The following is a 144,179-nucleotide window of genomic DNA, read 5'->3' as shown; positions in this document are numbered from 1 at the left end:
AAATAATAAGGAAATGAGTTGATGTTGTCAGGATGTCCCAACCTCAGTTTTGCCTCCACACACTGCTTTCTGGGCGTGGAGGCTCCGTGTGCCCAGCTCCTCTTCCACTGCAGGTCTTGGCTTAGATGGAGTTTCTCACAGAGGCCTGCTTGGCCTGATCAGCACAAGAGAGGTCCCTGTTATGCTTTCTTAGCTCCTGCTTCATTTTCTTCATATATTTATTATAGGTTGAAATCATATGTGTATTGATAGGATCAATTTCTACCTTTCATACCAGACTTAGTGCTCCAGAGAGTCAGTCTGCTTGGTTCATAGTAGCTTCCCTGGAGCCCAGGACAGAGTTGAGCATCCAGGTCCTGCTCAGATTCACTAGGAGACCCTCAGTGCTTCCTGGTGTGGACATGGCTCTGCCACTCACTGGCTGCATGCTCTTGGGAAAGTTCCTCAGCTATAGAGTTGGGACAACAACAGTACTAACTATTAGGTGATATTTGTGTATTTACAGTGTTTAGAAAAGGGACTGGCAGGTACCTTAAAAAGATTTGCCCTGATTATTAACTACATAAAGGTGATGCATTATCTAAGTGATACATTCACTGTTTTTAGGAAATATTCAGTTAAGGAAGGGGAGGGCCGAGAGGAGCTACCCCATGTCTGAGGTCAGGGGCGGCAGCCATGAGGACATACCCGTTGTCCAAGGTAAGGAGCAGTGGCTGTGCTTTGCTGGAGCAGCCGTGAAGAGATACCCCACGCCCAAGGTAAGTGAAACCCAAGTAAGATGATAGGTGTTGCAAGAGGGCATCAGAGGGCAGACACACTGAAACCATAATCACAGAAAACTAGCCAACTGATCACACAGACCACAGCCTTGTCTAACTCAGTGAAACTAAGCCATGCCATGTGGGGCCACCCAAGACAGACGGGTCATGGTGGAGAGGTCTGACAGAATGTGGTCCACTGGAGAAGGGAATGGCAAACCACTTCAGTATTCTTGCCTTGAGAACCCCACGAACAGTATGCAAAGGCAAAATGACAGGATACTGAAAGAGGAACTCCCCAGGTTGATAAGTGCCCAATATGCTACTGGAGATCAGTGGAGAAAGCACTCCAGAAAGAATGAAGGGATGGAGCCAAAGCCAAAACAATGCCCAGTTGTGGATGTGACTGGTGATAGAAGCAAAGTCCAATGCTGTAAAGAGCAATATTGCACAGGAACCTGGAATGTCAGGTACATGAATCAAGGCAAGCGAAGTGGTCAAACAGGAAATGGCAAGAGTGAACGTTGACATTCTAGGAATCAGTGAACTAAAATGGACTGGAATGGGTGAATTTAACTCAGATGACCATTATATCTACTACTGCGGGCAGGAATCCCTTAGAAGAAATGGAGTAGCCATCATGGTCAACAAAAGAGTCTGAAATGCAGTACTTGGATGCAATCTCAAAAATGACAGAATGATCTCTGTTTGTTTTCAAGGCAAACCATTCAATATCACAGTGATCCAAGCCTATGCCCCAATCAGTAATGCTGAAGAAGCTGAAGTTGAACAGTTCTATGAAGACCTACAAGGCCTTTTAGAACTAACACCCAAAAAAGATGTCCTTTTCATTATAGGGGACTGGAATGCAAAAGTAGGAAGTCAAGAAACACCTGGAGTAACAGGCAAATTTGGCCTTGGAGTACAGAATGAAGCAGGGCAAAGGCTAATAGACTTGCCAAAAGAATGCACTGGTCATTGCAAACACCCTCTTCCAACAACCCAAGCGAAGACTCTACAAATGGACATCACCAAATGGTCAACACCGAAATCAGATTGATTATATTCTTTGCAGCCAAAGATGGAGAAGCTGTATACAGTCAGCACAAACAACACCGGGAGCTGACTGTGGCTCAGATCATGAACTCTTTATTGCCAAATTCAAACTTAAATTGAAGAAAGTGGAGAAAACCACTCGGAAATTCAGGTATGACCTAAATCAAATCCCTTATGACTATACAGTGGAAGTGAGAAATAGATTTAAGGGACTAGATCTGATAGACAGAGTGCCTGATGAACTATGGACAGAGGTTCATGACATTGTACAGGAGACAGGAATCAAGACAATCCCCAAGAAAAAGAAATGCAAAAAAGCAAAATGGCCGTCTGAGGAGGCCTAACAAATAGCTGTTGAAAAGAAGGGAAGCGAAAAGCAAAGGCGAAAAGGAAAGATATACTCATCTGAATGCAAAGTTCCAAAAAATAGCAAGGAGAGATAAGAAAGCCTTCCTCAGTGATCAATACAAAGAAATAGAGGAAAACAATAGAATGGGAAAGACTAAAAGATGATGCTGTGAAAGTGCTGCACTCAATACGCCAGCAAATTTGGAAAACTCAGCAGTGGCCACAGGACTGGAAAAGGTCCGTTTTCATTCCAATCCCAAAGAAAGGCAATGCCAAAGAATGCTCACACTACTGCATAATTGCACTCATCTCACACGCTAGTAAAGTGATGCTTAAAATTCTCCAAGCCAGGTTTCAGCAATATGTGAACCGTGAACTTCCAGATGTTCAAGCTGGTTTTAGAAAAGGCAGAGGAACCAGAGATCAAATTGCCAACATCCACTGGATCATTGAACAAGCAAGAGAGTTCCAGAAAAACATCTATTTCTGCTTTATTGACTATGCCAAAGCCTTTGACTGTGTGGATCACAATAAACTGTGGAAAATTCTGAAAGAGATGGGCATACCAGACCACGTGACCTGCCTCCTGAGAAACCTATATGCAGGTCAGGAAGCATCAGTTAGAACTGGACATGGGACAACAGATTGGTTCCAAACAGGAAAAGGAGTATGTCAAGGCTGTATATTGTCACCCTGCTTATTTAGCTTATATGCAGTGTCCATCATGAGAAACGGTGGGCTGGAGGAAGCACAGGCTGGAATCAAGATTGCTGGGAGAAATATCAATAACCTCAGATATGCCGATGACACGACCCTTATGGCAGAAAGTGAAGAAGAACTAAAGAGCCTCTTGATGAAAGTGAGAGAGTGAAAAAGTTGGCTTAAAGCTCAACATTCAGAAAAGGAAGATCATGGCATCCGGTCCCATCACTTCATGGGAAATAGATGGGGAAACAGTGTCAGACTTTATTTTTCTGGGCTCCAAAATCACTGCAGATGGTGGTTGCAGCCATGAAATTAAAAGACACTTACTCCTTGGAAGGAAAGTTATGACCAACCTAGACAGCATATTAAAAAGCAGAGACATTACTTTGTCAACAAAGGTCCATCTAGGTAAGGCTATGGTTTTTCCAGTGGTCATGTATAGATGTGAGAGTTGGACTATAAAGAAAGCTGAACACAGAAGAATTGATGCTTTTGAACTGTGGTGTTGGAGAAGACTCTTCAGAGTACTTTGGACTGCAAGGATATCCAACCAGTCCTTGCTAAAGATCAGTTCTGAATATTCACTGCAAGGACTGATGCTGAAGCTGAAACTCCAATACTTTGGCCACCTGATGCAGAGAGCTCACTCATTGGAAAAGACCTTGATGCTGGGAAAGACTGAGGGCAGGAGAAGGGGACGACAGAGGATGAGATGGTTGGATGCATCACCGACTCAATGGACAGGGGTTGGGTGGACTCTGGGAGATGGTGATGGAAAGGAAGGCCTGGCGTGTTGCGGTCCATGGGGTCGCAGAGTCAGACACAACTGAGCAACTGGAGTGAACTGAACTGAACTGAATCCCATTATGAGGAAATAAATACATTCTATCCCCAGCAAATCTCAATCTTAAATTAATAAAAAATATTTCCGCTCCTTGCTTATTTCAAGCAACACTCACTGGAAGTAGTTTCTAGCGGATAACATAAATCAGACTACAACCGTGAGGAGTGGTTTGAATCTCAGTAATCTCTGGATTTACTGGTACGTGAAGCACCTCCCTGTGAAAGCACTTTGAACTCTTATTACTGACAGCACCATCTAAATCAATGGTGCTGGTGTTATTTCAACCAAATTCAACTTCTGGAATAATCTCTCCTCACACACATAAATCTCTTAGTTTTAAATCTGCAAAACATTAATATAAGATTCTCAGTGTTTGGCTTACTGGAAATGATATTTGCATTACACTAGAAATGCAGATTTCTTGCTAGTTCTATGATAACTGGATGAAAAAAGCTAGATTTTGATTTAGAATTTTTTCCATTGATATTTCTTTGTTTAAGTTGTGTACCCATCCATTTTAGCAGGGGGCAAGTGAAGCTGAATAAAGACATTCCACCTACAAGGTTAAGTCCCTATTCAGAATCCCTTGGGAACTGTGCTGCAGGGATAGTAGCACTCAGCGACTCCTTGTTATAATCATTCTTCATGATTAAACATTTTGAGGACACTCTCTAGGTCTGTTTTTCAAAGACAGTTATTCTCTTCGACTCTGTATACTTGATGTGATGTCATTTTATTGTTTTCTCAAGGAAGCTAGATAATTAAGCTAGAGTTTAGACATTTTGGTTAGTGCTTATGGAAATTGAGGGCCATAATATATTTAGCAGGACTCCAAATCTTCGGTCACTACAATCACATGTTTCTGCTGCTTACTAGAAGCCTGGGGTTTTTGTACTTTCTTTGATCTCCCCAGGCTGTACTTCTGAACTGTGGGCTGAAGAGTGCCAGAGAAACTGTTCCAACCGTCAGGGAGTCCCGTGGCTTCAGGCAGGGCAAGCCCTTGCATTGCTTCTTCATCCTGGGTCCATTTCCTTAAGTGACCCTTTCTCTCTCTCTGCACCTGGTCACTGGGAGTCCTACTCTAGATTCAGAGAGCTGGAACTCGGGAGATGGAGGAATGTGGATGAGAAAAATGGCCTGTCTTTTCATATCTCAGTACAGCGAAATGTGTGGTCAGGGTATCTGAGAAGAAAGCTCAGATGCTCAGTTACTCTCCTCTCCTGATGAGCCTTTCCTCTTGTTTTTCCTAGTAAACCTTCCTCCCTTCGCCCAAAAGCTTTTTTTCCGTTGCAGAGCCATGGGCGGTAGCACCTGGGTGTTGTAAACTGGCAGAGAGCCAGTGGACAAAAGGGTGGCGAGGCTGAATGAAAAGTGCTGCAACTGAGGCTGTGCAGGCTGCAGTTCACTTTCACGGTGCTGTCTGCAGTTGCGCCTACCTGCACCGCTGCACGGGGCAACCTCAGCCAGGTGCAACGCGGTTTAACTGAAGACCTACTAGTTTACTTTTTGTGTCAGTGACTAACTTCCTAACTCTGTGTTTAGGTTTTGTTTGTGAAAATGCTTGTGGAAAAGTAAGGTGATTTTTTAAAATTAGCAATTCTCTTTGAGAATTTACAAAATCCATCATAGTTGCCAACAGCACAGTTCATGGTATGTGAGAGAGAATACAGATGGGCCAATGTCATCCCGTCTCTTAAGAGAATGCAGATAAGCTGTGTGGTGTAAAAACAGCATACGTGCATACAGGATTTTATCAAGAGACCTGTGGTTTGATCCAGAAGAAGGAATGCCATGACTTGTTGAATTTTAAAACATCAAAATGGAGAAAAGTTCCAAATTTTAAAAATAAAACTATCAAAGCATTAGATGCAACAGGGCACTTGTGCAATCGTGAGCAGAGCAGACACTTTCCAAGCAGACAACACCAGAATTATAAAGGAAAAGCTGGCAGAATTGCCTCTAATAGTAATTTCTCATTGATTTTTTCCTTTTAATTAATGATTTCATGTTGAGATAACTGCAGATTCACTTGCAGTTGTAATAAACAGTACAGAGAGCTCTGATGCACTTTTTGCTCCAATACCCCCAATGGTAGCATCTTACAATCGTATACTGCAATGTCACAACCAGAATATGGACATTGATGCAGTCAGGATACGTGATATTTCCATCCCCATAAGGAGTCATCACATTACTTTTTATAACCTCAGCCACATTCCTTCCACCCCCATTCCCTCCCTAACCCTGGCCAACCAGTAATCTGTTCTTCATTTCTGTAATTTTTTTCATTTCAAGGATATTAGAGACATGGACTCACATAGCATATAATCTTTGGGGATTAAAAAAAAACACTCAGCATAATTCTCTAGAGATACGTCTAGTTTGGTGTGTATGTATGTTAATAGTTTCTTCCTTTCTTTTAAAAAAATTATTTATTTGGCTGAGTCAGCTCTTAGTTGCGGCAGGTGGGATCTTTGTTGCCACACGTGGGATATTTTCGTTTAGGGTAGGCGGGCTTCTCGCTAGTTGTGGTGCGGACTCCAGAGTGTTGTGGCACACTGGCTTGGTTGCCCGGCAGCATGTGGGATCTCAGTTCCCTGACCAGGGACTGAACCCATGTACCCTGCAGTGGAAGGCAAATGCTTAACCACTGGACCACCAGGGAAGTCCCCAGTAGTTTATTTCTTTTTATTGCTGAGTAATAAAAAGGTATGGTATGGCTATGCCACAATTTATTGAACCACTCCCTGAAAGGACATCTGGGTTATTTCTAGGTTCTGGCTATTATGAATAAAATTATAATAAGCATTAGTGTACAAGTTTTTGTGTTACCATAAAATTTTACTTCTCTTGAATAAATGCCCAGGAATGCAATTGCTGAGTCATATAGTAGCTTAATGTTTAATTTATTAAAGAAATTGCTGCACTGATTTCCAGAGAAGGTGTAATATTTTACATTCCCGTCAGCAATGGATGAATGATCCAGTTTCTTTGCATTCTTGTCAACATTTGGTGCTGGCACTACTTTTTATTTTAGCCATTCTGATAGGTGTGCAGTGATATCTCCTTGTAGCTTTAATTTGCATTTTCCTAGGGGCTAATGCTGTTGAGCATCTTATGTATTTATCTGCCATCTGTATATCTTCTTTGGTAAAGTGTCACTTCATATCTTTTGTCCCTGCTGAGCTTCCAGAGTCCCTTTATATATTCTAGAGGACGGTCCTGTGATAGATAGGTAGTTTGTAAATATGTTTTTCCCCTCTGTTGCTTGTCTTTTAACTTTCTTAACTGAGTCTTTCACAGAGAACTGGTTTTAAGTTTGACGAAGACCAATTTATCAAACGTTTTCTTTCCTGCTTTCCCTGCTAAGTCTAGGAACTCGATGCTTAGCCCTAGACTAAGATTTTTCTATGATATTTTGTTAAAATGTTATTATAGTTTTATCTTCTATGTTTAAATCTACGATCAATTTTGAGTGACTATTTGTGTAAGGTGGGAAACCTAAATTGAAAATCTTTCTCTTTTTTTTTTTCTCTAGCACTATTTATTGAAAAGGCTATCTTTTCTCTGCTGAACTGATTTTTCACTTTTGTCAAAAATAAGTTGGGCATATTTATGTTGGTCTACTTTTGGGTTTTCTGTTCTATTGATCTATGTATTTATCCTTCTCCCAATAATTCACAGTCTTGAATAGTGTAGGTATATAAGTCGTCTTGAAATCAAGTAGACTGATTGCATCTACATTATTTTTATGAAACTATTTTAGCTAATATAGTTCCTTTGCCTTTCCATGTAAATTTTATTTTAATTGAAAATATAGTTAATTTACAATGTTTCAGGTATTCAGCAAACTGATTCAGTTATATATATATATGTGTGTGTGTGTATGTGTGTGTATTATATATATATATATATATATATATTCTTTTTGAGATTCTTTTTCATTATAGGCTATTATAAGATACCGTGCATAGTTCTCTGTGCTATACAGTAGGTCCTTGTTTATCAGTTTTATATACAGTAATGTGTATCTATTAATCTGTGCTATACTGTAGGACCTTGTTTATTCGACTGAACTTTTAAATTTTGATTATTTGCATTTTTCAGATCTGAAATTTCCACATTGTTCTTTATATTGTTTTTATATTTCATTAATGAGACTTTCTACTTAATCACTGAGTTTGTTTTTTTTTTTTTCATTTGTTTCAAACATGTTCATAATTGCTCGTTGTTAGCATCTTTATCATGGCTGTTTGAGAATTTTTGTCAAGATACTTTTAGCATCCCTGTCATCTTGGTGATGACATCTGTTGATTTTCTTTTTCTTATTTAGTTTGAGGTAATTCCTCATTCATTGTATGGCAAATGATTTTCAATAGAAACTTAGACATTTCTGTATTACATTATGAGACTCTGGACATTATGAGAGAGGTGCCCCCTCATTACCATTGGATGAGGATGAAAGTTTCTCCTCTCCACATGGTCTCCACTGACACCATGGCATGGTGGCCATATTAACACTGGGTGATGGTGAATGTCCTGAGTCCCTACTAGAGTTCCTTTGATGCCATGCCAGTGGAGAAGTGTTTGGGTGCCTTGTTATAGCCTTGCTAAGGCTGAATTCTGAGCTCCCCATTTGCCCTTTTCTGGCATGGGTAGGGGCTTCTCAGGTGGCACTAGTGGTAAAGAACCTGCCTGCCAATGCCGGAGACAAAGAGATGCGGGTTCAGTCCCCAGGTTGCGAAGATACTTTGGAGGAGGGCATGGCAACCCACTTCCATTTTCTTGCTTGGAGAATCCCATGGACAGAGGAGCCTGGCAGGCTGCAGTCCATAGAGGTGCAAACAGTAGAATATGACTGCAGCAACTTAGCATGCACGTATTGTTTTCAGAATAGAGTGGTTATTGTCCAAAATGTTTCTCTATTGCTAGGTTTTCTCCTCTCCAGATTTTTCTTTATACACTTGGCTGTCCCGGGTCTTACTTGTGGCATGGAGGATCCTTGTTGCCATGTGCAGGATCTTCACTGTGGCATGCACGATCCAGTTCCCTGATGAGGGATCAAACCCAGGCTCTCTGCCCTGGACCACCAGGGAAGTCCCTCTCCTGATTCTTTGACTAGAAGGTGTGGCATTTGGATCACATGACACGGAAAACAAAAATGTCAACTCTTTGGTATCACAGGGGAGCAAGTTTTAAAATGTTGAACTTTACTTCTAAGCCACATATCAAACCTTCATCTCCACCCTACCCTCACCAGCACCTCTGTGCAGATTGTGTTCAGAAGTGTGAGAGTCTGGATCAGTCCAAAGGAAGAAGAACCAGTCATTCATAGCATGATAGGGATCTACAAATGGTGCTCAAACAGCATGAAAAAATAACATGGAAAACACAGAAAAGTAATCCTGGAGGAGATACCGAACTACAATAAAAGGAGCAGTGAACTGCCTTATGACCCAGCAATCCCACTGCTGGGCATACACACCAAGGAAACCAGAATCGAAACAGACACGTGTACCACAATGTTCATCGCAGCACTGTTCATAATAGCCAGGACATGGAAGCAACCTAGATGTCCATCAGCAGACAAATGGATAAGAAAGCTGTGGTACATATACACAATGGAGTATTACTCAGCCATTAAAAAGAATACATTGAATCAGTTCTAATGAAGTGGATGAAACTGGAGCCTATTATACAGAGTGACGTAAGCCAGAAAGAAAAACACCAATACCATATACTAACGCATATATATGGAATTTAGAAAGATGGTAATGATAACCCTGTGTGCGAGACAGCAAAAGAGACACAGATGTATAGGACAGACTTTTGGATTCTGTGGGGAGAGGGCGAGGGTGGGATGATTTGGGAGAATGGCATTGAAACATGTATAATGTCATAGATGAAACAAATCGCCAGTCCAGGTTTGATGCATGATACTGAATGCTTGGGGCTGGTGCACTGGGATGACCCAGAGGGATGGTACAGGGAGGGAGGAAGGAGGGGGGTTTAGGATGGGGAACACATGTATACTGGTGGCAGATTCATGTTGATGTATGGCAAAACCAATACAATATTATAAAGTAATTAACCTCCAATTAAAATAAATAAATTAAAAAATAAAAAATCAAAGGAGCAGTGTATTCTATCTGTTCCTATCCTGGCGTATGACTGGTTATATTTATTTGGTAATTTAATAATTCCCAGAAGTCTCCATTTTTTTTAACTTGTAGATTTGTGCGCTGCATTTGCTGTATCATTTGAGAACTGGTTTGGATTTATGAACTAACATGGAGCAGTGAGGAGCCAACCACAGTTCTCTATCTGAAATTGTAGCAGGGTTTCTAGAATTAGCTGTTCTAGTTGCTGGCACAAGTAGCCCATGTAAGTTTAAAAAAATTATACAACTTTCTGGATCTAAATTTCTGCTAGTTGTTTTCTTGCTAAATATGATGTCTTTGGTGTATTATTAAGAAGAAGTACATCACATAATACAAAATGCTACTGAATACAGAGCATTAAATCACTAAATCACTGTGGACAGTGACTGCAGTCATAAAATTAAAAGATGCTTGCCCTTGGAAGAAAAGCTATGACAAACCTAGACAGCAATTAAAAACCAGGACATCACTTTGCTGACAAAGATCTATAAAGTCAAAGCTAAGATTTTTCCAGTAGTCATGTACAGACGTGAGAGATGGACCATAAAGAAGCCTGAGCACCAACGAACTGACACTTTTGAACCGTGGTACTGGAGAAGACTCTTGAGAGTCCCTTGGAGAGCAAGGAGATCAAACCAATTGTTCCTAAAGGAAATCAACCTGAATATTCATTGGAAGGACTGATGCTGAAGCTCCAATACTTTAGCCACCTGATGTGAAGAGCTGACTCACTGGAAAAGACTCTGATGCTGGAAAAGACTGAGGGCAAAAGGAGAATGGGGCAGAAGAGGATGAGATCATTAGATGGCATCATTGACTCAATGACATCAATCTGAGCAAACTGCAGGAGCCAGTGAAGAACAGGGAAGCCTGGCATGTGGCAGTCCATGGGGCTGCAAAGAGTCAGACACAATGCAGTGACCAAACAATGGAGCACTGACTATGCACAGTAGGGAAATAAAAGGAAATGCAGCACAGAGCACAGTCATTTGTTTCTTTTATTGTGTGTGCTTAACTCTCTCTTTTATATCAGGGAATGCATGAAACCTAGATAGAATGAACCTGGATAGACTTCTGGAGTTATTTTCAAAGAGTCTCCCTTGTTCACTAGGGAACATACATGGACAGCAACTACTGCTCATGGTAAACATACAAATTTAACATACAGTTATAAATCTCAAAGAAATGTGTCACAATGTCCTCTAGAAAGAGGATTAAGTTTGTACTTTTGGCTGAGTCTGAGTGACTGTAAAGTAATGCCAGGAGCTAACGTTTAAGAACTGGACATGGAACAACAGACTGGTTCCAAATAGGAAAAGGAGTGCGTCAAGGCTGTATATTGTCATCCTGCTTATTTAACTGCTATGCAGAGTACATCATGAGAAACGCTGGACTGGAAGAAATGCAAGCTCGAATCAAGATAGCTGGGAGAAATATCAATAACCTCAGATATGCAGATGACACCACCCTTATGGCAGAAAGTGAAGAGGAGCTAAAAAGCCTCTTGATGAAAGTGAAAGAGGAGAGTGAAAATGTTGGCTTAAAGCTCAACATTCAGAAAACAAAGATCATGGCATCCGGTCCCATCACTTCATGGGAAATAGATGGGGAAACAGTGGAAACAGTGTCAGACTTTATTTTTGGGGGCTCCAAAATCCCTGCAGATGGTGACTGCAGCCATGAAATTAAAAGACACTTACTCCTTGGAAGAAAAGTTATGACCAACCTAGATAGTATATTCAAAAGCAGAGACATTACTTTGCCGACTAAGGTCCACCTAGTCAAGGCTATGGTTTTTTCCAGTGGTCATGTATGGATGTGAGTGTTGGACTGAGCGCTGAAGAATTGATGCTTTTGAACTGTGATGTTGGAGAAGACTCTTGAGGGTCCCTTGGACTGCAAGGAGATCCAACCAGTCCATTCTGAAGGAGATCAGCCCTGGGATTTCTTTGGAAGGAATGATGCTAAAGCTGAAGCTCCAGTACTTTGGCCACCCCATGCGAAGAGTTGACTCATTGGAAGAGACTCTGATGCTGGGAAAGATTGGGGGCAGGAGGAGAAGGGGACGACCCAGGATGAGATGGCTGGATGGCATCACGGACTCGATGGACGTGAGTCTGAGTGAATTCTGGGAGATGGTGATGGACAGGGAGGCCTGGCGTGCTGTGATTCATGGGGTCACAAAGAGTCGGACACGACTGAGCAACTGAACTGAACTGAACGTTTGAGAGAACACCCAGAGAGCAACAATCAGTTGAAAATCAACACTCATAGGGATGAGAAGCTATTACAAAGGAAAACAATTCTGAAATGAGTCTTAGGAGAGGGTAAGCATGGATCATTACAGGTACTCATTTCTTTCTACAAAGTCGCTTTTTGTCAAAAAGATTAACTGAAAGATTTCAACTTCTTTTTCCGTAAGAGAATATTCACTGCCTACCCTATGTCATTCAAATTAAAATTTAAACAACCACTGGAAACATCAATTCTATACTAATTGAGACCTCATGAAGAATCTGAGATTATTTTTTGCATTTAACACACTATCAAAGTATGTTGATTGTGATTCCATTTTCATACGCTGCACATACTTCACTCCCACATACCTATCATGTAAAATAATGCAAAACCAAACATCAGGATGCTGACATTTTCTATGTGTAGAACGATAGTATTAGAAAAAAAAGTTATGGCAAATTTTCAAAAACCTGATTCTACCACAATTTGAGTAACTTTAAAACAACACCACATTCACTTCAGAAAGTCCTCTGCTACTGATTTGGCTAATAGAAAATGGTTAAATGCACATGAACATTTTTAGGAAGTCTTGAGGAAGCTGTCACTACTAAGATTCAAATACATTATTATAATTATTTTAGATAAAATCAAATTGGCTTCAAACACATTTCCTTGAGGGCAGATTTCGGGTTTATTTCTTAAGGGTCTCATCCACGTGGTCAAAATAAGTGCAAATGTTCATCAACCTACTGAACGTATTTTACTAATCATTTCTCTCCCTAGGCAGCACAAACAGTAAAACAAAGCAAAACAGTTTCTCCCCCCACTGCCTGACAAGGGCATCCAACCCTACTGGCCAGATAGCAGGTAGGCAAATTGTAGTACATATACTGCAGACTGAATGAATGAAGTGGTTGTTTGCAAAATCAGCTTTGGAATCTGCAGGGTTGGTTACTAACCATAGGGTGAGATTTCAGGCTCTCAATATTTTTCTAGATACAATATTCATTTTCAAATATCAAGACAGGGATGATGAAATATTTATAGTAGACAGCAAAATTTCAGAAAAGACTTTCTGCTTTTTTAATGTTTTTAACTCATCTCTGTCCATCTCTTTCTTGACAATAACCTCGGCTTCAATTTTATAGATAAGATTGAGTTCTGGATCACTTTGCATGTCTTAGCTTTCCCACTTCTTTTCTAGGTAAGAATTGTCCCTTGTCCTTGCTAAGTTCACAACTGGTATCTGAGCTCATGATTCCATTTTGTGTGTCCTTCTTGGTTACACTATGTCCGAGGAGGCTCAGTGGTAAATGAATTCTCCTGCCAATGCAGGAGATTCAGGGGACATGACTTTGATCCTTGGGTTAGGAAGATCCCTTGCAGGAGAAAATGGCAACCCACTCCAATATTCATGACTGAAAAATCCCATGGACAGAGGAACCTGGTGGGCAATAGATCAGGGGGTCACAGAGAGTCAGATACGGCCTATGGACTGAACACACACACAAAGTCCCAGTCTCTGGTAGGGCTTCACTTTTGCTTTTTCTGCTTGCTCCATCTCTGCCTCTAAACATGTCATTTCCTGTTACAACGTATTTCCCCTTGGTCCTGCAACTATTTCAAGTTTTAAGTACAGTATCACATGATATTGAGCATTTTTTCATGTACCTGCTGACCACCTGTATGTCTTTGGAAAAATATTTACTCAAGTCTTCTTCCCCTTTTTAAATTGGGTTGTTTGTTTTTCTGATTTTGAGTTGTAACCCCTTTTGATGTTGTTCAGTTGCTCAGTTGTATCCACCTCTTTGCAAACCCATGGACTGTAGCATGCCAGGCTTCCCTGTCCTTCACCATCTCCTGGAGTTTGCTCAGACTCAAGTCCATTGAGTTGGTGATGCCATCCAACCATCTCATCCTCTGTCAGCCCCTTCTCCTTCCACCTTCAATCTTTCCCAGCTTCAAGGTCTTTTCCAATGAGTCAGCTGTTCATATCAGGTGGCTAAAGTATTGGAGTTTCAGCTTCAGTCCTTCCAATGAATATTCAGGACTGATTTCCTTTAGAATTGACTGGTTTGATCTTCTGCAGTTCAAGGGACTCTTAAGAGTCTTCTTCAGTACCACAATTCAAAAGCATCAATTCTTTGTCGCTCAGCCTTCTTTATGGTCCAATTCTCACATACAAACATGACTACTGGAAAAATCATAGCTTTCACTATATGGATCTTTGTTGGCAAAGTGATGTTTCTGCTTTTTAATACAGTATCTAGGTTTGTCATAGCTTTTCTTCCAAAGAGCAAGCATCTTTGAATTTCATGCTGCAGTTACCATCCACAGTGATTTTGGAGCCCAAGAAAATAAAATCTGTCACTGTTTCTGCTTTTCCCCCATCTATTTGCCAGGAAGTGATGAGACTGGATGCCATAATCTTCATTTTTTGAATGTTGAGTTTTAAAGCCACCTTTTTCACTCTCTTCTTTCACCCTCATCAAGAAGTTCTTTAGTTCATCTTCACTTTCTGCCATTAGGGTGGTATCTGCATATCTGAGGTTGTTGATATTTCTTCTGGCAATCTTGATTCCAGCTTTCCAGAAAAAATATCACTATCTAGCCTGGAGAATTCCATGGAAGAGGAGCCTAGCAGGCTACAGTCTGTGGGGTCACAAAGAGTTGCACACGACTGAGTGACTAACACACACACTCTGCATATAAGTTAAATAAGTAGAGTTACTGAGCATGGTCCTGCCCATGAAAGCAAGACCCAGTTTTCCCTACCAACAGTCCCTCTCATCAGGAAGCAAGAACTAGAATGTCACAGCCTCCAGGATGACAACCAAAATCACAGAAATCTAACCAAAAGGATCACATGGATCACAGGCTTGTGTAACTCAAGGAAGCTATGAGCCATGCCGTGCAGGGCCACCCAAGACAGGCAGGTCATGGTGGAAGAGTGCTGACATAATGTGGTCCACTGGAGAAGGGACTGGCACACCTATGATTAGACTGCTATAAGTGACTTTATTTTTTTTCCTCGTACATGTAGCTGAACAAAAGCTAACTGATATGTAGCTTATTATCCATTGTATTTCCTAATTTGATATCGCTGGCATAGGAGAACACAACTTATGTAGATTGATATCATAGAAATTTGCATTAGTTCTAGACTCTTGCTCCTTTGGGAGAAATGCATGATAAACCTAGACAGCATATTAAAAAGCAGAGACATTACTTTGCCAACAAAGGTCCGTAAAGTCAAAGCTGTGGTGTTTCCAGAAGTCATGCATGGATGTGAGAGTTGGACCATAAAAAAGGCCGAGTGCCAAAGGATTGATGTTTTTGAACTGTGATGTTGGAGAAGACTCTTGGCGGTCCCCTGGACTGCAAGGAGATCAAACTAGTCAATCCTAAAAGAAATCAATCCTGAATATTCATTGGAAGGACTGATGCTGCTGCTGAAGCTCCAGCTCCAATACTTTGGCAACCTGATGTGAAGACAGGACTCATCAGAAAAGACCCTGATGCTGGGAAAGACTAAAGGCAAGAGGGGAAGGGGACGACAGAGGATAAGATGGTTGGACGGCATCACGGACTCAATGGACATGAGTTTGAGCAAGCTCCAGGAGATGGTGAAGGACAGGGAAGCCTGGCGTGCTGCAGTCCATGGGGTTGCAAACAGTTGCAAATGTCTGAGCAACTGAACAACAATTAAACAATTAGTTTGTGCATTATATTGATTCACTTGAGGTTTCTCTGTAAAAGAGGAAATCATATGCATATGAGGCTAAACTGTATTATTTCCCCAATACTTACAAGAACTCTTTTTTTTTTTTCTTTTCTTAGGTGCTGGTGAAGACTTTGGAGTACCAATGATCATACATTCTAAAAATATTTACTGAGCATGTATTTTATACCAAATGCTATACTAACCACTGTGGAAACAAAACTTCTCTAGTATACTAAGGACATTCTTTTTTCTTATCTTAAATAAGTCATTCACATATCTTATCTCTTTTATCATTGATTTTAATTTTCTTACTTATAGCTATATTTGTTGTGAAAGCGAGTCTGGTGCTCAGTTGCTCAGTCGTGTCCTACTCTTTGTGACCCCATGGATTGTAACCTGCTAGGCTCCTCCGTCCATGGAATTCTCCAAGAATACTGGAGTGGGTTGCAATTTCCTCCTCCAGCAAGTCTAGTACAGCTTCTCTAGCATGCCTAGGAGTTGTACCCAAAGAATCAACTAACACACATCAATATAAAGTTTCTGTTTACCCATGATATTTGCAGAGGTTTTTGGTAAATAGTTTTTATAAGGTCAAGGGAATTCTTTCCTGTTACTAATTTCTAATAATTAGAAATTAATTTGTTAAGTTGTATCAAAAAGTTTTCTGGGTTTATTGTGTGGTTTTTCTTCCATAATTAATGTGGTGAATCACATTGATTTTTCTGAGATTTATTTCTGTTCTTGTACTGAATTCTATTTTATTATTATGTAGTACTATATTTTAAAATAAACTGTTCTATTCAGTTAATATTTTATTTAGGATGCTTTTGCATCTACATTTTTAAGTGAAATAGTCCTATACTCTTCATTTCTTCTTGCTTTTATATTTCAATTTTGGAATCAAGACTACTTTGACCTCATAAGATAAAGAGGACTACTTTACTTACTTTTTTCGAACAGTTTTTTTTCCCCCTGTAGTAGGTCATTTGTTACGTTAATGTTGGGTGGAATTCACTTGTACAATTTTCTGGATCTGTTCAAGCTTTCTATTTCTTCCAATTTGGGCATCTTTTATTTTTTAAAACTTATGCCCATTTCTTCTAGATTACCAGTGTATGCTTTTTCATGTTATCTTTTTATTCTAAAGTTTCATTCTATCTTTTTATTCTTTTACATTTTGATATATTATTTCTCCCTTTTATTATATATTTTAACTTTTTCCCCTTCTTATTAAACTTGTCAAAGAATCTAATTTTTGTGTAATTTATTATGTTTTGATTCTTTTGTTTTCTAATTCATTGAACCCTTAATGAGCTGTCAATTAGTTCTTTTTCTTTTGGGCTTTTTCATTGCTTTTTATCTCTTCTCAATTTGGACATGTAGATCCCTTATTTAAAATTTTTATTTAAACTATAACATTTCTTTTTAAAATTAATCTTTATTGGAATATAGTTGATTTGCAATGTTGTGTTAGTTTCTGCTGTACAGAAAAGTGAATCAGTTACACATATACATACCTACTCTATTCTTGTTTATATCCTTTTCCATATAGGTCATTACAGAATATTGAGTAGAGTTACCTATGCTATACAGTGAAGTCGTTCAGTCGTGTCCGACTCTTTGCGACCCCATGAACTGTAGCCTATCAGGCTCCTTCGTCCATGGGATTTTCCAGGCAAGAGTGCTGGAGTGGATTGCCATTTCCATCTCCAGGGGATTTTCCGTACCCAGAAATTGAACCTGGGTCTCCCACATTGCAGGCAGACGCTTTACCGTCTGAGCCACCAGGGAATACAGTAGCACATATAAAATTTCTTTGAGTACTGCTTTAGTGATATCCCACAGATATTGGCATGCAGTGTCTTCGGTATTACTCAGTGCTCAGCATTTAATAATTTTCCTTAAAATTTCCTCTTTAATGAAGGCGTTATTTCTTAGATTATCTTTCAGTTTCCATGAATGCCAGCTGTCATACTTTTGTATTACCACTTCTGGACAAGTTTGTAAACTCCTTGGAGATTCTGTGCTTTCCTTATTGTCTTCCCTTACAATATCCAGTGGAGATATTTTCTACTTCTGTAAGTGCTTAAAGGATTTCTATGACAAAACTGGTAATCTATAGGAGAAAATTACTAAATTGATGTTTACATAGAATTGTTGTCATTGCTGGTTCTAATATTGCTTTTCTTTGTGCCTGAATGTAAAGAATTGTCCTCTCAGGAAAGGCATACCCTATAAATAACCCAGCTGAAGAGGTCTACCGAATAAGACAAAAAGCTTAAGAACTGCAAATAGGTGATTATGTTCTTACTTTTGACAGAGCTTATAAATTGATTTAAGTCACTAACTCCTCTCCCTCTTTTGCTATGGTAGATGGCTGCCACAAAGCTGTGAAGGGTGGAAAACTTAATGATACCACTCTGATTCCAGTTCTATATTTATTTGATCACTTACCCCCATGAAGCTAAATGACATAGAAGGACCTATTGATGCTATCACTTTTTTTTTTTTTTTACATCCCTTGGCTTTATACATATGGCTACTTCACCATCAGCTGAAGATATTTGAAACTCCTCTCTCTCCACCTCAAATAGATTGTGGGATTTATTACTTTACTAGAAATGAGAAACTAAGAGTCATTATTTTTTGGTGCCTAAAAGGCATAAATATGTATAATTTTCCATTTAAAACATTTTAGTCAATTAAATAAACAAGAGACTAGGAAATGAACAAATATGCACATCTTAAGTCACTTACTGGCATAGGACATTCATAAATAGTTTGACCTAAGAGTCCCTCCACTTCAGCTTTTATGCTATTTATAATACTGATCCTAACTCGTATTTATGGATGACAGTCTAAAGAATGTGACGCAGAATGAATGACTGTTCCACTAAATACATCTACTGGGCACAGTAAAGAAGTCACTATGGAAACTGCCATCTCTTCCCTCCTCCACTCTCTCATTCTCTTACCATTTACTTTTCAAAAACTTTTGAACACATTTATGAACATTGCATGGGCAATGATAACTGTAGAAAAGATGGAATGCAGATCAAAGTTCCTTGGAGGAAAAGAATGTCTTTGTCTGATGTAGGGAAGACTGATCAGGAAAGAGACATATTCTTGGACATATACCTGAGAAAGCCTCACCTCGTTCAGATCAGTTAGAGAACCTTCCCCCGCCAAGCCCTGCAATAGTCATTGTTGCTGTTGGTCAGTGTCTCAGTCATGTCCAATTCTTTGCAGCTCCATGGACTGCAGCATGCCAGGCTTTCCTGTCCTTCACCATCTCCCGGAGCTTGCTCAAAACTCATGTCCACTGAGTCGGTGATGCCATCCAATTATCTTATCCTCTGTCATCCCCTTTTCCTCCTGCCTTCAATCTTTCCCAGCATCAGGGTCTTTTCTAATGAGTCGCCTCTTCTCATCAGGTGGCCAAAGTATTGGAGCTTCAGCTTCATCATCTATCCTTCCAATGAATGTTCAGGATTGATTTCCTTTAGGATTTAGCAATATTTATACTTAGCTTTATATTCAGTTATTTGTAAAAACATGTTTGTGGTTTATATTCATTTCTTTAGATATAAACTGTTTCCAGACATGAAAATTCAGTTTATAATATTGTATGTATATAGGATACCAGCCCAGTGTACACTATTTTGATTGTACAAATAGTGTACACTGAGGCGGAGAGAGGTCCTTTGTTGTACAAGGGACCAATAAGATTGTAGGTCAGGTATCATTTGCATCAAGAATATCTGTGTTTATTTCTCTTTGTACAGGGGCATCCCTTATCACAATTTGCCTTTTGTCTCATGAACATTTTCATTTCATCCATTCATTCAACAGAGGATGCTCATGTTCTCCCTGGTATTTCTACCAGGGACGAGTGCTACTCCTTTGCCAGTGAACGCGGGACTAGCGCAGTGAACACTTCAGTTTCTTCCTCTTTTCACCTAATTAGATGGACTAACAATTTTATTGGTTGGGGCTGTTACCTGACAGTGGGAAATCTCCCTCTTGGGAAGTGCCTGTACTCTGGCTCATGCAGGATGGTCCTGCACGACTATTTTCCACACCACAGCACCCTTGTGAGGGGCTTTTTAAGAGACCAAGGACAGAGGAGGGAAAGTCTGACATTTTCCATTTTCTCTAGCTGCAAATACTTTGAAGACTCAACTGTTTTCAAGAGCTCCCAGTGTGGCCTCAGGTTTCAGTTACATTCTCCAACCTAGCTTTATCAGTTTTTTTAAGTTATTAGATCATCACTAATAAAACTGGATTTTATATCTCTATACATCTTCCAGGATCCTTTCTTTACTGGGAAGGACTTGGATAGGAGGAAACGGGAGTGTCTGACACTCCAGATATGAGATATAAACATGTAAGTCTGTAGCCCTCAAGTAGCTTATAATGTAGTTGAGGAGGCCAGGAATGAGCATATAAGTTCAATTAAAAATTTAAATGATCAGCTCACTGATGCACACAAGGATTCATAAAAGACAGCAATCTTTTATGAGTGTTAGGGTACTCAGAGTAAGATTTATAAAGGAGAAGGTAGAAATCTAGAAGCAAGGTTGTTTCAAATAAGTAGGGAAGCATACCAAAACACGGAACTTGAGCAACAGAGAAACTGCAAAGGGCAGATTCTGGACTAATATGTGGAAGCTCTTTCCAACACATATTAATTTAAGATTATTGGTTCTAGAAAAGGACCAATCAAAATTTACCATTTTGAACAAAACAACAAACAGAAAAAAGTTTGACACTTAAAGTTAAAATTATGGAAATAAATTGATTTTATCTTAAAGTTAACAATATTCTGCCTTTAAATGCACATATGTATTTATTCTTAGAGTAAAAATAACTCAAATGATTTCTTAATATTTCTGATTATATATTATTTGATAATTTTCACAAGAAATTTGAATTTTGCAACCTTATCAAAAAATTTAACCCTTTTTCTATTATTTTCTTTTCTAAATTAGCATGGTCAGTGTACAGCCCTGATATTAGTGATCATCCTTGTTTATTACACAGTTTAATCATTGGCCTTTGGATTCATTTATTTAATAATATAATTGGTACCCTCCTATCCAGGATTCAATTCAAGGGTTAGGTTACAACTTTCATCATTATGCTTCTCTTTATTTCCTCCATTTGTTTCTTCCCATCCTGTTGAAACTATTTTGAACTTCTGTGCTTATCATTCCTTGCCTTACTTCTCAGTTTTAATACTTACAAATACTTCAACATTTTAAGTTTAATTTGCTTTCAAACTTTAATTAAAACAAAGTAGTAGCAGTCCTTATGGGTTTGCTTATATCTCTAAATCTAATATTATAAAGATTTAGCCAAAATACGTAGATTTTATTCATTAATTGCCATTGCTGTAAATTATTCCATTTATATAATTATACTACAATTTATCTATCTGCTCTTCAGTCAAGGTATGGTTTAGTTGTTTTCAGTTTGGCTATTATTATTTTATGCTGCTACAGAAATTCCTTTTGTTCACATGTGCAAGACTATCTATAGTTAAAAGTATATGTCTAAGAATGACTCTCCCAAAGCCTCTGACTGTATGGATCACAATAAACTGTGGAAAATTCTGAAAGAGATGGGAATACCAGACCACCTGACCTGCCTCTTGAGAAATCTGTATGTGGTCAGGAAGCAACAGTTGGAACTGGACATGGAACAATAGACTGGTTCCAAATAGGAAAAGGAGTATGTCAAGGCTGTATATTGTCACCCTGCTTATTTAACTGCTATGCAAAGTACATCATGAGAAACACTGGGCTGGAAGAAACTCAAGCTGGAATCAGGATTGCCGGGAGAAATATGAATAACCTCAGATATGCAGATGACACCACCCTTATGGCAGAAAGTGAAGAGGAGCTAAAAAGCCTCTTGATGAAAGTGAAAGAGGAGAGTGAAAAAGTTGGCTTAAAGCTCAACATTCAGAAAACGAAGATCATGGCATCCGGTCCCATCACTTCATGGGAAATAGATGGGGAAACAGTGGAAACAGTGTCAGACTTTATTTTTGGGGGCTCCAAAATCACTGTAGATGGTGACTGCAGCCATGAAATTAAAAGATGCTTACTCCTTGGAAGAAAAGTTATGACCAACCTAGATAGCATATCAAAAGCAGAGACATTACTTTGCTGACTAAGGTCCGTCTAGTCAAGGCTATGGTTTTTCCCAGTGGTCATGTATGGATGTGAGAGTTGGGCTGTGAAGAAGGCTGAGCGCTGAAGAATTGATGCTTTTGAAGTGTGGTGTTGGAGAAGACTCTTGAGAGTCCCTTGGACTGCAAGGAGATCCAACCAGTCCATTCTGAAGGAGATCAGCCCTGGGATTTCTTTGGAAGGAATGATGCTAAAGCTGAAACTCCCATACTTTGGCCACCTCATGTGAAGAGTTGACTCATTGGAAAAGACTTTGATGCTGGGAGGAATTGGGGGCAGGAGAAGGGGACGACAGAGGATGAGATGGCTGGATGGCATCACTGACTCGATGGAAATGAGTCTGGATGAACTCCGGGAGTTGGTGATGGACAGGGAGGCCTGGTGTGCTGCGATTCATGGGGTTGCAAAGAATTGGACACGACTGAGCAACTGAACTGAATTGAACTGAAGAATGGAACTGCTAGTTTGAAGGGTATCAAAGTGAAAGTGCTAGTCACATGAAATGTGTATTATTATTATCTGAATTTGCAGATGAAAGGAAAAACAATTCTGAGGCTCTGTATCCTCTCTGGTTCACTCATGATGCATTCATTTATTTAGTAAACGTTTTTTGAGTACCTACAATGTGGCTGGCATTAATCTAGTGAAATATATACATCAATGAATAAAACAGAAAACACCTTATCTTTAAGGAAGTGCCTTAGTTTAAGTGAAACTTCTGAAGAAAATAAAATGACAGGTATCTTTTATACTACATCTTTTTGTGTTCCTTATTTTATAAAGTAACTCTTTAAACTTTTTACATGACAAAGAGAAATGGCACTATTCTTTATTACCCTTGACTCCAAGTTGTGGTCTCTATTTAATACTATTTTAAATTTTATTAGATTAAAAAATACTCAAACTGTTTACAATATTGTTTTATTTAGAATGAAAAAAAATTTTTTAAATTTATTAGTAGAATAAGCCTTGAGGAAAAAGTAGGCTAAAACTTATGCAAAATAAACATGAATTTTTTTTTTTTTTGGTTAAAGAAAAAAATTTATTTCTACCTCTCTTCAGGTTTACTTTCAGGCTGGTTTTCCCTCATTTATTATTTTGTTTTTATTTTTCTCTACAGGAAGTAATTCTCAATAAACCTTAAAATTCAGGATATCTTGGTGTTCATTTCTTTCTATAACACACTTCCAGGCAAAGCTTTTGAAGTAAAGTAAACTTCAAAGCTGGACCCTAAGCTTTTGAAGTGGATCTACTCTCGGATCGATTTCAAAACAAAAGTTATATGTTCATTCTCTCTTGTGCTTCACACATGACAGAGAAGAAATTTGTAGAGACAAACAGCACCTCTATCAAGACCTAAAGTATTTAAACCAGTAAGCACAGTGTCCAAATGGTTTAAGATTTTGGAGGCAGAAGTTACCAAAAAAAATTAAAACATAAAAGAAAAGGAAGCTTGGAAGTTCTTTCTACTATCTGGGAACACAGTGGATTAAAACAACTTTAGTTTTCAACCTTGATTTGAAAGATGTTAAGAAAGACTGTGAGGTGACTACAAAAATGCAAACTTAATATACTTAGATTAACCTATCTCAGCAAGCCCAGGCTTATCTATTCTCTTTTTTTTTTCCTCCAAAGTTCAAACTCATAGGGCAGCTTTGGTACCTAAGTATTCAGGTTTTTAAAATTGAAACAGTATTGATATATTGTAAATCAACTATATATATAATATATATGAATCCCAAAGAATATATATATAAAGCTGAATAACTATATATAACTGAATTCATATATATGTAAAATATATAGTTAATTTACAATATAAATCAACTATATTTCAATATTATTTTAATTAAAAAAAATAAAATCTGAATCCTTAGGTGCCAAAGCTGCCTTAACATTCTCTTCCATTACAGGTTATTACAAGACACTGAGCATAGTTCCTTGTGCTACACAGTAGGTTCTACTGATTATCTATTTTATATATGTGTGTGCTAAGTCGCTTCAGTCATGTCCAACTCTTTGTGACCCTGTGGACTGTAGCCCACCAGGTTCCTCTGTCCCTGGGATTCTCCAGGCAAGAGTACTGGGGTGGGTTGCTATGCACTTCTCCAGATATTCCCAACCAACGAGTCAAACCCGCATCTCTTATGTCTCCATTGGCAGTTGAGTTCTTTACCACTAGCACAGTGTGTATTTTTTAATTCCAAACTACTAATTTATCCCCCCTTTACCCCTTTGGTAACCATAAACTTGTTTTCTGTCTGTGAGTCTAGTGCTCTTTTGTTAAATAAGCTCACTTGTATCATTTTTTTTTTTAAAGATTCCACATAAAAAACATTTATCATATGATATTTGTCTTTCTCTCTCTGGTTTACTTCACTTAGTATGATAATCTCAAGGTCCATCCATATTGCTGCAAATGAAATTATTTCATTCTTTTTAATGGCCGAGTAATATTCCATTGTGTGTATATATGTCACATCTTTTTTATCCATTCATCTGTCAGTAAACTCTTTGGTTGCTTCCATGTCTTCGCCATTGTAGATAGCGCTGCAATGGACATTTGAGTGCATTTATCTTTTTGAACTAGAGTTTTCTCCAAATGTATGTCCAAGAGTGGGACTGTAGGATCACTTTGTTGTTCTATTTTCAGTGTTTTAAATGACCTCCATACTGTTCCTTATAATGGCTATGCCAATTTACATTCCCAAGGATAGTGTAGGAGGGTTTCTTTTCTTCCATATCCTCTTCAGCATTTATTATTTGCAGACATTTTGATGATGACCATTCTGACCTCTGTGAGGTGATACCTCACTGCAGATTTGATTTGTATGGATGTGAGAGTTGGACTGCGAAGAAAGCTGAGTGCCGAAGAATTGATGCTTTTGAAGTGTGGTGTTGGAGAAGACTCTTGAGAGTCCCTTGGACTGCGAGGAGATCCAACCAGTCCATTCTAAAGGAGGTCAGAGATCCAATCAGTCTATTCTAAAGGAGATCAGTCCTGGGTGTTCTTTGGAAGGAATGATGCTAAAGCTGAAACTCCAGTACTTCGGCCACCTCATGCGAAGAGTTGACTCATTGGAAAAGACTCTGATGCTGGGAGGGATTGGGGGCAGGAGGAGAAGGGGATGACAGAGGATGAGATGGCTGGATGGCATTACCGACTTGATGGACACGAGTTTGAGTGAACTCCGGGAGTTGATGATGGACAGGGAGGCCTGGCATGCAGCAATTCATGGTGTCGCAAAAAGTCGGACACGACTGAGCGACTGAACTGAACTGAACTGAATAATTAGTGATGTTGAGCATCTTTTCATGTGCCTGTTGGCCATCTGAATGTCTTCTTTGGAGATATATCTACTTAGATCTTCTGTCATTTTTGATTGGTTTATTAGGTGGTGTTAAGACTGAGTCACGAGCTGTTTATATATTTTGCAGATTAATCCCTTGTCAGGTGCATCATTTGCAAATATTTCTTCCCCTTCTGTAAGTTATTTTTTGTTTTATGATTTCCTTTCCTGTGCAAAGCTTTTCAGTTTAATTTGGTCCTGTTTGTTTATTTTTGTTTTTATTTCCTTTACTACAGGAAGTGGACCCAAGTAATACTACTGCAATTTCTGTCAAAGAATGTTCTGCCTATGTTTTTCTCTAGGAGTTTCATAATATCTGGTTTTACATTTCGGTCTTTAATAAATCTTGTGTTTCTCTTTGTATATGGTGTTAGAGAATATTCTAATTTTATTCTTTTTTTTTTAAAAAGGTATTTATTTTTTATGGCTTCTCTGGGTCTTCCTTGTTGCATATGGGCTTTTTCTAGTTGCGGCAAGCAGAGGCTACTCTTCCTTGTGGTCCATGGGCTTCTCATTGCACTGGCTTCTCTTGTGGAGCATGGGATGCATGTGCTCAGGATTTAGTAGTTGTATGATGTGCTGGCTCAGCAATTGTGGCTTATAGGCTCTAGAGCCCTGGTTCAGTAGTTGTTATGTACAGGCTTAATTGCTCCTTGGTATGTGGTATTTTCCCAGACCAGAGACAGAACCTGTGTCCCCTGCACTGACAGGCAAACTCTCAACTACTGGACCACCAAGGAAGTCCTAATTTCATACTTTCACATGTAGCTGGCCAGTTTTCCCAGCACCATTTATTGAAAGGCTTTCTATCCTGTTCCATTGATCTGTATTTCTATTTTTGTTTCAGTACCATGCTGTACTTTTGATGACTGTAGCTTTGGCACATAGTTTGATGTCAGGGAGCTTGATGCTTCTAACTCCATTTTTCTTTCTCAAGACTGCTTTGGCGACTTGGGTCTTTCTTGTGTGTTTTCACACAAAGTTAAACATTTTCCAGTTCTGTGAAAAATGCTATTGGTAATTTGACAGGGTTTGCACTGAATCCTTAGATTGCCTTAGGTAGTACAGTCATTTTGACAATATTGATTCCGCCAATCCAAGAACATGGTGTATCTTTCCTTCTGTTTGCATCATCTTCGATTTCTTTTATCGGTGTCTCACAGTTTTGGAGTTTATGTCTTTTGTCTCCTAAGGTAGGATTATTCCTAGGTATTGTGTTCTTTTTGATGTGATGGTAAATGGGATCATTTCCTTAATTTCTCTTTTTGAGCTTTCATTGTTAGTGTCTAGAAATGCAACAAATTTCTATGTATTAATCTTATATCTTGCAACTTTACCAAATTCATTGATGAGCTCTAGTAGCTTTCTGATAGCATATTTAGGCTTTACTAGGTATAGAATCATGTCATCCAGAAACATGGCAGTTTTACTTCTTCTTTTCCAGTTTGGATTCCTTTTATTCCTTTTTCTTCTTGGATTGCTGTGACTATGACTACCAAAACTATGTTGAATAAAGCATAGTTTCATTGGTTTTAGTGGTGACAGTGGACATCCTTTTTTTTGATTCTGACTTTAGAGAAAAATGCTTTCAGGTTTTCAGCAGCGAGTATGATGTTAGCTGTGGGTTTGTCTTATATGGCCTTTATTATGTCAAGGTATGTTTCCTCTATGCATACTTTCTGGAGAGTATTTTTTTTTAAATTATAAAAAGATGTTGAATTTTAGGAGGCTTTTTTTTCATCTATTGTGACAATCATCTCTGTTTTTTATTCTCAATTTATTAATGTGGTGTATCACATTGATTGATTTGTGTATATTGAAAAATCCTTGCATCCCTAGGATAAATCCCACTTGATCATGGTGTATTATATGTTTCATGTACTGTTGGATTCAGTTTGCTAGTATTTTGTTGAGTTCTTCGTGTCTATGTTCATCAGTGATATTAGCTGGTAATTTTCTTTTTTTGGTGATATATTTATCTGGTTTCAGTATCAGTCTTATAGAATGAATGTGGAAGTGTTCCTTCCTCTTCAGTTGTTTATAATAGTTGATAAGGATAGGTGTTACCTCTTTTCTAAATGTTTGATGGAATTCTCCTGTGAAGCCACTTAGTCCTAGACTTTTATTTATTGGGAGTTTTAAAATCAAATATTCAATTTCAGTACTTGTAACTTGCTTGTTGATATTTTCTATATCTTTCTGGTTCATCTTTGAAGACTGTACCTTTCTAATTATGTTTCTTCCAGGTTGTTCTTTTTATTGACATATAGTTGTTTATACTAGTTTCTTATGCTACTTTGTATTTCTGTGATATCAGTTGTAATTACTCCTTTTCTCATTTCTAATTTTGTTGATTTGGGCCCCCACTTTGTTTTTTAATAAGTCTGGCTAAATTTTTATCAATTTTGTTTATCTTTTCAAAGAACCAGCTTTTAGGTCTGCTGATTTTTTCTATTTTTTTTCTTTAGTGTCTACTCCATTTATTTTTGCTCTGATTTTTATGAATTTTTTTCTTTCTACTAACTTTGGGTTTTGTTTGTTCTCATTTCTTTAGTTGCTTTAGGTGTAAGGCTAGGTTGTCTATTTGATATTTTTCTTGTTTTCTGAGGTAAGACTGTACCGCTATACAGTTTCCTCTTAGAATTGCTCTTGTTGTGTCCCATAGTTGTGTTCATAGCAAACACCCTCTTCCAACAACACAAAAGATGACTCTACACATGGACATCACCAGATGGTCAATACCGAAGTCAGACTGATTATATTCTTTGCAAGCAAATATGGAGAAGCTCTATACAATCAGCAAAAACAAGACTGGGAGTTGACTGTGGCTCAGATCATGAACTCCTTATTACAAAATTTGGACTTAAATTGAAGAAAGTAGGGAAAACCACTAGACCATTTATGTAATAGCTAAATCAAATCCCTTACGATTATACAATAGAAGAGACAAATAGACTCAAGGGATTAGAGCTGATAGAGTACCTGAAAAACTATGGACAGAGGTTCATGACATTGTACAGGAGGCAGTGATCAAGACCATCCCCAAGAAAAAGAAATGCCAAAAGGCAAAATGGTTGCCTGAGGAGGCCTTACAAATAGCTGTGAAAAGAAAAGAAGTGAAAAGCAAAGGAGAAAAGGAAAGATACACCCATCTGAATGCAGAGTTCCAAAGAATAGCAAGGAGAGACAAGAAAGCCTTCCTCAGTGATCAGTGCAAAGAAATAGAGAAAAACAACAGAATGAGAAAGACTAGAGATCTCGTCAAGAAAATCAGAGATACCAAGGGAACATTTCATGCAAAGATGAGCACAATAAAGGACAGAAATTGTATGGACCTAACAGCAGCAGAAGATATTAAGAAAAGGTGGCAAGAATACACAGAAGAACTATACAAAAAAAAATCTTCATGACCCAGATAACCACGATGGTGTGTTCACTCCCCTAGAGCCAGATATCCTGGAATGCAAAGTCAAGTGGGCCTTAGGAAGTATCATTATGAACAGAGATAGTGGTGGTGATGGAATTCCCGTTGAGCTATTTCAAATCCTAAAAGATGATGCTGTGAAAGTGCTGCACTCAATACTCCAGCAAACTTGGAAAACTCAGCAGGACTGGAAAAGGTCAGTTTTCATTCCAATCCCAAAGAAAGCCAATGCCAAAGAATGCTCAAACTACTGCACAACTGCACTCATCTCACATGCTAGCAAAGTAATCTTCAAAATTCTCCAAGCCAGGCTTCAACAGTATGTGAACCATGAAATTCCAGAGGTTCAAGCTGGATTTAGAAAAGGCCAAGGATCCAGAGATCAAATGGCCAGCATCCATTGGATCACAGCAAAAGCAAGACAGTTTCAGAAAAACATCTACTTCTGCTTTACTGACCACGCCAAAACCTTTAACTTGTGGATTGCAACAAACTATGAAAAATTCTTCAAGAGATGGAAATACCAGACCACCTGACCTGCCTCCTGAGAAATCTGTGTGCAGATCAAGAAGAAACAGTTAGAACCAGACCTGGAACAATAGACTGGTTCCAAATTGGGAAAGGAGTATATTGAGGCTGTATATTGTCATGCTGTTTATTTAACTTATATGCAGAGTACATCATGTGAAATGCCAGGCTGGATGAAGCAAAAGCTGGAATCAAGATTGCCGGGGGAAATATCAATAACCTCAGATAAGCAGATGACACCACCCTTATGGCAGAAAGTGAAGAGGAACTAAAGAGCTTCTTGATGACGATGAAAGGAGAGTGAAAAAACCGCCTTAAAACTCAACATTCAAAAAACTAAGGTCATGGCATCCAGTCCTATCACTTCATGGCAAATAGATGGGAAACAATGGAAACAGGGACCAACTTTATTTTCTTGGGCTCCAAAATCTCTGCAGATGGTCACTATAGCCATGAAATTAAAAGACACTTAGGCCTTGGAAGAAAAGCTATGACAAACCTAGATAGCATATTAAAAAGCAGAGACATTACTTTGTCAACAAAGGCTTGTCTAGTCAAAGCCATGGTTTTTCCAGTAAAGCAGAGTAAAGTTAAGTGAAGTCACAGTCATGTCTGGATGTGAGAGTTGGACCATGAAGAAAGCTGAGCACCTAAGAATTAATGCTTTTGAACTGACTTGTTGGAGAAGATTCTTGAGAGTCCTTGGACTGCAAGGAGATCAAACTAGTCAATCATAAAGGAAATCAGTCCTGAATATTCATTGAAAGGACGTATTCTGAAGCTGAAACTCCAATACTTTGGCCATCTGATGCAAAGAACTGACTCTTTGGAAAAGACCCTGATGCTGGGAAAGACTGAAGGCAGGAGGAAAAGGGGATGATAGAGGATGAGATGTTTGGATGGCATCACTGACTTGATGGACATGAGTTCGCACTAGCTCCAGTGCTGGTGATGGACAGGGAAGCCTGATGTGCTACAGTCCATGGGGTTGCAAAGAGTTGGATATGACTGAGCTACTGAACTAAACTGATAGGTTTTAGATTGTGGTACTGTTTTCATTTATCTTTAGATATTTTTTGATTTCCTCTTTGATTTCCTCTGTGATCCATTGGTTATTTTGTAGCATGTTGTTTAGCATCTGTGTTTGTGTTTCTTTGAAATTTTTCTTGTAGTTGATTTCTAATCTCGTATCATTGTGGTCAGAATTTATGCATGATATGATCTTCATTTTCCTAAATTTACCTAGGATTGCTTTTTGGCCTAGCATGCGATCTGTCCTGGAGAATGTTCTATGATCTCTTGAGAACAATGGGTATTCTGCTGCCTTTGAATGGAATATTCAATTCAGTAGAGTTTGTCTATTGCGTCATTTAAGGCCTGTGTTTCCTTATTCTGTCTGAATGATTTGTCCATTGATGAAAATGAGATGTTAAAATCCCACACATTAATTGTGTTACTGCCAACTTCTCCTTTTATGACTGTGTTGTTTAGTTGCTCTGTAGTGTCTGACTTTTTGCAGCCCCATAAACTGCAGCACGCCAAGCTTCCCTGTCCTTCACTATCTCCTGGAGTTTGCTCAAATTCATGTCCATTGAGTTGGTGATGCCATTCAACCACCTCATTCTCTGTCACCCTCATTTTCACCTGCCCTCAATCTTTCCCACCCCCAGGGTTGTTTCCAATGAGTTGGCTCTTTGCATCAGATGGCCAAAGTATTGATGCTCAGCTTCAGCATCAGTCCTTCCAATGAATATTCAGGGTTGATTTCCTTTAGGATTGACTGCTTTGATCTCCTTGCAGTCCAAGGGACTCTCTAGAGTCTTCTTCAGCAGTACAGTTCAAAAGTATCAATTCTTCAGTGCTCAGCCTTCTTTATGGTCCAGCTCTCACATCCATACATGACTACTGGAAAAACCACAGCTTTGACTAGATGGACCTTTGTTGACAGAGTGATGTCTCTGGTGTTTAAAATGCTGTTTAGGTGTGTCATAGCTTTTCTTTCAAGCTATGATTCAAGCCCCTTTGCCCTTCAAAGTCAAGTGCTCTGGGGGCTTCTCTAGTTTGTGGGTTGCCCACCTGGGAGGTATGGGATTTGATAATATTATGAGTATGCCCTTCTTACCCTCTTGTTGTGGTTTCTTCTTCATCTTCTTCATCTTTAGATATAGAATATCTTTTTACTCTTTTTTTTTTTTTTGCAGTTACTTGTGATTTTGGTGTTTATATGGGAAGAGGTGAATTCAAGCTCTTGTCCCCAAACCTCAGGCTTATTTGAGAACTTATCTATTCTTAGTGTGTGTCTGAAAATGAAGTCAAATGCCCTTTGAAGTAGAACAATAAAATGAGATTATCAGAAAATAAAAACACAATATCTGGTTCCCTTAAAAAGAAAAAATACTGACAGGATAATTGATTGCAATTACATTAGTTAGACACCAATTGTAACTATGCAGTAGTTTACCTTGCTTTCTAGATAAAGTTGTCATTTTTTTAGTGCTTTCTAAACTCTAAATATTTACATTAATCAATGACATGTCAGGCTGAAAAACGTCTAAAGATTTTAGACTTAATTTCTAATTCACTGTCACCAACTAAGGCTAAAAAGTTCAATACAAAAAGATACAAATGTATAAATATTTAACAATGATAAAAAATACATTTATGAGACATGACAACATACGTTACCTTCACTTGAGCATTACCTCAGAACACACTTTTTTATTTGAGTTCAAAATGGGTCATAAAGCAACAGAGACAACTCCAAACATCAACAATGCATTTTGCCCAGGAACGGTTAATGAACTTGAATAAAAAAGTCGCTCTAATTTGCTCACATCATTTCTATAGTCTCAAGGCTTCCCTCATAGCTCAGCTGGTAAAGAATCTGACTGGTTTAAGTGAGTGAAAGTCGCTCAGTCGTGTCCAACTCTTTGCGACCCCATGGACTATATATACAGTCCATGGAACTGTCCAGGCCAGAATACTGGAGTGGGTATCCATTCCCTTCTCTAGGGGATCTTCCCAACCCAGGGACTGAAACCAGGTCTCCTGCATTGCAGGTGGATTCTTTACCAGCTGAGCCACCAGGGAAGTCCTCTACAGTCTAAAGTAAATCTAAAATAAACAGCAAGTAATAAGTCATTAGCAAAACACAGAAGGCTAGAAACATGCATTAAAATGATGTATAACATAACCACACTTATTTAAGAATACATTTCAATATCAAATGGCAAAATTCCAACAATGCAAAACTGCAATTACCTTTGTACTGACTTAAAAATTAGAAGCCTTACAGCTTGGTATGTTTTTGCTTTCTCTTAAAATGCTCTAGGGGAAACCAGCTACCACATGAGAAGTTTGATTCCTTTGGCACAAATGTACAGTGCAATTTTGGTTCAAGAAGTTTTATAAAGGAGACAAGAGTCTTGAAGATGAGGAATGGAGTGGCTGGCCATCAGAAGTCGACAATGACCAATTGAGAGTAATCATTGAAGCTGATCCTCTTCCAACTACATGACAAGTTGCTGAAGAACTCAGTGTTGACCGTTCTATGGTTATTCGGTATTTGAAGCAAATTGGAAAGGTGAAAAAGCTCGATAACTGAGTGCCTCATGAGCTGACTGCAAAAAAAAAAAAAAATCGTTTTGAAGTGCTCTCTTTTATTCTACACAACAACTATCAACCATTTCTTGATCAGACTGTGATGTGTGACAAAAAGTGGATTTCATATGTCAACCGGTGATGACCAGCTCAGTGGCTGGACCGAGAAGAAGCTCCAAAGCACTTCCCAAAGCAAATTTGCACCAAGAAAAGGTCATGGTCACTGGTAGTCTGCTGCCAGTCTGATCCACTACAGCTTTCTGAATCCTGGTGAAACCATTACCTCTGAGAAGTATGCTCAGCAAATTGACGAGATGCACCAAAAACTGTAATGCCTGCAGCCTGCATTGGTCAACAGAAAGGGCCCGATTCTTCTCCATGACAATGTCCAATGGCATGTCACACAACCAATGCTTCAAAAGTTGAATGAACTGGGCTATGAAGTTTTGCCTCTTCCGCTATTTTCACCTGACCTCTTGCCAACCAACTACCACTTCTTCAAGCATCTTGAGAGCTTTTGGCAGGGAAAACATTTCTACAACCAGCAGGAGGCAGAAAATGCTTTCCAAGAGTTTGTTGAATTCCAAAGCATGAGTTTTTATGCTACAGGAATAAACAAACATTTCTTGTTGGCAAAATGTGATAATCAAAACATAATCAAATATATTTTGATTAATAAAGATGTATTTGAGCCTAGTTATAATGATTTAAAATTCATGGTCCGGAACCACAATTACTTTTGTACCAACCTACTACTTAGCTTCAAAAGTCCCAGAGCTTCATTCCTCTGTGTTCTATTGGTCAATCCAGTCTCTCAACCCAGCCCAGTTTCAAGGGAAGGAAGGGAAAATTCCACTTTTCCATGGGGCAATGACATAAAAAATCAATTCCACTGTATGATGGGGGAATGATATCAGGAGGAAAAAATAAAGGCAACTATCTGGGAAAAAAACTATCACAAAGACTATTCTTTGTACGGTACATGAATTAACTGTTTCAAGACTTTGGGGGATAGTTTCTTACTATATATTAGATGATTTCCTGCAGGAGTTTACATGCCTTCAAGATGGGTGAGGTCCTTGGGAAGGGTGTGTCTAGGTGCTTATTTCCACTTTATTTTGGAAAAATACAAAAATTCACTTTGTAAGGGTGTAAACGGAAGCAAAATTATTTTGAATAAACTTATATCACCTTATCAATTTCAGCATTACAATTGGTTTTTGTTCATTATACTTTTATTAATAAAATATGTTTCTGAAATTATTTGGTGGTAATCATTTCATTAAGGAAGCATAACTCTGAAGTTGACTCCTTACTTATGAAAACTATTAATGTTTGAACACAAAATTTCATCAATACCTGCCAAATGTCCTTGATGTTAAATACTAGTAGTCTCCTAATTATTATTCTGCCTTATATCTATGTCACGAATAGTGAAAGTTGTTCTGTTTTTAAGAAACCAGCAAAGGGGAAAAAAGGGAAAAAAATTAAAGACAAACAAGTATGCTACTTGATGCTACTTTTTAAACTGTAGCATCAAGAGTTCCTGAAACATAATTACAACTTAATCTACACCTAAAAGTTCTTGACAAATTTAAACAATTTTAATTCCTGAGGAAAAGAGTATTTAATCTGCAACATGTATTACACATATTACCACATTTTAAAACTTGCAGTTTCCTAAATTCATATTACCCCAGTTTTACTGGTAAGAAACCAGGTTTACTGAATTTGAGTCATTTGCCCAAGTTGGCATGGCTAAAAAATTGTGGTCTGAGGTCTATGGCTCTCCATTTACTCTGCTGTTTACAACATACATGGACATTCATGATTATCTCAACTTAACACTCCTGTCACTGGGGTTCACAAGAACTGACTCCTATTCCCTGGTTTCCAAACTCTACATTATTTAAGGCTAAAATTTATTCATTTATTCACTCATTTATCAACAAATATTTAGTGCATAGTATTTATGAGATTAAAATAGTTAAGGGAGTTGAAATATTTAAGATGCCTCTCCCTATTTCCTGTCTCCAGAGAATTAAGAAGATGTGCATTCCACAGTTTCTTTTCTGAAATAAACAAAACCCCAAAAGCTCAAGATAGCACCTGAACTTGTTTTCATTTTAATTTTTATGTCAGGTCTGGGCTAAGTTGGACCAAATTTGAGGGAAAACTATTGACTTGCAGTCAGCTGACACATGACTTAGTTAACTTCATTGGCAAATTGCCTCCCTGACTAAGGAAAAGTCAAGGCCTAAAGCAAGGAACAAATTTAAGTCAAAAAAGAACTTGAGGGGAAGAGTTTTCCTTATGCTTCAATGGAAGTTGATGTTGAAATGACAGGTGTAATAAACTAAGAAGAGTAAAATAATAGTTGGGAAGAAGGCTGTATTATTTCTCAATCTTTTCCAACTTTTTAGATTTTTCAGATATACTGTTAGTCTTTACTTGTAAAATTAAGACACATATAACAATACCCAACTCTTAAAGCCCATATTACCTTTCTTTTACAGCTCTGTCAGGATTCTGAGGGGATGCATCTGGGGTTGGGGTATGAGTTGGGGTAGAAGGTGATATTAACGTTTTATTAATGTTAAATGGAACTAAGATATATCTACACAATAAAAATGGCATTTTTGGAAAAAATGACATGGAAAATGCTCATGACATAATGCAAACTAAAACATCAGAAGACAGTATTACATTACAGACTGAGACCAAAGACTAGGGGAAAAAAGACTGGAAAAAAAAATTACCTGTGTTATATCAGGGTGGGCATATTTACTGTGATTTTAACTTTTTCCTAGTACTTTCCTGTGTTTTTAAACTTTCTGTGGGGTCATGTATTAATAGTGACTTTAACAGTCAGAAAAAAAGTTGTAAAGCCAAGTCTTTGGGCTTGAACAACTACATTTCCATTATGTTATGATCTAGTTATATTTTCCTCACTGGCTTGTTGCTCCTTTATCCCACTAATGAATTCTGTGTATTCATAAAATATTACCCAAGAGGAGATGGAAAATGATGAGATATTTTATGTAACATCCCCAGAGAGGAAAGCAAGGAAAAGGAAGAACAAACAGTAAAATCAGAGGAATAACCCAGGCAAAGATTCAGGATTCTTGCATAAATTACCAATTAGCTTCTCTTGAAATTCTAATTTATTCTTTCCTCATTTTCCCTTTCATTTTCCTATATTTTTTCTTTCTCCTTCCTTTCTCAAATATTTCCTTTCTTTTCTCCTTCAAACGTCTGCTTTTTTGGGTAATGGTAATAGTTATAGCTATCTATTATGTGCACTGCAATGTAAGTTTTTAAGGGGCAGGACCAAGGTTCAAATACAGGTCCTCTTGACTCCCAAACTCCACATCATGTTGCCTCCTTATTGTAATCCAAAGGAAGAAATTAATGTTTGATTTATCTTGTTAAAAATAAAGGAAAGTACAGATTGCAGAAAGGCTTGTAATGTTTCCATGTCATTTTGATTTGCATTCAAACAAAAGAAAACCAAACCCAAAGGAATCATAAGTGAAAGTCGCTCAGTCGTGTCCTGTGCTTTGTGACCCAATGGACTATACAATCTATGAAATTCTCCAGGCCAGAATACTGGAGTGGGTAGCCTTTCCCTTCTCCAGGGGATCTTCCCAACCCAGGGATCAAACCCAGGTCTCCTACATTGCAGGTGGATTCTTTACCAGCTGAGTCACAATCATATCGTCCAGCTTTTCAAATGTTAAATGACATGGCAATATACGAAATAAAGATTCAGAAATAATCTTCACAATCAGAATACAAATACAAGCTAGAGAAGCCAAACGCATAAGTTGTTGAAAACAAAGGACTGACCATAAGCCACGGAACATTTACATTTATGTTTCTAAATAGCTCTCCTTCATTATACACTAAGATACAATTCTCATCTTCAGCTGAATTTAAAGTAGGAGAAATTTCTCATTTGTTAGGGTAACAGTGTTGAATCAAAAAGCAAATTTACATTTTGTTAAAAGATAAAGGTGCTTTAAGGCTTCCCTGTACAAATGTGGCAGAGATTCAGCGTCAACAAATCCTCCCCACTCTCTTGTCAATGTTTGTTTCTTCATTAAATTGCAAACAAATTAGCAGCTTTTCTTGTGTTAATATTCTGGCAATGACGACTGGCACTCACTGTGGATTTACTCTTTTGAAAGTCCTCCCATCAAGATTTCTGGAGAAAATAAATTGTGTTGGTTATTACGAAGCTTAATTAGAGCTCAACTGAGTGGCAATTCATATCTAAAGCTTGATTACACATAGCATCTATTGCTTTTGTCTAATAAGTGCTTTTAAAAATAACTTATGAACGTGAAATTCACATAACATAAAAAGAACCATTTTGGAGTGAACAATTCAGTGGCATTTAGCGCAATAACAATGTTGTAAAACCACCACCTCTGTCTAGTTTCAAAACATTTCCATCACTCCAAAGTAAAATCCCTATCCATTAAGCAGTTCCTCCCAATTCCTTCCCCTTCCAAGCCCCTGTCAAGCACCATTCTGTGTTTGATCTCTGGATTTAACAATATGTAATCCTTTGTGTCTGGTTTCTTTCACTCAGTATAATGACTCTGAGGTTCATCCACTTTGCAGCATATATCAATATTTCATTCCTTTTCTTTCTCAGCTTTCAGTTCAGTTCAGTTGCTCAGCTGTGTCTGACTCTTTGTGACCCCATGAATCACAGCATGCCAGGCCTCCCTGTCTATCACCAACTTCCGGAGCTTACTCAAACTCATGTCGATTGAGTTGGTGATGCCATCCAGCCATCTCATCCTCTGTCATCCCCTTCTCCTCCTGCCCCCAATCCCTCCCAGCATCAGTCTTTTCCAATGAGTCAACTCTTCGCATGAGGTGGCCAGAGTACTGGAATTTCGGCTTCAGCATCAGTCCTTCCAATGAACACCCAGGACTGATCTCCTTTAGAATGGACTGGTTGGATCTCCTTGGAGTCCAAGAGACTCTCAAGAGTCTTCTCCAACACCGCAGTTCAAAAGCATCAATTCTTTGGTGCTCAGCGTTTTTCACAGTCCAACTCTCACATCCATACATGACCACTGGAAAAAGCATAGCCCTGACTAGACAGACCTTTGTTGGCAAAGTAATGTCTCTGCTTTTGAATATGCTATCTAGGTTGGTCATAACTTTCCTTCCAAGGAGTAAGTGTCTTTTAATTTCATGGCTGCAATCACCATCTGCAGTGGTTTTGGAGCCCAAAAAGATAAAGTCTGACACTGTTTCCACTGTTTCCCCATCTATTTGCCATGAAGTGATGGCACAAGGTGCCATGATCTTAGTTCTCAGCTTTACTGAGGTATAATTGACAAAACTGAAATATATTTAAAGGGTACAGCATGATGATTTAATATCCATATACATCATAAAAGGATTCCCATAATCAAGGTAATATATCCATCACTCTCATCACATTATATATTTATTTTTTGTCTGTGTGCATGTGAGAACACTTAAGATCTATTATCTTAGCAAATTTAAAATACACAGTACAGTCTAATCAACTATAATCACCATGCTCTATGTTAGACCCACAGAACTTACTCACTTTACAACAAAGTTTGTACTCTTCACCAATCTGTTTTCATTGAAATAATGAAAATACCTGGCATCCACCATTCTATTCTGTTTCTGTGAGTCTGATTTTTTTCTTTGTAATAAAAATGCTCCCTGCTCCCCCCACCCCTCCTAACCTCCCAGTGCAGCTGGGAGCTGGCCAGCTACCCTGGCATGGAACATGCCCAGACACAGAATCCACAACACCACACAAGGGCCAACCTGGAAGAGGTGCCTACCAGGGGACACGCGGGGGCTCAGGATTGCCAGCACCATTAGGTCGGTTCCAAAGAGCACGTCGAGTATAGAGAGACCTGACTAGAACACTGGTGGTCAGGAAGCAGGCAAGGAAGTTGGTGGCACAGACCAGCACTACCAAGTCCTAGGCCAGGCACCCACAGAGCAAGCAGAACTAGCTCTGCACAACAGCAACACGTCCTTGATCAAAGCGTTGGGGGTGGCCAGGAGGCGGGTAGGACTGGTAGAGAACTGCTGAAGACCCTGATGCTGGGAAAGATTGAAGGTGGGAGGGGAAGGGGATGACAGAGGATGAGATGGTTGGATGGCATCACCGACTCAATGGACATGAGTTTGAGCAAGCTCCGGGAGTTGGTGATGGATAGCAAGGCCTGGCATGCTGCAGTCCCTGCGGTTGCAGAGTTGGACACGACTGAGAGACTGAGCTGAACTGAACCAAAGGTCCACAAGGTCTGGGCTGGGGGTGATGCCTGCTGCTTGGCTGGATGGCTCCCGCAGAGGTAGGCCTCCACCTTCAACTCCGGGGGCTCCCACCCGCAGCTCAGGCCCTGGGCCCCTGGATACAGCTGATAGTCACCACAACAGCAGCAGGAGACCACGGAAGGGGGCCCGCTTAGGCCTTTGCCCTGGCCAGCTGCCTCCACAGGGTCACCACCAGCAGGCCCAGCGCCGCAGACACAGAGAGGTAGGAGCTGAGACTCCAAATCACGGGAAGGTCTTTTACCACCAAAGGCGACTCCACCGAAACCCCGTTGACGGCAGCCCATGCTGCTGCTGCTGCTAAGTCACATCAGTCGTGTCCGACTCTGTGCGACCCCAAAGAGGGAAGCCCACCAGATTCCCCCGTCCCTGGGATTCTCCAGGCAAGAACACTGGAGTGGGTTGCCATCTCCTTCTCCAATGCATGAAAGTGAAAAGTGAAAGTGAAGTCGCTCAGTCGTGTCCGACTCTTCACGACCGCATGGACTGCAGCCTACCAGGCTCCTCCGTCCATGGAATTTTCCAGGCAAGAGTACCGGAGTGGGGGTGCCATTGCCTTCTCCGTGAACAGGTGCCAAAGAGGTAGGTCGGTACTAGACGGCCCAGCGGGGGTGCTGCTATTCAGTCTAAGGCTTGAGGCCTTCGGGACGGGCAAAAGTCACTGCCATCTCTTCATTCCCCACTTACGGCCAAATAAGATGCTTTGGCTCTTCTGGGAACCTAAGACCAGTACAAGAAGCACCGACAGCCTGTGCTAGGGTCACCCCACTGCAAGGCTGGCAGGCAGGGGGCGCAGGAAGGCGCCACAGCTCCATGGGAAGATGACGAAAGAGGAAGGTAGTTTCTGGGTCTGAGCTGCCAAGACTGCCACCACCACACTCACCACCACGTCCCGGGGCGAAGACTCCAGTACAGAGCCGCACCTCAGAACCCACACAGACGTCTCTGGCTTCCGACTTCCGGGATATCCGAGAAAGCCAGGCCAAGTCGGGCCTGGGGGCGTGGCCGCTACTGGCACCGCCCCTCGACGTGTCAGGGGGCGGTGCAGAGCCTTCTCTGCTCCCATCAGGCACCGCGTGTTTCCAGACCCGCGGCTTAAGGAGGCACCAGCCACTTCAGAACCCGTGTGGCCAGAAAACGCAGCCAAGCCTGTGCAAGGACCCCAACTCACCGTCCTGAACTCAGGGAAGCCACTGGGTCAGCGCTCCCGGGCATCGTCCAGCGCCCTTGTGAGTTTGAGTTTTGTTTTTTTTTTTTTTTAAGATTCACATATAAGTAATATCATGCCTTGTCAAAAATTAATTGCCCATGTATCTGTGGGTTTATTTCTGGGCTCTCTATTATGTTTCACTAATCTATGCTAATAGTACTATTTGGGTTACTGGAACTTTGTAACGGCTTTTGAAATCAGGCCCTGTCATGCCTCTAGCATTGTTCTTCTTTTTCAAGATCGTTTTATCCATTTGGGGTAATTTGTGGTTCCATGCTAGTAGTAGGATTGTTTGCTCTGTTTCTGTGAAAAATTCTACTGGAATTTTGCTAAGGATTGAATTAAATCTGTAGATCATTTTCAATAGTAAGAATTTTAGCAGCATTAATTTTCCCCATCCATGAGCACTAAGTGTCTTTTCTTTTATTTGTGTCTTTTTCAATTTCTTTTGTCAGTGCTTTAGAGTTTTCAGTGTATAGATCTTTCACTTCCTTAGTTGAATTTATTCCCAAGTATTTTATTTTTGATGCTGTTTGTAAATGAGATTGTTTTTCGAATTTCTTTCCCATAGTTTGTTGTTAATGTTTAAAAAATGTGACTGATTTTTATATATTGACTTTCTATCCTACAACTTCACTGAATTTATTAGTTTCAAACAGATTTTTTTTGAGGGGGGAATAGAGACTTTACATTTTTTCCATGTCTGCTAGTAACATATGCACTCAAATTCCTTCTAGAAAAAATCTGGGAGATGGAGGTTTTTTTCTGCTTCCCCTGGGCTGAGCCTGGGGGATAGCTTTGAGAAATACTTGCACACCCATTTAAAAACTGCTCTATGTTTACTATAGTCCTGTGGGACTGGTGCAAACTCCATTGGCTCTCAGAGGTATATGATTTGGGAACCTTTGGGTGGCAACCTTAAAAGTTGAAGTGATACATTTGTAGTCCAAGCCCTTCACTCCTTAGGGAGAAGCTGGACTTTGGAGCTTCACTCCTGATTGCAGAGGTGGGGCTGGAGGTGGGGTTTATGGTGAGATTGTTTTTAGCCTTTTTCACCTGCTTCAATGTGGATAATTTTTTTTGTCATCTGAAATGGAAGGGTCACTCAACTAGTTTCTGGATTTCTCTCAGAGAGAGCTGCTCTGTGCATAGCTGTAAATTTATCTGTGGAAGGAGGGAAATTCAGGATCAGGCTATGTCTCCACCTTGGTGATGTGACACCACAATTATCCCTTCATTCCTTTTTATGGCTTAATAATATTTCATTGTGTGCTTCTACCAAGGTTTGTTTATTTACTCATTTGTTGGTGAACATTTGGGCTGATTCCACTTTTTGGCTATTGTGAATAGTGAAGCTCTAATAAGTGTTTTTAAGCATTTTTTTAAAAAAATCAAAACTGTATAAACACATAGTTTGAAAGTCAGATAGTGGCACGAGGCCTCTTATGAAAAGTAGCAGTTCCCTGAAGAGTCCTCCCACCACTTTGGTGCTGAGTTTCTTTGCTCCCTAAAAGTTGGCAGGAATAGGAACTACTCACCACTTTGTGTGATCTTTGGAAATTGTTCTGCTCCTTTCTGTTAGTTCTTTCCTTGGCCTTAGACACATGTGCCAGCCAGTGCTCAGCCTGCAGGGTCTCCAGGGTTCAGGTGCCCTCTCTCCATATAGTGCCTCCTCTCCTGGTCTTGACCCTGCAAATTCTAACCATCTAGGCCTCCCCCAACTCAGTCTCTTCTCCTCAACTTTGGGCTCTGTTTAGCATACCTCCCCTTTCCTTGCAGCCTGAAAAGTGCCTGAGTCTGGTCCATCTGTATGGCTCATAGATACCATGGGAGGTGGTGAGGTAAATGCTTTTATATAGCAGAACCTTCCTGTATCTCCTGACATGTCAAATTATAATCTGAGAATAAAATGTAGAATTTATGTCCTCTTGTGAAAGTGGCTCAGTTGTGTCTGACTCTTTGAGACCCCACGGACTACACAGTCTATGAAATTCTCCATGCCAGAATACTGGAGTGGGTAGCCTTTTCTTTCTCCAGGGGATCTTCCCAACCCAGGAATCAAACCCAGGTCTCCCTCATTGCAGGCGAATTCTTTACCAATTGAGGTATCAGGGAAGCCCCTGATATGTCCTCTTAGGAGTATGTTAACTGTCAATCTTAAGTGGAGGAGTTAAGGAAGCACCTGTTAGCATTGTAAAACCTTCTTTCAAATTGTCTTACCCCATTCTTGTGTATGTCCAAGAATTTTTACAAGGTAAAGTAGAAAGGTACTTCACCAATCATTTTGCAAGAATAGCAATAGTTATCACTTTCAGTTCAGTCACTCAGTCGTGTCCGACTCTCTGTGACGCCATGAATTGCAGCACGCCAGACCTCCTTGTCCATCACAAACTCCCAGAGTTCGCTCAAACTCATGTCCTAGTCAGTGATGCCATCCAGCCATCTCATCCTCTTTCGTCCCCTTCTCCTCCTGCTTCCAATCCCTCCCAGCATCAGAGTTTTCCAGTGAGTCAACTCTTTGCATGAGGTGGCCAAAGTACTGGAGTTTCAGCTTTAGCATCATTCCTTCCAAAGAACAGCCAGGACTGATCTCTTTTAGAATGGACTGGTTGGATCTCCTTGCAGTCCAGGGGACTCTCAAGAGTCTTCTCCAACACCACAGTTCAAAAGCATCAATTCTTTGCCTCTCAGCTTGCTTCACAGTCCAACTCTCACATCCATACATGACCACTGGAAAAAACGTAGCCTTTACTAGATGGACCTTTGTTGGCAAAGTATTGTCTCTGCTTTTCAATATGCTATCTAGGTTGGTCATAACTTTTCTTCCAAGGAGTAAGCATATTTTAATTTCATGGCTGCAATCACAATCTGCAGTGATTTTGGAGCCCAAAAAAATAAAGTCTGACACTGTTTCCCCGTCTATTTCCCATGAAGTGATGGGACCAGATGCCATGATCTTTGTTTTCTGAATGTTGAGCTTTAAGCCAACTTTTTCACTCTCCTCTTTCACTCTTATCAAGAGGCTTTTTAGTTCCTCTTCACTTTCTGCCATAAGGATGGTATCATCTGCATATCTGAGGTTATTGATATTTCTCCTGGCAATTTGATTCCAGCTTGTGCTTCTTTCTGTCCAGCATTTCTCATCAGGTACTCTGCATATAAGCTAAATAAGCAGGATGACAATATGTAGCCTTGACATACTCCTTTTCCTATTTGGAACCAGTCTGTTGTTCCATGTCCAGTTCTAACTGTTGCTTCCTGACCTGCATATAGGTTTCTCAAGAGGCAGGTCAGGTGGTCTGGTATTCCCATCTCTTTCAGAATTTTCCATAGTTTATTGTGATCCACACAGTCAAAAGCTTTGGCATAGTCAATAAAGCAGAAATAGATGTTTTTCTGGAAATTTCTTGCTTTTTCCATGATCCGGTGGATGTTGGTAGTTTGATCTTATCACTTTATCCAATGCTTTTCCTAATGAAATTTCTTATATTCTAACACTTCAAATATCAGATTGAAGTGAAAGTGAAAGTTTCTCAGTCGTGTCTGAGTCTTTGCAACCCCATGGACTGTCCATGGAGTTCTCTAGGCCAGAATACTGGAAAGCCTCTCCCTTCTCCAGTGGATCTTCCCAACCAGGGATCAAACCCAGGTCTCCTGCATTGCAGGTGGTTTCTTAACCAGCTCAGCCACAAGGGAAGCCCCCAAATACTAGAGTGGGTAGCCCATCCCTTCTCCAGCAGATTAAGCCATTGCTAATTGAGTAACCCTGAGACTCTTTTGCCTGAAGGAGTGTTATGAACTGCCAGGGAGATGCAGTTTTGCATATCAGTTTGTAGCAGCTCAACTCTTATTGACCTTTGACTCTTTCTGGTCCTTGAATTAAACATAAAGATAAAACTTATGACTCATCTTGATTTTAAATTTTGGATCCTACTAGGAGCAAATTTTAAGATAAACATTGCATTTTAATTTGCTTATTTTTCTGAAGTGGCTGAATTGAACATTTCAGATTTTAGAACCCATAATTCATTTCTCTGTGTTTCAAACAGAAAAATGAGCGGGGGGGGGGGTGGGGGGAAAGTCTTTGTTATTTTAGCTCTCTGTATTATCTAACATGTCCAGTGAGATCATTTTGAAAAGGTTAACTGACTTGGAAATTTACAAGATGTTCTTAGTTTCATGTCCTATTCAGTTCTCCCAGGAGAGGATCTGGGAGCCACTGCCCCTGTTAGCCATCAATATATCTGACCTGTGGAACCATTCAAGTAAAACAGTACTGAAGGAAAGGGGAAAGAGTAATAAAGGTAAATAATACCTATCTAGAGTTATGGCAAACACAGGAAAAAAAAAATAATGTGATTCCTATATATATGATGTTTTTAGTAAGAAACTATAAATCAGAGAGATGTAAACATTAGAGAACAATATAAAATAATATATAATTAAGAGCTCAGTCATGTGGTGTAAGTTGTAAACACTAGAAAGATTCAGAGAAAGCCGACATTGGGGTGGATTTAGAGGAAGTGAGACAGGCAACAGAACATTCTGAGAGTTTATCGTTGAAGGGAAGTTAGAATTCATTCAGAAACCAAGAAGAGGGAGGGCATGCTGTCTAGATGGAGCAGCACCCAGCAAAGATGAGGAGGTGACAAAGGATTTCCTGCCCAGTAGGAATTGGCTGGATGAAAGTGTGATAGAGAAGATCCATCATATATGGGCAGGGAGTTGAAGAAAAGGCTTTCATGGTGATGGAACCATTAACCCCCCAAAATAGTTGTTTGTGTTGGAAACAATTTTTTCGTAACTGCAAATTTTGTAAAATGTATCTGAGGCTGGAGCGGGTAAGAACAAGTAATGCAGCAGTCCTGGTGGGCTGTGTCCTGGCTTAGGCCCTCACTGGCTCTGTGATCTTGGGAAGATTCCTTGATTTGTTGAGCTTCGAAATCCGTGTAGCCTGCCGTCTGTCTGCTTATCTTACTGTGCTTCCTATTTTCCAACATACACATTGGAAAAGTTGATTTCTGCCTTGGCCCATAAACTTTTGGGGCCAAAAAACTCCATTCTTTATGTCTTTTATCTAGGTTAAACTTTTTAATTAAAAAAAGAATCCTCCCTATTTATCACATGTTGGTGAATCCTAGAGGCCTTTGCAGGTTATATGAGCTCCCTCTTTGCTGGACTCTTGTTTTGAGTCTATAGCATACCCCATTCAATCCCTACTCATAAAGTCTCTCATATTATATATGTACTTCCCTAGTGGCTCAGTGGATAAAAGAATCTGCCTGCAATGCAGGAGACCTGGGTTCGATCCCTGGGTTGGGAAGTACCCTGGAGAAGGAAATGGCAACCCACCCCAGTACTCTTGCCTGGAGAATTCCATGGACAGAGGAGCTTAGTGGGCTACAGTCATGGGATCACAAAGAGTTGGACACGGTTGTGCGACTAACTTTCTTCCTTCTTTTTTTCTATTATGTGATACAGGTGTGTGTGTGTTTGTGTGTCTCAAACGGGGTTACATGGTTTTTATAGCTATGACTTTGACATAATACTGGACTCATAAGAGATGCTCATTCTGCATGTGTCAGTTAATAGGTTAATATTCTGAATTCTTGGTTACTTACTTTGACATTCTTAAGGATTGTTTGGGAAATAGTCACACAGCTGTTTTCCTTCCTAAAACTTTATTAGTAGAACCCTTGAACACTATCTTAACATTTTAATTATATATTAATGTTGACTCTTTATAGAGTGAACTTTAAGAATTGTCACATATTAAAGTAATTGCTATCACATTTCCTAAAATTGTATTATCTCTATAAATGGCTATTCTTAGGCATTTATCACTATATTAAAAAAAAGCTTTTGCTACTAAAACTATCATTATGTAGATGATTATGATCATCTTAGAACTGAGATATAAGACATCTTTATGGAAGTTGAGTGGAACAATACATATTCCTCTTTTAATGTATATTTTTTAAAGATCTACAATATTTTTTGGTTAGTCAGTTCAGTTGCTCAGTTGTGTTGGACACTTTACAACTCCATGGACTGCAGCACCCCAGACTTCCCTGTCCATCACCAACTCCCGGAGCTTGCTCAAAGTCATGTCAATCGAATCGGTGATGCCATCCAACCATCTCATCCTCTGTCATCCCCTTCTTCTCTTGCCTTCAATCTTTCCCACCATCAGAGTCTTTTCCAAAGAGTCAGCTCTTCACATCAGGTGGCCAAAATATTGGAGCTTCAGCTTCAGCATCAGTCATTCCAATGAATATTCAGGACGGATTTCCTTTAGGATTGACTGGTTGGATCTCCTTGCAGTCCAAGAGACTCTCAAGAGTCTTCTCCAACACTATAGTTCAAAAGCATCAATTCTTCGGCGCTCAGCTTTCTTTATGGTCCAACTCTCACATCCATACATGACTCCTGGAAAAACCATAGCTTTGACTAGATGAACCTTTGTCCACAAAGTACTGTCTCTGCTTTTTAATATGCTGTCTAGGTTGGTCATAAATTTTCTTCCAAGGAGCAAGCGTCTTTTAATTTCATGGCAGCACTTACCATCTGCAGTGATTTTGGAGCCAAGAAAATAAAGTCTGTCACTGTTTCCATTGTTTCCCCATATGTTTGCCATGAGGTGATGGGACCAGATGCCATGGTCTTAGTTTTAACCAATTGTTTGACTCTTCTCTTTCACTTTCATCAAGAGGCTGTTTAGTTCTTCTTCACTTTCTGCCATAAGGGTGGTGTCATCTGCGTATCTGAGGTTATTGATATTTCTCCCGGCAATTTGATTCCAGCTTGTGCTTCATCCAGTCTGGCATTTCTCATGATGTACTCTGCATGTAAGTTAAATAAACAGGGTGACAATATGTAGCCTTTACGTACTCCTTTTCCTATTTGGAACCAGTCTATTGTTCCATATCCAGTTCTAACTGTTGCTTCTTGACCTGCATACAGATTTCTCAGGAGACAAGTAAGATGGTCTCATATTTCCATTTCGTGAGGAATTTTCCACAGTTGGTTGTGATCCACACAGTCAAAGGCTTTGGCGTAGTCAATAAAGCAGAAGTAGATGTTTTTCTGCAATTCTCTTGTTTTTTCTGTGATCCAGTGGATGTTGGCAATTTGATCTCTGGTTCCTCTGTCTTTTTTAAATCCAACTTGAGCATCTGGATGTTCTTGGCTCACGTACTGTTGAAGCCTGCCTTGGAGAATTTTGAGCATTACTTTTCAAGCATGTGAGATGAATGCAATTGTGCAGTAGTTTAAACATTCTTTGGCATTGCCTGTCTTTGGGATTGGAATGAAAACTGATCTTTTCCAGCCCTGTGGCCACTGCTGAGTTTTCCAGATTTGCTGGCATATTGAGTGCAGCACTTTCACAGCATCATCTTTTAGGACTTGAATAGCTCAACTGGAATTCCATCACCTCCACTAGCTTTGTTCATAATGATGCTTCCTAAAGCCCACTTGACTTTGGACTACAGGATGTCTGACTTTAGGTGAGTGATCACACCATCATGGTTATCTGGATCATTAAGATCTTTTTTGTATAGTTCTTCTGCCACCTCTTCTCAATATCTTCTGCTTCTGTTAGGTCCATACCATTTCTGTCCTTTATTTTGCCCATCTTTGCATGAACTGTTTCTTTGGTATCTCTAATTTTCTTGAAGAGATCTCTAGTCTTTCTCATTCTGTTGTTTTCCTCTATTTATTTGCATTGATCACTGAGGAAGGTTTTCTTGTCTCTCCTTGCTATTCTTTGGAACTCTGCATTCAGATGGGTATATCTTTCCTTTTCTCCTTTGCCTTTCGCTTCACTTCTTTTCACAGCTATTTGTAAGGCCTCCTCAGACAACCACTACTTTTATTTTTGTAAAAGCAGCTAAATTAAAATAATTTGCTAAATAATGATTTGCTAAACTCTTAAGAAACTTATTAGAATAAATATTGAAAATTATACCCAAATTATTAATGTAGTTTTAATGACAAAGCAAATGGATGCATTTTTTTCATGTAGCATTTTTCTCTTCAAATTTTGTCTATATTGGTGTACGCCAGCATGCTGGTTGCTGCTGCTGCTAAGTTGCTTTAGTCGTGTCCGACTCTGTGCAACCCCATAGACGGCAGCCCACCAGCTTCCCCCATCCTTGGGATTTTCCAGGCAAGAACACTGGAGTGGGTTGCATTTCCTTCTCCAATGTATGAAAGTGAAAAGTGAAAGTGAAGTCACTCAGTCGTCTCCAACTCTTAGCGACCCCATGGACTGCAGCCCTGGACCAGGCTCCTCTGTCTATGGGATTTTCCAGGCAAGAGTACTGGAGTGGGGTGCCATTGCCTCACCTTAGTTAACTCTTTGTGACCCCATGGACTGTAGCCCACCAGGCTCCTCTATCCGTGGGATTCTCTAGGCAACAGTACTGGAATGGGTTGCCCTGCCCTCCTCCCTGGGCCCTTCCAGACCCAGGGTTCAAACCTGTGTCTCTTATGTCTTTAGCATTGACAGGCAGGTTCTTTACCACTAGACTGACCTGGGAAGCCCGTATATATTAGTATGTTTTTATAAATGACTCCAGCAAAAATAAACCTCTTCTGTTCAAAAAGATTGTACTGCTTGTATTTTCTTGGGGGAAAAAACCCAACCCTTTCACATGCTTCTTCAAACTGTACAAGTTATCCGGCTGAGATAACACAGTAAACCAACCAAAAAAATATTTAGTTATTTTTTTGAGAAAGTGATCCATGTATATTACTTAGAAAAGTTAATTAAATTATGAATAATTAATGCATGGGCGTGGTTCATAAGTTAAATGGTTCAAAGAGAGATACAATATAAAACAAATTTTGTACTTATTCTTCTTTACCAGTAATCCAATTTTCTGAGTCATCTGAAATCAATTTTATTATATTCCTTCTAGAAAGAAAATCTATATTTACAGATATATAATTATATACATATTCTTGTTTTCATAGTATACAATACAGTTTTTCTTTTTTTAAACAAAGAATTTATGTTGGAGATTGTACAGTTTCAGAACCTAGTTGTGGTGGCTATTTTTTATGCGTTTTATATATATACGTCTTGAGCTTGGTGGACATATATATATATGTCTTGAGCTTGGTGGACTATAGTCCATGGTGTCACAAATAAGTTGGACACGGCTGAGCATGCACACACATACACACACTTAAACACACATATGTACCAAGGTGTATTTACCCAATCTGCATCAATGGGTTGTCTGCAGCCTTAAACAGTCTTTTGTTCTTGCTCAGCTAAAGCTTTGCACTTACAATGCTGAGTACATGTTGGAGCATTTCTGTAGGACTCATTTGTAGATGTCGAGTTGTTACGACAAAGGAACCATGCTTTTTAAAATTTAGTAGACGCTGACATACTAACAACATAGTTCAGTTCAGTTGCTCAGTCGTGTCCAACTCTTTGCGACCCCATGAATTGCAGCACGCCAGGCCTCCCTGTCCATCAACAACTCCCGGAGTTCACTCAGACTCATGTCCATCGAGTTGGTGATGCCATCCAGCCATCTCATCCTCTGTCGTCCCCTTCTCCTCCTGCCCCCAATCCCTCCCAGCATCAAAGTCTTTTCCAATGAGTCAACTCTTCACATGAGGTGGCCAGAGTACTGGAGTTTCAACCTTAGCATCATTCCTTCCAAAGAAATCCCAGGGCTGATCTCCTTCAGAATGGACTGGTTGGATATCCTTGCAGTCCATGGGACTCTCAAGAGTCTTCTCCAACACCGCAGTTCAAAAGCATCAATTCTTCGGCGCTCAGCGTTCTTCACAGTCCAACTCTCACATCCATACATGACTACTGGAAAAACCATAGCCTTGACTAGACGGACCTTAGTCGGCAAAGTAGTGTCTCTGCTTTTGAATATGCAGTCTAGGTTGATCATAGCTTTCCTTCCAAGGAGTAAGCGTCTTTTAATTTCATGGGTGCAGTCACCATCTGCAGTGATTTTGGAGCCCCCAAAATAAAGTCTTACACTGTTTCCAGTGTTTCCCCATCTATTTCCCATGAAGTGATGGGACCGGATGCCATGATCTTCGTTTTCTGAATGTTGAGCTTTAAGCCAGATTTTTCACTCTCCTCTTTCACTTTCATCAAGAGGCTCCTTAGTTCCTCTTCACTTTCTGCCATAAGGGTGGTGTCATCTGCATATCTGAGGTTATTGATATATCTCCCGGCAATCTTGATTCCAGCTTGTGCTTCTTCCAGTCCAGCGTTTCTCATGACGTACTCTGCATATAAGTTAAATAAGCAGGGTGACAATATACAGCCTTGACGCACTCCTTTTCCTATTTGGAACCAGTCTGTTGTTCCATGTCCAGTTCTAACTGTTGCTTCCTGACCTGCATACAGATTTCTCAAGAGGCAGGTCAGGTGGTCTGGTATTCCCATCTCTCTCAGAATTTTCCACAGTTTATTGTGATCCACACAGTCAAAGGCTTTGGCATAGCCAGTAAAGCAGAAATATATGTTTTTCTGGAACTCTCTTGCTTTTTCTATGATCCAGTGGATGTTGGCAATTTGATCTCTGGTTCCTCTTCCTTTTCTAAAACCAGCTTGAACATCAGGAATTTCACGGTTCACGTATTGTTGAAGCCTGCCTTGGAGAATTTTGAACATTACTTTATTAGTGTGTGAGATGAATACAATTGTGTGGTAGTTTGAGCATTCTTTGGCGTTGCCTTTCTTTGGGATTGGAATGAAAACTGACCTTTTCCAGTCCTGTGGCCACTGCTGAGTTTTCCAAACTTGCTGGCATATTGAGTGCAGCACTTTCACAGCATCATCTTTCAGGATTTGAAATAGCTCCACTGGAATTCCATCACCTCCAGTAGCTTAGTTTGTATTGATGCTTTCTAAGGCCCACTTGACTTCACATTCCAGGATGTCTGGCTCTAGATGAGTGATCACACCATCGTGATTATCTGGGTCGTGAAGATCTTTTTGTACAGTTCTTCTGTGTATTCTTGCCACCTCTTCTTAATATCTTCTGCTTCTGTTAGGTCCAGACCATTTCTGTCCCTTATCGAGCCCATCTTTGCATGAAATGTTCCCTTGGTATCTCTAATTTTCTTGAAGAGATCTCTAGTCTTTCCCATTCTGTTGTTTTCCTCACTTCTTTGCATTGATTGCTGAAGAAGGCTTTCTTATCTCTTCTTGCTATTTTTTGGAACTCTGCATTCAGATGCTTATATCTTTCCTTTTCTCCTTTGCTTCTCACTTCTCTTCTTTCCACAGCTATTTGTAAGGCCTCCCCAGACAGCCATTTTTCTTTTTTGCATTTCTTTTCCATGGGGATGGTCTTGATCCCTGTCTCCTGTACAATGTCACGAACCTCATTCCATAGTTCATCAGGCACTCTATCAGATCCAGGCCCTTAAATCTATTTCTCACTTCCACTGTATAATCATAAGGGATTTGATTTTGGTCATACCTGAATGGTCTAGCGGTTTTCCCTTCTTTCTTCAGTCTAAGTCTGAATTTGGCAATAAGGAGTTCATGATCTGAGCCACTGTCAGCTCCTGGTCTTGTTTTTGCTGACTGTATAGAGCTTCTCCATCTTTGGCTGCAGAGAATATAATCCATCTGATTTTGGTGTTGACCATCTGGTGATGTCCATGTGTAGAGTCTTCTCTTGTGTTGTTGGAAGAGGGTGTTTGCTATGACCAGTGCATTTTCTTGGCAAAACTCTATTAGCCTTTGCCCTGCTTCATTCTGTATTCCAAGGCCAAATTTGCCTGTTACTCCAGGTGTTTCTTGACTTCCTACTTTTGCATTCCAGTCCCCTATAATGAAAAGGACATCTTTTTTGGGTGTTAGTTCTACAAGGTCTTGTAGGTCTTCATAGAACCGTTCAACTTCAGCTTCTTCAGTGTTACTGGTTGGGGCATAGACTTGGATTACGGTGATATTGAATGGTTTGCTTTGAAAACGAACAAGGATCATTCTGTCGTTTTTGAGATTGTATCCAAGTACTGCATTTTGGACTCTTTTGTTGACCATGATGGCTACTCCATGTCTTCTGAGGGATTCCTGCCCACAGTAGTAGATATAATGGTCATCTGAGTTAAATTCACCCATTCCAGTCCATTTTAGTTTGCTGATTTCTAGAATATCAACGTTCACTCTTGCCATCTCTTGTTTGACCACTTCCAATTTGCCTTGATTCAGGGACCTGACATTCACTAACAACATAAAGTAGCACTAATTTCACACCAGTTAAGAGATTAGGGACTGTTTATCCCTACCCTTACCAAAAAGTATGAGACTTTTTGATTTTTGGAATTTTGTTTAATAAGGTGATACATAAGAAAATACCAGGTATCTTATCATTTTATTTAGAATTTCTTTTTTTATGCATGAAGTTCAGTATCTTTTAAAATGTTGACAGCCATTTCTGTTATACTGTGAATCATCTGTTTATATCTTCTGATCATTTTTTTCTGTTAATCTGTTGGTCTTAATAGGAATTCATTATATATTAATGGTTAATGACATATTGCTGTAAATATTTGTTTCTGTTTTTTGCACTGAAGAAATTTATTTTCTCTATGTGTTTGAAATATTTAGTCTTTTCTCTTTGTCTTTTGGATTTTGTGTCATACTTCAGTTCAGTTCAGTGGCTCAGTTGTGTCCGACTGTTTGCCACTTCATGGACTGCAGCACGCCAGTCCTCCCTGTCCATCACCAATTCCCGGAGGTTGCCCAAACTCATGTCCATTTAGTTGGTGATGCCATCCAACCATCTCATCCTCTATCATCCCCTTCTCCTCCTGCCTTCAGTCTTTCCCAGCTTCAGGGTCTTTTCCAATGAATTAGTTCTTCACATCTGTTGGCCAAACTTAGAAAGGCCTTTTATACCTTAAGATGAAAGATAAAATATTTTTTTTTCCCTTGGTATTTGCTAATGGTTTATGGTTTTATTTTCTTTTCTACTTATATATATATATATATATGTAAAGAATAAAATGGCTTTGCAGTTGGCTCAGTGGTCAAGAATCTGCCTGCTGATTTAGGAGCTGTAAGAGAAGTGGGTTCCATTCCTGGGTCAGGAATATTCCCTGGAGAAGGAAATGGCAAACCACTCCAGTATTCATGTCTGAAAAATCCTCTGGACAGAGGAGCCTGGCAGGCTACAGTCCATGGGGCCACAGAATCAGACATGATTGAGCATGAGTAAAGAATGGAAGAGGAATGAAGTAGTTTTTCCTATAAGGCTACCCTGTTGATACAGCACTATTTATTGAATAATAAATTTATCCAGTAATCAGTCATTATTTTTGGGAATAGAAAGACACAAAGACTGCAATGTATTTGCCCCTATTTCTGGATCCTTTGTTCTGATCCATTGATTATTGTACCTTTAAAATAGACTTCAATATCTGGTGGGTCTACCGTGTCTAGTCATCATTTCTCTTTAAATTTTTTCAGAATATTTTTTGTTCCCCCCCTCCATGGGAATTTTGGAATCAGCTTGCTTATATAAAAAGTAACTCCCATTTTGTTTTATAAATAGTTGCAATGGTAATAAACATTTATTTAGGGAAAACTGGCATCTTGGTAACAATGAATTTTCCTATCTGATAATAGCATAGTATGTTTTCCCACTTTCCAAGGTCTAATGTATCTCTCAGTCACATTTAAAACATTTCTGCATAGAAAGTTTTCATACTTAGACTAAGTTTATTTTTAGATATTTGATATTTTTGATACTGTTTTGAGTGTCTTCTCCTCTAGTGTGTGCCTAGTGGTTTTGCCTGTCATTTGAATTAATTTTGAACTCGATCCTCTTTTGAATTCTCATATTTTTGCAGTATAATAGTTTTCTAGTGAATTCTCTTGGATTTTCCAGGTTTATGATGATCTCATCTTGAAAAAAATGTACATGTTACTGATCTCTGGTGACTTTGGTCTGAATCGGCTTGAAGCAAGGTTCTTGGCCAGAGGTCAAGGTCGGGCAGAGGTAGGGAGAGCAGTGAGCCACTAGACCACTAGGGACCGTGGTCAGTGGCGAGACCCTGGCCTGTCAGCTGTATAGAAATGGATTTCCACAGAGAGATGGAAAGTAGTGAAACAAGAAAGTGTTTATTAGGAGGAAAAGAGTATGTATGCACAGACACATGGGTAGGCTCAGAGAGTCATGCCCTTATGACAGTTTGAATCACATTTATGGGGCATTTCTTCTGGGTTTCCTTTGGCCAGTCATCTTGCTTTGCCTGATTCTGAGTCCGTATTTGGTGTATCTCAGGGTCCTCCCATGTGTGCACATGTATCTCTTAGCCAAGATGGATTCTAGTGATGAGGCCTATGGGTAGTCCACCTCACTTACTATGAGGTGACGCCCCCTTCCTTTTGACCTCCAAGGAGCCCTTCTGTGCATGTGTAGTCAGAGAGCCTGACTTATTTCTTTCTGTTCATTATTTGCCTTGGTTAGTAGGTTGAGAACTCTGCTAGTCAGTTGTGGCAATAGTTAACAAGCTAAGACTTATCCTTGATCTAATGAAAATTGTTGTTGTTGTTCAGTAGCTAAGTCATGTGTGACTCTGTGACCCCGTGGACTACAACTCACCAGGCTTCCCAGTCGTTCACCATCTCCTGGAGTTTGTTCAAACTCATGTCCATTGTTTTGATGATGCCATTCAACCATCTCATCCTCTGTCACCCCTTTCTCCTGCCCTTAGTCTTTCCCAGCATCAGGGTCTTTTCCAAATGAGTTGACTGTTTGTATCAGAGAATAAAAATTATCGTACTGCTTTTGACTCTTCTAGAAAGCAATTCATTTCATCTATGTTTTCTTATTTGTTTGCACATAACTGAGAAGTCTGCTTTGATTTGTGTTGCTATTTTTGTGATTTCTTTCTCTTATCTTTATTAATTTGCTATTTATATGCAAAGAGCCACCTACTAAAACTGAAAGTTCAGGTTTACTGGAAATAGGCATCTGCTGGGCTGGCTTTTATAGTCATGACTTTATTTATGGCACCTGGAGATTTGTTACTTTCTTACAAGCTCAGCAATGCATTTAAAAGTGTTTAAACTCTCTTATCTAGCATTTCCAGATGTTTTATGGCCCATGGCTTTCAATCTGCTGTTAATGGAAATCCTATGTGTTTTTAAAAGTTACCAATATTTGTTTTTAGGAAGTGCTTTTCTTCAGCTACTCTTATCCCTTTGTCTCTTACTATATTTCTTTCATTCTTTTTCATTTTTGTTATTATTTCCATTTCATAAATGGTGGATTTTGTTTTGCAAATACAATTTGTTTGCTGAATATACTGGAATTGAAACATAATTAGAGAACCACAGAAAGTACAATGCTTCATTTGCTACCTATTGTTAATGAATTGAAGTTGTCTTTTGAAAGAATTCAGAAGAAATTGGCGATGAGAACACCAGGTTCTAAGACGCCCTCAGCCAACGCATGTGGGTGCAGAATTTCAAATCATTTAAGTGAAACTCTTAACAACCAGTACTTTCACAAACCCTAAAATATCTGTGGTCTCCCTCATGGCATTTTTCAGGTAGATCGTTGCATCCTTGAACATGTTGGGTCAACGGCCCACAGAACAGTGGGTGAGGAATTCTAATGGATGATCTTTCCAGTCCCTCCTAGTTCTGACACAAATGCTCCCACACACTACCTCTTGGCCTGGCTGTCACCCTAAATATCCCTTTGATGGCATTATTGGTCTGCCTGCCTTGCATTGGGTCTGAATATAATCAGGACTCATTATTCATAAAACCGCCTGAACACTCTTGCTCATTTTGTGGGGCTCCTGGGAAACATTTCTGGAGTTAAGCAGGGATGAAGAGAAACGCTAAAGCATTTCTTTTGTAGGATTTTAAATGCTGAGTTCAGTTTTCAATTTCTTTGCTGTCTAATTTGTTAAATAGAAAATACACAGAAAGGCTCGTACGTAATAGTGCCTATATGACTTTTAAAGTGATGCTTTTCATTTTTTCATAGGTCACTGTTGAATCTTGAATCATTTTGAACCAAGCAGTGGGCTGGGGCCATGCTATTGGAGGGGCAGGACATGCTGCGAAATCACCATGTTCAAATATGTAACAACTTGACAGTCAATGAAAATGTCCTTGACCAATAAGCATTCAGGATTGTCTGAGGTTCAGTACTGTCCTATCCATTCTCCCCTGATACATTTCTCACCTGTAGTTCTGAAGATCATGACGCCTGCCCCCACTCTCTTTTCATCCCATACCCAGCCTGCCTTTCTGTCTGGTATGGTAGAGCACATGGCTTCATCCTTCCCTACTGCAACCAATTTTAACCTCACTGCCAATTAATCTTCTCCAGTCATTCATTGGTCGCGTCCTGTCTATCCTCAGAAAACTCCCAAGACTCTTCACTACTGTTGACTACTGATCACTGGTATTTATTGAGCTCGCACTATACTCCAGTCACTCTGGAAAGCTGTTCCCATACACTTTCTGGTTTAAATATCACAAAAGCGCCAATGAAGTCTATTTTCCTGCCACATCTATTCCATAGATGATGAAAATGAAATTTACAGTGTCCTTTGTTCACCCTCATGCAACTTCTGTATAGTGGAGCCAGGAATGAGAATTTGCTTGGCTGGCTAAACATTTTGTCTTGGTTTAAAAAAGCCCTTTACAATCTGCTCCAAATGCAACATAGTGCCTGACACATAATTGTAACTCAGTAATTATTTGTTGATGAATAAATAAGTGTCTTTATATCTTTACCTCTATACTGTAGCAACAAAGGTTGGTTCATTGTTCTGCCTACCTGTTGTGTCCTCTCAGCTGAGTAACCTTTAAGGCTTAGGTAAGTATGTCACACCTCCCCATCTCATGTCCTTTGGAAAGTCCAATGTTCTCCCCAGAGCTATTATAAATATCTGGAGGTTCTTATTCACATAGTCAGTTTTGATTCTGGGAGTCATGTATTCCCCTCTTAAGAAAAAGAGCCTCTTGAAAGAGGAGGCTTAAAACTGGCTTAAAAGCTGGCTTAAAACTCAACATTCAAAAAACTAAGATCATGGCCTCTGGTCCCATCACTCCATGGCAAATAGATGGAGAAACAATGGAAACTGAGAGACTTTATTTTCTTGGACTCCAAAATCACTGCAGATGGTGACTGCAGCCATGAAATTAAAAGACGCTTGCTCCTTGAAAGAAAAGCTATGACCAACCTAGAGAGCGTATTAAAAGACAGACATTACTTTGCCGACAAAGGTCTGTATAGTTAATGCTATGGTTTTTTCTAGTAGTCATGTATGGATGTGAGAGTTGAACCATGAGGAAAGCTGAGTGCCGAAGAATTGATGCTTTTGAAGTATGGTGTTGGAGAAGACTCTTGAGAGTCCCCTGGACTGCAAGGAGATCAAACCAGTCATCCCTAAAGGAAATCAGTCCGGAATATTAATTGGCCACCTGATATGAAGAGCTGACTCTTTGGAAAAGGGAAAGATTGAAGGCAGGAGGAGAAGAGGATGACAGAGGATGAGATGGTTGGATGGCATCACTGACTCGATGGACATGAGTTTGAGTAAGCTCTGGGAGTTGGTGATGGACAGGAAGGCCTGGCGTGCATGGGGTTGCAAAGAGTTGGACACGACAGAGCGACTGAACTGAACTGAAGATTAGTTGTATTTTAAGTTTATATTGTTATTTACTACTATTGTTAGTTTCTCATTTTATAAAGCACTCGATTAGTTGGTAACATCTTCAATGAAATGTATAATCTATATTTCCCTGAATCACTATCATAGTGCCTTGGACATATTCATGATTACTTGACTAGTGCTGGTTTTACCCTCTGGCATCTGGCTCCATGATGGCAAGAGTCTTGTCTATTTTTGCTAAATATTGAATCCTTAGGGCTGAATGCAGGAAGACTCTATAACAAGTGCTCAAAAAAGTTAATATTCATATTCATTTTGCATTCTAAGGTACTAGAAAAATGTACTGACTTTTGAAACAGACTTTGCTTTTGCCCCTTAATAACAATGTGATCTTACACAAATTAATTAACCTTTCTGAACTCAGCTTCCTCATTTGTAAAATGAAATAATAATTGCTACCCACACAGGGTTGTTGTGAACGCTTTGCTCTTAGGGTGAGCATAATAAATGGCTTGGTTGAAATGAAAGTGGAATACAAATGAACTGTTACTGAGATTTATGTCGTGATTCAGAAAGTTCATTACAGAATAACATAAAAGTGCATTCCTTCTTGAAAAGTCCTAGAACACCATAAATCAAAGAATCATGGGACACATCCTAGGACTCTAAAATATCATCCATACAGCTTTTTGCCTTACTGCTGTCTAATCCAGCATTTCCCAATGGGCTGGCCAAATATGATCGATGTTTAGGATGTTTATAGATGTTCTGTGCAAAAAAAGTTTTGTAGCAAAAACAAAATTTACAAGCACTAGATGAAAAATACTCAAGTGTTCTCTACTGCAGGTCTTCTCATACCTTTTGATATGCCTTGAATATGGTGTAACTTGTAGCATTTTCTTCTCTTACGGTTATTATTTGCTTACATCCTGTAGGATTGATTACTAAGTGTGTTTCTAAGACTATCCTTGAGAAAAATTTAGGTTGATTAGGTTCTAGTCTTGTGTCAAAGTGCTGTAACCTATTCCAATGAACAGAATGTTCTTTAAAACAGGGATTAGAATACATTTATGAATAAGTGAGATAGGTATTACTAGAAATCAGTGCTTTGTGATAATGACAGTTACTGAAATAATAATTGACTAACCAGTGTGATGCGTGGATAATGAAGCAAATAAAGTCAGATTTAAAAATTTTCCTATTTCCCCTGCAACCTCAAGCCTCAAACCACCGTTTATCCCACCAAGTGTGGAAGTTTTAATTGGTATGCTGGAGAGAAACTGACAACTTGTTTTCATTCTAAATGCATGCCTCTTGGGAGAAAAATTTAAGCATAACAGGATCCTTTAGGTGGAACTAGATATAAATAAATCAGACTATATCATCCTTCATTGCATAGCTGAGAGATTTTATTTTTTACTCTTTACAGAGGTCAGAAAATGACAAAACTCCTATTCATTAGAGATCATATGTTGCAAGTTGAGGTCTGGTTGCCATTTTTAAAGTTTTGAGATTCATTTTTGAATCTGAGAAATTGCTTCTATTTTTACATTGTGTTATGGCTGTGATTATCTTCTATTGGAAGCATTTTTAAGGTTTTTTCTTTTGGGGGTAGATACTGTCCTAAATAAACATCCTTTTTTATTGAAGTTTACTTTTTAATGACCTCCAAGAGCTGATGTTGAAAAGTTGAGCTGTCCCCAAAATGGCTTGCTTGGGTTCTTCATGTGATAAGTCTGAGATAGTGGGAACAGTGTTCTGCTAATAATATCCTTTTTTTCCCCTTATATTTTTTCTTTCACTTTCTTTTTAAGCAAAAATATCTCAACTTTGCAATGGACTTTTCTCTCCTTAGGCAGAAACCAGCCATTAAGTTTTCTCTTTTATGAACTAGGCCTTTGGAGAGCAAGAACTGAGGATTTTCTGACACTGTTCACAGTTTTCAATTATGTATGTACTTTAGAAAGGCAATATTCTATATCATAGGAAGATCTACAAGATATTTTTTCAATTTTCACATTAACTTACCAAGTCGGCAATTCAAAGGAAAAATTTTGTTCTCAAGACCTAATTTTTCTATCCAGAGGGCTTACTATTTATCAGACTATAAAATAATGATCTAATCATCACGGCAATTTTATAGATGGAAAAGCAGAAGAGCCAGGATGTCACCCAGGCCACAGCTCTTGCAGCCTGGCTCCTCTTCACCTCCTTCTAATTGACCAAGCCAAGTGTTCCAGCAGAGTCCAGGAGGATTATTGGGGAATAGAAGCTATACCTCACAGTCCATCCGCCACCAACCTACTCTCTCCTTACCCTTTTCTTGACCCTCAACTCTTGCTTCTAAAGTGGGAGTATACCTCTATTGCTGTGCTTGGTTGCTCAGTTGTGTCCGACTCTCTGTAACCTTATGGTCTGCAGCCCACCAGGCCCCTCTGGGGATTCTCCAGGCAAGAATACTGGAGTGGGTTGCCATACCCTCCTCCAGGGGATCTTCCCAACAGGGATCAAACCCAGGTCTCCTGTGTTGCAGGCGGATTCTTTACCATCTGAGCCACCAGGGAAGCCCATACCTCTGTTAGTATAGCAAATAAATACCTGAGTAGTGAGTAGAGGTAAAATACGGAATTGAGGATGGGGCAGAAAAGTGATGCCTGACTGTATTCCTTACCAGCTCAGCCAGCCGTAAATACCTGGTTAATGGTGTAAACCCAGAGTAGCAAATGGCTCTGCCTCCCAGGGGAGCTATGCCAGTGACCTAGGAGGAGGGGCTGAATAAGAAGTAAAAACTAAATAAAAAAAGTAAAGTAAAATTTGCACCATTAAGCATTTCTTTAAGAAATTGAGTGAATATCCAGAGTTGGTGATAGGTTGCAGTGCAAGTGAATTTTCTCTATGTGACCCCAGTCATAATGAGCAGTGGGAGGATTATGGCTGGGGCCGTTATTTTCGCACCCTGGGAACCTTTTGAGAATAGGAGTAGTGAGGGAAGGGTGGTGGCATTCATGCCATTTGTATGCCTGTCAGAGAGGCCCCAGGTGGCCTTTGACCTGGACCTGATACTAGGTGAGTGAGAGAAGTCATTCAGTCATGTTGAACCCTTTCCGACGCCATGGACTGTAGCCTACCAGGCTCCTCTGTCCGTGGAATTTTCCAGGCAATAGTCCTGGAGTGGATTGCCATTTCCTTCTCCAGGGGATCTTCCCAACCCAAGGATCAAACCCGGATCTCCTGCATTGTAGACAGATGCTTTACCGTCTGAGCCACATTCTCCTAATGTGAAGTCAAGTGGGTCTTAGAAAGCATCACTACGAACAAAGCTAGTGGAGGTGATGGAATTCCAGTGGAGCTATTTCAAATCCTGAAAGATGATGCTGTGAAAGTGCTGCACTCAATATGCCAGGACTGGAAAAGATCAGTTTTCATTCCAATCACAAAGAAAGGCAATGCCAAAAAATGCTCAAACTACCGCATAATTGCACTCATCTCACACACTAGTAAAGTAATGCTCAAAATTCTCCAAGCCAGGCTTCAGCAATATGTGAACCGTGAACTTCCAGATGTTCAAGCTGGTTTTAGAAAAGGCAGAGGAACCAGAGATCAAATTGCCAACATCTGCTGGATCATGGAAAAAGCAAGAGAGTTCCAGAAAAACATCTATTTCTGCTTTATTGACTATGCCAAAGCCTTTGTGTGGATCACAATCAACTGTGGAAAATTCTGAAAGAGATGGGAATACCAGACCACCTGACCTGCCTCTTGAGAAACCTATATCAGGTCAGGAAGCAAAGTTAGAACTGGACATGGGATAACAGACTGGTTCCAAGTAGGAAAAGGAGTGGGTCAAGGCTGTATATTGTCACCCTGCTTATTTAACTTCTGTGCAGAGTACATCATGAGAAACGCTGGGCTGGAAGAAGCACAAGCTGGAATAAGATTGCCGGGAGCAATATCAATAACCTCAGATATGAGATGACACCACCCTTATGGCAGAAAGTGGAGAGGAACTCAAAAGCCTCTTGATGAAAGTGAAGGAGGAGAGTGAAAAAGTTGGCTTAAAGCTCAACATTCAGAAAACAAAGATCATGGCATCTGGTCCCATCACTTCATGGGAAATAAATGGGGAAACAGTGGAAACAGTGTCAGACTTTATTTTTTTGGGCTCCAGAATCACTGCAGATTGTGATTGCAGCTATGAAATGAAAAGACGCTTACTCCTTGGAAGAAAAGTTATGACCAACCTAGATAGCATATTCAAAAGCAGAGACATTACTTTGCCAGCAAAGGTCCGTCTAGTCAAGGCTATGGTTTTTCCATTAATAATATATGGATGAGAGAGTTGGACTGTGAAGAAAGCTGAGTGCTGAAGAATTGATACTTTTGAACTGTGGTGTTGGCAAAGACATGAGAGTCCCTTGGACTGCAAGGAGATCCAACCAGTCCATTCTGGAGGAGATCAGCCCTGGGTGTTCTTTGGAAGGAATGATGCTAAAGCTGAAACTCCAGTACTTTGGCCACCTCACCCAAAGAGTTGACTCATTGGAAAAGACCCTGATGCTGGGAGGGATTGGGGGCAGGGGGAGAAGGGGATGACAGAGGATGAGATGGCTGGATGGCATCACTGACTCGATAGATGTGAGTCTGAGTGAAGTCCGGGAGTTGGTGATGGACAGGGAGGCCTGGCGTGCTGCAATTCATGGGGTCGCAAAGAGTCGGACACGACTGAGTGACTGAACTGAACTGAACTGAACTGACACTAGGTATCAGTGAACTTAGAAGTGGCTCTTGTTAACTCTAATGTTGATCTTTTTGTACCCTCTGATCATTTTATTTTGGGGAAATATGGGTCACAAAGACTGATGTTCATGAATCTGAGAGAAATTTAGGATAGTTAAAAATTCATACTCTCAGTATGCCTGTGTTGTACTTATGGGCTCTTTGATCTAATAAGTCTTCTTTTATTTAGGAATGAAAGAACAATAGTCTGTTTATTTTCATATTCTTATTTCTGTTTTCAACATATGTCATATTTTCATTTTCTTATGTTTTATACTCTACTTTGACAGTTTTAAACTTTCCTATGAAAGATCCATAATATTTGATTTGAACATATAGTTAAGTGGCTCAAAATCTGCATCATTTCTGAACCAGAAATTTCTTTTTTTTAATTTTTTTGGCTGAAATTCTTTAGTATACCATATTATCTCCTGAAACCCTAAACTAGAGGAGAAAATGTTCTCTCTCTACCAGGAAATGAATTAACCATCATATTTTTAAAAAGATTTAATAGAGTACCTGGTGGACATGTGAAAAATAATTCCCTTTCACTACTGAGAATTATGCCTGGCCAGAGTACACCAAGTTACCATGAAATGGATTCTTATAAACTTGATTTCTTAATCTATCCATATCTATATAAAACATGCAAATTATTCTGGTTCAGTTATTGACATTTGCTAATAAATAAAAGATATATGTGTATATTTTAACATATGTCCATATTTTCAGGTTTCAACAGGAGAGAGTTAGTTATGCAAATAAATCTAGGTTAACAAAACTGGACTTGGATGAATAATTACAATAATTTGCATTTTTGTTTTTCTAATCAAGAGCATTTCCTCAGTTAAAACTTATTTAGGTCACTGATTTCTTAGTTTATATTTCACAGCAGAGATGAATTTTTTCAAATGTCACTCTCTAGTCATCTTTTAAAAAGTCCATATGAATCTTTCAGTTCAGTTCAATTAAGTCACTCAGTCCGACTCTTCGCGACCCCATGAATCGCAGCACGCCAGGCCTCCCTATCTATCACCAACTCCCGGAGTTCACCCAAACTCATGTGCATCGAATCGGTGATGCCATCCAGCCATCTCATCCTCTGTCATCCCTTTCTCCTCCTGCCTCCAATCCCTCCCAGCATCAGAATCTTTTCCAATGAGTCAACTCTTCGCATGAGGTGGCCAAAGTATTGGAGTTTCAGCCTCAGCATCAGTCAATGAACACCAGGACTGATTTCCTTTAAGATGGACTGGTTGGATCTCTTTGCAGTCCAAGGGACTCTCAAGAGTCTTCTCCAACAGCACAGTTCAAAAGCATCAATTCTTCAGCCCTCAGCTTTCTTCACAGTCCAACTCTCCTCTACAAATACGATTTGCTTCCTTCATTTTGGTCTCCCTCCTGTTTCTTAGCCCTGCTATGCTCACATTTACCCTGAGTTTTAAAGAAATACATTTATATAATCTGGAAGGCCTTTTCCAGTCCTGTCTTACCATATTCTGTAAGACCTCATTCAGGATATCTACACACATTGATTTATTTCCTTCTCTAAATCCTTCCAAATTTGTGCTACCTAATCAGAATCTTAATATATATATATACTGCCTTGTTCTTCAGATGTTTCTGCCGTGTACTTTTACACAAGTGGTAATGGATGTTAGTTTTGTTCATGAATTATTTCATTGTACATCCTTATTCAATTATAAACCTCCACCGAGAAACTCTCTCAGTGTAATTATTTTGTGTTCCTTCATACCTAAAGAAGGGCTCGTATCTGTGAGAGGTGTTTAATAATTTCTTGGGTTGGTTGCAATTTTATGTTTTCCCGGAATAGCTTTTAATTAATCTATGGGCAGGTCAATTCATAGGCTAATTTAGGTAATTTAATAAGCTTCCAATATTAAAAATGTAATTAGCAAGATATTTCTCTCAATTAAATATAAAGACTATATTTTTAAAGAGTTTTTTCCCCAATGTTTTGTACTCAGTCACTGAGTGCTAACTGAACGTAAGGCATCTTTCTTATGTGCCCAAGTGGATAGAGTGTGTGTAGTGCTTATTTTTTTAATCATATTTTAAATTCATCCTAAGGGGTTAGTTATGATATAGGATATAGTGTTTATTTTTTAAATCATATTTTAAATTCAGCGTAGGGGGTTAGTTAAGATATAGGATGTATGATAGGATACAAAAAATACTGCAATTCTCTAAACATTTCCTATTGTATGTTTTTTAAAAAAGTATAATTACATAGTGTAGGAAACATGGAAAACAGAGCAAGATAAGAATCCCCCGTAACATGATTGGTTTCTTCATTGTTAATGCCACGTATATTTTGGTCTTTTCAGTACTTTTTCTAGATCAGGAATGAATCTAGAACTTTTATGAGATCCAAACTTTTACATTTTGGAGGACTTTTAAAAGAACACACAAGCATAGATACAAATTTGAGTTCAAAAATGAATATTTATATAGAAAGGTAAAGGAAATCACAGAAATCATGAATTTTACAAACTTGAAAATGACCACAAATGTCACACAATCCAGAAAAATAACAAATTACTGTTTAATATTTTGTTTGATTATCCTCCCCCCTGCCACATTTTGGGTTGAGCAATCATTTATTGCTTCTTCATAAGACAACAATTTTGAAATAACATATTCTATAGAAATGGGCTTCCCAGATGGCTCAGTGGTAAAGAATCCTCCTGCCAAGCAGTAGATGAGGGTTTGATCCCTGGGTCAGAAAGATCCCCTGGGGAAGGAAATGGTAACCTACTCTGTTATTCTTGCCTAGAGAATCGTGTGGAGAGAGGAGCCTGGCGGGCTGCAGTCCATGAGTTTGCACAGAATCAGACATGACTTAGTGATTAAACAACAAGAACAACATTCTATATCAAATCTAGAAAGGTGTTTCCGTCTAGGCAGTGACTAGGCAGTGACTAGGCAGTGACTCATTCAGATCCTTCTTTTAGGGGACAAAAATAGGATCTGAATGCTGTAGAAGATTCTCTGAGGTGTGTGTTTGCAGACCTGGCAGATATGGAGGTAGGTCTGCTAGTCTGCAGGCTCATGAATTCCCAGATGATCCCTGGGATATAGACGGTGACCTCCAATCTAGGGCAGTGACTGAAGCTGTTCCTTTCCTCTTGAGCAAAGATATGCCTGACTTTAGAAGGGCGGGTGCAAAGTGGGGGTTGGAACTGAAGTGTACTGGCTTTGTAAGCAGTCCACTCCTTTTCTTGATACATATTTGAACAAAATAGTATTTGAGTGATGTGATTTTTTTTTCATTTAACAATCTATTGTGACTTTTTTGCATGCTAATAAATATTTTTCTAGAACATATTTAATATATGCTTGGTAGCCACCATGTAAGAAAACGTACTGTCATTTTCTTAGCCAGTCTTTTATTGCTAGATATTTAGGTTTTTCCTAATTTTTAATATGATTAACAATGTTGCATCTAACATTATTATGCACATATATGATGCCATCTTTCAGAGTAATTGTTTTCTTAGGATAAATTTCTAGAAGTTGCAGGTTTTGGACAAAAGTATACAGTTTTTTTTTTTTTTTAAGGCTTTCAAATGTATATTAAGGCTTAATACATTGTCAAGATATTCTGTGGAAATACTGTAACAGTATATCCTATTAGTAAGTTTATGAGTGGAGAAGACTTTATAATTCTTGAATGGAGAGCACTATAAATTAAGACTAATAATTAACTCAGCACCCCAGAGAGAGCCATTAAGGAACTGCTTTTAGAGAGAAATATACCAGGCATGTGTGCCTGACACAGCAGTCTGCATGAACAACTTTGCAAAAGCTTTTTACTGACATAAAAGCCTGTGTTCTATCATTGAGTTTTATTACTTAGTAGTATGATGTATGATCTGATACTGAAAAAAATTGAAGATGGAATCTTGAAGGTTTGGCTATCTTTGGGAAGCTGAGAGAATTTGGTGCAGCAGGAATTTAAGACCCGTTCATATTGAGTGTTTGCAGTGCAGTATTAATGTCTTTTGATTTTGAAGGATGGTAACAATCAGTGTTTCCTAGTCAGGCATGAAAGCATTACTATGGTTTTCTGTCAGTAGATTTGATGGTGTGATTATTTTCTACCTATTGTATTTAATATAAAATGAGGGGAAGTGGGGGCATATAGCATAATAAAAATGATAGAATACTCTATTGTTGTTCCACTGTTATTAGTGAAAGCCAGGAACAACAAAGAACAAAAGCTGTGTAACATAGTGCTAAACAAATAAAACAATTATTTTCAAATAATGGTTAGAACCTTGACACATTACACAGGAAGGATTTAATTTATAAAGAATTTAATTGCTTTGGATATTTAAAATCTCTTATGAAGCCTAGAATTTAAAATTCATTAAAGCCTTACTGTCTGGGGAAAATACTTCAGTGTGACATGTTATAAATAAGTCAAAGAAATTTAATCAAAAAATCCGTTTCAGATTCCATGAAAACAAGTAATGATTCCTTCTAACAACTGGCTGATGTGTCTTTTCTAGGAAATGCACAGTGAAAAACTACAGACATAATATCCCAGCCAAATGTAGTTATAAAATTGAACTAGAAGAAAGAGAAATGCCATCTGAGTAAATGGCACGTGACACTTGCTGCCTTTGGGCCTGCACAGGACATTGCTGTAAGCAGGCAAATGAGTCTCTGGCCAGTTTCCTTTAGTGAGTCACTGTCTCCATCACTCATACCCACTTCCAACTATAATGTGATTGTGTTTGCTTTCTTGGTGTCCAAGTCCTGTGAGGAGCCCAAGTCATTATATATATATGTATATATATAATCAAATTTCTGGAAAGTACAAAAACTCTGGCTGATATGTGTCCCCAGGTCCCAGTTTTCCAGCCTCTCTAGTACAAGAAGTCATGTTAGAAGGCTAGTTGCTTTCCAGTAAGCACCTTTGTCATATTGGACATAGGTGATTTAACTTTTCTTCGCACAGAACGTGTGTCATTTCATGTGTTAGCAGTTGATGCATAATGTGCCGAATTCATCCAATAATCTTATTCGGTCATATTTTGCGAGGGGATACCTACCAGGTGCTTTAGGATCCACAAAGAAAAATATTTAAATTATTTCCATTCTAAAATGAGAAGAGAAGTCCACGAATAATTATAATATGGAATACTATGACTGATGTAAGAGAAGAAATGCGAAATACTCTGAAAAATCCAAAAGAAGAAGAGATTATATGTTTTGGGCAGTAGATTTGCAAGGTATTATGTAGGAGGTGCCGTTGGAGATGCGCCGTAACTGATGGATGGAATTTTAATGGGTAGAGATGTAACAGTATAGATGGAGAGCACAGGGTAAGCAAAGGTACAGTATCGTAAAAACATGGTGTGTGCTTTGGAGAACAGAAAGTCATAGCATTCTGTAGAGACAGAGAGGTAGCGGGCATAATGCCAGAAAGCTCATCCATGGTGAGAGGGTATCACGTAATTCAGTAGGTGGCAGAGGTGAGATATGTTGGTAGATGGCTACTAAGATTTTGAAGAGTGAAATGATCAGAGTCCAGACTTAGGATATTCTGGTTTAAATATCTTGGATTGCTTAGAACAGAGGGATGCTGATGCTATGCTTCTGCATAACTCTTTAGATAATCCCTTGCCTCTCTCTTTTTTGGGGTCGGTTTCGGTTCAGTCACTCAGTCGTGTCCAACTCTTTGTGACCCCATGAATCGCAGCACGCCAGGCCTCCCTGTCCATCACCAACTCCCGGAGTTCACTCAGACTCACGTCCATCAAGTCAGGGATGCCATCCAGCCATCTCATCCTCTGTCGTCCCCTTCTCCTCCTGCCCCCGATCCCTCCCAGCATCAGGGTCTTTTCCAATGAGTCAACTCTTCACATGATTTTTGGGGTCAGGATGATTCTAGTCTTGCCCATATTTTCACTTCAGTATTCCAAATGCCTATTCCAGTGCCTGGCACAGAGTAGGTTAATTAATTAACTCTTCCCCTAGACTTGACTATACCAGGGGGATTTTACAAAAGATAATCTGGCCTCTGGCCATACTCTTTTTCTTGTCCTCCAGGCAGTAGCTGCCAGTTTATTCTTTTGGCTCATCAGAAATAATCACCAGTGCCATACCATAATTTCCCTCACTTTTACCCATTATTAGAAGATGTCTGAAACTGTCAGCTTCCAACTAATGAAACCATTGTTAGGTTCCATAGATTTGCTTCTATTTCAGAGCATTTACTGTATCTTGCATGGTACCACTCCAACTTTTCAACTTTTGGATCCTTTTGGACACTGTGAACAAGTCTCTAATGACTGATTGTCTAATATCTGTGCATGTAAATGATGATGAATATGATCATACCAGTGAATCCCATGGCCCCTAGCTTTTTCCTTCACTATGAAGTGATTTGACTGTTCTGAAGGAATGTTGTTTGGTATACTCTTACCATGAGACTTGAAAAGAGCTGGCACAGCAGCAGGGCTAGGCCAACTGGGGTAAGAGGTATATGCAACATGCTTGGGCAACCTGTGTCTTTAGGACTTGCTGGAGCCCAACTATACAAAATACACAGGGACCTGTGTATTTTTTTTTTTTTCTTGAAGGTGGATATGCCAGAATTTATGCCATCCAGATCACATACAGCTCAGATGCCATGGTCATTCATATCTTGCTATAAATTATACACTCTGAAACTAATTGTAGTTTTGGACAGTGAATTTTAAATCATTATAACTAGACTCAAATACAACTTTATTAATTAAAATAGGAACCATTACAATCAGCATATTTTTACCAACAAGAAATAAGTTTGTTTATTCTTGCAGCATAAAAATCTGTGCTTCAGCATTCAGTGAACTCTTGGAAAGCATTTTCTGCCTCCTTCTGGTTGTGGAAGCATTTTCTCAGCAAAAAGGTGTTGAGATGCTTGAAGAAGTTGTAGTTGCTTGGCAAGAGGTCAGGTGAACATGGTGGAAGAGGCAAAACTTCGTAGCCCAAATGGTTCAGCTTTTGAAGTGTGATTATGCGAAGTGTGGTCAAGCATTGTCGTGGAGAAAAATTGGCCTCTTTCTGTTGACCAGTGTCAACTATAAGTGTCACAGTTTTCAGTGCATCTCATTGATTTGCTGAGCACACTTCTTAGATGTCATGATTTCACTGGGATTCAGAAAGATGTAGCGGATCATACGGGCAGCAGACTGCCAGACAGTGACTGTGACCCTTTTTTGGTGCAAGTTTGACTTTGGGAGGTGCTTTGGAGCTTCTTGGTCCAGCCAATTAGCTGATTGTCTCTGGTTGTCATATAAAATTTACTTTTCATTGCACGACACAATCCAGTCAAGAAATGGTTCATTGTTGCTGCACAGAATAAGAGAAGATGACACTTCAAAATGATAATTTTGATTTGGGGTCAAATCACAAGGCACCCACTTACTAAGGTTTTTCACCTTTGCAATTTGCTTCAAATGCTGAATGACCATAGAATGGTCAATGCTGAGTTCTTCGACAGCTTTTCATGTAGTTGTAAGAGGATCAGCTTCTTGATGATTGCTCTCAGTTGGTTGTTGTCAACTTCCAGAGGCTGGCCGCTACATTCCTCATCTTCAAGGCTCTCATTTCCTTTGCAAAAATTCTTGAACCACCACTGCCCTGTATGTTTGTTAGCAGTTCCTGGGCCAAATATGTTGTTGATGTTGCAAGTGGTCTCCACTGCTTTATGACCCATTTTGAACTCAAATAAGAAAATCGCAGATAAGGAATGCAGATGACAACACTCTTATGGCAAAAAGTGAAGAGGAACTAAAGAGCCTCTTGATGAAGATGAAAGAGGAGAGTGAAAAAGCTGGCTTAAAACTCAACATTCAAAAATGAAGATCATGGCATCCAGTCTCCCATCACTTCATGGCAAATAGATGGGGCAACAATGGAAACAGCGACAGACTTTATTTTCTTGGGCTCTAAAATCACTGCAGATGGTGACTGCAGCCATGAAAATTAAAAAAAAAAATGCTTGCTCCTTCGAAGAAAAGCTATGACAAACCTAGACAGCATATTAAAAAACAGAGACATCTCTTTGCCAACAAAGGTCCATCTAGTCAAAGCTATGGTTTTTCCGGTAGTAATATATGGATGAGAGAGTTGGACCATCAAGAAGGCTGAGTGCCAAAGAATTGATGCTTTTGAACTGTGGTGTTGGAGAAGACTCTTGAGAGTCCCTTAGACTGCAAGGAGATCCAACTAGTCCATCCTAAAGGAGATCAGTCCTGGGTGTTCATTGGAAGGACTGATGTTGAAGCTGAAGCTCCAATACTTTGGCCACCTGTTGCGAAGAGCTGACTCATTGGAAAAGACCCTGATGCTGGGAAAGATTGAGGGCAGGAGAAGAAGGGGATGACAGAGGATGAGATGGCTGGATGGCATCACCAACTTAATGGACATGGATTTGAGCAAACTCCAGGAGATGGTGATGGACAGGGAGGCCTGGCATGCTTCAGTCCGTGGGGTCGCAGAGAGTCAGACACGACTAAACGACTGAACAACAAGAACAAATTAATTTGCTCATTTGCTTTTTGTCTAATGTCATTTCCGTAGCCTAAAATTATAAAATACACAACAAGTAATGTCATTCACAAAGAAATATAAAGCAAGAAATGCACATTAAAATGATGTATAACTTAACCACTTTTATTTAAGAGTGTATTTAATATCAAAGGGCAAAGTTCAACGATATGAAACCGCCATTATTTTTACGCCAACCTAATAGCAAGGCAGTAGCTTCTGAAAGGGGCCTTCTATCAGTGGGTCAAGGAAACTTTTTTTGTTTGTTTATTTAATATTGGACTTACAAGGACATATTTGTATGTTGAAAAGGAAAATCCACTTGCCTTGCTTTGTGAGTGTAGCTGGATTCAAGTGCAGCCTGCCCATTATTGGCTTCCCTTTTCCTACTCCACATGTCCCCAAAGAGGGGAAGAGGATAGATTTCACTGTTATTAGTACCGATAAAGATTGAATATTATGTAGTTATCATTGAAAACAAAATCCCATTGTCATCTGATTAATAGGCACCTTGTGATCACTGATTTTAACTATTCTACATTTAACATTCTGTGTAAAATATAGTTGAAAATCCCTGTATAATAAGAGAACTTTTTTCTAGGTAATATGGTCAATCAGTCGTTTCAGTGATGAGTTGTATGGGCCTTTCTATAGTCCCAAGAGGAGCAGTATGATTCAGTAATGAGAATACAGACTTTGGTAGCAGTCAGACCTAATTTCAAGTTCTGGTTCTGCCTCTTCCTAATTTTGTATCTATTTTGAAAATAATAAATATGGATCTTAGCCAAATTAAAAAAAAGATAAAGAGGACTTTCCTTTGGAACCCAAGGGGACTCCTCTCTGATTGTCCTAGAGGAGTTTGTTACAGTCTCCATACAACAACTTGATCTGCCTAAGAACCTTTGAGTTTCCTGGCATCTTTGGGTCATAGCATTGATGGCAAAAGTTCTGACGACTGGCTGATTCTACCGTCTAACCAGCCAGAAAACATTATCTTGTTATTGACCTCACTCAAGGCCAGTGGTTGATAGGTCATTTAGTAAATGTATCAGAACATCTTCTCCAAGTGTGACTTATTTTGCCTTTCACATGGAAAGAGGCATACGGTATATTGTGCCTCTCCTTCTTATTGGTGGGGTGAAGAATTTTTTTCTTTAGAGGAGATATTCAGTCACTTGAAATGACTGTGTGCTGACTTGTCTTCATTACTGAGTTGTCAAGCCTCTTTATTTCTGTAGGATCTAGCCCCTGCTCTCTAGTACATGCATCTGTTTCTGAGGTATCAAGAGTATACGCCTTAGGCTAGTGAGCCAGTCTAGAGAACTTTCCAGTTCCTGAAAAGATCTATTTCAGCTATTGGGTTAGAAACTGGGGAAATAACTTCAAAATATGTGGGGTGATTTACTGAGATTGCCTTGTCTGAACTCCATTTATTATTCTCACACCAAACTTCTGTTTATTAGGTTTGGAACATTTTTCATTAAAAAAAAAAAATCAAATAGGATCTTAGCTGCCCATATATTTTCCTCTTATGGGCCCCTGGTCGTTGCCAAAGAATTGGACCATTTTTATTGCTTGGTTTGCTACAGTGGCACTTGAACAGAGTGACAATCTATGGGTTCACCGCCTGCAGAGCAAAACTGGTGGTCTCACCTGGCTGGGGAATTCAGTGCCTCCTATGGACTGATTTGGTTCCCAAATGTTCAGCTGCACAGGCCCCGGGTCCAGTGCAGCACAGTTAATTGATAGCCCCATCTACTACCGAATGGGGATTCCCAGGTGTCACAATGGTAAAGAATATGCCTGCTAGTTAAGGAGACTCGAGAGACACAGGTTGGATCCCTGAATTGGAAAGATCCCCTGGAGGAGGAAATGGTAACCCACTCCAGTATTCTTGCCTGGAGAATCCCATGGACAGAGGAGCCTCATGGGCTATAGTCCATGGGATTGCAAAGAGCTGGACATGACTGAGCACAAATGTGTGCACACACTACTGCTGAATGTGGTATCCAATCCTAACCAGCTAGTCGGCCTGACCAGAGTCCAGACAACCACAGAGCTCATCCTGCAGCCTTACTTGGATAGGGACCAAGCCAGCAGTCTTTTCCAACTATCCTCAGCCTCAGCACAACACCCATTCCTGTCCTCAGAATCTGAATAGCAGACTTGCCCTCAAGTAAACCATAGTAGCAAGCAGACCCTACTAGTCTAAGGACATTATCAAAAGACACGTCTCGTAATGCAAACGAAACTTACTGGTAAAAAAGTCTCTGCTAAAGCAATGTGTGAATTCTGGAGGAGGGACTTAATTATGCAAATGTGCAGTAAGGAATCAAGGGTCAGAAAAATAAAGTAAAAATGACATCAGCAAAGAAAAGCAAAATAAAGCTCTATTAACTAACCCTAAAGAAATGGAAATCTATGAATTGTCAAAAAAATAATTTAGAATAATTCTCGTAAGTTTAGTGAACTACAAGAAAACACAAATAAGCTAAATAAAATTAGTAAACAATGAATAAACAAAAACGAGAAATTTGACAAGGAAATAGCAAACATAAAAAAGCTCAGAAATTCTAGAGTTGAAAGATACCATAACTGAACTGAAGAATTCAATAGAGAGTTTCAGAGGTAGACTCGACCATGAAGAGTCAGTAACCTGGAGGATAAGACATTGGAAATACCCAGTCAAAAGGGCAAAAGAAAAGAGAATGAAAAAGAGTGAAGAAAACCTATGGGAATAATGGGACACAATGAAAATAAACATGGAAACAATCAAAATGTGAAAGTTCCAGAAGAAAAAAAAGAGAAGGGACAGAAAGAATATTTAAAGCAATAATGACTAAAGGCTTCTGAATCTGAGGCCAGAAAGGAACATCCCAGATGGATGAGGCCAAATAGGTTGAACCTAAATAAGGCTACAAAGGTCAACAAAAATCTGTCTAGTCAAGGCTGTGGTTTTTCCAGTAGTCATGTATGAATGTGAGAGTTGGACTTAAAAGAAAGCTGAGCACCGAAGAACTGATGCTTTTGAGGAGTGGTGTTGGAGAAGACTCTTGAGAGTCCCTTGGACTGCAAGGAGATCCAACCAGTCCATCCTAAAGGAAATCAGTCCTGAATATTCATTGGAAGGACTGATGTTGAAGCTGAAATGCCAATACTTTGGCCACCTGATGTGAAGAACTGACTCACTGGAAAAGCCCCTGATGCTGGGAAAGATTGAAGGCAGGAGGAGAAGGGGACGACAGAGGATGAGATGGTTGGATGGTATCACCAACTCAGTGGACATGAGTTTGAGTAAACTCCGAGAGTTGGTGATGGATAGGGAGGCCTGGCATGCTGTGGTTGATGGGGTTGCAAAGAGCCAGATATGACTGAGCGACTGAACTGAACTCGACTGAAACAGGGCTACATTGAAACATGTTATAATTAAACTGTCAAAGGTCAAAGACAAAGAATTTTAAGAGCAGCAGTAGAAAAGAGAGAAGTTTTATACAAGGGAACCACCATTAGATTGTTGGCAGATTTTCAACAGAAACTTCTCAGGCCAGGATGCAACAGGATGACATACTCAAAATATTGAAAGAAAATAGCTGTCAGCCAAGAATTATATACTGGCAAAGCTCTCCTTCAGAACTGACCTTTAGAATGTCTTCTTGAGAAGACTTTCCTAGACAAAAGCTGAAAGCATTCACTGTCACCAGACCTGCCGTACAAGAAATACTAAAGTGAATTCATTGAGTGGAAGTAAAAGAACACTAATTAACATCATGAAAACATAGAAAGGTAGTGTAAATCTCGCTGATAATGGTAGTCATAGTTAATTCTTCAATATGGTACTAGTGATGCGTAATTCACAAAAAACTCTAAAAGTTAAAAAAAGACATAATAAAATAGTAAAAATAACCATAATTACAATAATGTCATGTTACATAATACAAAAAAAAATGTAAATTGTAACATCGGTAACCTAGCATATGAGGAGAAAAAGAAAGAGAAATAAAAATGTTAAATTTACAAATGCTGTTCAGGTTAAATTGTTATCAGTTTAAAATATGGTATTATAAATTTAAGATATTTATGTAAACCTCATGGTAATCACAAGAGAAAATATTGTAGTAATCATTCAAAAGAACACAATTAAGAAGTTAAAGCATACTGATACCAGAAGACATCAAAATAAAAATATACTCATCCCTAAATGTAATATTGTCAGATTTTTAATATGTTTGCAAATAAATTGCTGTTGGGTTAGAAGAATGAAAGAAGTAGTTAAAGAAAGGGAACAATAGATCTGTAAACAACCAAAGAACATTTAACAAAATGGCAATAGTAAGTCTTTTAATTTAACTATAAACATGAACAAATTAAATTCTTCAATTAAAAGACATGGAATGACTAAATGGATAAAAGAACAAGACCCAACAATATGCTGCCTATGAAAGATTCACTTTAGCCTTAAAGATAAAGGAAGACAGAGCATGAAAGGATGGAAAAAGACATTTCAAGCAGATATTCAGTTCAGTTCCCCACTCAGTTGTGTCTGACTCTTTGCAACCTCATGGACTGCAGCTTGCTGGGCTTCCCTGTCCATCACCAACTCCTGGAGCTTGCTCAAATTCATGTCCATCGAGTCAGTGATTCCATCCAACCATCTCATCCTCTGTCGTCCCCTTCTCCTCATGCCTTCAGTCTTTCCCAGCATCAGGGGCTTTTCCAGCAAGTCAGTTCTTCACATCAGGTGGCCAAAGTATTGGATTTTTCAGCTTCAGCATCAATCCTTCCAATGAATATTCAGGACTGATTTCCTTTAGGATGGACTGGTTGGATCTCCTTGCAGTCCAAGGGACTCTTAACAAGCAAGTGTTAACAACAACCAAAAAGCAAGGGTATATATCCTTATCAGACACAATAGACTTTAAAATTGGTAAAGAGACAAAAAGGCCATTATATGATGATAAGTGAAGTCATAACATTAAGGCAAATAGAAGGGGAAATGGTAGAAGTGACAGATTGTATTTTGTTGGGCACCAAAGTCACCGTGGACAGTGATTTCAGTCACAAAATTAAGAGATGCTTGCTCCTTGGAAGGAAAGCAGTGACAAACCTACATAACATGTTAAGAAGCAGAGACATCACTTTGCTGACAAAGGTCTGTATAATCAAAGAAGGCTGAGTACTGAAAAATGGATGCTTTTGAATTGTGGTGCTGGAGAAGACTCTTGAGAGTCCCTTGGACTGCAAGGAGATCAAAAGAGTAGATCCTAGAAGAAATCAGCCTTGAGTATTCATTGGAAGGATTATTGCTGAAGCTGAAGCTCCAATATTTTGGCCACCTAGTGCAAAGAACTGACTCATTGAAAAAGACCCTCCTGATGCTTGGAAAGATTGAAGGCTTAAGGCGAAAGGAATGGCAGAGGATGAGATGCTTAGACAGCATCACCGAATCAATGGACATGAATATGAACAAACTGCAGGAGGTAGTGGAGGATAGACTGATTAGACCAATACTAGAAAAGGGATTGAGTCAGTAATCAAACGTCACCCAATAAAGAAAAGCCCAGGACTATATGGCTTCACTGTTGATTTTTTACCAAACATTTAATAAAGATATAAAACCAATTCTTTTCAAACTCTTCTAAAAAATCAAAGAGAACAGAACACTTCTACACTCCTTTTACAAGGTCAGCATTATTCTGACACCAAAACCAGAAAAGGAACTTTCTAGGAAAGGGAAGTACAAACCAATATTCCCAAGAAATATAGATGCAAAAATTCTCAATAAAATACTAGCAAATCAATAAATGGTGCTGAGATAATTGAATTTCACATGTTAAAAGAAACTGGACCCATATATTTCACCACTCACAACATTGACTAAAAATGGATTAAATACTTAAGTATAAGATCTATAACCATGAAACTCCTAGAAGAAAACAGGAGGAAAGCTCCCTCAAGCTTCCCAGGTGGCACCAGTGGTAAAGAATCTGTCTGCCAATGCAGAAGACCTAGGAGATGCGGGTTCGATCCCTGGTTCAGAAAGATCCCCTGGAGGAGGAAAATGGCAGCCCATTCCAATATTCTTGCCTGGAGAATCCCATGGATAGAGGGGCCTGATAGGCTACAGTCCATAGGGTTGCAAAGAGTCAGACATGACTGAAGCGACTTAGCACACATGAACACAAAGCTCTTTGACATAAGGTCTTGGTAATAATTTTTGGAAATGATACCTAAAGCATAAGCCAAAATAAAAGTAAAGAAGTGGGGCTACCTCCAATTAAAAAATTTCTGCAGAGAAAAACAAGTCATCAGCAAAGTGAAAAGAGAGCCTATGGAATAAGAAAAAATATTTGCAGACTATACATATGATGAGGGTTTCATGTGCACAATATATAAAGAACTTGTACAATTCAGTAAAAAAAAAAAAAGCCCAAATAACCCAATTTAAAAAATGTACAAAGAACCTGGATGAACATTTCTACAAAGAAGATACACAGAAAGTCAACGTGTACATGAAAAGATGCTCAACATCGCTAGTTTTTCAGTTCAGTTCAGTTCGGTCGCTCAGTCGTGTCTGACTCTGCGACCCCGTGAATTGCGGCACACCAGGCCTCCCTGTCCATCACCAACTCCCGGAGATCACTCAGACTCATGTCCATCGAGTCGGTGATGCCATCCAGCCATCTCATCTTCTGTCGTCCCCTCTCCTCCTGCCCCCAATCCCTCCCAGCATCAAAGTCGTTTCCAATGAGTCAACTCTTCTCATGAGGTGGCCAAAGTACTGGAGTTTCAGCTTTAGCATCATTCCTTCCAAAGAAATCCCAGGGTTGATCTCCTTCAGAATGGACTGGTTGGATCTCCTTGCAGTCCAAGAGACTCTCAAGAGTCTTCTCCAACACCACAGTTCAAAAGCATCAATTCTTTGGCATTCAGCTTTCTTCACAGTTCATACATGACCACTGGAAAAACCAAAGCCTTGACTAGACGGACCTTTGTTGGCAAAGTAATGTCTCTGCTTTTCAATACGCTATCTAGGTCGGTTATAACTTTTCCTCCAAGGATTAAGCGCCTCTTAATTTCATGGCTGCAATCACCATCTGCAGAGATTTTGGAGCCCAGAAAAATAAAGTCTGACACTGTTTCCACTGTTTCCCCATCTATTTCCCATGAAGTGATGGGACCAAATGCCATGATCTTTGTTTTCTGAATGTTGAGCTTTAAGCCAGCTTTTTCACTCTCCTCTTTCACTTTCATCAAGAGGCTCTTTAGTTCCTCTTCACTTTCTGCCATAAGGGTGGTGTCATCTGCATATCTGAGGTTATTGATATTTCTCCTGGCAGTCTTGATTCCAGCTTGTGCTTTATACAGTCAAGCGTTTCTCATGATGCACTCTCACATAAGTTAAATAAGCAGGGTGACAATATGCAGCCTTGACGTACTCCTTTTCCTATTTGGTACCAGTCTGTTGTTCCATGTCCAGTTCTAACTGTTGCTTTCTGACCTGCGTACAGGTTTCTCAAGAGGCAGTTCAGGTGGCCTGGTATTCCCATCTCTTTCAGAATTTTCCACAGTTTATTGTGATCCACACAGTCAAAGGCTTTGGCATAGTCAATAAAGCAGAAATAGATGTTTTTTTTTTTTTCTTTCTGGAACTCTCTTGCTTTTTCCATGATCCAGTGGATGTTGGCAATTTGATCTCTGGTTCGTCTGCCTTTTCTAAACCAGCTTGAACATCTAGAAGTTCACAGTTCATGTATTACTGAAGCCTGGCTTGGAGAATTTTGAGCATTACTTTACTAGCGTGTGAGATGAGTGCAATTGTGTGGTAGTCTGAGCATTCTTTGGCATTGCCTTTCTTTGGGATTGGAATGCAAACTGACCTTTTGCAGTCCTGTGGCCACTGCTGAGTTTTCCAAATTTGCTGGCATATTGAGTGTAACACTTTCACAGCATCATCTTTTAGGATTTGAAATAGATCAACTGGAATTCCATCACCTCCACTAGCTTTTTATGTAGTGATGCTTCTTAAGGCCCACTTGACTTCACATTCCAGGATGTCTGGCTCTAGATGAGTGGTCACACCACTGTGATTATCTTGGTCATGAAGGTCTTTTTCATACAGTTCTTCTGTGTATTCTTGCCACCTATTCTTAATATCTTCTGCTTCTGTTAGGTCCAGACCATTTCTGTCCTTTATCAAGCCCATCTTTGCATGAAATGTTCCTTTGGTATCTCTAATTCTCTTGAAGTGATCTCTAGTCTTTCCCATTCTGTTGTTTTCCTCTATTTCTTTGCACTGATCGCTGAGGAAGGCTTTCTTATCTCTCCTTGCTATTCTTTGGAACTCTGCATTCACATGCTTATATCTTTCCTTTTCTCCTTTGCTTCTCACTTCTCTTCTTTTCATAGCTATTTGTAAGGCCTCCTCAGACCGCCATTTTGCTTTTTTGTATTTCTTTTCCATGGGGATGGTCTTGATTCCTGTCTCTGTACAATGTTACGAACCTCTGTCCATAGTTCATCAGGCAGTCTCTCTATCAGATCTAATCCCTTAAATCTATTCCTCACTTCCACTGTATAATCATAAGGGATTTGATGTAGGACATACCTGAATGGTCTAGTGGTTTTCCCTATTTTCTTCAATTTAAGATTGAATTTGGTGATAAGGAGCTCATGATTTGAGCCACAGTCAGCTCCCGGTCTTGTTTTTGCTGACTATAGAGCTTCTCCATTTTTAGCTGCAAAGAATATAATCAATCTGATTTCGGTATTGACCATCTGGTGATGTCCATGTGTAGAGTCTTCTCTCGTGTTGTTGGAAGGTGTTTGCTACAACCAGTGCATTCTCTTGGCAAAACTCTATTAGCCTTTACCCTGCTTCATTCCATATTACAAGCCCAAATTTGCCTGTTACTCCAGGTGTTTCTTGACTTCCTACTTTTGCATTCCAGTCCCCTATAATGAAAAGGACATCTTTTTTGGGTGTTAGTTCTAAAAGGTCTTATAGGTCTTCATAGAACCGTTCAACTTCAGCTTCTTCAGCGTTACTGATTGGGCCGTAGGCTTGGGTTACTGTGATATTGAATGGTTTGCCTTGAAAATGAGCAGAGATCATTCTGTCGTTTTTGAGATTGCATCCAAGTACTGCATTTCAGACTCTTTTGTTGACCATGATGGCTACTCTATTTCTTCTAAGGGGTTCTTGCACACAGTAGTAGATATAATGTTCATCTGAGTTAAATTCACCCATTCCAGTCCATTTTAGTTTGCGGATTCCTAGAATGTTGACGTTCACTCTTGCCATTTCCTATTTGACCACTTTCATTTTGTCTTGATTCATGGACCTAACATTCCAGGTTCCTATGCAATATTGCTCTTTACAGCATCAGACCTTACTTCTGTCACCAGTCACATCCACAACTGGGTATTGTTTTTGCTTTGGCTCCATCCCTTCATTCTTTCTGGAGTGCTTTCTCCACTGATCTCCAGTAGCATATTGGGCACCTACTGACCTGGGGAGTTCCTCTTTCAGTGTCCTATCATTTTGCCTTTTCATACTGTTCATGGGGTTCTCAAGGCAAGAATACTGAAGTGGTTTGCCATTCCCTTCTCCAGTGGACCACATTCTGTCAGACCTCTCCACTATGACCTGCCAGTCTTGGCTGGCCCCAGATGGTATGGCTTAGTTTCATTGAGTTAGACAATTCTGTTGTCCGTGTGATCAGATTGACTAGTTTTCTGTGATTATGGTTTCAGTGTGTCTGCCCTCTTATTCCCTCTCGCAATACCTATCGTCTTACTTGGGTTTCTCTTACCTTGGGCATGGGGTATCTCTTCATGGCTGCTCCAGTAAAGCACAGCCACTGCTCCTTACCTTGGATGAGGGGTGTCTCCTCATAGCCGACCCACCTACCTTGATTGTGGAGTAGCTCCTCTCGGCCCTCCTGCGCCCACGCAACCACCGCTCCTTGGACGTGGGGAATAAACCATTAAATAAACCATTAAACCAAAGACATCGTACCACTTTCAATAACATTTACTTCAATGAATACCTTGCAGACATTTTGCTACGTGAAGTAAGTCAGACAGAAAAAGGCATCTGAAACAAAACTAAACTAAACTCATGGAAAAGTAGATCAGGCTCATATTTGCCAGAGGGAAAGTGGAGAGGGCATTAGAGGAAGGTGGTAAAAAGATACAGATTTTCAGTAAAAGATAAATAGGTATTATGAATGTAGTGTACAACATGAAGAAGAGTGAATCCTGAGTTCTCATCACAAGGAGCCTTTTTTTCCCTTTTTTTTCCCTTTGTTGCATCTATATGAGATGTATGTTAGATTAACCTATTGTGGTAATCATTGACAATATATATAAATCAAACTATCATGCTGTATTCCTTAAAGTTACTACAGTGATGTGTATCAGTTATTTCTCAATAAAACCAGAAAAAAAATCTGTGAACCAGCCAAGCACACTTTTAGGACTACTGCCAGCTATTGAGTAAGGACATCAAATCCAGAATTTCTGTTAAGTGTGCTTATATTGATAAATTTAGCCCCAATATGAAACTACTTTCTTTTTTTCCTTGATGAAATACTTCATAATACATTCTTGTACATATTCCCTAAGATTTTGCCAAAATCAACAAGCCACGTTCTGAAGAGTTTTTGGTGTGTAATTCTTTATTCTTGAATTTGATTTTTTATTGGTCCTTTGGGATCTATTTGGATCTGGCTGTAGTAAGACTGGTGACAATAAGGGGTGTTTTGTGTGTGAGTGCCTGCCTGTTCCCACATATATATTGGGGGTGGAGCATGATAAGAATTAACTTCATCTTTATAGATAAGTCTCTCAGGTAAGGAAGATATTCTATAAATGTATTCTACATATGAGTATCCAGTTTGAGTTTGCAGATTGATATGTAAACTGCAGCGACATAGAATAATGACTGTTCAGAAAATGTTGCCAAATTGTTGAAGTCTGATTTCCCCAGGGATTCATTATCATAAAATCTCTTTTCCAGACCAAGGAAGATTTCACTGGATCAAAGGGGTTAGATTTGGCTGGTTAGAATTGGTCTCTTTTACTTTCTAAATCAAAATCAAGACCAAATAATTCCACTGAGACCTTGCCTTGAATCTGATAGTCCTTGTGATCAAAGATTTCTTTCTGCTGTCTATAACCTCGCTTTTTCTTTCTTTTTTTCTTGCATCGAATCATCTGATCTCAAGGATTTGATAAACAATCATCTGTTGTTTGTCATAGATAATAACATAATAGACGTAAACAAGCACTCAATTTGTCATACTCTTTTGGGCTTACAAGCACGTAATTTTGCAAGTTTGAATCAAAGATGGATTTTAGGAAACTGTTTAAAAGTAGAAACAGAAGCCCTGATCCGTCATTTATTATAGTGCTTAATTTTGCACAAAACAATCACGTGAACTCTGAAAGAGTATAATAAATGACATATTCCTCCAGTAACAAATATTAGCACACAAAACATGCAGACGTGAATCTACTCTATCCAAAATTTTACCCAGTAGAGTTTCTTTTGCCTGAGTATAATTTGTACTCACTTGCCTGGGGATCTGTGGAAATTTGCAGCAGAGCCAAGTTCTTTTGATTCCTGCTGAGATTCTTATGATGCCAAGTCACTTCTCACACCCCTGACCTTGGGTTGATACTGCTTGGGAGAATATTGTTTACTTAAGAAAGAACAAAGTTGCCCCCAGAGTTTAAGTTTTTATATATTATTTCTTAGTTTTTATAAAGACATTGTTAAAACAATTATAAAACATTATGAAAGGAAATAAAACTCTAGTTTCACTTGTAACTCAACTCCCTACCACAGCAGCTATTTTCATTCCCTCTTGTGTTCCTTTCATTTCTGAATGCGGACAAATTTAGGGGGCTTCTTGGGCAGCTTAGCTTTCTCAGGCACTTAGTAAGATGCCAATCGATTTCATGTATCAGTAAGTGTATCACAGGTCGTTTCTAGACTTCTGTACTTTTATGCTTCTCTCTCTGTATATTTGGCTTTCTGCTTCCCTTTTCTCTCGACTAAATTATTAATTGGAAAATCTTTATTTATTTTCGCGCATCATGTCCAAAGAGGGTCAGCAGTGGGCTCTGCCTAATCTTTCATTTCTCTCTTTTTAAAAAAGCTGTCTGCTCCTATTGAAAGTCTTTTCTAAATATCATGCTCTTAGCTGACTCTTGCTCTCGGGGATGCTAATCCATTCAGAGATTTTAGCAATGAGTATGATTCTTTTGACTTGTTAGCTAGGATTGATCAAGGCTGAGTTTTAATCAACTTTGTGAGTTAAAGCATTTCTAAATTTTTCATTGTAGTGTTTGGGTCTGAGAAGCAGTTGCATCTTTTCACTCTCTAACTCTCTGAATTCATGGACTCTATTACCTCTCTCTCTTGTCTTCAAACTGGGCCAATTAGTTTCTGTGGCCAGTTCGTCCCCTCCCTCTTGCAAACCTCGCCAAAGGCAATGACAGCACCAGTTCCCAGTATCAGCAGTTTGCTCCCGCATGGCTTCCTCTGCACCTCTAAGTTTAGCACGTGTGTGTTCTGCTTCCCAAGTTTTCCCAACACAGATTGCCGCCTTACCAGCCTCCATTAGCAGTTTTCCTGCTGTCTGCCAGTTGACCATGAGGCCAATATCACATAGTTCAGGTTTTCATTAGAGCTACTACAGTACATTCTACTTTTAGGTTCCAATTTTTATATCTGTCCATACAGGTTCAGTTATGGTGTAGTGACAGACAGCTCTGACATCCCAGTGACTTGACATGGGGGAAATTGATTTCTTGTTCATAGCAGCCAACGGGGTTGGAGCCTTATAATGTCTTAGGGCATCAGGCTAATGGGGAATTCATCTGAGCACATCCTTGGATGGCTGCTGAGGCAAGAAAGGGGTGGATAGGATCGTGTGCTGGAATGACACCCTGACATTGGATTGGTCATTATAAGTCATGTAATCAGGCCTAACTTCAGAGTGGGTGGGGAGATGCTGTCCTGTTGTGGGTTGAATACCACTCATCAGAAGATGTTGAGGCCCTAACCGCCAGAACCTGTGAATGTGACCTTACTTGGAAATGGGGTTTTTACCCAGATAATCAAATTACAATGAAGTCATTAGAGTGGGCTGTAATCTAATATGACTGATGTCCTTTTAAAACAGAGAAATTTGGGCAGAGATAAGTATGTGTAGAGGAAGGATTATGTGAAAACACAAGGAGAACATTAACTACAAGCCAAGATGTGCCTGAGGTTACCAGAAGCCAGGAGAGAGTCTCCCGCACAGCTCTCAAAAAGAACCAACCTGATTGACACCTGAATTTCAGACTTCCAGCCTCCAGAGCTATGACGTGATAGATTTCTATTGTTCAAAACTTCTCAGTTTGTAATGCTTTATTACTGCAGTTCTAATACACTTCCTGTATATCTAGGAGGAGAAGATTGGAATATTTATAAACAGCATTAATGACCATCACAGTCTCTTTATTGACATACATCACTTTACTAGTTTTAATCCCAGTTTATAGAAAAATTTGCATCCCATTTTCTTCACTTAGCATTAATTAATATCTTTATCCTTTTATACCGACATATTTTCATTGCTAAATTGCTGTGTTATATATAACTATTTATATTTTATTTTTAATTGTAGGATAATTACTTTATAATATTGTGATGGTTTTTGCCATACATTAACGTGAATCAGCCATAGGTATAGATATGGCCCCTCCTTCTTGTGCCTCCCTCCCGCCTCCCTCCTCCTTGCATCCCTCTAAGCTGTCACAGAGGACCAGCTTTGGGTTCCTGTGTCATAGAGTAAATTGCTACATTATATCTTATCATATAGTCTTAAATGTTTAACTTATAATTTTCATGCTGTTAACAAGTACTATGAATTGCAAAATCAAAACTAGAAAAAAAATATAAAATTCTCAGATAATATCAATTTCCAATAAAACAGTGAATATGAGGCACTAGGAGTGTAAATATATTGTCCAGTATTGCAACAAATGTACTTAATGCAGACTCTTACAAAGTCCAAGATTATTGCCAAAATTTGTTTATTATTACATAGATAACATGTATCAATTTGTTCTGTTACTAGACTTTATTGGAGCTGAAAAATATATGTGCAATATAAAAACTTCTCTCTGTAAATATTCCAAGGAAAATTTCAGTGTTATCCCTTAATTCAGTGGTAAAGTAAGTCCTGATTTTCTGGGGAATAGTCAATGGAAAAAATCCAAATTAAATTTATTCTTATTCTCAATATCTGGTGTTGCTCAAGAAGAAAATTCTTTGATCTTCAACTCCTACTCAGATATATATCCTTGTAAGGGATGTTGTACTACATGCTGGAACACTTTCTTTCTTCTTTCCTGCTCCAGCATTAAATTATGTATGACTCCCTGGTGTATATAAATATTTCCTTCTAGTTGGAATCTCACTTGCAGATGGTAGAATGTCATAAATATAACTTAAACCCCCCCCCCCAGTAACAGACTCAGGATACTCAAGGTATATTAATGTCACACATCTATGAAAAATGCATGAGATTCTTTCATAGAGTGATGATGCCATTTTTATTTCTCATCTATATTTAACCCTGAGAAAAGTGAGCAGAATGACAGAGTAAAATGAAATATGTTCTTTAAGCTACATTTCATGGTTTCATGGTTGAATTAAAGATATCCTTATTTAGTGTCCTGAAATGTCTGCAAGTTTGCTGAGACCATTTCAGTACCAAGCCCAGTTTAATACATTGAAGAGAACATTCAGCACAGTATGTGGGGAATAAAGTTCTCAAGTTGTGTTCTTGTCGTCTGTGTGTGGCTTTTTTTTTTTTTTTAACTGTGTTTCATAAAGTTCCAGATAGAGGAGAAACAGAGTTTTGGTTATCTGAGGATGTCTAAGGAACTAACATATAAAATCAGTTTTATAATTCGAGGCTTTTCATCAGAATCAACCAATAACTTCCTTACCACTCTCATGGAGATACAGCTGTTATTTATTACAATTACAGTGCAAAGCTCAGCTGGTAACGAATCCACCTGCAATGCAGGAGACCCTGGTTCGATTCCTAGGTTGGGAAGATCCACTGGAGAAGGGATAGGCTACCCACTCCAGTATTCTTGGGCTTCCCTTGTGGCTCAGCTGGTAAAGAATCCACATACAATGTGGGAGACCTGGGTTTGATCCCTGGGTTGAGAAGATCCCCTGGAGAAGGGAAAGGTTCCCCACTCCAGTACTCTGGCCTGGAGAATGCCATGGACTGTATAGTCCATGGGGTTGTAGTCACAGCAATTACTACGTACTGGGCACTGTGCCAAGTGATTTACATACATCACTCATGTAGTTCTCTCAAGAAACGGATAGAGTAGATATTGTTATCCTCATTTTTATAGATAAGGAAGCTACAGTTTAGAAAGGATTCGTCCAAGTTAATGGATACTGAAATGTGAATCTAACCAGCTTGCTGTCTCAGTCTCTTCTAACCATTACTCCAGAACTTTCCAATACCGTTTCATGTAGTAGCATGCATAGAAATTGGCAACACTTGCATACACACTTGAGAAAACTGAAGGGGATTTGGGAATATATATAATGGGGCTTGGTGGAAAACAAGTTATTAAATTTTCCCTGTGTTATGTAACTATTAGAAGAAAAATAAAAACAAAAGAACAAGGACTTTTTAAACAAAAATAATAAATCTTGTCCCATTTTATTTTTTCAATTTTAGAGAAGTATGGTTGATTTGCAATATTATGTTAATTTTTGCTGTACAGAAAAGTGATTCTGTTATACATATGTATATTCTTTTTCATGTTCTTTTCTATTATGGTTTATCTCAGGATATTGAATGTAGTTCCCTTTGCTATACGATAGGACCTTGTTGTCTGTCCATCCTACATATATTAGCTTGGTACAAATGTAATTGTGGTTTCAGACTATGAATTTTAAATAATTATAACTAGGCTTTAAAAGCAGAGACATTACTCTGCCAACAAAGGTCCGTATAGTCAAAGCTGTGGTTTTTCTAGTAGTCATGTATGGATGTGAGAGTTGGACCATAAAGAAAGCTGAGCACTGAAGAATTGATGCTTTTGAACTGTGGTGTTGGAGAAGACTCTTGAGAGTCCCTTGGACAGCAAGGAGGTCAAACCAGTCAATCCTAAAGAAAATCAACCCTGAATATTCATTGGAGGGACTGATGCTGAAGCTTTAATACTTTGGCCATCTGAGGCAAAGAGCTGAAAAGACCCTGATACTGGGAAAGTTTGAAGGCAGGAGGAGAAGGGGATGGTAGAGGATGAGATGGTCAGATGGTATCATCAACAAAGTAGACATGAGTCTGAGCAAGCTCTGGGAGATGGTGAAGGACAGGGAAGCCTGGTGTGCTGCAGTCCATGGGGTTGCAAAGAGTCGGACATGACTGAGCAACTGAACAACAATAACAAAAAAAACCCAGCAAGGCTCAAACACATCTTTATTAATCAAAATAGGAACCATTACAGTTATTTTTGGCAATGAGAAATAAGTTGGTTTATTCCTGTAGCATAAAAATCCATGCTTTGGAATTTGGTGAACTCTTGGAAAGCATGTCTGCCTCCTGCTAATTGTGGAAGCATTTTCCCTGGAAAAATATGTCAAGAAGCCTAAAAAAGTGGTAGTCAGTTGGCAAGAGGTCAGATGAATATGATAAATGAGGCAAAACTTTGTAGCCCAATTTGTTCAACTTTTGTAGAACTGATTGTGCAACATGCAGTCAGGTGTTGTTGTGGAGAAGAATTGGGCCATTTCTGTTGACCAGTATTGGCTTCAGGCATTGCAGTTTTGGTGCATCTCATCAATTTGCTGAGTTTTGCAGGGATTCAGAAAGCTGTGGTGGATCAGATGGGCAGCAGACCATCAAACAGTGACCGTGACCTTTTTTTGCTGCAAGTTTGGCTTGGGAAAGTGCTTTGGAGCTTCTTCTCAGTCCAACCACTGAGCTGGTTGTCAGTGGTTGTCACTTATTGTTGTACATCACAGTCTGATTTAGAAATGGTTCTTTGTTGCGTACGATAAGAGAAGACACTTCAAAATGACGATTTTTTTTGATTTTCGGTCTGCTAATGAAGCACCCAGTTTTTCAACTTCCAGTTTGCTTCACATGCTGAATGACCATAAAATGGTCAACATTGAATTCTTTGGCAACTTCTCATGTTGCAAGAGGATCAGCTTTGATAATTGCTCTCAATTGGTTCTTGTCAACTTCTGATGGCCAGCCGCTATGCTACTTACCTTCAAGGCTCTCGTCTTCTTTGCAGAACTTCTTAAACCACCACTGCACTGTAAGTTCATTTACAGTTCCTGGGCCAGATGCGTTGTTGATGTTGTGAGTTGTGTTCACGGCTTTATGACCCATTTTGAACTCGGATAAGAAATTTGCTCAAATTTGCTCATCATTTAACATCATTTCCACAGTCATATAAATGGAAATACACATACATATAAAATAATCAAATAATAAGTCATTAGCAAAAAAGCATTAAGTGAGAAATGCACATTAAAATGACATATAAAACATAACCACATTTATTTAAGAATGTATTCAAGAATCAAATGGCAAATTTCAGCAATGCAAAAACCGCAATTGCTTTTGCACCAGCCTAGTATAATAGTTTGCATCTGCTCTTGGCATATTTTAAATAAGGGACATGAGCTCACTTCTATGACCATATAATTTTGGCATCAGATTTTAGGCTTGAAACATAATTTCTGACCAGATTTTTTTTAAGGACAGTTTCTTCAAATTCTTGACAGTGATCATCAACTAGAAACTTCTACAAACAAACAGGCAAAAAAATTTGAATTCATTTTAATAACCAGTTCTATTCGAAGGGGATGACAGAGGATGAGATGGTTGGATGGCATCACCGACTTGATGTACATGAGTTTGAGTAAACTCCGGGGGTTGGTGATGGACAGGGAAGCCTGGCGTGCTGCAGTCTGTGGGGTTACAAAGAGTTGGACACGGCTGAGCGACTGAACTGAACTGAATTATATTTAGTAACTCTAAGGATTCCTTTTATCATGCTGAAATAGTCAGTGGTAGAATTTCATGTGAAAATGGATAAGCTTCGAATACCGACTTTTTTACATCAGGGATTTCAGAGTCATGATAAAGCTCTGCTTCTGCCTGGAACTGTCTGGACAGTTCTGGTCCCTAGCCCCCACCCCCAAGAGTGCAACTGGGGGCTTTGCACAGAATGTCTTACATGTTAAAGGGATCGCTAGGCTTTTTGTTAAGAATATGCTTATAAGGTAAAAGGGGTGAGCCTGGATATGGTTTGCTAATAAGATTTTAAAAAAGGAAGACCAAAGGTAATAGATTTTGGCCTAGAGAATTGAAGTCACATATGTAAGCTCATAGAAAATACATTAGGATTTGAACTCCAAACTCCAGAGCCTGAACCCCCTACTCCCACATTTGTCTACTAGATAACATTTATGGCCTGATTCTATTAGAGTCCTTCACTGTTGACTGATATTTAACATTCTAAAAATGGGCAATTTCTAAGTGCCACTCAGAGTCTTGGTTAATCTTTTAAATCATGATATTTATTTTTCTGTCACTTTCTTTTTTTTTTTTTAATACTTCCCTAGATATAACTAGGTAAAAAAGAACATCATGCCTTATATCAACAGTGAGTTCCCAGAAGGCAGCTCTGCCCAGAACAGCATTGAATAAGTATGCATTCATAATTATTGGTCATCTAATATGTGCCAAACATTGTGTTAAATTCCAGGATAGCATACAAACAATTTAAGTGGTGGGGGGAGGCGAGGGAAGAAAGCCCTGTAAATAGAAAGTGGGTTGCTTTTTCTCATAGGATTACAGAGAATGATGCCATGACCTCTACTTGAGGGCATCGTGAAAGGCTTTTCAAAAAGTGACATTGAGGTGGGTTTTGAAGTGTGAATAGGAGTTTGACAAACTCTCTCTCTATATATAATATGTATGTATATATACATATGCATCATGATTACCTGAGTTCTCTCCATGTGGTGAGGTGATGTGATATAGTGAAAGAATATTGGGTGGAAAATCAAGAAAAACATGTTCCCGTCCTGATTTGTACATTATAATTTAGGGGTAAGTCATTTAGCATCTCTGTCCTGTGGACTGTTTCATGAAAGAATTTTGAAAAAAAAATCTTGACAATTCTCAGGGGATTAATGGCACCCAGCAATCAACATTTCTACCCTCTGTTCTTTTACACAAGATTTTGTGCCTGTGCCTATTTAAAATCCACTTTTCCTCCTTTGCCTCTCTCAGTATTACCTTTAATTAAGTCATCTCTTTTCTTTTAATGAAGCATTTCACAGATGATTCTCATTCAATGCCACATGATTATTGAGGAAAAAACAAATTTTAAATTTAAATACATATGTGAACTCCTGCGACATTGGGCTATGTACCATGAGTATATAAAGATTTATGTGGACTGCCCAATCCTTGGGAATTTATAATCCAGGAGAAGAGACTGTCACATTTAGAGATTACTCCGGCACAGGCAGACAGGAATAAAATCAGGGAACCTGTGGTCCAGTGATGGAGGGACAGACCCACTGCACATGAGGAACTCCCAACTAAGTCAAACTCTAAGTGAGAAATAGTGTAGGTCCCAATAAAGTGTGGCGATGACCTAAGGCCTATTGAATGTTATTCTGTTTACACCACACTTTATTTTACATTATCTCATTTGATCCTCACAATAGCCTTGAAATGTAGGAAGGTATCATTTCATTTTATGAGTGAGAAATTCAAACTCAAGGAAATTAACTCACCTCCTCAGGGTTCTTAGTAGTGAGTGGGAGAACAGGGACTGATTTCTAAACTCAGTAATTTTTGTGTAGCACCAGCTGGTTGGATACAGACTCTGGAGGCTGGAGGTGGAAAAGAATGGGACTGAGAGTCAACTTCTTCATATGGCTCCTGTTTTTAAAGAACTCTTACGTGGGTGGGGGGGCCGTGTGGGGTGAAACTATTGAATACCTGCGTCACCAGTTTCGTGGATTAACCGACAGGTGGCACCACGTCCCAGTACAAGCCTTTTCTCCTGGAAGCTATAGCACAGACCACTGACCTTCAGTTAAACTTGGCGGACTAAAGTGAGGCTCATAACCCTGCTCCCCCCCTTCCTAAGATAATCAGGATCTGTTTACTTACGTACTTAAAGTCAGTAAAGGAGTGGGAAGCATGAGGATGTTAGAATGTAATGGCTTGGGAATATCCACTCTGCCTTTCATTGCTGAATGAAAGTCCCTCTCAACTCCGGCTTTGGACAAGCAACAAAGTCCCTCTCAACTCTGGCTCTTCACCTCTCAAGTGCAGTAAAATTTCACAGAAGTTTTCGTGAAGGTCAGTCATAATGCGTGACTGTGGGCCAGCTACACAGCTGTTCAGCAAACGGTAGTTATATTTACCCATAGCTAAACATGGTAAGGAAACCATGATCATACCATCATCTCTCTACCTACCCATTTGTTACTAGAAACACATCTTCAGGTAGTTAGTCTAGTGTCTACTATTGGTAGGGTGCTATTCTTGCATTTTTGGACTCTTCAGCAGAGGATTCTTTCACGAAGGTCGGGCAGGGAGAGTAGTAAGAGGTAGAAAGAGAATACGGATGGCCTTTGATTATGCTGTGAGGGCTTTCATCATCCTCCTGATCAACAACATGATTCTGTCAGAAGTCCCCAAGGTAATGAACCAATGCGCATTTATTAGGTATATAACTAAGTATTCTACATGGTTGAAATAGCATAGAAGTTCTTTCTCAAAATTTATATTGTTATAAGGGAAGAGAACTATTAACCGTGAAACAACTGAAAATACTAGATTATGGTTATGCATATAGTTAACTGCTAAATGATACTTTTGTGTAGGATTAAGGGAAGTTTTTGATTTCCTGCTCATCTAATCTGGCTCTGCTGACTTCTGATACTGGTATTTTGAATAGCTGGTTATCAGGGTAGTTTCTGGGAAATCATAGCCAATTTCTCAATAAATAACCAGAAGAACAACAATAAGTGAAATCTACAGATGTCAGAAGTCAAGGGCCCCTTACAATAAATCTTTTTATTTTTATTTTTTAATTTATTTAATTGGAGGGTAATTGCTTTACAATATTGTGTTGATTTCTGGCATACATCAACATGAATCTGCCATAGATATACATGTGTGCCCTCCCTCTTGAACCTCCCTCTCACCTCCCACGCCTTCACACCCGTCTAGGTTGTCACAGAGAAACAAATCTCTTTTCATTTGGCAGGACAGGTCACCCTCAGGAAATACTAGGGTGAGTCATGTGAACCTGTGAGCTGCTTCATCTCTTTCAGGTTGCAAGGTAAGAGAGATGTCAGGTCACCTAAGGAGAAGAAAGTCTTCTTGCAAGGATGCGTAGAATAGGAGATGAACAGTGGGAAGCTTTCACAGAAGGCTCATGGAATCTAGAAGTTTGTTCAAGTGCCACACTGTTCATGCCATCTTATTCCTTCCGTGTCTCCTCAACAGCAGAAGTTTTTGCTTCCTTTCCCCTGCACAAGTTTGGACACTGTTTCTACTGCTGTTACTTTTATCACATAAGTTCCTATGGTCCCTTCTTTTTCCCCCTTTAATTGCAGGGTTTCTGCTAACTTGTGGCTTATAGTCGTGCCTTCTGTTATCTTCTGAATAACTTATTTTTTAATACTTTTCTTTCTTTGTCCCCTTTTTCTGTCTAACGACTGTCTGTCTGATGACTCTTTTGGAGTTGAGTAGAGGATTTGAGTCTATCACCCATTCATCATGGAATAGAGCATGCTCCTGGGTCACCTGCTAAACATCTGATAAACTATTTTGGTTGCCTTTGGTCAGATATCCTTTCTCTGTCCATTGAATTCTGTTCAAGGTATTAATTAGGGCTACATGTTTCAGGGCATGGAGAGCTATATGTCAGGAATCTAGAGATGGGCTAAGTCCATGGCAGCCACTTTGAGGATTCTCAGCTGGGGCAGTGTCAATATAGTCACATTTCATGGTGTTCCTAATGGGCTGCATAGCCCATAAGAAATAAGTAGATTAAAAAATTTTTTTTCTGCCTTTAGTTTTATTGGAGTATAGTTGCCTCACAATCTTGCATTCGTTTCTGCTGCACAGCAGAATGAATCAGCCATACATATACATATCTGCATCTCTGTCTTAGTCGTGTCCAACTCTTCGTGACCCCAAGGACTGTGTAGCCTGCCAGGCTCCTCAGTCAATGGAATTTTCTGAGCAAGAATACTGGAGCAGGTCACCATTTCCTACTCCAGGGCATCTTCCTGACCCAGGGATTTAACTCGAATCTCCTGAGTCTCCTGCATTGGCAGGTGGATTCTTTACCACTGAGCTACCTGGAAAGACTGCAAATACATGGATACATGTATGCACAATGTATCCCCTTCCTTTTGGATTTCCTTCCCACTCAGGCCACCTTTAAGTAGAGATCCCTCATGCCATACAGTATGTTCTCATTAGTTATCTATACATAGTATCAATAGTGTATGTATTTGTGTCAATCTTAGTCTGCCGATTGCTTCCCCCACTCCCATTTGCTCCTTAGTATCCATGTATTTCTTCTCTATATCTGCTTCTCTTATTTCTGCTTTGCAAGTTAGATCATCTATACCATTCTTTTATATCCCACATATATGCATTAATATATGACATTTGTTTTTTTGCATCTCATGCAGCTCAATATAAAAAACAAACAACCCAATCAAAAAATGGGCCTAAGACCTAAATAGAAATAATGATTTTAAAAGAGGTTCCCCGAGCAAGCTCTGGGGCCTGTGCCCGTGTTAATTAGTTTTCTATTTTGGTTGTAATAAATGATCAATTTAGCAGCTTAAAGCAGCACAAATTTATTATTTTATAGTTCTGTAGGTCAGAAGTTCTGTATGGGTATCATTGGACTAAAGCTCGGTGTCATCAGAGCTACATTTTTTTTTTTTTTCTGGAGGTTCTGGAGAAGATTCCACTTGCAGGATCATTTAGGTTATTGGCAGAATTCAGTTTCTTGCAATAGTAGGATTAAGGATTCTTTCCTTGCTGATGGTCAACTGAAAGCTCCTTCTAGGAGCCACCTGCCTTCTTTGGCTTGTGGCACCTTTCCTACCTTCAGAGCCAGAAACAGAAAGTCAAGTCCCTCTCAAGCACCAGATCTCTCCTGCTTCTTCTTCTGTCTTCTCATCTGCTTGATTGATCCTTCTGCTCTCCTCTTCTGCTTTTAAGGACTCATGTGACTAGACTGGTTTACCAGAATAATCTAGGATAATCCCACTGCCCCAAAATCTATAATATTAATCACCTCATCTGCAAAATCCCTTTGCCACGTAAGGTAACATATTCACAAGTTCCAGGATTAGGACATGAACATCTTTGTGGGGCCGTTAATCTGGCCTAGCACACCATTTTTTGACTTGCACTTGTCTTGACCATGACAAATATAAATCCTCCAGAAACTATCACACTTTTCACATCCTCCTGAAGCCTTCCTCACATATGATTGGCAATCCTGATTTTTTCTTTCTTTAACCTCTTATGCCATATTGTTTATGGTGTAACATGATCACATGATCACATTTTGTCACGTGATCTTGTAGTACTCTTGATGCTTCAATAAATATTTAATGTATTATATAAGTAGCAGGCTTTGGGGAAAGGAAGCTTGATGGAGTACCAGTCCCTGGGCTGATGATCACTTCACTGATGTATCTACCACCAAAGTGGAGCTACTAAAAGATTCTTATGTTTTCTAGTTCCCTCTCTTACTCTGGCAGCCAGAGGTGATTAGAATTTAAATCATTCTTTCAATAGAGTAGAGCTTCTGCCCTTGGATTTTATTGTTTGTTTCATGAAAGAGAGCTCCAGTTGACAATGCAGGCATGGTTAGAATTCAGGAAATCTTTGTTGACAAAGATCACATTATAATTACCCTGAATGCAAGTCTCTATGAAGATAATAGAATGTTAGGAAGTTTAGGGTCAAGCTTAATGCCTAGATTTCATCACTTCTTTTCTGTTCACTTCCAAAGTTCATTGAGTATGTCCATAAAGACAAGACCATGGATAAAAATATAAATGTTGTGAAAGTACCAAACAACAGTTCATTAATCTGTTTCTTAGAGCAGTGCTTTTTAGTAAGGGACTAAGTTGAGAAGTGTCCATTGAGAAATGACCTTGGGACCTGTGCTATTCTGGTTTACCCACTTACCTGCAGACAGAAAGCTTTAGGCAGGCAAGAAGCCAAATTAGATGTCTCTTTGCTTACTGCATCACTTCATGGGAAATAGATGGGGAAACAGTGTCAAACTTTATTTTTTGGGGCTCCAAAATCACTGCAGATGGTGATTGCAGCCATGAAATTAAAAGACGCTTACTCCTTGGAAGGAAAGTTATGACCAACCTCGATAGCATATTGAAAAGCAGAGACATTACTTTGCCAACAAAGGTCCGTCTAGTCAAGGCTATGGTTTTTTCCAGTAGTTGTGTATGGATGTGAGAGTTGGACTGTGAAGAAAGCTGAGCACCGAAGAATTGATACTTTTGAACTATGGTGTTGGAGAAGACTCTTGAGAGTCCCTTGGACTGCAAGGAGATCCAACCAGTCCATTCTAAAGGAGATCAGCCCTGGGTGTTCTTTGGAAGGAATGATGCTAAAGCTGAAACTCCAGTACTTTGGTCACCTCATGTGAAGAGTTGACTCATTGGAAAAGACTTTGATGCTGGGAGGGATTGGGGGCAGGAGGAGAAGGGGACGACAGAGGATGAGATGGCTGGATGGCATCACTGACTCAATGGACGTGAGTCTGAGTGAACTCCAGGAGTTGGTGATGGACAGGGAGGCCTGGCGTGCTGCAATTCATGGGGTTGCAGAGTCGGACACGACTGAACAACTGAACTGAACTGAACTTGCTTACTGCATGGAGGAGGAAGCCAGGGGTTTTAAAAATGTGTTTGTTTTATAGACTTGAAGCAGGCAGCTCATAGTGAGTAAGAAATAAAGGAGTCTGTCTTGCTTTGAGCAGCTCGCTGGTTTTGTGGCCCGGTCTCATTAGTGACTCTGTGACTTCAACACTCAGAGAAGAGACTTGAAACTTCATTCCTGTTGATCCTTCCTGGATAGTAGAACAAGAGTTCCCTTTCTTCTTCTTCTCTCCCTTCTACCCACTTGGAGCTTCCCAGGTGGCTCAGTGGCAAAGAATCTGCCTGTCAGTGCAGGAGATGTGGGTTTGATTCCTGAGTCTGGGAGACCCCCCGGAGAAGGAAATTGAAACCCACTCCAGTATTCTTGCCTGGGAAATCCCATGGACAGAGTAGTCTGGCGGGTTACAGTCCCTGGGGTCGCAAAGAGTTGGACCGGACTGAGTGACTAAACAACAATGATTGCTCCTTCCTGGACAGTGGAACAAGAGGTCTGTCTCCTCTATGTACATGTGAGGGCAGGGGATAGACGCTAACCCACCTGTGGCCTTTCAGGAACTAGACTTTACTGAGCCCCACTTATTTATCAGTCACCAAGTTGAGCTCTTTCTGAATATATTTCCTCATCAATCCTCAATAGCTTTTGAGTAGACATCAATGGCACATGCTTTGACCTCCAAAGACTCTTACTTCTGTACTCCTCTGATAAGAGTTAAGGACCCAGGTCAGCCGCTGATTATGGGTTGGAAGTTTCTTGGAAAGAGTAACAGTTGCTAGCCTGTGTCTTCCACGTGTAGTTCCATTTTGCTTTGGTAGTTTCTGCTGTGTTGCTTTGCTGTGTTACTTTATCTTCAGGATTCTTCTCTTCTGAATCCTGCTTCTCATGTATCAGTTAAGAAATGGTTTTCTCTCCCTAATATCTTCTTAAAAAGCCTAAACGTTTTAGGTTTGCAGAAACATTGTGAAAATTGTGTCTAGTTCACATACACTTTTCACCAAGCTTTTCTTGATGTCAGTAACTTATGTAACCACAGTATAATGATCAAAATCAATGGCAAAAATCAAGAATTGAACACTGATACACTTGTGATCAACACAGAGTTGTGGTTCAGATTTCACCAGTTTCCCTGTCATCAAAATATCCTTTTTTTTTTTTTTTTCTTGTCCAAGAACCCGATCAAGAACTTCACCGGCACTTACTGCATCCGTCTCCATAGTCTCCTGCAACCTGTGACACATTATTTCTGTATCTTTCATCAACTTGGCAATTTGGATGAGTATTGTTGAGATGTTTTGCAGAATTGCTCTCTCATTTGGGGTTTGTCTGATGTCCTGTCATCATTAGAGTAAGGTTGTGCTTGTTCAACAAAAATACCACCAGTGATGTTGTGTCCTTCTCAGCGCATCCCAGCAATAATTTTCATCACTTGGTTAAGGTAGTGTCTGCTGGGTTTCCACCATAAAGTTATTATTTATGCATTGGAAACTGATAATTATAGTGGGGGAGAAATTTTGAGAGTGGAGTGATATCTTTTTCATCAAACTTTTGCCCAACAATATTGGCATCCTTTGGTGGAGCTTGCCTGTAACAGACATTACTGTTGTGTTGGGATCATGGTAATTTTCTAATTCCTTCTTTATTTTTACATTTGTTAGTGGGAATTTTTCTGATAAGAGATATCCTGTATCCCCAACTTATTTATTTTTTCAAGTATTTATAATATATAGGGTCTCTTGGATATTTATTTTACTTACATGGCTTATAAATCCAACACTTTCTCTTTTCCTCTCTTACTTTCTTCCTGCCTCCCTTTCTTCCTCCCTTTCTTTCTCTCTTCTCTTCCGTGTTTTCTTTCATTGTTCAAACTTTGGCTCTTTGGAGTTCCTTGCCATTGGCCCTTGTGTCCCTCTGACATATCTCATTCTTTTTGTACACTTCCTTATTTTTCTAGCATCATGAGATGTCCCAGGCTTACCTTATATTTTATCTGCTCCAGTCCTGATATCAGCTAGTCCTCTAAGGAGCCTGCTTTCATTTTTGGAGAACAGAATTTAGAAGATGAAGATCTGGGTACGATGTGTGCTCCTTGTTACTGTAGTATCATTGATCCCAGGCCCTCTCAGTAGGCAGCATATATACTAACCCAACTATACACATATTTTGGAGAAGGCGATGGCACCCCACTCCAGTACTCTTGCCTGGAAAATCTCATGGGCGGAGGAGCCTAGTGGGCTGCAGTCCATGAGGTTGCGAAGCGTCGGACATGACTGAACGACTTCACTTTCACTTTTCACTATCATGCATTGGAGAAGGAAATGGCAACCCATTCCAGTGTTCTTGCCTGGAGAATCCCAGGGACGGGGGAGCCTGGTGGGCTGCCATCTATGGGGTCGCACAGAGTCGGACGTGACTGAAGCGACTTAGCAGCAGCATATACATATTTATTTACATTTATGTCTATATTCATAAATCTGCATATACATTAAAAACTGAGTTCGTATTGGTATCTCTGACTCCAGTCCAACACCACAAGGTCTTTGTAGCCTTCCTCCTTTCCTCATTTTTATGTATTTATTTATATTTACGGTTGCACTGGGTCTTCACTGCTGTGCACAGGCTTTCTCTGGTTGTGGTACGCAGGCTTCCTGTTGCATTGCACAAGCTCTAGGTGCATGGACGTCATTAGTTGCGGATTGTGGGTCCTGGAGCTGGGGCTCAGTAGCTGCGGTACATGGCTTAGTTGCTGCGTGGCATGTAGAATCTTCCTGCACCAGGGATTAAACCTGTGTCTCCTGCACTGGCAGATAGATTCTTATTCACTGCACCACCAAGGAATTCTGCTCCTTTCTTATTTTTAACTTCTTTCCCCCAACAATGAGAAAGCTGGATCTCAATATGTGTAATACCTTTACTTATTTGTTCAGTCCTAGAATACACGGAAAGGATTTTAGAATTGCTAGTCCATACTGCTATAAGAAATAGATTTGCTAAATAGAGGACAATATTTCTGTGTACAGTGTGAGATATTTATCTGATTTTACCTTTTTTAAGCAACTTGTCAACATCCATAGGTTGTCCCAGCACCATTTATTAAAATGTCTGTTTTTAACTCGGTGATTTAAGATGCCATTTGTAGCATATACTCAGTGCTCATTGATACTTGTATCTGTTTCTGGACTTTTTATCCTTTTTTATTGATCTAGTTGTCCACAAAAGTGTGCCAGTACCACACTTTTATTAATTACAGAAGTTTTGTAGTGCTGCATTCAATATGCCAGCAAATTTGAAAAACTCAGCAGTGGCCACAGGACTGCAAAAGGTCAGTTTTCATTGCAATCCCAAAGAAAGGCAATGCAAAAGAATGCTCAAACTACCGCACAATTGCACTCTTTTCACATGCTAGTAAAGTAATGCTCAAAATTCTCCAAGCCAGGCTTCAGCAATACATGAACCGTGAACTTCCTGGTGTTCAAGCTGGGTTTAGAAAAGGCAGAGGAACCAGAGATCAAATTGCCAACATCCGCTGGATCATGGAACAAGCAAGAGAGTTCCAGAAAAACATCTATTTCTGCTTTATTGACTATGCCAAAGCCTTTGACTGAGTGGATCACAATAAACTGTGGAAAATTCTGAAAGAGATGGGATACCAGACCACCTGACCTGCCTCTTGAGAAATCTGTGTGCAGGTCAGGAAGCAACAGTTAGAACTGGACATGGAACAACAGACTGGTTCCAAATAGGAAAAGGAGTGTGTCAAGGCTGTATATTGTCACCCTGCTTATTTAACTTCTATGCAGAGTACATCATGAGAAACGCTGGACTGGAAGAAACACAAGCTGGAATCAAGATTGCTGGGAGAAATATCAATAACCTCAGATATGCAGATGACACCACCCTTATGGCAGAAAGTGAAGAGGAACTAAGGAGCCTCTTGATGAAAGTGAAAGAGGAGAGTGAAAAAGTTGGCTTAAAGCTCAACATTCAGAAAACAAAGATCATGGCATCTGGTCCCATCACTTCATGGGAAATAGATGGGGAAACAATGTCAGACTTTATTTTCTGGGCTCCAAAATCCCTGCAGATGGTGATTGCAGCCATGAAATTAAAAGACGCTTACTACTTGGAAGAAAAATTATGACCAACCTAGACAGCATATTCAAAAGCAGAGACATTACTTTGCCAACAAAGGTCCATCTAGTCAAGGCTATGGTTTTTCTAGTAGTCATGTATAGATGTGAGAGTTGGACTGTGAAGAAGGCTGAGCACAGAAGAATTGATACTTTTGAACTGTGGTGTTGGAGAAGACTCTTGAGAGTCCCTTGGACTGCAAGGAGATCCAACCAGTCCATTCTGAAGGAGATCAACCCTGGGATTTCTTTGGAAGGAATGATGCTAAAGCTGAAACTCCAATACTTTGGCCACCTCATGCGAAGAGTTGACTCATTGGAAAAGACTTTGATGCTGGGAGAGATTGGGGGCAGGAGGAAAAGGGGATGACAGAGGATGAGATGGCTGGATGGCATCACGGACTCGATGGACATGAATCTGAGTGAACTCCAGGAGTTGGTGATGGACAGGGAGGCTTGGCGTGCTGCGATTCATGGGGTCGCAAAGAGTCAGACACGACTGAGTGACTGAACTGAACTGATAGTGTATTTTAATGTGTGATATGGCTAATTTCCCTCTGTAATTTTTCTCTTTGGGTGTTTTCCTAGCTATTCTTACATATTTGTTTTTCTATGTAAATTTTAGTTATCAACTTATGTAACTCTGTTAAATAATTTCTTGGTAATTTTATTAGGATGGCATTGAGTTAATAAATTAATATAAGGGAAACTGTCATGTTTAATGCCAAGTCACCTAACCAAGAACAGAGAATGCCTTGCCATTCCTTAAAATCTGCTTTTGTTTCTTTCAGGAGGTCTGATATGGCTGTGCTAATTTGCACCAGCCTCTTGGTTGTTTCCCTTCCTCAGACTCTCTGCACAGGCTTTCAGGCCATGCCCTTAAAGATCCTTCCGTATGTCTGGCTGCCTCATGGCACTTAACACACATTTTTAAAAGGAAGAAAAGAAAAAGAAGAGAGAAAAGAAGAAAAGGTAACTTGTTATGGGCTCATTAGTGTCATCTCCCCCCACAAAAACAATTTGTATTATTGTCCTAACCTTAGAATGAAACCATATTTGGAGATTAGATCCTTATAGAGGTGATGAAGTTAAAATGAGGTCATTAGGGTGACCTTAATCCAATCAGATAAAAAGGGGGAATTTGGACACAGATTTGTTCTAAGGGAGGATCATCTGAGGACACAGGGACAAGACAGTCATCCAGAAGCCAATGAGAGACCTCAGAAGAAAGCAACTCTGTTCACAACTTAAACTTAGCCTTTGGAACTGTGAGAAAATCAATTTCTGGGGTTTAAGCCACTCAGCTTGTGGTAATTTGTTATTGCAGCCTTAGCAAGCTAATATATTTGTCTAGAGAAAATTTTACTTACCTCAAGAGATCAGCCCTATTGATTAATTAATAGTAAAGTGTTTCTTTGCAAATTCTAGTCTTGAGATAGACTTTTTAGACCAGTATGGACGTGCTTTGAGCCTCAATATTGCTGTCATTGAATCAGCCAATATACAAGTGACGTGATCAATATTTTCAAGCAGTGTCCTCAGGGATGCTACAAATACGACTTTATTTTTTACTATCACTCACCCTTATTTCTGTCTTGATCCTCAGTGCTGCCTGGTGGCAGAAAATTTACCCAGTTAATTCTAGTTTTAAGTATTTCAGATTAGGTCCATTTGGGGACTTTGCTTTCCCAAATGACTTCTCAGAGATTGGTTCAGAAAAATGCAGTAATCAGTCATGCTTTGTTGTGGCCAAGCTTAATAATGCCTCCTCTTATAATCTTCCCTGCTTCTCTCCCTGTCTCTCATGCCTGCTTTTTGCGTTCCTTGAAATGTGTAGCAGATACACCTTCTCTAGGCTCTCCTCTTTCTGCAGACTAAAATAATGCCTTGGCTTGTCTCCCTGGGCCCCAGTTGGAAAGAAGCTCAGTCCGCCTTTACTCTCTGAATTCCAGGATTATCTGAGGAGCATTTATCCATCTTTCTTTTCCCTTATACTAAGACCTGATCCTGGGTTGGAGATGTAGGGTTAAAAGCCCCTTCTTTAAGGATGGAGACCCACAGCCTCCACTAGCCAGACCCATGGCACTTCCTCATTCTTTCCAGTGTCACAGTCCACTCTGTGTATATTCTATAATTTACTTAACTGGTATCCCATCAATGGCTATCTTCTGCTATTGCAAACAGTACGGCAGTGAATATCCTTGTCCATTTGATGGACATTTGCAAATTGATCCAAATACGACACGTGCAGTTTCTCAATGTCTCTACGCCGTCCTCAGCATTGTATGAATTTCATCCTACATTCCTGTTTCACCAACTTTGAGGGCTATCAATCTTTGATATTTGACAATTTTGTAGATAAAATATTGCATATAATTTTAGTTTAGATGTTTATTTCTCATTTTCTGAGATAAGATACTTTTTAATCATATACTTAAGAGCTTTTTATTGTTTTTGTAGCTTATCTGTTCCTGTCCTTTTTTCCATTCTTCTGTTGGTTTGTTGGTGTTTTGGTTTTTCTGAGGCCATTATAAAGGAAATTATCCCTTTGTCTTTCACTTGTTTTAGCTATCTTTTTTCTTTATTTTTCATTTGTAGTTTGACTTTTCTAAAAATGAGTATTTCCAGGAAGAATTTTTAATTTTGTTATTAACTTTATCAGTTGTTTTCTTTGGCATCTTAGAACATCTGTGAATATTTAATACTAGGAGTAGTAGCAAAGAAGTTGCTTTTTTTCCTGTTCCTCCCTGCTAGAACTGAAAGCGGGAAGAGCACCAGTGCTGTTTTCAAACTTTGCCTTAAATACCTCCTCGGTAGGTCTACATCAGAGTGAATTTGAAGTGTTGTTACTCAGTTCTTACAAAATAATCTGGTTGATCCCAATTTACAGAGCTACTCGTGCCTTGTATAGTCCTTCAAAACTGTGGACAAGTTTTTCTGAAAAAAGAAAGAAACAGAACAAAACTAATGGTGCAGAACAATCACTTGACTTGATGCCGTGCGTGAGAAAAGCAACTATTCCACTGTTGATAACTGCTATAATGTACTTCATTGCCCAAGTTAATGGATAACAGTGATACAGAGTAAAAAGATACTGTGCTTTTTGCTTTCATTTTCTCAACAGATTTCAATGAAATAACAAAGAATATTCTTTAGAACATGTTTAACATTTATAACACTTTTTCAAAACTTCTAGTATGATAATGCTACTGGATTAGGGCAGGTAAGAATTGCCTTCTTACAAAAGGAATTTCATTTCTAAATGCTGCAGAACTGGAGTTTGTCATTTCTTCTCTTATTACTGCTAAGTGACTTCAGTTGTGTCCGACTCTGTGCAACCCCATAGACAGCAGCCCATCAGGCTCCCCTGTCCCTGGGATTCTCCAGGCAAGAACCCTGGAGTGGGTTTCCATTTCCTTCTCTTATTACTAGCATAATTTAAATAATCGGGAGAGGTTCTTCAATTAATTTGGCGCATGCCTTCAGTGTAGCTCAAGTAACCTCTTCCACACTGACAGCCTGGTTTATTTTAGGAAGAAAGGGTGACCTTAAGAAACAACTCAGCCTGTGTACTCATTGTTGTCAGTAAGGTGGGCTTGACATCAGCTAACTAAGACAAGAATTATAGTCTTGGTTAAATTTTTCTCCGAATATAAGTGTACAGTTATCTTTCAGCAGAACATAGCAAAATAAAGAAAAAGCCCTTCTGGCAGTGCAACTCATTCATTGGGTGATTGTAACAATGCTTATTTTAAAGCCACACATTAAGTTGTATTTGCTGTTTGTTAGAGACCCTCAAACTCTTCTAATGATCACATGAATTTCTTACTGAAGGTGCAGGAGCTGCCTGACTTAGGGATAAAGAAAGAGTTAATAAGAACTTTTTGTTTTTTTCCTAAAAATATTTGGCTCCCACATATGATTTTACTGTCTGTTGCTTAATACCATTTGAAAATTACTGTTAAATGACATAAATTTATGAAGTTATTACCAAATATTCAAGTGTTGAAGCAGATTTAATACTTCCTTCCTTTTTTTTAAGGAAAAATCTTGGTCATTCTGTCTTTTACAGCAGAAGAAAACACATAGGAACTTCAATTAAAAAGTTGGTTATAAAATTTTTTCAAATTTTGAAATTGAGGTATAATTTACATATAATAAAGTACACAGATTTTGAATTTAGTTTTATTAGTTTCAATAACTGTCCATCCACCATCCATAAAAACAGTGTAGAATATTTCCATTTCCTCCAGGAATTTCCCTTGTGTCCCTTTTTAGTCCTTACACACCTCTTCTTACAACAGGCAACCTGTGGCTGGACATTTGAATTGTTTCCAGAGCTTTGCTGTGTTGGGTACGTTTTGCGAACATTGTTGTACACATCTTTCTGTGGATATATGTTTTCAGTTCTCTTCGGTAAATGCCTTGAAATATAACTGCCAGCCGTGAAGTAGATGTATATTTGTATGAAACTGCCTAACAGTTCACCAAAATATTGTACCATTTCACATTCTCATGGCAGTGTATGAGAGTTCCAGGTGCTCTACATCATCACTGACATTTGGTAATATCAGTTTTTTATTAAAAAAAAAGATTTATTTATTTATTTTTGGCCATGTTGGGTCTTCATTGCTGTGCACAGGCTTTCTCTAGTGGTGAGTGAGGGCTACTCTGCATTGCAGCGGCTTCTCTTGTTGCAGAGCCCGAGCTCTAGGCACGTGGGCTTCAGTAGTTGCAGCGTACAGATTCAGTAGTTGTGGTCCACAAGCTTTGTTGGTCTGTGGCATGTGAGATCAGCCTGGACTAGGGACTGAACTTGTCTCTTCTGCATTGGTGGGTGGATTCTTAACCACAGGACCACCAGGGAAGTCCCAGTGTGATTTTTGACATTAACTATTCTAGTGGGTATGAAATGGTATCTCATTTTGATTTTGAGTTTCCCTTGAATAATAATGAACTTCTTTTTATATCCTATTGATTACTTGTATGTATAGCTTTTTTTGGGTGAAGAGTTTGTTGAAATATTTTGTCCATTTAAAAACTTAGGTTTTTTTAAGGGTTGATTTGTAAGAGTTCTTTGTATATACTGGGTACAGATTTTTAAAAACAGATTTAGCAGATATTTTTTCCCTAGTGTGTAGTTTGCCTGTTAATTTTGTAACTGGTGGTTTTCAAGGAGCAAACTTTTAAAATTGTGATGGGTTTGTTTATCTATTTTTTTCTTCAGTAGCTAGTGCTCTTGTGACCTAAGAAATCTTCATCTACTCTAGAGCCTTATGGCTCTAGTTTTCAGGTTTATATCTATAATCCACCCCAAATTATTTATGTGTAGAGTGGCATCTGGTCCCATCACTTCATGGGAAATAGATGGGGAAACAGTGGAAACAGTGTCAGACTTTATTTTTTCGGGCTCCAAAATCACTGCAGATGGTGAATGAAGCCATGAAATTAAAAGACGCTTACTCCTTGGAAGGAAAGTTATGACCAACCTCGATAGCATATTCAAAAGCAGAGACATTACTTTGCCAACGAAGGTCCCTCTAGTCAAGGCTATGGTTTTTCCAGTAGTCATGTATGGATGTGAGAGTTGGACTGTGAAGAAAGCTGAGTGCTGAAGAATTGATGCTTTTGAACTGTGGTGTTGGAGAAGACTCTTGAGAGTCCCTTGGACTGCAAGGAGATCCAACCATTCTAAAGGAGATCAACCCTGGGATTTCTTTGGAAGGAATGATGCTAAAGCTGAAGCTCCAGTACTTTGGCCACCTCATGCGAAGAGTTGACTCATTGGAAAAGACTCTGATGCTGGGAGGGATTGGGGGCAGGAGGAGAAAGGGACAACAGAGGATGAGATGGCTGGATGGCATCACTGACTTGATGGATGTGAGTTTGAGTGAACTCCAGGAGTTGGTGATGGACAGGGAGGCCTGGCGTGCTGCGATTCATGGGGTCACAAAGAGTCAGACACAACTGAGTGACTGAATGGGAACTAAACTGAGAGTGGAATAGCAGTTGAAGTTTATTTATGTATTTATTTATTTTTAAAGTAATGTACAGAAGACTTTATTTCCCTCATAGAAATTCCTTGACAATTTTTTTTTTTGAAAACCAAGCAATATATGTGTGTGGATCCCTTTCTGTAATCTCTATTTTGTTCTGTTAATCTGTTTATCTTTGTAGCACTAGCACAGTGCTGGTTACTGTTGCTACATTGTGAGATTTGAAACCAGACGGTATACATCTTCAACTTTGTTTTTTAAAAATACAACTTCCGATTCTTTGCATTTCTGTAAACATTTTAGAATCAGCTTTTCTGCTGGAATTTTGGGATTGTACTAAAACATTAATTTGGGTAAAATGTATATTGACGGTATTGAGTCCTTCAATCTATGAACATAGTATCTTTCCATTTATTAGGTTTTCTTTAATTTCTTTCAGAAATTTTTATAGATTTTAATCTATACAGCTTGTGAATTTTTTTGCTAAAATTATTCCTATGTGCTTGATGGTTTGTATTGCTATAGTAAATGGTATTGTTTAAAAATTGCACCTTATTTGTTTGTTGTTTGTATGCAGAAGTACAATTGATTTATATGTTTTGCCCTAATATTCTTCAAACTTGCTAGATTCACTTGTCAGTTCTAATATAATTTGTTTTTGCAGGTTCTATAGGAATTTCTGGGTACCCAGTCATAACTGCAAATAATGATAGTTTTATTTCCTATCAAAAACGTATGCCTTGTTTTGATTTTTTTTGCTGTATTTGCCTATTAATTCTAGTACAATAATAGTACAATATTTCTAATGTCAGTTCAGTTCAGTTCAGTCGCTCAGTCATGTCCGACTCTTTGCCAGAATAGAAAAATGAGTAGAAATGGTGAGAATTAGTATCTTTCCTTGGTCCCAGTATTAGGGAGAAAGATTTCAGTGCTTCTCTTTTATATTATTGTATTAGCTGTTAACTTATTATTATTACTAATATTGCCTTTATTAGATTCCCTTTTCCTCATTTAGGATATTTCTATTCTTTCTAGTCCTATTTCCTTCCATTCCCTTCATTAGATTTTCTTCTCTTCCTTATTTGCTGAGTAGTCTTTCTAAAATCATGGATAAGTACTGAACTTTGTTTGCTGAATTTTTGCTTTTTTGTTACTTTTAGCGATAATTTTATAATTTTTCTTCTAATTCTGTTCATTGTCAATTAACATCAGTTAATTTTTATACCAACCTTGCATTCCGCGTTTATGTTTGTTCTATATTGTTGAATTTGATTTATTACTATTTTGTGTCTATTGTCTATATATTCATAAAGTATATTGGCCTATAATTTTCTTATTTTTGTTAGGTTTTTGTATTAGGGTTATGTTGGGATCAAAAGGAGTTGAGAACTATTTGCTTCTTGATTTTTCTGTAAGATTTGTATAAATCATAGGATTGTCTCTTAATCAACATTACAGAATGACAACACTTGAGGCATGATGAGTTGATGGTTCAGCATTTTCCAGAGTTTTATTTTGGAGTCATCTGATACTTTAAAGAAGATAGCTAATAGACTTTTAATTATGAATTTCTCTACTTTTCATAAACCTCTCCATTTCTCAGTTATATAATCAGAAGTCAGTTTTCATGGTTCTAATTCCTTGAAGATACACTTTTATTTTTATGTAATACCACCCACTGTGTATAAAGATGATATAAAGTGATCATTTATAGTTTGTGTTATTTGCAATATCATGATAGTAAGCGTTTCCTACTCTCATCCAATGTCCCTGACATTAAAACCTGCACAATAAACACTTCATAGATTTCTCCAGAAAAAAAGTACATGTTTTTCAAGCAAATATGTAGGTCTTTGAAGAATTTGAACTTTTTTTTTTTACACAGCATACCTCATTTTATTTTGCTTCAGGTCATTACATTTTGCATTTTTGGAGTTTTTTTACAAATTAAAAGTTTGTGGCTACCTTATATGGAACAAGTCTATAGGCACCCTTTTTGCAGCAGTATTTGTTAAAACTTAGTTACTATGAAGCTCAAAGTTAAATTTAACATTCAGTTGTAATGTCTAACTTACACCAGTTGCTTTAGATAGCTTTGGTAGCTCAGTTGGTAAAGAATCTGCCTGCAGTGCAGGAGACCCTGGTTCAATCCTTGGTTGGGAAGATCCACTGGAGAAGGGATAGACTACCTACTCCAGTATTCTTGGGCTTCCCTTGTGGCTCAACTGATAAAGAATCTGCCTGCCATGTAGGAGACCTGGGTTTGATCCCTGGGTTGGGAAGATCTCCTGGAGAAGGGAAAAGCTACCCAGTATTCTGACCTGGAGAATTCCCTGGACTGTATAGTTCATAGGGTTGCAAAGAGTCGGACAGGACTGAACAACTTTCACTTTCACTTCTGAATTGGCTGAAGAGATTGGGAAGAAAGGAATTAATAAAAACATTTTCACTGTTGCCCACGGAAAGCTCCATTTAACTGAACACACAGCACCAGATTCTTAAACTAAAGACAAGTGGTATGATTTACCTGCTCCACACCACTTATTCCAAAGTGGAACATTCTTAGTCCAGGATTCTTTTTGTGTGTTTTGTAATGGATGGGTGGGAAGAAACTCCTCTTGGATCATGACTTGACTCAGTTTTTGGTTAAAAGCAGAAACCATAGATGACATATCAGATCTCAGAGCATCTGAGTAAGAATACGGAAAATCTGCACCATAGTAGTCCTGATCCACTAACTGTAGCCCTCACTGAATTCACTTTGTCCTCTGAACCTCTTTCTTGCTTCCAGTTGGGTCATCATAGATCCACCTGGCTTTGTCACTGGCCCACGGTCTTCAGTGCTCTTAAGTCATTTCTTAAATATTGATACATTTGGGTCATTGGAGACAATGTTCTTAATTAATACTAGGAATCAAAACAATTTTGTGGTTAGATCTCATTGACTGGTATAAACATTTTATTCATTGATTCAAAATAATACATTAATTTTTTTCCCCAAAGAGATAAAAAAATAAAAAGATACAAAATTTCCTATGGAGGCTATATTTGATATCTTTTCTTATTCTTGCAAAGTGTGATGATCATAAAAAAACTCAAAGAAATCTACCCATAGGTACTTGGCTTACCTAACTACTCTAATTGCCATTTTTCCTTTTTTAATTGTAATTTTCTTATTTTATGTCTCCTAAAATTGTGAGCTGCCTAACAATTTTTTAAAATTAAATAGAAGGGTTATACAAATACTTAACAATCTAAAACATTGAACAGGTTGTGGTAAGTCATTTTTATAGTTCTTCCCCCAAGAAGAGTGTAGAGCCATCAAAAGTTGAAGGCAGGGTCATCCTCTCCACATGGTCAAATTAAATACTATTTCTGCAGGAAAAGAAGAAGTATTATGCAGGAGAGTTATGAATACCTAGACATAGGATGCTGCTTCTCTTCCAACAACTTGTTCCAACATTTGCATCTCCTGCCCAGACTTCTCCCTAACTCCACCTTGTGTTCCCAGAATGTCCTCACATATATCTAAATGGTATCTTATGGTTAACATGTCCTAAACTGATTCTTGATCTTCCTCACCATGCCTCATCCTCCCATGCCCATCTCCTTTCAATAAACGGCAAGTCCATACTTCCAGTTCCTCTGACAAAGCACCTCGAAACCATCTTTGACTCTTCTTTTACTCACATCCCACATCTGATCCACAGTAAATTTTATCATTGCATCTACAAAATACACTCTGAAAATGAACCTGTAGTAGTGATCACTTTCACTATCACTGCCATCATTTCAGTTCAGTCGCTCAGTCGTGTCCGACTCTTTGCGACCCCATGAATTGCAGCACGCCAGGCCTCCCTGTCCATCACCAATTCCCGGAGTTCACCCAGACTCACGTCCATCAAGTCAGTGATGCCATCCAGCCATCTCATCATTCTTTCTGGAGTTATTTCTCCACTGATCTCCAGTAGCATATTGGGCACTTTATGACCTGGGGAGTTCCTCTTTCAGTATCCTATCATTTTGCCTTTTCATACTGTTCATGGGGTTCTCAAGGCAAGAATACTGAAGTGGTTTGCCAGTCCCTTCTCCAGTGGACCACATTCTGTCAGACCTCTCCACCATGACCCTCCCGTCTTGGGTTGCCCTGCGGGCATGGCTTGGTTTCATTGAGTTAGACAAGGCTGTGGTCCTAGTGTGATTAGATTGGCTAGTTTTCTGTGAGTATGGTTTCAGTGTGTCTGCCCTCTGATGCCCTCTTGCAACACCTACCATCTTACTTGGATTTCTCTTACCTTGGGCATGGGGTATCTCTTCACGGCTGCTCCAGCAAAACACAGCTGCTGGTCACTGCCATGGTCTAAGTCATTTCCCACCTGGATTATTGCAATACTTTTCTAACCGACTTCCAGCTTATTCTTTTCAGAATAATTTCAGTAATGCAAAGATCTTGTTAAAATCTAGGTCAGATCTTATAACTTTTCTGTGCCACTTCCCTGTTCTAGACTCTCCAAGAGCTTCCTTTTCCCTCTGACACAGAGTGAAAGCTAGAGAGAGACTTTCCAGTAGTCCATAGCATGTCCATGATCAGGCCGTGGATCACCTCTCTGAGCTCATTTCTTTCTCCTCCTCTCTTGCTAACATTCTGCTCCAGACACACTGTTTTCTCAGGGCGTCCTGTCTGAACCACTTTCTCCAGGTATCATCATGTGTTACTTTCTCATCACTTTCAGACTTTAATCACTGTTATTTTCTCCTTGAGGATTTTCCCGGCCAATGTAATATTGCACTCTCCCGGGTACTCTCTGTTCCATTTCACTGCTTTTTTTTTCTCCTTATCTTTTATTATCACTCACAAATTGTGCTAGTTTCCTTGGGCTGCTGTAACAAAGGACCACAACCAGCTGTCTCAAAACAGCAGGTATTTATTCTTCCACAGTTATGGAGGATAGGAGTCCAGAATGAAGGTGTAGCAGGGTTGGTTCCCTCTGGAGGTTCTGACGGAGAATCTGTTCGCGCCTTTCTCCTGAATTTTGGTGGTTACTGGTCATCCTTGGCATTCTTTGGTGTGAAGCTGCATCACCCCAGTCTCAGCCTTTATCATCACAGGAGGTCTTGCCGTGTTTCTTTTCCCCCTTTTTGGAAAGACATGAGTCATGTTGGATTTAAGGCCCACCTTAAATCATTATGGGCTTCCCTGGTGGCTCAGATAGTAAAGAATCCACCTGCAATGTGGGAAAACTGGGTCTGATTCCTGGGTTGGGAAGATTCCCCTGGAGAAGGGCATGGCAACCCACTTCAGTATTCTTGCCTGGAGAATTCAATGGACAGAGGAGCCTGGCGGGCTACAGTCCATGGGGTCGCAGAGAGTCAGACACGACTGAGCGGCTTTCACCTTCACCTTTTAATTGAGTGTGGCTTCCCAGGTGGCACTAGTGGTAAAGAAAGTGAAAGTGAGAGTGAAGTCGCTCAGTCGTGTTCGACTCTTTGTGACCCCATGGACTGTAGCCCAGGCTCCTCCATCCATGGAATTTTCCAGGCAAGAATACTGGAGTGGGTTGCCACTTCCTTCTCCAGGAGATCTTCCCAACCCAGGGATTGAACCCAGGTCTCCCGCATTGTAGGCAAATGCTTTACTGTCTGAGCCAACCCAGCTGCTAATGCAGGAAACGTAAGAGACATGGATTCAGTCTCTGGGTTGGGAAGATCTCCTGGAAAAGGGAATGGCTAGCCACTCCAGTATTCTTGCCTGGAGAATTCCATGGACAGAGGAACTTGGTGGGCTGTGGTCTATAGGGTCACAGAAGTCGAACACTATTGATGGGACTTAGCATAAACATCTGGTCATCAAAGCCACCCTTTCTCCTTTTGATCCAGTATGATCTCATCTTACCTTGATTACATCTGTAAAGACTGTGTTTCTAAATAAGGTCATAGCCATCGATTCTAGATGGATATGAATTTTAAGGGAAAATGACACTATTAAATTCAGTACACTAATACATTTATCTTGTTTACTGTCTGTTTCCCTTACTGAAAGATATATTTGGGAGAACTTTGCTCATCATTACATCCCTGTTCATAGGATAGTCTGAGACACGTGGTATGGCTTAGTGATGTTTATTAAATAAATAATATTCTTGGTTGGTCAGACTAGGTTTTAATTAGAGGGCAGATGCCCAGATATATTGCAGCTGATGGTGATTAGTGTGTTAAAGAGAGTCCATTTTTCTAAGTGAAGCCTACAGGCTAGTAATTCAATCATAATTCTTTACTCCTTGATTTTTCCTCCAAGATCTATTCACAGGCCTTGGACTAGCCTTCAGTCACCTCTGAAGCCATAACTTAGAAAATAATATCGGTTGTAAAAGACTCTGAGGTCTTGAATAAATGTACCATAACCATGCAAGGACCATTCCTTAAAGACAGTGCTAATGTCACTCAATGATAGAGGGCACTAAATAAACTTTTGATGTGTTTCTGACTTTTCTAAATTCCCTGGATAACAGGAAATCAAATAAGACAGTCCAAGAACAATATTTCCAAACAAAGCAAATAAAAGCCCCCAACATACTTTTGACGTCAAAGCAAAGCTCTTCTCACATTTAATCCTAGTGTGTAAACTCTTGGGTACAGATGAATCAACAGCAGCTAAGTTAACAAATAAAATATGTAACCTCATATCCCAATATGAGCCTTCCCATCCCATTCAAAGAAGGAAACTTCAAGGCATACATTTTTCTCTCAACTAATGGAAATTACATTTGATTAGCAAAAGTTGCTGCCACTGATTTTTAAAAATGAAATGATTGTCTTACTTAGAAAGTGTTCTCAATTTTATTGCTTGCTATTAGTAGCAAGCTAAAAAGAAAAAAGAGCATTTTGGTACTGGTGTCAGTCTTGCTGTGTGAGTTGATTATTTATTTGCTAAAGTTGTGGGTCATTCACTTGAGTGAGATTTCTTGCCAGGCTTTCACAGGACTTTTTAGTTTTTATCGTAACCATATTTGAAGTGAGACGGTGTCCTGCCAGTAGGGTGCCCTGAAGAAACTCAATGTTTTTCCTTTGGAGAGAGACTGTTATGGACTGATCTGTATCCGTCTTCTACCCTTCTCCCAATTCATATGTTGAAGCTCTAACCCTCTGTACCTTAGAATGTGACCTTATTTGGAAATAATGTCTTTGTGATGCAGTTAGTGAAGATGAATCAGTTAGGGTGAGGCCTAAATCCAATATGACAAATGTCCCTATAAAGGGGGGAGGGCAGTTTGGACGCAGAGACATGTGCACAGAGAGAACTCTGTGAAGATGAAGGTAGAGATTGGGCCGATGCTTCTATAAGCCAATAAACACCAAAGATTGCCGGCAAATCAGTGGAGATTCATGGAATAGATGCTTCCTCACAGTCCTTTGAAGGAAACAGCCCTGCTGATTGATTTAGGACTTCTAGCCTCCAGGACTCTAAGATAATAAATCTGTGTAGGTTAAGGCACCCAGTCCATGGTACTTTGATATGGCAGCTCTAGAAAACTGATATACCCTGGACGGCACTCTGGTGGAACTCTTTCAGTATGGCCTTAGCCTGGCTGCCTTCGTGGTCTCCACTTGGCTTGGCAGACAGGAAGTCACATGCCATCTTCTCCTTCCAGACGCCCAAGCCCTCCCTCTGTTTCCATGTTCTATAGTATTGGGAGATTCCAGGTAACTCCTCTCCTCAGAATTTTCTACTTCAGCAAATATGCAGCCAGGCAAGTGATGTCACGTTCCCCTTTTGCAAAAACCCCAGGCTCACTTGGAGTCCTCTTCACTCAACTGAGAACTGAAGACTGAGGAACGTGCAGTGAAGGAAATGTTCTCTAGTAACAAGTTCCTGCCATTCATGGGCATTCACGCATCCTCCTCTTTACCTTCATTCTGCTGGCAAATATTGTTGAGTGTCAGGCTCGAGGCATTAATGAAACAAGGTTTCTGCTCCCTTGTATTCTAGAGATGAAGACAGAAACTATTAACAAATAAATAAAATGTATAATATGTCAGATGATATTAGGTGCTAAGAACAATAAAACAATATGGGAAGGGTTGATTTTTATAGAAGAGGAAAAACCTCTCTGATATAGGAACATTTGTGTGTAAACTTGTGGGAATCGAGAGGAGAACAGGGAGGCCGTTTGAAGGAAGAACCATTCAGACAGAAGGAGTAATAAATGCAAAGACCCAGAAGTGAGCGTGCAGGTGGTTTGTTCACAGAAAAGGAAGCACAGCAGTGTGGCTGCAGTATAGTGATCAAGGAGAAAATCGGTAGGAGATGAATTCCGGAAGGTGGGGTGCTTGCAGAACCAGAAAGGGCTTATGAACCACTGAAAGGACTTTTGATTTTACTCTGAGAGAAATTGGAAGCATTGAATTATTTCAAGCACAGGAGTGACATGATCTAATGAATTTTAATGAGGATCTCTCTGGCTGCAGGTGAAGAATAGTCTGCACAGAGAGGAGAAGAGAGGTCAATGTGATGAGTCTGTGAGCTGCCAACTAGGGTCCATTCTCTCTCTTTTTTTGTGTTTAGAAATTCCTAATTAACAGAAGTGATAATAAACTCAGATTTTAAAATTCCACAGACTACATTAACCAATCTTCCATGCACATAGGGGAGGTCTTGTGGCTATTTCTAGCCAATGAAATGTCATCAGAAGTTGTTAGGAGGGGCCTCTAGAATGCCACTTAGAAAGGGTGCTGCCTCCGCTAGCATGTGCTTTTTGCCTGTTGTCTTTCACTTCTTCCTGCATGAAGTAAGAATATGATGGTTGGAACCAAAGGAACTATCATTAGGGAAATACAATGTAAAAACATAATGGTATAAAATAGTTCATACAACTCAACAACAAGAAAACAAACATTTGTTTATTTCCAGTATTCTGGGAGGTGGATCATAGAGGACCCTGCTGTGATTTATGTCGGAGAGTGTTTTGCCTATGTTCTCCTCTAGGAGTTTTATCGTTTCTAATTAAAATTAAAAGCTTCTGCACAACAAAGGAAACTATATGCAAGGTGAAAAAACAGCCTTCGCAATGGGAGAAAATAATAGCAAATGAAGCAACTGACTAACAACTAATCTCAAAAATATACAAGCAACTTATGCAGCTCAATTCCAGAAAAATAAATGACCCAATCAAAAAATGGGCCAAAGAACTAAATAGACATTTCTCCAAAGAAGACATACGGATGGCTAACAAACACATGAAAAGATGCTCAACATCACTCATTATCAGAGAAATGCAAATCAAGACCACAATGAGGTACCATTTCACACCAGTCAGAATGGCTGCGATCCAAAAGTCTATAAGCCATAAATGCTGGAGAGGGTGTGGAGAAAAGGGAACCCTCTTCCACTGTTGGTGGGAATGCAAACTAGTGCAGCCACTATGGAGAACAGTGTGGAGATTCCTTAAAAAACTGGAAATAGAACTGCCTTATGACCCAGCAATCCCACTGCTGGGCATACACACCGAGGAAACCAGAATTGAAAGAGATACACGTACCCCAGTGTTCATTGCAGCACTGTTTATAATAGCCAGGACATGGAAGCAACCTAGATGTCCATCAGCAGACGAATGGATAATAAAGCTGTGGTACATATACACAATGGAGTATTACTCAGCCATTAAAAAGAATACATTAGAATCAATTCTAATGAGGTGGATGAAACTGGAGCTGATTATACAGAGTGAAGTAAGTCAGAAAGAAAAACACCAATACAGTATAATAACACATATATATGGAATTTAGAAAGATGATAATGATAACGCTGTATACGAGATGGCAAAAGAGACACAGATGTATAGAACAGACTTTAGGATTCTGTGGGAGAGGGTGAGGGTGGGATGATTTGGGAGAATGGCATTGAAACATGTATACTATCATGTAAGAAACAAATCGCCAGTCTAGGTTCGATACAGGATACAGGATGCTTGGGGCTGGTGCACTGGGATGACCCAGTGATATGGGGAGGGTGGTGGGAGGGGCGTTCAAGATTGGGAACTCATGTACACCCATGGTGGATTCATGTCAATGTATGGCAAAACCAATACAGTATTGTAAAGTAAAAAAATAAAATAAAGAGCAAAAAAAAAAAAAAAAGAAAGAAAATAACCCAATTGAAAAATGGACTGAAGACCAAAATAGACATTTCTCCAAAGAAGGCATGCAGATGGCCAAGAGGCAAATGAAAAGATGCTAAATGTCACCAATTATTAGAGAACTGCGCATGAAAAGTACAACGAGGTACAAGCTCATGCTAGTCAAATGACTTATCATCAAAAAATCTACAAATAACACATGCTGGAGAGGATATAGGAAAAAGGGAACCCTCCTACACTGTTGGTGGGGATATAAATTTGTACGGCCATTATGGAGAACAGTATGGAGGTTCCTTAAAAAACTAAACATAGAATTACCAAATGATCCAGCAGTCCCACTCCTGGGCATATACCTAGAAACAAACGAATTCAAAATGATACATGCACCCCAATGTTCATAGAAGCACTATTCACAGTAGCCAAGACATGAAAACGACCTAAATGTCCATTGGCAGATGAGTGGATAAGGAAGATGTGGTGCTTAGGTACAGTGGAATCCTACTCACAATAAAAGGGAATGAAATAATGACATTTGCAAAGATGTGTATGGATTTTAGACATGTATTGTCATACTAAGTGAACTGAGTCAGAAAGACAAATACCACATGATCTCACTTACACGTGGAATCTCAAATATGGCACAACTGAACCGATATAAAAAACAGCAACAGACTCACAGATGTAGAGAACGGACTGTGGTTGCTAAGGGAGGAATGTGGAGGGGAGGATGGATTAGGAATTTGGTGTTGGCAGATGATATATAGGATGTGTAAACACAAGGTTCTACTATAGCACAGGGAACTATATTCAATATCCTGTGATAAACCATAATGGAAAAGAATGTAGAGAAGAATGTGTACATGTGTATAACTGAATCACTTTGCCATACAGCAGAAACTAACACAACGTTGCAAATCAACTGTATATTAATTTTAAAAAATAGGGTTATAACTACCCACGCCTATCAGAATGGCTAAAATGTAAGAAAAATGATAGTCCTAAGAGAACACTGCACACAAACAAATACTGCACACAAACAAAACCCTGTGCACACCAGGAGAAAGGAGCAGTGACCCCACAAGAGACTGAGCCAGACTTGCCAGTGAGCGTCCAGGAGTCTCCAGGGAGGTGTGGGTTGACAGTGGCCCGCTGTGGCATCAGGGGCACTGAACACAAGTCCTTTTGAAGGAGTTCCCAGTTACTGTCCTCATTCGCTCTCCATAGTTTGGCCTCAGGCCAAACAACAGGGAGGGAACGCAGCCCCACCCATCAACAGAAAATTGCCTTAAAGATTTACTAAGCATGGCCCCACCCATTAGAACAAGACCCAGTTTTCCCCACAGTCAGTTTTTCCCATCAGGAAGCTTCCATAAGCCTCTTATCCTTATCCATCAGAGAGGAGACAGAAGGAAAACCACAATCACAGAAAACTAACCAAATTGATCACATGGGTCACAGCCTTGTCTAACTCAGTGAAACTATGAGCCCTGCCATGTAGGGCCACACAAGATGGACGGGTCATGGTGGAAAGTTCTGACAAAATGTGTTCCACTGGAGAAGGGAATGGCAAACCCTTCAGCATTCTTGCCTTGAGAACCCCATGAACAGTATGAAAAGGCAGAAAGATAGGACACTGAAAAAGGAACTCCCCAGGTCGGTAGGTGCCCAATATGCTACTGGAAAAGAGTGGAGAAATAACTCCAGAAAGGATGAAGAGACGGCCAAAGCAAAAACAGCACTTAGTTGTAAATGTGACTGGTGATGGCAATAAAGTCTGATGCTGTAAAGAGCAATATTGCATAGGAACCTGGAATGTTGGGTCCATGAATCAAGGTAAATTGGAAGTGGTCAAACAGGAGATGGCAAGAGTGAACATTGACATTTAGGAATCAGTGAACTAAAATGGACTGGAATGGGTGAACTTAATTCAGATGACCATTATATCTACTACCGTGGGCAAGAATTCCTTAGAAGAGATGGAGTAGCCCTCATAGTCAATAAATGAGTCTGAAATGCAGTACTTGGGTGCAGTTTCAAAAATGACACAATGATCTCTGTCCATTTCCAAGGCAAACCATTCAGTATCACAGTAATCCAAGTCTATGCTCCAACCACTAATGCCGAAGAAGCTGAAGTTGAATGGTTCTGTGATGACCTACAAGACCTTCCAGAACTAATACCAAAAAAGATGTCCTTTTCTTATTAGGGGACTGGAATGTTTAAGTAGGAAGTCAAGAGATACCTGGAGTAGCAGGCAAGTTTGGCCTTGGAATACAAAATGAAGCAGCGCAAAGGTTAACAGAATTTTGCCAAGAGAACACAGTGCTCATAGCAAACACCCTCTTCCAACAACACAAGAGAAGACTCTACACATGGACATCACCAGATGGTCAACACCGAAATCAGATTGATTATATTCCTTGCAGCTGAAGATGGAGAAGCTCTTTACAGTCAGCAAAAACAAGACCAGGTGCTGACTGTGTCTCAGATCATGAAGATGTTATTGCAAAATTCAGACTTAAACAAAGTAGGGAAAACCCTAGACCATTCAGGTATGACCTAAATCAAGTCCCTTACAGGTATGACCTAAGTCAAATACAGTGAAAGTGACAAATAGATTCAAGGGATTAGATCTGATAGACAAAGTGCCTGAAGAACAAAGAACGGAGGTTCCTGACACTGTACAGGAGGCAGTGATCAAGACCATCCCTAAGAAAAAGAAATTTCAAAAGGCAAAATGGTTGTTTGAGGAGGCCTTACAAACTGAGAAAAGAAGAGAAGCTAAAGGCAAAGGAGAAAAGGAAAGATATACTCATTTGAATGCAGAGTTCCAAAGAATAGCAAGGAGAGATAAGAAAGCCTTCCCCAGTGATCAATGCAAAGAAATAGAGGAAAACAATAGAATGGGAAAGACTAGTGATCTTTTCAAGAAAATTAGAGATACCAAGGGAACATTTCATGCAAAGATGGGCACAATAAAGGACAGAAATGTTATGGACCTAACAGAAGTACAAGATATTAAGAGGTGGCAGGAACACACAGAAGAACCATTCAAAAAAGATCTTAATGACTCAGATAACCATGATAGTGTTATCACTCACCTACAGCCAGACATCCTGGAATGTGAAGTCAAGTGGGCTTTAGGAAGCATCAGTACAAACTAAGCTACTGGAGGTGATGGAATTCCAGTTGAGCTATTTCAAATCCTAAAAGATGATCCTGTTAAAGTGCTGAACTCAATATGCCAGCAAATTTGGAAAACTCAGCAGTGGCCACAGGACTGGAAAAGGTCAGTTTTCATTCCAATCCCAAAGAAAGGCAGTGCTAAAGAATGTTCAAAGTACTGTACAACTGCATGTATCTCACACACTAGCAAAGTAATGCTCAAAACTCTCCAAGCCAGGCTTCAATAGTACATGAACTGTGAACTTCCAGATGTTCAAGCTGGATTTAGAAAAAGCAGAGTAACCAGAGATCAAATTGCCAGCATTCGTTGGATCATCAAAAAAGCAAGAGAGTTCCAGAAAAACATCTACTTCTGCTTCAGTAACTACGCAAAATCCTTCGACTGTGTGGATCACAACAAACTTGGAAAATTCTTCAAGAGATGGGAATATGAGACCACCTGACCTGCCTCCTAAGAAATCTGCATGCAGCAGTCAGAACCAGACATGGAACAGTGGACTGGTTCCAAATTGGGAAAGGAGTATGTCAAGACTGTATATTGTCACCCTGCTTATTTAACTGCTATGCAGAGTACATCATGCGAAATGTTGGGCTGGATGAAGCACAAGCTGGAAGCATGATTGCCGGGAGAAATATCAATAACTTCAGATATGCAGATGATATCAACCTTATGGCAGAAAGCAAAGAGGAACGAAAGAGCCTCTTGATGAAAGTGAAAGAAGAGAGTGAAAAAGCTGGCTTAAAACTCAACATTCGAAAAACTAAGATCATGACATCCAGTCCCATCACTTCATGGCAAATTGATGGGGAAACAAAGGAGACAGTGACAGACTTTATTTTCTTGGGCTCCAAAATCACTGCAGATGGTGACTGCAGCCATGAAATTAAAAGATATTTGCTCCTTGGAAGAAGGGCTGTGACCAACCTAGATAGCATATTGATGAGCAGAGACATTAGTTTGTTGACAAAGATCCATCTAGTCAAAAGCTAGTTTTTCCAGTAGTCATGTATGAATGTGAGAGTTGGACCATAAAGAAAGCTAAGCACCGAAGGATTGATGCTTTTGACCTGTGGTGTTGGAGATGACTCTTGGGAATCCCTTGGACTGCAAGGAGGTCAAACCAGTCAATCCTAAAGGAAACCAGTCCTGAATATTCATTGGAAGGTCATGCTGAAGCTGAAACTCCAGTATTTTGGCCACCTGATGTGAAGAACTGACTCATTTGAAAAGACCCTGATGCTGGGAAAGATTGAAGGCAGGAGAAGGGGGTGACAGAGGACGAGATGGTTAGATGGCATCACTGACTCGATGGATATGAGTTTGAGCAAGCTCTGGAAGTTGGTGATTGACAGGGAATCCTGGCGTGCTGCAGTCCATGGGTTCACAAAGTCAGACAGGACTGAGTAAATGAACTGAACTGAACTGAAGAGAGTACTAAGAGAACGTGGTGCAACTGGAACTCTCATACGTTGAAAGTGGAAATGTAAAATGAACAACTCAAGTTTTCTTAGAAATTTTAATCTACCCTTACTGTGTGATCTATCTATCTCATCTATGTATTTACCCAGTAGATGTTTAAACTTAAGTTTGTGTAAAAATATATATATAAATGTCTATGGAAACTTTATATATAATCTCTAAGCACTGAAAACAACTGAAATGTCCTTTAGTGGATGCATAGGTAAAGAAACTGTAGTATGTCCGTGTAATGCAATACTACGCAACAACAGAAAAGAAAGAATCATTGATACATATGACAGCGTGCATGAATTTTTAATAAATTTTGCCAAGTGAAAAAGCCAGATCCAAAAGATTTAATACTGTCTGATTTCATTTATATGTCATCACAGAAAGGGAAAGCTGTAGAGATAGAAAAGAGAAGAGAGGGGATATAGGCTGCCGAATGGATTGATTATAGAGGGCAGTGTGAGAAAATCTGGGGGAGTCGATGGACCTGTTCTACATCATAATTCTGGTGGGCATACATCTCTGTGCATTTGTCAGAGCCCACAGAACTGTATATCACAGGGTGAAAATTTTATAGTATATAAAGTAAGAAATAATTTTTTTTTAACGGGGAAAAAAGGCTGGGAAAATTGTCAGTCTAAATCTGTATTTTCTATTAGAAAGTGGCAAAATAAAATTATCTTGATTCCTGAAACTCAGTTTTGTGGTTCAGTAAAAGATAATTCCTCTTCATGGATACATAGTCCATTTCCCATTTTTAAAACAAGTACTTGCATTAGAAAGGCAACATAGGGAACAGAAGGGTCTGAACAATTGAGTTTGGTGTATTTCTTTCCATCTTAATATCTACTCCTGAAAACATTTGGAGAGGGTCAGAGCCGACAGAAAGATAAGTCATGCTTTTAGCTTCTTTTCTTTCTGGTACATAAATGTTAATATGCCAGATAAATTGCTCTATAACAGTTGTTGTAGGGATAACATACGGATAAAAAAACCAATTTCCCCTCTCCCAGAAATCTCTCTCAGTTGAGATATGTAATTTTCAAAGTCTTTATATATAAATGATTTAGTTATTTTTGTTATTACGGATGAAAATGTTTTGGAAGGAATATTTAGCTCTGGGTAGCAACCGAATGAGACAGCTGAAATGCAGAATCCCAGTAAATAAAGCTGCAGTCTGCTCAGCCCACCAGATGGAGAGCCCTGCAAGGCTCTTATCCTGTCACCAATTAACCCCCATCAATCTTCTTTCCAAGGACAGGCTAAGAAAGTTCTTCACTTGAATACTCACATAGAAAATCTTCAAGTAATTCCCTGCCTTGTCCCCAAGCTACTCCGGGTCACTCTCCAGGAGAAGCGAGACCAGCTCGAATTTAACTAGCAGGGAACGCCAAACGGGTGAACGACATTCATTCGACTTTGTGCCTGCACACAGCCCAAATGTTCTAAGATAATAATAAAAAAAAACAAAACCAAAGATTTATCTGGAGAAGCAGATGAAGTGGAACTCAGTCACTGTGTTTTTACTGAAGGAGATTTCTGAGTCAGAGACAGAGACAGACACTGTTTTATCTCCTTAGATGAGCCCACACCATGTGTGATGATGCCCTTGCGTACGGATGACTCTATGCTATTTGAAGACGGCTGACAGAGGCAGTGCTGAACTGGTTGTCTTTCTTGGTGTATCCTGAACTAGGGATTAAGAAGGAACAGGGGAAGTAACTGTCTAGAAGGGCCCCAAAGCCTCTCTTGATCATTCTCAAGTCCAGCGGCATCTGGACTTTTTACTGGGCTACAAGGCGGTTCAATATTCTATTTTAAAGCAGTTCCTTGGCCTGCTGGGCGGTAGTGGTGTCCTGGCTCCAACAGTCATCTTTCCCAGCTGTGCAAGTGCAGGGCTTTCCAGGAGGGTGGGGTTGAGGGAAAAGAAGGGATGATCAGCCAAGCAGTGAAAAACCTACCCACCCGTGTTTATGGCTGGGTACAGAATCCTTCCTTTGTGACCTGAAATACACCTGACACACAGGCCAGGACCTGAAAATAAGACTTAAGTAGAGCTGAATCCAATGATATTGGCTAAATTGTGATTCCACATGGGAATAGTTTCCACAAGCCATTAATAGAGTTAAAATGGGAAGTTGGTACTGAAGAGTGTGTGCCTTGCACAGAGGAGAGATTGTCCTTGGTCCCCAATCTCCATCTGCTTGCCCTAACCTTCTCTGAAGCTGTTGCACTTTTTTCCATCTACACTGTATCCTGACCCCACTCCCCATTTGTTCAAATCCCAGTTTTATTAGGATATAATTGACATATAACATTGTTTTAGTTTAAGATGAGCAATATAATAATTTGATATATGTAAATATTGTGAAATGATTACCCTTGAGTTTAGTTAATGTCCATCATCTCACATAGTAACAATTTTTTTCTTATATTATGAACTTTTAAGATCTACTCTCTTCAGTTCAGTTCAGTCACTCAGTCGTGTCTGACTCTTTGCGACCGCAGGAACTGCAGCACGCCAGGCCTCCCTGTCCATCACCAACTCCCGGAGTTCACCCAAACTCATGTCCATCAAGTCGGTGATGCCATCCAGCCATCTCATCCTGTCATCCCCTTCTCCTCCTGCCCTCAATCTTTCCCAGCATCAGGGTCTTTTCAAATGAGTCAGCCCTTTGCATCAGGTGGCCAGAGTATTGGAGTTTCAGCTTCAACATCAGTCCTTCCAATGAACACCCAGGACTGATCTTTAGAATTAACTGGTTGGATCTCCTTGCAGTCCAAGGGACTCTCAAGAGTCTTCTCCAACATCACAGTTCAAAAGCATCAATCCTGTGGCGCTCAGCTTTCTTTATAGTCCAACTCTCACATCCATACATGACCACTGGAAAAACCATAGCTTTGGCTAGACAGACCTTTGTTGGCAAAGTAATGTCAACATTACTTTTATTTTATTTTTTTTTAATTTTTATTTTTACTTAATTTTACTTTACAATACTGTATTGGTTTTGCCATACATTGACATGAATCCACCACGGGTGTACATGCGTTCCCAAACATGAACCCCTCTCCCACCTCCCTCCCCATAACATCTCTCTGGGTCATCACCGTTCACCAGCCCCAAGCATGCTGTATCCTGCGTCGGACATAGACTGGTGATTCGATTCTTACATGATAGTATACATGTTACAATGCCATTCTCTCAAATCATCCCACCCTCTCCCTCTGAGTCCAAAAGTCCATTATACACATCTGTGTCTTTTTTGCTGTCTTGCATACAGGGTCGTCATTGCCATTTTTCTAAATTCCACATTACTTTTAATTTCTATTTTATTTTTAATTTTGGTTTCTACTCTCTTAGCAGCTTTTAAATAGAAGAATATTTGTTAACTGTGGTCACCATTGCTCTGCATTGGTCCTGTAGAACTTATTCATCTTATAACTGGAATTTTGTACGTTTTAACCACCTTCACTCCTTTCCCTCACCTCCCACCCTGACACTGGCAACCACCAATATGTTCTCTGTTTACATGTCTGTTTTTTTAGTATTAATTTAAAAGTGAGATCACACAATATTTGTCTTTCTCTGACTTACTTCACTTAGCATAATGCAGTCAAGGTCTGTCTGTGCTGTTGTGAAGGCTTTCACTGAAAAATATTTTTCACTGAAAAATATTCCATGATGCCGTCTTCTCTGTCCGTTCATCTGTAACGGACACTTCGGTTGTTTCCATGTGTTGAGTGTTGTAAATAATGCTGCAATGAACGTAGTTGTTCAGGCACCTCTTGGAGACAGATACTTTGTTTCCTTCAGATATGTACCCAGAAGTGGGATTGCAGAAGTACATGGTAGTTCTATTTTTAATTTTTTGAGGACTCTCCATAGTGTTTTCCATAGTGGCTATGTCAATTTACATCCTTGCCAGTGGTGCACAAGGAACCCCTTTTCTCCGCATATCTCTTCTCTTTCTGATGACAGCCATTCCAACAGGTCTAAGCTGCTGTCTCATCGTGGATTTGCATTTCCACAATGATTAGTGTTGACTGTTGAGCACTTTTTCACTTTTCCGTTTCTCATCAGGACTCATGCAGCAACCTCTTGACAATAATCTCTTGCTTCTATTCCAGTTTGTTTCCACATTATGTCCAGAGTGATCTTATAACCAATACACCAGCTTTTATATCTGCTTGTGACATCCAGTGATATTCTTTCCACTTAGAGTAAACCCCAGCATTTTTTAAATCATGGCTTATGAGGCCTTGAACTCACAGGCCTTATACCCCCCTCTCTATCTTCAGTCTAAAACACTTGCCTACTTGCTCATGACATTCCAGGACAACCCTCCTCTTCCTCAACATTCAAAGCCCTTCCTACTCCCAGCCTTTATCCATGCTGTTCCATCTGCCTAGAACACTCTTTCTCCAGCTCTTTGCATGACTGGTTTCATTCTCAGAAACTCTAGCCTTCCCTGACCTCTCCTGATAAGATGGCCACCCCCAGGGACTCTGTGATCATTACCCCATTTATTTTCTTTAGAACATTTTCCCAAACACACACTTATTTGCTTATTTAGTGTCTTCCCTACAAGAATGTATCGATCCCTGGGTCAGGAAGATCCCCTGGAGAAGGAAATGGCAACCCACTCCAGTATGCTTGCCTGGAGAATCCCATGGACAGAGGAGCTTGGTGGGCTACAGTCCACGGGTCGCAAAGAGTCGGACACGACTGAGCGACTTCACTTCCTACAAGAATGTATACACTGTGAGGGTAGACAGCTTGTCTTGTTCACAGCTCTTTCCCCAGTGCCTAGTGCAGTGTGGAACATTGAAAAGAGCTTTTAAATTACTGGTCAGATGACTCAGTGAATATTAAGAGAAGGAACAAACGAGTGATTGAGTGACTAGAAGGAACATCTGGTTTCCCGATCTTTTGTTGGTTCATCTCAGTAAGTTTTTGATGATGACTTCGCTATCTGTGGCACTAGTGGTAAGGAACCTGTCTGCCAATGAAGAAGAGACACAGGGGCAATCCCTGGGTTAGTAAGGTCCCCTGAAGGAGGGCATGGCATCCCATTACAGTATTCTTGCCTGGGGAATCCCATGGACAGAGGAGCCTGGCCAGCTTCTGGATTTTTCTATATCTGGATTTCTTTTTCTGACATTCTGGGCCCTATTACTTGCAGACAGGGTGAACGTGTGATGACTGTTTGGCTCTTCAAACACTCACTGTCCCCACCTTGCAGCTGAAGTACAAACCCAGACTTCATCCTTAGCTCTTTCTTTCTTTCCTTTCCTCCACACCTAGTTAATCAGCCACTGTGATGTCTTACGCCTACTTCCTAATATGGAGCTTGACTCTCCTACTTCTGTCTACCTCCACTGTCACCCTAGTCTACATATCACCAGTTTCCCTGCCTGGACTACTTTAGTAGCATCCTAAAGTCTTGAGAAGCCTTGAGTTAAGGTTTAATCAAATGCATCTTTGACACCAAAGCCAGTGATGTGAAAGAATGTAGATCAGATTGCCTTTCTCCTCTGCTTATATTCCTTGGTAACTTCTGACACTTAGGTAAGTCTTCACCTGACTCACAAAACCTTAGGAAGTTGCCCTTATCTTTCACTCCTTTTGTATTGCTTCCCCTTCTCCCCCAACTGGCATATTCTAAATTCTGGCTGTGATCTTTCAGTCCTTCAGGCCCCATGGACTCTTGTTTTCCCTTAAAACCATAGGATGCCTCTGGGTTTGGGATACTGTTTCTCTCCCACTTCATCTGGCCATCTCCTGTTCATACTTCAGGCTGATCAAAGGGGTACTGATCCCAGGATTTCTCTCCTATCCTCTCTGCCTGGATGAGGCACTCTTGCTGAGATCCTCCTGAGGCAGATACTACTTTCTCTGTCACAACTTTTGTCCCTTCTGGACACAAGGGTTCCTCAGGGAAGAGACACTTTCTAGTTGGTTCACCATTTCTGGCACCTGGCACAGTGCCTGACACATAATAAGTGCTTAATAAAAATGGCGCCAGTGGTAAAGAACTCTCCCTCCAATGCAGAAGACATAAGAGATGTGGGTTCAATCCCTGGGTCGGGGAGTTTACCAAGAGAAGGAAATGGCAGTCCACTTCAGAGTTCTTGCCTGGTGAGTCCCATGCATAGAGGAGCCTGGCAGGCTACAGTCCATGGTGTTGCAAAGAGTCTGTCACGACTGAACTGAATTAGCCTGCAAAAATGTGTTGACACCAGGAATATCCCTGGATTCTTCTCTAATGCATTCAGTGGTGGGTGTTGGGAGACCTTATTTCTCTGTGCTGTTCCACTCTGATTCTCACTTTTTTCTTTTCTAAAATAATTTTATCTATTTATGGCTCTCCTGGGTCTTTGTTGCTCTGTGTGGACTTTCTCCAGCGAGTGGGGGCTACACTCTGGTTGTAGTGTGTGACTTCTCATTGTGGTGGCTTCTCTTGCTGCAAAGCATAGGCTCTGGGTGTGTGGGCTTCAGTAGTTGCAGTTCCCTGGGCTTTAGACCACTAGCTCAATAGTTATGGCACACAGGCTTAGTTGTTACAGGGCATGTGGGATCTTCCCAGACCAGGGATCGAACCCCTGTCTACTGGATTGGCAGGCAGATTCTTTTCCACAGAGCCACCAGGGAGGCCCATTGATGCCTACTCTTGACTTCACTCTGTCTGTACTCTGCCTGTTGCCTTGGCACCTGGGTACCCCTCCACCCCCAGTGTACCCAGACTCTGGTTCCTCAAAAGCCAAGTTCAGTTTAGAGGCGGCTCTTCTCAGCATACTCTGTCCCACTCACCTTTGCTCAATTCTTTCGTTAGATTTGGCAGCAATCAGAGAGGAAATAAGCATTTTTAATGCCCATTGTTGAATAGAAGGAAACTGGAGCCCCCAAATGAAGTACTTGCCTCAGGTAGCCATTCTTATAATAAAGAAGTCTTAGGTCACAGGTGGTCCATGTGTTAAAAACTTTTCCAAATTCTGTGACTCCATAACAAGCTAAATAGAAGGAAATGAAATTCTCTGGGATGACATTCGGGGACTTGGTAAATTGCCATTCTGTCTTGCCCACCCTTGAAAAAATGCTACTCAGTGAGCTCCGTCCCCTCTCCCACTCACTTTCTCTGGAAAGCCCTGATTTTAGGTGTGAGGTCCGCCTGCCTTTGGAGCGGCTAGTAAAACTCCTGGAACTTGTCTGTCAGCCTAGGTCTCAGCAGTTTGATCCCATTATGAGAATCTCCCCCTCCCCTTCACTCCCACTCAGACGTTCTTTTCCGTATCTTGCAGTTTGACACTTACCCATGAAACATCAAGAAAAGTCACTTAAAATTGATTTTTTTTTTTCAGTCAGAATGTCGAAAATAACAAGATTCAGAAGGAGACTGTAGTAATAAACTTGACCCCTTTCTTACCTCCTCTGGCCGTTCTTTGGCGTTCCCTCCTCAGCATTGCCATGGAAACCGCTGACTCCTTTCTTGTCAGGGTGATTATACCTTTTCAGATTTTGACAACTGGAAGATACAAGTGGAAGAAATCCAGACTCTTTCATTCCCGCTCCCCCTTCCACTGATGCTGCTTATGCAAATTGGAGAAAATGGGCTTTGTTATGTTTTATTTCGTATTCTGCTGACAAATAAGTGCATCTGTGAAGTGCATGTGTGAGAGAAGACTGGTTGCCCAGACATTTGGGGAAGCATCGGATTTTCTTGCTTTTATTATATTACTTTAACTACCTGCTTGACAGATACAGTAATCATTACAGATTGGAAATAGCTTTGTCAGACAGCAATTTCCTGAGATGGGCAGCCTCAGAAGTGTGCATAATGTATTGAGTTGACATCTTGCAGGGAGATCCAGGAAAAAAAAAAAAAAAAACTTGTGAAAGGGAAAAGCTTATTTTAGCATCAGACTTGGAAATTTCACAGACGTTATAGAGTTCTTTTAAAGTGATGCATGATTTTTCCTCATCAGCTGCTAATTAAGGACATTAATTTATGTATTTGTTTGACACTGGAGACATAAGGCTTAGTTTAGCACGAGTTACAATTGATCATAGTTTTAGTCTTTTAGGTAATCCAAAATTATCCTTTCCAATAAGTGATTTATGAGGAGTTTATAAGTATTCTTATTAAATCAGCATTTTTTAAAATGTATCATTCTCTGCCGTTATGTACCTCTGGAGACTATTAAAGTTTATTACTCAGTGTTCATTTTAATAAGAACCTTCTGACATTCCCAAGGGCCTGAGAAAAACTCTCCATGAGTTTCTTCCCAATACTGAATGTGGCTTTGGTGGTAAGGCAGTCCTCTTCATCAATACTTTGAAGGGAGAAATAAGTTGATGGTTCAGATTTCAGCTTTGAGGCAATGGCTTAGGCCAGAGCTTCCTAGTCATTTTTACTTCATGACTCACTTGTAAACTTCCAAATTTGCAGCAGCGAAACTGGCCCACAGTGAATGGGTGCACATCTGGAAAACAGGAGTGTCGATAGCTGCCGGTGAGGAGCATCCTAGCTGCCGCATGTCCCATGCACCTGAAGTTGGCTGGGTCCCGAGTTCTGACTCTGGAGGGAGAAAGGAGAGACAAGGACTTTCTGGGACATTGAAGAGGGTCCTAGACTGTTGGGCCCGTGTTATTCTGGAAGCAGTTTAATGGAAAGAAATTGTCTGAGGTTCAGACAAAAAGCCAAACTCACTTCCCAGACAGTCATGGAGAGAAAGATAGAACCTCTGCCTTCCAGACACCCTGCCCTATTACACACATGAAACCATCGTATGTCCCAGGTGAGAGGTTAAGAGTGTAACGCTTAAGAAAAGGACCACAGGTCTTCTTTCTCTTCTGTCTGATATCTTTATTCTTTTTCATAAACTGTGCAATGGTACACTCAAACTGCCTTTCTTCTTATGCTGCATTTGGCCTGATGTCTGACTGGCTTGTCACTGTTGCCAAGCAGCCGTTCAGTGTTGTCTGTATAGTAGTGTTTGTCTCTGTTTATTTAAAGAAATATTTTATTGCATATAATCCTTAATATTTAAATATGTGTGGAAAACAGGGAAACCGAACTGTTGACATTAGTGATGAAACTATTGAGATGAAAATTGTTCCCCCCCCACCCCCAAAGTGTTTAATTTTTAGCTTCAATCGACGCTTATCAGACCTGAGTTGCCAGTGATGTTCAATTGTAAAGGAAGGGGGAAAAAATAGAGGACAAGTTGGGAATATGTTGTTGAAAATGGTCTAAATGGCATGGTGTAATTGGGGATTTTCCTTTGTCTTTTCGCTTTTTTGGAATAGATCTTCCCCTTGTAATATGTAAGGTGATTGTTCAGCTTTTCTATTTGGTGTTCATGTGTCTTCTTAGGAATTCATCATGTGTAAAAATTAAGAATTATCTCGCTATCTCGTCACTTTTTTGCCTTTCTGCAAATAGGCGCTATTAGTTTAAGAAAATGTCTTTGTCTACTAATATGCTAGCATAGCTATTTATCATTAGATGTGTTAAAATCCAGGTGTCAGTGTTGCCAGGTTTCAAAACTAAAAACTCATTTTTAACACTGTGTTTACCACAAATGCTATTTCTATATTTTATTGTATGTCTACCTTTGAATAGATAAGGGGAATCTTCCCAGGAAGACTACTTGTTAGAATTATCTAAATGCAACTGTAATTGCCCTGGGATTTTAAAACAAAAAGGAAATAAAACAATAAACCCAGTAGATATTACTGCTAACATTATTTTAAAACAATTGTTTTTCTAAAAATCTTTACTTTTGTGACCTTGAAAGGCATAGACAAGAAATGGAAATAGTGGGTAGGGGTTGATTATTCCTATAGGACTAAGTCCTCAGAAATAAATTGAAATCAAATTGTTACTAACTTTTACGCAAAGTGTCTATATTGAGAAGGACCATGGAATAACACTGTATTGACTGACACTAGAAAGTGAATTAAAACCCATTCATGTTATAGAGGTAAATCTCCAGCACACACGCTAAATCTAGCCTTTATTTAAATTCTTCCAGTCCCTGAGGTATGTACTGAAATATATTAGTCCTGTATGCACCTGTGATGAAATACAGATTAGGTGAAATTCTAATGTAATTCAGTATAATTCCAACATAGTAAGAATGATACTCCAAAATGATAGACTCCTTTTCTTTTTTTTTTTTTTTAACTGAGATAGAAAGATGTTATACTGCTGTCTTTTAAGATGGAAAATGGGGCTGTCAGCTAAGGAATGCTGGTGGCCTCTAGAAGCTGGAAAAAAAGAAATAAGGAAACAAATTTTTTTCCTAGAACCTCCAGAGGGTACACAGCCCTGCCTATATTTTGATTTTAGCCCTGCTGCTGCTAAGTCACTTCGGTTGTGTCCTACTCTGTGCGACTCCATAGATGGCAGCCCACCAGAATCTCTTGCCTGAGATTCTCCAGGCAAGAACACTGGAGTGGGTTGCCATTGCCTTCTCCTGATTTCAGCCCAGTGACACCCATTTTGAGCTTCTGATTCCCAAACAGTAGGATAATAGATTTGTGTTGTTTTAAGCCCCTATGATTATGGTAATTATTTTAGCAGCCATAGGAAATGGATACACTGATGACTGATGACTGCTAATATTTTGATAGCACATGGAAAGGAAAGATGATTCCTGCCCCTCAGTGCTATGAAATGGAAAGTATTTGATCTAAGCCAAGGCATGGTAAACCTATTGGCCTTTGTTGGCAGTGGTTTAGAAATGAACTTGTGTCCCAGTTCCATTCAGTGAGGCATAAAGGGAAGACTGATGGTAAAGAGACTTCCTGGGAAGAATTTTTCTCCTTTATATAAAGAGCTTTTGAGATGAGAAATCTTGCCCCTTCCTGCCTGCCATGACCAAAGTTAAGGGAGGTTTGAATGGTTGAAGCTGCACTGAAAGACTTGATAATGATGGTGAAATCTGTGGTAATAAGAGGCTGAAAAGTGTGGTCAGAAGGACCGACCAATAGCAACTAATGACTGCTTGAGGCGAAGAGAAGCTTGATATATTTCCGTTAGGGAATTGTGAAGAAAAAGCATTGTACTTGCAGTTCAGGCAGATTTAGTTTTCTGCAGGGAGTTTGCGGTTGATTCAGGAACATTAGATCATGAACTTAAGATGTTCTGTCAGAAAACAAGCATCGGACAATACACTGGCGTCATTGTCCCAGTGTAGGGCTGGAAACTCACACAGAGCATTTCAAAAAAATCTGTTTCTTCCACTGAGCTTTTTATGAAAGGACAAACAAATCAAGTCCCTGATACTGAACTTGACCAAGGCAGACTTGCTACAGAGAAGAATGCCATGTAAGGTGGGTCTCTCTGGAAGCTTCTACAAAGGAATCTTCTCTCTCTGGAGAGCCTCCCTCTGTTTCTCCTGTGGTGGTGAAGAGAAGCCCAGTTGCATTTCCAGTTATCTAGGCCAGAAATCTGAGCCTCTGTGTCTTTTCCTGCTCTCCCTTCCCTCCTCGTAACACCTACCTGTGGCCTTTACTGTTTCCCGTGTCTCTGTCCTCCTCTGTTTCGTTCTTGGCTCAGCGTTTCCCCATCACGAGCCTAGATCTCCCAACCTGTCTCCGCATCCCCCTCTAATCCAGGCTCCGAACTTCAGGCAAATGATGTTTTCAAAATGCAGAGCTGATCATCACCATCTCCGGCCTCTCAGTTACTTGATGCCTCCTCATTCCCTGCAGGGTACAGTCCGAACTTCTGAGCCTTCACCTCTAAAGAGTAAGAGCCAGCCTGTGGCTCTTCACTGAGATCGCTGGCTAACACTCTTCCTCCTAGCATCTTTAAGTCTAGTCAGTCAGAAGGAGACCTTCAGGTCTCTGATGGAGCCTGGCTATTTCATACCTCCCCACCTGCCTTTCATCATGTTGCCTCCTGTCCTGGAATTGAAACCCTTTACCATTCTGCAAACTCAGTCAAGGATCCCCACTTCTGTGATGCTACTCTGGCCCTCCTCGGTACTCAGGGGGAATGGCTATGTCCTCCTTGGTGCTACACCCTCCTTCAATACCATTTTTGTGTGACTTTCTTACCATGTTACATTTTTTGATAATCTTAGAAATTGTTCTTCCCATATTAGATAGTGAGCTTCTGTAGAATAGGGAATACCATTCTTAAGTTGTCTGTCTTTAGTTCAGGCTCAGTACAGTACCTGTTACATACGGGATACTCAATTTCAGAGATAAATAAATACATATTGGTGCGATTTTAGAAAATGATTAACTTCAGAATTGATGTTTTTAGAGCAAAAGGAAACTTTTATGTATTGTTTTGAATTTATGTATTATTTATATCATATAGTTTATATATAATTTTATATGCTATTTAGTCCAACTCTTTCATTCTATACTTCTAGACTGCACTGATCAAGTTGTCCTTTAAACACTTGAAATGTGGCTCTTTTGTACTCGAATGTTCTGCAAGTATAAAATATACACCAGATTTCAAAGGCTTAGTCCTCTCTCATTAGTAATTTTATATGATTATATTTTTATAGTGATAAGACTAAATAAAATAGATTAAAATTTAATTCTGCCTATTTGTTTTTACTTTTTAAAATATATGACTACTGAAAAATTTTAAATTACTTGTGTGATTCACACTTGTGGCTCACCTTATATTTCTCTTGGACAGTGTGATTCTAGAACAGGAGTTGACAAACTCAGGCACATGGGTCAAATCTGACCAGTGACCTGTTTTTTGATGTCTATTAACAACAACAAATTTTTTTTTTTAACATTTTTTTCCAGTTTCATTCTGATCATTTTCATGGTTGCATTTTCAATGTTTTTGTATATACCTATATAATAGCCTTGATTTTGCTTCTGGGCCCAGAGTCTAACATATTTATTATCTGGCCCATTAAGAAAAAGTTTGTTGATCCTGTTGTAAAACATAAGGCCTCCTGTGTGACATAAAGTAATGACGATAACGACATGAAACAGTAGCTATTGCCTTAATAGTGATAGCGCACCCGTCACATATTCTGTGTGTCATGATCTGTCATGAGTGCTTTGCTTGTAGTAATTCATTTCATCTTCATAGCTTATTGGGGTGGCAACAACTGTGCTCACCATAGTTTGGAATAGGTAATCAAGACACGAGGAAGGTAACTAACTTGCTGAAAGATGCCAAACTGGTAAGTGTAGAGACAGAGTTTTAACTCGGACATCTATTTTGAGGTTGAGAGGTCAAAGACGAGAGCCTTGAAGATGAGGAGCACAGTGGCAAGCCATCAGAAGTTGACAACAACCAGTTGAGAGCCATCATCGAAGCTGATCCTCTTACACCTACATGAGAAGTTGTCGAAGAACTCAGTGTCGACCATTCTGTGGCCATTTGGCATCTGAAGCAAATTGGAAAGGTGAAAAAGCTCAGTAAGTGGGTGCCTTGTGAGCTGACCACACATCTAAAAATCTTCTTTTTGAAGTGTTATCTTCACTTATTCAACACAACAGCAAGGAACCATTTCTCAATCAGATCGTGACATGCAATGAAAAGTGGATTTTATATGACAATTGGCGACGACCAGCTCAGTGGTTGGACCAAGAAGAAGCTCCAAAGCACTTCCCAAAGCCAAACTTGCACCAAGAAAAGGTCATGTTCACTGTTTGGTGATCTGCTGCCCATCTGATCCACTACAGCTTTCTGAATCCTGACAAAACCATTACATCTGAGAAGTATGCTCAGTAAATCAATGAGATGCACCCAAAACTGCAATGCCTGCAGCTGGCACTGGTCAACAGAATCGGCCCAGTTCTTAACAACACCCAATTGTATACTACACAACCAGTGCTTCAAAAGTTGAACAAATTGGGCTATGAAATTCTGCCTCATCTACCTGACCTCTAGCCAACTGACTACCACTTCTTCAAGCACCTCAGCACCTTTATGCAGGGAAAATGTTTCCACAGCCAGCAGGAAGCAGAAAATGCTTTCCAAGAGTTTGTTGAATCCCAAAGCATGGATTTTTATGCCGCAGGAATGAACAAACTTATTTCTCATTGGCAAAAATGTGTAGATTGTAATGGTTCCTATTTTGATTTATAAAGATGTGTTTGAGCCTAGTTATAATGATTTAAAATTCATGGTCTGAAACCACAATTACTTTTGTACTAACCTAATAAAACAATTATCCATTTGTTTTTGAATAGGTTATTTGTGTAGTTGCATAAAATCTAAGTACCCAATGATATACCATTTAAGGAATGCTTATTCTGTCCACCTTGTCTGCCAGCTTCCCAGACCCTTACTCCAGAGGCTGCCACTGCTCTTCATTTGCTGCACACAATTTTTTTCCTAGCTTTATTGAGATACGACCACATATAGCTAGAGAAGAACATGGTAACCCATTCTAGTATGCTTGCTTCAGAGATCCCATGAGCATAGGAGCCTGGTAGGCTACAGTCTATGGGGTCACAAAGAGTTAGACATGACTTAGTGACTAAGGAAACCACATGTAACATTGTATAAGCTTAAGGTTTGATTTGGTACATTTTATTTGCAAAATGATTATCACCATAGAGTTGTCCATACAGTTCTTTTTATTTATACTTTATTTTTCTTTCTCAGAGGGAGGGAACTTTTCCGGAGTCCTGTCAATTCAGGTGAAAATATTCACTTTGATATTAGCCACAGTCATGCATATAAGGGAGACTTCCCAGGCGACTCAGGGTAAAGAATCCATCTGCCAATGCAGGAGCTGCAGGAGACACAGGTTTGATTCCTGGTTTGGGAAGATCCCCTGGAGGATGAAATGGCAGCCCACTTCAGTTTTCTTGCCTAGAAGATCCTGTGTACAGAAGAGCCTGGAAAGTTACAGTCCATGGGTTACAAAGAGTTGGACACGACTTAGCATGTACACAGCACATGTCAGACACGAACACAGCACGGTACACACGTGCATGTGAGGTTCTGCAGGTCAGTGATTTCTAACTCTGTGTTATAAGTGGAATTTCTTGTGCTAAATGCAAGTTAAATCTGTGAGTTAAGTGATTCAGATGGGAAACACCACTTCTGAAGGAAGCTTGTTTTGGATAGTAAGTATTGACCCAATGAACAACTTAATTTTTTGATTTGCATCTTTGATTTATAAGTATAATCACCAGTAAAAAGCACAAAACCTATCACTCTCTCATAGAAGATCCATGGAGAATTTTGTGGGTAATATTGCTTATTGTGAGCTTTCTATCCTAACACAGATTAACCCCTTCTGTTTAATAACTGTTTTTTCACTTGATAATAGTTAATCTCATTTAATAATTCTTTTTGATAAAATAAGAGAAGGATAACATTGATTCTAAGCCACATAAATATAAGATTTTATAAATGCAAGATTAAAAAAATGTCTACATCAAACATATTTTTTCCTCTGTGTTAGTGAAAAAGGGTGAATCCTCAGTTCCAGAAACTTGCAGCCTCACTCAGGTATAGGCTAAATTGACTCATAGGTGTCAGCCAAATATGTGTTCCAGGAATGAATTTCCATCAGAGGCTTTGTTTGGGAAAGAAAGATGTATATGTTTTTCAACAGTAATAAAAATCATACAACCTAGTTTGTAAAATTTTCCTATAATTTGGGGGCAGATGTTTTGCTGAAGGGTCTAAATACTTTTTTTTTCTTAAAGCAACTATTTGTTGAGCACTTTCTACTTGTATGTCACTGAGATAAGAGCCTTACATGTTTTAAGATGTATGAATTATTATTTGCATGTTGCAGATAAGGAAACTGAAGTTTAGTAAGTTTTACTAACTTGCTAGATTCAAACTAGACCTGTTTGACTTCAACGTTCTATAATGTAATACCGCTTGTCTAATGACTTATATGTTTTAAACTGTTATAAATCAAGGATTATTTGAAAAGAGCTAAGGAGGTTCCTACTCAAAGGAATCTTATGGGGAGTCTTTTCATCAATCATCAAACATGTAAAGACAGTCCTTCTAATTTAAAATGGCAGCACTCATATTTATTTGTTGTGATTAGGGAGTGATTTAGCATGACAACATTGATTGGCAGGTTTCTAAAAGACCAACACATCTTTTTCTCAGGAAGAACTAGAAACTTCAGTGACTCTGAGAAATAATCAGTGTAAAATTTTATAATCAACTAGAGTGGTAATGAGCTCCTTGCCTCTTTGTAGTTTAGCTTCTTATGTCTTAACTGCTCTTGAAAAGATAGACTCTTTTCTGTCAGTGAGCTACTATACTGGTTTGTTTTCTTCAGAGAATTAACAATACAATTTAAGGCCCAGTCCACTCGTTTTAAACCATATTTAAGCCTTCATCTGTCAGGGTCTTTAGCGGTTGACAAGCATCAATCCATCTATTCATTCATTCTCTAAATATTGTTTGACAGCCTACTTTGGGCCAGATATTGTGAGTAGGTATTGCAAATTGAGTGTTGTACAAAACAACTATGGTATACTTTCTGATGGACGTTAGAATCTCTCGAGGAAGCTATTTCTTAAGTGAATAAATAAAGTTATAGAACACAAGAGGAAAGGCAGCATGAATTTTGGGAATAATAACTTTTAAGTAATTAAGTGGAGAAGGCAATGGCACCCCACTCCAGTACTCTTGCCTGGAAAATCCCATGGATGGAGGAGCCTGGTGGGCTGTAGTCCATGGGGTCGTGAAGAGTTGGATACGACTGAGCGACTTCACTTTCACTTTTCACTTTCGTGCATTGGAGAAGGAAATGGCAACCCACTCCAAGTTACATAACATAATTTTTAACTACTTAAAATAACTTAAAAGTGATTAAAAGCTAAGTAATTAAAAGCCATCAGGCTTCGCTCATGGTAAGGAATCCATCCGCCTACAATGCAGGAGACCTGTGTTCGATCCCTGGGTCAGGAAGATCCCATGGAGAAGGGAGTGGCAGCCCACTCCAGCATTCTTGCTTGGGGAAGAGCATGGACAGAGGGGCCTGGTGGGCTGCAGTCCCTGCGTTGCCAAGAGTAGGACCCAACTAAGTGACTAACACTATCCTAATGCCATAACCCTGACGCTCTTAAGTTATTGGACTGATCTACTTAAGACTTATTGACTGCACGTTTATAGTTAGTATTCCTGTAGATGGTGCTTAAGATTGCTTGAGAAATTTTATCTCTCAAGTTATTTAGAAATTATAACACTGTATTTATTTTTTCATTGATCAATTTATTCTTTTATTTAGGCATTGCAGCACTGTTTATAATAGCCAGGGCATGGAAGCAACCTGGATGTCCATCAGCAGATGAATGGATAAGAAAGCTGTGGTACATATACACAATGGAGTATTACTCAACCATTAAAAAGAATACATTTGAATCAGTTCTAATGAGGTGGATGAAATCGGAGCCTATTATACAGAATGAAGTAAGCCAGAAAGAAAAACACCAGTACAGTATACTAACAGATATATATGGAATTTAGAAAGATGGTAACAATAACCCTGTATGCAAGACAGCAAAAGAGACACAGATGTATAGAACAGTCTTTTGGACTCTGTAGGAGAGGGCGAGGGTGGGATGATTTGGGAGAATGGGATGATTTGGGAGAATGGCATTGAGGCATATATATTATCATATGTGAAACGAATCACCAGTCCAGATTCGATGCATGTTACTGGATGCTTGGGGCTGGTGCACTGGGATGACCCAGAGGGTTGGTATGGGGAGGGAGGAGGGAGGGGGGTTCAGGATGGGGAACATGTGTACACCCGTGGAGGATTCATATTGATGTATGGCAAAACCAATACAATATTGTAAAGTAATTAGCCTCCAATTAAAATAAATAAATTTATATTAAATAAAAAAAAGAACTTGTATTGAGGGTCAGTGGTATAGCAATCTGGGCTCTCAGGAAGCTAGAACCCATGGAAGGGTCAGCATATTGTTACCATGTGATTAATGCTCAAATATGACTGCTTTGTTGTGAGAATATGGAGTTGGAAATTTTTTTCAGGGGAGATGATACTACATCAGTGAACAGAGCTTTGCCTTGAATAAAAGAGGGATGCATTTAGGAAGAAGGAGCAGCATATGTAAGGGAATGCAGTTTCATGTATTTTAGGGACAGAAGGAACTTCAGCTGAGGGGAGTGTAGAGTGTGGATGAAAAATGAATTTGGGGGGAGAACTAGAACCTGCCCATGGGTTATCTGGGTGTCCTGCAGAAAAGGCTGAGTTTACTCCCAGTTGATCAGAAACCTCTGATTTTTATTATTTATTTAGCAGTACAGTCTGAATTTTTCAAGTTTATCTTTCTTCTGAGAGACACACGGGGAAAATGTGTGTCTTAGAAGCCAGTTTGAGACTGTTAAAACACAAGTGAGAAATAAAAAGAAATAAAAATCTGGGCCTTGTGGGAGGATCAAGAAGGAAAGTAGACTTGAGAGACATTTGGAAAGTAAAGTTAATTGATTGTGTTGTGTTCGAGCAGTATGATATACATGCAAGGAAAGGGAAAAATCAAGATGGCCACCGTATTTTTACATCCAGAGCTCCTGGATTGTGACTCTGTTAGTTCAGAGAGAAAACGGAGAACAGAGCAAGCATGGGGCATTAGAACTTCAACACACAAGTCTTGGGAGTCATGCAGACATTCAAACCGTAGCAGCAAGATTAGCTAAGGTACAAATCACCATTAAATCACATCAGTGGTTATAATATGTAGGATAAAAACAAACCACAGCTCCCCAGTTACTCCTATTTGATAAAAGAATAGAGTCCAGGTAATGAGTTTCTAGGGCTTCCCTGCTGGCTCAGCTGGTAAACAGTTTGCCTACAATGCAGGATCGATCCCTGGGTCAGGAAGATCCCCTGGAGAAGGAAATGGCAACCCACTCCACTATTCCTGCCTGGAGAATCCCATAGACAGAGGAGCCTGGTGGGTGGGCTACAGTCCATGGGGTCTACACATTGGCACTGTTAGGTCTTTGATTTTTTTCTCCTGGGCAAGAATTTTGTCTGGTTCTATGAATTCTAGAACACTCTGATATTTCTAACAAATGAATACTTATAAAAGAGTAATGAAAATGGCATTTGCTTCCTTTTGAAATCTCACTCCCACTTCCATGCTTATCCCACAGCTGCTTTTTCTGGCTGGGGTTTTGATTGTTTCCTTTCTCATATCCTTTTTCTCTGGATATTTTCCTCAGTCTGTTTTTTTTTTTTTTTTTTTAAATATGGCACCATCTGAGTTTTTGCCATTACAAATGTTATCCTCCAGGATCATTTACAGTGCCCTGAACTACCTTATCCTTGGGAAAAGAATGGAAAAAAAAGATCTGAGTTTGATATTCAATATATATTATCCTCACAAATATTTGGCCAATTTCTACAACAACTTTTATTCACAATTTCCACTGGGGATTTTTTTTTTTTTAATAAAGGGGCAACTAGAGTAGGTATTATTTTAGGGATTTATACAATTTAAAGCTTCTCTGCTGGCTCAGCTGGTAAAGAATCTACCTGCAATGTGGGAAGACCTGGGTTCAATCCCTGGGTTGGGAAGATCACCTGAAGAAGGAAACGGATACCCTCTCCAGTATTCTGACCTGGAGAATTCCATGGACTATTCCATGGGCTCGCAAAGAGTTGGACATGACTGAGAGACTTTCACTTTCATACAATTTAACAGGATTCTTCTAAGGATAACTTTGGTGTGGCAATTAAAGAGTGTGGTATATAAAGCCAATTATCCTAATTAAATATCTTTCTCATCATCTTATACTAGTGTATGTTACATTAGTCTCTAATGAGTTACTGAAATTTTTACAAGCATAATTTTACTATTGTTATTTGAGGGAGAGTTTACCTTACTTCTATTACTTAATAGCCAAGAAGTCCATTCTAGAGGAGTGCTATAGATTCAGAGTTGCCATAGTGAACCCGCTGTGGGCAGCTTTTCTCAACTCAATCCCCCTGCAGTTACGGTGAATGCTTGGATGGCTCCTTCCTGTGGAACCCAATAGCAAGGTCACAGGTGTGTAGCCCTGTACCAAGGTCACAGGACAAAAATCTCTGGAACTGACCAATCCCCATAGCAGCTGTTGCTATGAGCCTCCAGATCTAAACCTGCCAGTTCCCTGACCCCATATTGGGCAAAATACCCACCCTATTGCCCACCCTATAGCATCCTAACCAGTCACCTAATGCCGCCCTTCCAATAGGAATTTTCTGTCTTGACACTATAAAAAATTGGCTACTATCCCATGAAAGGGGTTGACTCTCCCTTAATCTGGCCTGCTGTTCTAACAGCGTCTCCCACGCTAGTAAACTTTATTCTCCTCTCATTCTGTCTCATGTCTGGAAATTCTTTTCCAGCCTGTGCACAGACCACGACACTAAGTATTAATATCAAGGCTAGGAATTTCATTTGCTTTCCACAGTCCCTGTTCTTCCTCTGATCTTTCTGTTATAGAAACAGAGAGATTATCACATACAAACTGTGATTATTTTTGCTTTGGCCCTTAACTTTCTATTGCTTTAGCAGGGCTTATATAAACTAAAGTAGAAATGCTCCAGTTCCTTCAGCTACAGTTTGTTGTAAATACAGAATATGGAGTGGCAGAATTTATTTAAATCAGAACCGGTTTCCTAAAGGATACAACATTCTTCAAAGTTATTTTAACCAACACTTAAAAAGAAACTCTAACCTGGAGCCACAGTCCTTCCAACCGGTGCCTCCCCAATCCTCAAAATCAGCTTCAAAATAGAAAGAACAAATGAAAATTCATCAGTCTATTTTGTTAGTTGAAGAGTGGCTGATAATTGGTAAGAATACTGGTAACAACATTTTTTTTCCCCTGAACCCACAAACAAATCTTTGCTGTTTGGCTACCTTAACTATAAAGAGGGAGATAGTAATATCCTGTTGATAGGGTTGTGAACAGCATCAAATATGGCATGTGAAAACTATTTGAAATATTAAATATAAGCAGTTATTGTTGTTGTTATTGTTTTTGGTAGTGGTGATTATAGTTTTAGATGTTGTAAGAATGGGAGTCATATTAATACCTTATCTTCCGCAGCCCAAGGTACAGGCAATGTCAGTGGAGAGAAAAGGAAAAAGCAGGGAGAAAAATGGTAGGAGAGGAAAGAATGTGTCTGGGACAGAGTGAGAGAGCTGATCAAGGACAACTTGTAAGGTTGTAGGATGTTACTTCCGTAATAAATGGAGCAATCTTGATTTAATCAAAGTGGACAAGAGGTGGACGTTTAAGCAGCACTTGCACCATCATTGAGTGCTTAAAGGTGTTGTTTCACTGAATCTTCACAACTCCCTGATGCAAGTTTTATCAGATCCATTTTGCAGATGTGAAAACTGATGACAAGAGTGATCATGCAGCATTCTCTTAAGTCATCACACGACTAGTAAATATTAGAAGCCAAGATCAGAAAGTGGAATATGGAGATCTACCAGAAAATAAAATAAGCAAGAACTCAGGTACAGGCACGTGTTGCCTAAAGGTACTTGAATTTACTTCGCTTCCCCTTTGTATCCCAACACTGTGCTAGCCTATTGTTATTATTGTTTAGTCGCGAAGTCCAGCTCTTTGAGACCTCATGGACTGTAGCCTATCAGACTTCTCTGTCCTTGGGATTTCCCAAGCAAGAATACTGGAGTGGGTTGCCAATTCCTTCTCCAAGGGAGCTTCCTGACTCAGGGATTGCACCTGCGTCTCTTATGTCTCCTGCATTGGCAGGTGGCTTCTTTATCACCAGAGAAGCCCAGTGAGGATGCAATTTTGACTTTACTTGACTATATAGGTATGAATAAAATTCAAATATGACTGGGTACTAGATGAAATTAAAGGATTATAACTGTGTTAAGTTTTTTAATGTATTGTTGTTATGCAAGAAAATATTTTTTTTTGAAAATATTCTTATTTTAAAAAATTTACCCTAAAGTACTTTGGAGTTAAATGTCATGGTATCTTGGATTTGCTTTTCAATAGCTGAGAAGGTGGAAAAGCAAGAAAGAGTGAGAAAACATGAGAGAAGGAGAGAGATAAAATATGGGAAAATACTGGCAATCATCGAATCTAGGTGCTATATAAACTGTGGTTTATTGTGCTATTCTCTGATATCTATTTAAACTCTTTTATAATAAAAATTTGAAAAAAGAGTTCACTTGAGTTCACAGGAGCCCAGTGGTAATGCCAGCATCAGTATATGACAAATGAATGTGGTAAATACACAGGGCCAACTTAATACCACCAAGCAATTTATATGAAAGTATCATTTTATGCCACAGAATTATACTGTTTGCTTTTCATGTGTTAGTACTTTTTGTAAAAAAAAAAAAGTAGGAAGGGCAATAATATCTAAGTCTGTTTACTAGCAAAAACACTTGTATAATTGTTTTAATATGCTGTAGCTCCATATTTATTTTTAGCTTTCTTTGTTTTATTGGTTAATTAAAAACACAAACACTTCCTGGCTTAAGCAAAATCAGCATGTCATATCCACACCAGAAGAAGGTCATAATCACTTGTTCTGTCTCATTTGAACTTTGTGAAAAGACAGATTTTCACTTTTTAAAAGTTCACAAGTAGAAGGCAAATGTATTTGCAAAAATTTTCCCTGTTTAATTACAGCTCAAATAACAAGCAAATTTTTAAAAGAAATCTTTTTTTTTTTTTTGCACATTCAGTATTCTACTTTCCTATAATATACAGATAATTGAAAACCTAACATCTGATAAAAGTTCTTTCCACTTTAAAAGGTATATTCCTAGCTATATT

The 144,179-nt window shown here is 39.5% G+C and overlaps 2 pseudogenes; one reads left to right on the top strand and one right to left on the bottom strand.

Moving 5' to 3' along the window:
* Window positions 1–31,976: 31,976 nt before the first annotated feature.
* LOC138090299 (histone-lysine N-methyltransferase SETMAR-like) lies at window positions 31,977–56,115 on the top strand (annotated as a pseudogene).
* Window positions 56,116–69,675: 13,560 nt separating this feature from the next.
* On the bottom strand, window positions 69,676–88,916 carry LOC138090298 (histone-lysine N-methyltransferase SETMAR-like; annotated as a pseudogene).
* Window positions 88,917–144,179: the final 55,263 nt, after the last annotated feature.

This window comes from Capricornis sumatraensis, chromosome 14 (genome assembly GCF_032405125.1).
Source record: "Capricornis sumatraensis isolate serow.1 chromosome 14, serow.2, whole genome shotgun sequence".
In the NCBI taxonomy this organism is placed as follows: Eukaryota; Metazoa; Chordata; class Mammalia; order Artiodactyla; family Bovidae; genus Capricornis; species Capricornis sumatraensis.
The sequence above is the reverse complement of the archived record's forward strand: the minus strand, read 5'-3'. Positions and strand labels throughout refer to the sequence as shown.